The following is a 141,461-nucleotide window of genomic DNA, read 5'->3' on the forward strand; positions in this document are numbered from 1 at the left end:
GGCCTCTGTCCAGGGACCAGAGGCACTGAAAACCCCACAACTTATTAAAATACAAAATTCTGAAGATACTGAGCGCCTGTCCACCTTTCCTGGGTGTTCCACATGAGTCTAGGGAGTTCATAATTTGAGACACAGAGCAAAGATGAGTAGCCAGCTGGCCCAGGAAGGGCCCCTGGGCCCTCCCCACCACAGGCATCAGTGGCAGGTTTCACCGCCACATGTGGATCCCAGCCCTGCTTCACTGGCCTGTGCTCTCTAGGTCATGGGTGGCCCCCACCCTGCCCCACTGCTGCCGCCGGCCAGACCTCACATAGGCCTGCTGGGGACCGGTCCCTGCTCTCAGGCCTGTGAAGCCCAAACACCTCTTCTCTGTACCTCAGTGCTCAGAATTCACATCCCACCAGAGGTTTAGCACCCAACCCACCCCAACCCCAAAACTGTATTCCTTTGGGACCATCGGCATTTCTTAAACTGTTTGGCTCCCTGAGGGCGGTGTCTCCCCAGCAGATCGGTGGCCTCCCCACCTGCTCCTTCTCAGAGCCCCAGGCTGGTGGGACTAAGCCAAGTCTCAGGGATGTCTGACAGGCCCCACCAGGGGCCCACCCTGGCCTACTCCTCCCTACAAGAACGTGAGGGCTGACCTTGGTCCCTCGCTGGCCTCTCCTAGGTGCTGAGGGGAGTAGAAGACACAGCGCCCCTCCTGGACAGGTGATTTTCCCCCAGAACCTAGAGGAGATTCCACAGATGTGAGGGTCACCCGGACAAGTCCTGGGCTGAGCACCAAACCCTTGGGTTCCAGGTCAGGCCTTGAGCCCGGCCTTGGGCCTCAGTGTGGCAACTACCTTGAGAGGGACATGAGCCAGAGGTGGGGCCAGATGCAGGGCTGAGGTGCTGTCAGGGAATCGCCGGGGGTGGGGGACTGGCCGCACCCCGCTGGTGCATCCCACTCCTCCCTCCCAACACACACACAAGTACTGGCCCGGAAGCTCTGGCCCTGGTCTGACAACCTGGTTTTGCCTGGTCAGCCGGGTCACCAGGTAGGATTTACCCTGGATCTCAGAGTCCATCCACAAATGCAAGACCACCAGTGAGACACGCCCACGTCCCCCCCTCCCCTCACATATTTATGGCGTCTGCGGTGGATGCTGTGCAATCTCACGCAGGCCCTCCGGGGAACAGGTGTCCTGCGTACAGGTGTGTTCGCGTGAGGCCAGCCTCCCCCAGGAGTAAGATGGGCTTACCCAGAGGGCACCAACACCTGGCATGACTCAGTGCTGCCACCTCACCTCCACCCGGCTTCACATCAAATCCCTGCCCGACTCCCACCAGAGTCTCCCGGGCCCTTGGCCAAGGTGCCCCACATCCCCACCAGCCTCGGAGGCGGGTGGTGGGAAGCAGCATGGGCCGCCTGGGCTCCAGCTGCTGCCTGTGGCCTCGATGGGTCGCTGGCTCCATAATGTAGCCCTGGCAGGGCCCATCCACTAAGCCTCTCCCCACTCCCTCCCTCCCTCCCAACCTGCCAGGGAAGCCAGCTGTTCTGTACACACAATCGCACCCTTGCTGCCAGCCATTTGTGGGTGCAATGTGGAGTCACACCTACTTGGGCCTGAACAACTGAGCACACGGAGGTACGAGGGGTACACACACACACACACACACACACGCACGCACGCACACACACGGAGCCGGGGCAGCCACACACGCGCTCCGCTGTGCTGTGCACCTGGCCCGCCTGGACGCGGGCCACACGCGTCACTCTAGCACCTGTGACCTGAAGACAGGGCACGCAGGGCACACAGGAGGGGAGGGCTGTGGGTGCTGGGAGCTCTGGGAGCCAGTTCCTCACGAGAGTCTCCCGGTTGGAAGGACAGGAGGGGCTCAGGTTATGGGGTGGGGATGGGGGTCCCAGGGTGAAGGATGTGAGCCAGAGGGAAGGCAGGCACATCTGACACCTTCCTTAGGGGATGCAAGGCAGAGGACAGGGACAGAGCATCCCCCTTACCAGCAGGGGTTGACTTCTGGGGTCTTTCACAGTATTGTAACAGTGTGTAGCCAAGAGGGGGGCCCCAAATAGGGATTTGGAATGGGGTCCAGAACTCAAGGTGCCCAGGAAACATTAGAAAGATATATAGGATGTCCTCCCCCCACAGGTGTGAGCTGGGGGATGGGACACATGGAGCAGGACCATGCAGAGCTATTTTGTAGTGACAGCTCTGCAGCTAACCTCTGGTGTGGTCATTTAACATATCTATAACCTTTAACTGGTTGCATAGATATGTTAAATAGCTGTGGCCATGCTCTGAACCAGGGGGATGGAAGTGACCTCCACCCAAGACGTAACTGGAGGACAGCTACCCCTGGTCACAGCGCCTGCTTGGGGAAGACTGGCTCCACGCCATGGGGCCACACCCGCCCAGACTCATGGTGGCAGCCCAGGAAAGCTGGAATAATACGGGAGTGCTGGCAGGTGTAACTGATTGGAGGAGTCGGAAATGGGGCTGCAGAGGAAGGTCGGTGCGGGGATTTAAACCCAGACTCAGCAGCCATGAGGAGAGAAACACACATGGCTTTGGCCAGAGTGGGAACCCCCATGGCTTTGGTGAGAGTGAGGACCACGTGGCTTTGGGGTGCTCCCTTTTGCCACGTGGCTTAGGAAGCGGGAGAGGCTCTGCCTGAAAGAAAAGGGGTGAAAGGACTCTTGCAGATGGGCCATGAGAAGGTGCCACATGGCTTTGGCTTGGCTGCGACACAGCTGATGGTGCCGGGAGCCCAAATCACGGACGTCTGCTTTTTCTCCTGAGATATGGTACCCCAGATTAGGGCAGAGGGAGAAGGAAGGACTGTGTGAGTCTGTAGGTATCCTAAAAGACTTTGATATTTTAATGGAGACATTGAGTCACTACTTTAAGTCTGTAGACCTTTAAATAAACATCTCCTTTCGTTTTCACAAATCTCTGGTGTTGAGAGACATCTTTTCTCTGGCAGCGGACAAGTGAACCTAGTGCGGATCTTTCAGTAATAGTGTATCGTGACCCCCTTGGCCCTGCTCTGTAACAGTATCCTGGCCCCTCCCTACCCAAGGCCTCTCCACACCCCCACTGGATGCCAACCCAGGGCGCAGCCCCCACCACCCCAAGCCCTGGGTCTCCGTCACCCACTGCAGGCCTTCCAGCTGAGGGCTGGGCCTGGGGGCCCTCTGTGGGGCCTCAGTGGATGTGAAGCCAGGGTGTAAAACCATGTGTTTATTTTTATTAAGAAATGTTCTTGGTATAAAAACAATCATGCGCTACACATTGTCATCACTAACCATCACCAAACACCCAGGCACTGAACTCCGAGTCATCGCAGGAGGGGCAGGCGGGCAGGACGCAGGGCGGACGGCGGGTGGGCAGGCTGCAGGCAACAGGGGCACGCAGGGGCCGCCAGGACGCGGTGCTCGGCGACAACTCCGGGTTTGTTTTTGTTTGGCTTTTTTCAGTTTCGATTTTTTTCCTTTTTTCTCTTTTGTGACATGTAAGATTTAGTGACTCGGGAGAGGCAGCAGGGAGGGGAGGGCAGAGGCTGGTTGTAAATGAAGGTGGGGAGGGGCTGAGGACAGGGAAGGGAACCGCACCAGAGACCTGCAGACAGAGAGTTAGTAAGAGAAGGCAGGATCAGAAAGAAAAACAAACAGGAAGCAGAGCACACAGATGGGCGAAGACAGAGAAAAGAAGGCAGTACCGAGAGATAAAGGAAGATAAAGATAGGGTGGGAAGACTGAGGTCACCCAGGGGTCAGCAGAGACAGAGGGAGAAAGAAAAAACAGCACCAGGCCCACACGACCCGGCCCCCATGACTGGGGCCAGGAGAGGCCCTGGTCTGAGACACAGGCTCTGGGGGGGCTGTGGCTGCCCCAGCCCCTCGTCCCCCCCTGCTGCCTCCAAGTGGCTTGTGCAGGCTACCCAGCAGTGACCGCTGGGGTTCTGCCGTCTTCAGCACCAAACCACATCCGTGGGTGGCCATGGGTAGGCAGGACAACAGCTGGGCCTCTGGGGGGTAGCCCTGGCTCAACATGCCATCCACAAGGGTCTCGGCTCCTGCTCCTGCTGCTGCTCCTCCTCCTCCTCCTCCTCCTGTCCGGCTCGGGCGGGCCGGCTAGATCGCGTGGTTGGTGTAGGTGACGTAGGTCTGCTTGGTGGTCAGCACTGGAAAGAGAGAGACCGGGGGTACCCAGGACTCAGTGGCTAGTTCTTCAAACCCTCTGCTGTACGGGCACCGTCCCCCACAGAATCAAGTCCAGACCCCTGAACTGAACAGTCCACATTCCCCCAACTGAGCTCCGGCCCCTCTTCCTCCACTGCCCCCCAACTCCCGCACTGGGCCCAGCCTTCCGGCTTATCCTTCCTACCCTCCCACCTTTGCTGGAGCGGGGCTGTTCACCTTATCCTCCCCACCCTTCACCTGCCCCATGAGCGCTCCCTCCCAGGCCCACCCCTCTGGGGGGTCTGTTCCCCATGGAGCCCCTGACACTCCTGACTCCACCACACTTCAAAAGAATCATTTTTATTTGTGATATAAAAATAGACATTTTTAAAACATAGTTGACCCTTAACACGGGCTTGAACTTCTGTGCAGGGGTTTCTTTTCTGTCAGCAAACATCTGTGGCATTTCCAACCTGTGGCCTGCCGAAGGCACAGCGTTCTGAACAGGGACCGAGCGCGTTTGGTGCCCACGGGGGATCCTGGATGGGGCCCTTGAGGAGACCGAGAGACAGCCCAAGTTTGGGGGGAGTGAAAAGTTACACACGCATTTTTGACTGTGTGGGGGTTGGCCCCGGCCCCTCGGTCATGCAGAGGCCTCCCAACAGGAAGGTTTTTGGAAGTCCAACAGCACACGGCCGGGCAGAGTGGCCCGTGCCCAGAATATGCAGAGCCTGGCAGCCTGCGGCGAGTGGGGAACGGAAGGAGGAAGTAAGCAATGGAAACAGAGAGGGGCCACAGAGGTGTCACCCGTTTGAAGGATGAGGAGGCTGGCCAGGTCCTTGGTTGTGTCCTGTCCTGCAGGGTTTAGGGCCCCCCCTGTCACCTGGGGACCTCCCAGTGGAGAGTAACGAGGGTGGATCGCTGCCCGGGCCGGAGCCAGCTCGCTGCTGCAGAGGAGGGGCCGGCTGGGAGAAAACAGTGGTGTCCTTCGTCATAAGCTGCCCTGACCCTGCCCAGCATCCGGTCAGCTCAGGAAAGGAGCACGCAGCCTGGAGAGGAGGACACTGAGGGGCACAGCGTGGTGGGCTGCACACCATCCCCTCAATCCTCTTCCCCGATTGTGCTGGGCTCACGACGGCCAGAATTCGGGACTGCATCGCCCAGCCTCTCTCGCAGCCAAGTGTGGCCCTGCACGACAACATCCCTGCCAACCTGTGAGTGGGACGACCGTGTGCAACTTCCATGTCATTTCACTAAAATCCAGTTTCCCTGAACCTCCCCTCTCACTTGCCTTCTGTGGGCAGGGCAGACATGCAAGGCAAGCGCCTCAGCCACGAGGAGGAGGGCAACCCCTCAGAGCCCGCGGGACGAGGAGATGGGAGGAACCTGGGTCCCGCTCCTGCCACCACCACACACCATTCCAGCAGGCAGAGACACACATCTGACCGAGCCACTTTGCTGGGGGGCCTCTTGTCACAGCAGCATGACTGGAAGCCCACTGATACAGGCAGGGTTACCGTGTCCCAGTCCTGGGGGCCCATTGGGTGTGGGCCGAGGCAGCATGAGGGTGGGGAGAGCAGGGGGTGCACTGTGGACCAGTGGGGAGGCCAGGGATCGGCACGCAGTTGAGCTGAGGTAGGAAGCTCTCCTGGCCCGAGCTGAGAATGGAAGAGTGGCCCTGCGTGGTCGGCGGCCCCCGTCAGCAGGAATGTTAGAGCAGCAAAGAACCCACAGTGGGCTGGGCAGCCCCAGGGGCGTTTCCAGTGCTGGGTGCCCCCCAGATGGGCACTAACAGACAGGAACGGCGCCAGCGCCACCCAGGAAGAGAGTAAGAACACAGCTCAGTACCTCGTAGTGCACAGAGAATTCCCGCTTCACTTGTAATGTGGCCCCCAGCCCTCCAGGGTGCGAGGTAACCAAGCGGGAGGAAGGACCACAGGGTGGGTCAGTTTTGATGGAGCAGAATCCAGGAGGGGGCCTGGGCGGGGGGCGCACTGGGGGAAGGGAACTGAGGGGCTAGGGCTGGGCCCCAAGACTGCAAGCTGCTGACAGAGACATAGGTGGGATCAGTCCTCTGCAGGCGGGAGCCTAAAACTCCCCCTGCGACTCTGGCTGCTCCTTCCCTGCCCTGCAAGGCCTCAGTTTCCCCACCTGTATGTAACATAAAGGGGTGGCCCTTTCGGTCTAGACTTTTTTTCTGGGGGGAGCCCCCATCCCTACATCTCTACCCGACACTGTACCCCACCCGATACCCTACCGGCATAAAAAGAGCCAGTAGCCAACTCTGAATCCTGTCCTGGAGGCCAGCTGGTGCCGTATCTGCTCCCCAGGGCTCTATCACCCCCTGGGTGAACTGATAAAATTGAGTTTCCAAACCTGTAAACCCATCAGCCCCTGGCTCTGAGGCGAAGGCGAGCAGCAGCGGCAGCTCCCCTGACTGCAGGGAATTGGAGCCTGATGGCAGCTGCAGGGACGCCAGGGTGGTGGGTGAGAGAAAGTGCCTGGGAGGTGAGGGACAGGTGGGCCCCTGTTGCCCCTCTAAGACGAAACCAGTGCTGTCTCCAACAGAAAAGGCAACCATGGCTTCTAGAACTTGGAAGTGTATTCAGCCCTCAGCTACAAGCCCGGGATCGAGTGTCCCTTGGCGGAGCCTCGGTCTCACCATCTGGAGATGGGAGCGATGGTCTGTCTGGGGTGCCCGGGAGCCAGCTGTGAGGAATGAAAGGAAGGGTGTGGCCAGGAGTCAGGAGACTTGGGGTCCTGTCCTACCCTTATCAGTACAGGGGGTCTCAGCACCTGCCATGTGGCCCTTCCAACAAACTGAGCCTGTCCGAGCCCCAGTGTCTCACCTGTAACATGGGTCATAACCCTGGGCCAGCTCTCGGCCACAGGGTAACTGGAAACACTCTCTAGGCCTTGAGATACCATGGGTACAGGGGCAGGGCTGGATAACCACAGTGATGAGGAGGGGCAGGGAAAGCAACGCCCAGGGGCATCCTCAGTACCAGGGCAGGGGCAAAGGGAAGTGGGCGGAAGACCCAAACCCACCCTTCGCTGGGGTTTCGGCTCAGCCGCCCCAGGTAACAATTAGCTGAGCAGTGGCAGGCACGCGCTGGCAGCCCCGCTTGTCACCCCCATGTCTCCGCACCCAATCTGCCTGCTATCGGGCCCCTGAATTATTCATTCTGTTGTTTTTTTTAAAGATACGTGGCTTGCCAGTGACAGAGTGAAAAATGTCCCTGCTCCACAGGAGTGACACCTTCCCACTCCTCCGCTCACAACCCCTCAGTCTGGCTGTCCCTGGAATTAATCACCTGGCTCCTGTCAGGGGGCGGGGGGGCTTGTTGTCACTGAGCTGAGAGACAGTGGGGGCACAGGGCCCTGGCCTCTGGCCCTCACTTCAGGGGCAGCAGTGAGTGAGTGGGCAGCTCTCGTCCTTCCCCTGCAGGAGGGAGGGAGCCGGGGGCACCGGGGGCACCGAGCCTGCCCTCACCGGGCCTCCACACCCCTCCGTGTCTGGTGCAATCGGAGCTCTCAGTGCAGGCCAGCCCTCTGTGGTCCCCTGGCCTGCACAGCACCACGAGTGCCACCTTTTGGGGTCAGGTGTCATCCCTGGGAGGGCTGGTGCCCCACTGGCTCTCAGGAGCCCCGGGGCACAGCTGGTTGACAGACCTGTTCCCGCACCAGCAGAGTGTGGCCTGGAGGGCTGGGACCCCGTGAGGAGTGTGGAGCAGGGAGGGGGTGTCCCTGCTTAGGACAGGGGTCCTGGTCAGGGGCTGCATTTCTGTAAACACCAAAGGCCAGGGGTGGGGAGTCCTGAGGATACTCTGCCGCCACCTGTCTCAGAGCAGAGGGCCTGGGTGGCACGTGAGAGGAGCCCCAGGGTTGCGGGTACAGGCAAGCCAGCACTCCAGGGGAGGGGCAGCAGGACTGGAGAGAACAGCAGAGAACCAGCGGTCATTCGGTGGAGGGCAGTGGTGCCAACACAGTCACCAGCGGTGTCAATCGGAGGAAGGGGTGCTTCAGAAGCCAGGTACTCCACACGGGAGAGAACGGGGACCTCAGACCCAGGGAGGCCACGTGAAGTCAGGGGCAGGAGAAAGACACGCCGTGGGTTCGGCCAGCCACCACCTCACTGTGACTTCGGGAGAATCACCCTCTTGAAGCCTTAGCTGGGGATCGAACCTCCAGCCCCAGCCAGCCCTCACGGGAATGCTATGAAGATCACTCAGTTGCGAAATCCTGTTTGGATTGGGAAGGGAAGGTCCTTTCCTTTCCCTGCTCACTATTCTCCCAACTCATGGAACCTGTGCTGGGAATGGGAAGGGACGATGCCTCACGCGGGGCCCCGAGTGGGGGCCCTGTAAGAGGTGCTGCCCCCGCCCACCCCCATGGGAGTGGCTTCCCTGACCTCTCAGGGGGGTGACAAGGGTTCCTCTCTGTAGCCTGTCCTCTGGGCCCGCCTGCGGGCTAGCCCGCCTCCCTCCTCCCTCCTGCTGCCATCTACTTCCGGCCTCCCCCTGGCACCAGAAGGAGGAAGCAAAGTGCTCACTCCCATGTCCCACCAGGGTCTGATGTCCCCACAGACTTTCGGAGAGTGGGGAGGCAGGAAAGGCTGCCATCTAAGCCATGTGGCCCCTTCACAGGGTGTCCAGGAAGGGAGCCAAGGTCTACCGTGAGGCAGGGTGACCACAGTGGCCCCTCGACCCTCCCCAATGTGAATCAGCTAGAAGCAAGGCCCATGGGGGCCCCCTACCCCACAGGTGGAGGCCCTGCGGCTCTGCTGGGACAGAGGCCTGTCCCAGGAGACAGCGGGCAGCAGGATAGTGGGAGGTCAGGTCCAGCCCTGCCACCTGCTGGCTCTGAGACCTGGGCCGGTCCCTTGCCTGTCTGTGCCTCTGTCCTCCTCTGTATAAACCGGATGACAAAAGTACCTGCCTTTCAAGATTGCTGAGAGGATGAAACTGGCACCTGATGGGTGTGGCACACAGGGTTCAAGAGGCGGTCCCCACTAGTGCTGGTACGAGGCCTGACCCGCCCTCACATGCCGTGCCCCTCCCTCCTTCTCCGTCTTTTCCTCACACAGGGGGCCCTGCTCCCCACCACGCACATGCCTTCACCAGCCTGAGGGACCTGTCTTGCTCAGGCCCGGACCCTGGACCTGTTCCTTGGATGCCGGGCTCTCTGCCTCCTCCCCGCCGAGGTCTCCTTGGACGACCCCAGGGCCGCCCTGCCATGGGGGAGCTTTGGCCTCTGGAGGCATTATGCCTCCCCACCGCTCGCTTACCCATCAGGGCTCGTGTCCTGAGTCCCTGTGTCTAGGGCCCTGCTAGGGGGAGGCTGGGTTGATGCCAGGCCCACCGCTTCCCGTTACCAGAGGGCCAGAGAGCAGGGGCCATCTACACCATGGCTTCTTGCAGAGGGGCTGCAATCACTGGCCCAGGTGGGGGCTCCAGGTCAGAGAAACCGGGGTGGGAGCCTCCCATCACGGTGCATTAACCAGGCCCCCATGGCCTCCTTCCAGGTGGAGCAGAGATCCCTGGAAGGGTGAAGCCGTGGTGGGCATGGGGTAAGTCCTGGAGGTTCTCTCCCGCTACCAGGACAGGTAGGCAGGGCGGAGAGGTACTAACCTGCCGCCCTAGGGTTTTCCCGGAGATCCTTCCAGGTGGGCAGCTGCTCACCTGCAACCTCAGGGTTCTACCAGCACCCCAACAAGATCCAGCTGGGGGCAGGGATGGGCAGTGGGCCCACTCCCCTCCCCAGCTGTCCGGAGGAAGGGGCCGGGCCAGACACTCACCTGGAGCCTCCAGGTTCTCGCAGAGCTCAGACTTGGCCTCGCCATTGGGCCGGAAGCTGCCCTTTTGCGTGAACTTGTTGGACATGGTGGCCGCGGTGACAACCGCTTTGAGGCTGCGCTTGCGCTTGGGCACGTTCTGCTCCGGGTGGAAGAGGATGATGTAGACTTTGGGCATGTAGAGCATCCCCAGGGACACGGAGGCGCTCAGACTCACGGAGACCGTCAGCGTGGTCGTCTGGATGTAGAGCTGCGGAGGCACCGGGGTGGGGGACTGTCAGAGCTGCCTCCGCCCTGACCCCTGGGCCCTGACCCCAAGGCACAGCCCAGGTGCAGACACTGCAGGGACAGACTGGGGACAGTCCTGTGGCCGACTGGAGGGAGTCGTGGATTACAGCTGGGACTCTGGACTGGAATCCTGACTCCATGTCTAGCTCAGGGATGTTGAACACGTCCCATCATCCTGAGCCTCAGTCTCCTCACATATAATGGAGGCCGGACAACTCTGGGACGGTGCTTAGCTCACAGGGCTGCTGTGAAGATGAAAAGTCTGGTACAAGTATGTAAATGGCACAAGTATATAAAACAATGTCTGGCACAGGGGAAGTTCACAGATGTGCTCCCGCTGTGGTTAGGTTGTTCGGAGGAGGCAGCCCTCAGGAGGGGCACAGGGACCACAGCTGACTCCCTTGGGAGCAGCCCCTGCGCAGGGAGTGGGAGACCCTGTTGGTGTGGAGCTGCCCCGAGTAACTGTCAGAGGCCATGCCGCAGCCCCTCAGCAGGCCCCCACTCGCTGGCTGCCCACCACGTGCCGCCCTGCGCAGAGCAGGCCACTGACTCAGGAGCCACAGCACCCAGACAGGCAGAGGCAGCTCCATCAAAGCTCATTTCATGCTCAGTCGCCAGCACTAACAGTGACAGATGTTTAGCAAAATGGAAGTCTATTAATCTGGGTGTCGGATAATCCATTCTTCAATAGTGGGACCTTCCAGGCAGGGCCTGACAGTCCCCATGGCCCCTAGCTGGGGTCCCCTCCCTACCTCCTCCCTCCCTCACCATCCCCCAGGCCCCAGCTTTCCCTATGGCCACCCTCAGCCAGGGTGGGACCTGGCCAGGCCCAGGCTGTGGCCCCCAGGGCTGGGTCTGGGGAAACTGGATGCTCTGCTCCCTAAATCTGCTGTTTCTGGTCCTGGGGCCCCCTCCCCTGGGGCCTAGCTGATGTGCCACCTCTTCCAGGAAGCTTTCCCTGACCCCAGCTGTAACCAACCCCCCATGGCGCCCTTGAACCAGCTGTGCAGGCCATGGGTCTGGACGTGCTCCCTGTGGCCGCAGGAGCCCTGGCCTCATCTGGTAGCAACCTGGGGGGGGGGGGCAGGCAAGTCCTTCTGTTCTCTTGTGCCCCCAACCCCCTGCCTCTCTCCATGAATACCTCATGACATGGGTCTGAAGGGCTTCGTATCAGCCGCCCTTCCCCGAGCTTCCTACCTCTGAGAGAGGCTCTGAGAGGAAAGAGCTGAGTGTCCCTGGGGAAGTCTCATCCCTCGCTGGCCCTCAGTTTTCTCATCTGGGCAATGGTATGACAGCGCCTACCTTACCCGAGCACAGACTGAAGTCTCATGAAACCTGCATGGCATGTGGGGAAGGAGGCAAGTGTGGAAAGGCTGCTCCATCCCCACTGTTCAGGACAATGTCACAGGCCCAGGGGCACGAGAGCCTGTTCCCCAGTGAGCACACACCCCTCCAGACTCGGACAGCCATTCCCCAGTGTGCACACGCAGCCCACACACCATGGGTGCAGCCCATGGCACTGAGCTGTCTCCCAGAGTGTGGACAGGGAGAGGTCAGGGCAAGCCAGTGGGAGGGGGCTGGTGGCCCAGTGGGCGGAGGAGGGAACGGGCTCCGAAGTGTCCCCACAGACCCTGGGAGGAGACAAGGGAGGTCTGGGATGCTCAAGAACAGGCCAGTTCTCTGGGTCTTTCCGCTGGACTGGGAGTTCCCCACACAGGGTGTGTCCCCTCATTAGACGAAGGTGTCCTAAGGGCAGGGGATGTCTCTCCTTTCACACTGCCGTTTCTTAGGCCCTATAGACATCGTGTTTCCAGGTCAGATATCCATCTTAGGCCCTCTGCCCGCACCTTGTGATGGGCGGGGCTACAGTTTTGCCCACTCAGAATTGGTGGGGCGGTGGTAGAGAGGCCCCTGTCTGGGCAGGGGAAGCCCTACAGCGGACACAGACTCCGGTCTGTCCTGATCCAGTGTGGGCTGCCAAGCCCCCCACTACCACAGACAGGGTCGGCAACCTGGGCCCATGGACTGTGCAGTCACACAGGTGCCTGTACTCAGAAGTGCCTGTGCTTGGTTAGTGTGCCCTGCGGCCCTGCCTCGAATCCTGAATAACTTCTGAACGAGGGCCCTTCGTTTTCATTTTATACTGGGCCCTGAGAACACTGGGCCAGCCCCGGGCACAGGCACGGGCAAGTCCTTGGTGTTTCGTTCTAGTTTGCTTTCCAGCCCAGGAGGCTTTCCGCAAACAAAATACAAGGAGAGGCATAAACAGAGCAAACCTGAGCAAAGCGCCACCCATGTGCCAGGGCCCCTCTCCCTTGGCGTGGACCCTGGGGGCCCCTCTGGCCATCCCAGGCTGGGGTGGCCCCCAGTCCCTCTCCTGGCCCCAGGGTCTGGAACTCCCACCCTACCACTGTTCTAGAGTCCCCTGTGCGAAGGTGCGCGTCACGAGCAGTGGGCGCATGGGGACCCTATCAGAGAGGCAGTGGGCCTCCAGAGCCTCCAGAACCCAGTGGGCGCTCCTACGGAGATGCGGCCCTGGCGTGGACGCAGGCCTTTAAGACAGGCAGAGTGAGAGGCCACCTTCCCTCCCGCCCACCCCTGCCCCAGCCCGGAGGTGTCCGAGCTGCCGCCATTTGCGCTCCCCTTTGGTCAGGCCCTCATGCACCCCATCTTCTGTAAGGAGTCTGCATGGAGCCTCACCAGACAGTGCTCTCCAGAGGGGAGGAGGTTGTAGGGTCCTACAGGGGAGGAAGGAGGTCACCTTGGGGTGGGGCGAAGGGCACAGAAAGGAGCTGCTCGGCTGTGGGTGGTAGAGTTCCTGTTTCTGTATGAGGCCCAGTGGGCACAGAACGCAGGGGGCCCTGGTGGGGGGCACTGAAGAGTTATGCCTGCCCCGTGCCTCTGCCCGGGCCTACCCTGTGCATGCATACGGAGATCCTCAGCCTCTGTACACGCCACAACTTCACGACATGGCCGGCCACCATGCCACGTCCTGCCCCAGCCTGGCTGAGCAGTAACCCACAAGTGCAGGTGCCCCACTCGGGTGGGCTCAGCATAACGCCACCGGGCTGCAGCGGTAAGCCCTGGAAACCTGAGTTAATGCTGGGGATCCAGCCGCCGGCTCACTAGTGCCGCACAGGTGGCCCCACTGGCACCTGCACCCTGGGGAGGGGCACACCAGAGCGCCTGCAAGTAGGTTTGCACACACACATGCCCACACACACTCTCACTTATATCCTCATGCACCTCTGCATTCATACACACACCTGAACTCACAACTGCACACTCACACCTGACTCAGGCACACCTGCACTTACACATACATGTACCCTTATGCACCTGGGCACACACTTGGGTATGCATATACACAAAGATGCATTTACATACCTGTGCACACATCTGAACACACATAACACCTGCATACACTCACACTTGCATTCACACATTTACACATAATCTGCATGGCCATACACCACACACCAACAGCCACGAACCCCTGGATACACACGCCCCACCCATCCACCACTGAACATGCACAAAAAGGTGTGCACACTCTGTGAATACTTCTGCACCCATCCACAAGTGCCCACACCAGTCCTGCTCTGCTCCACATATGCACACATGTGCCCACACGGCAGCGGGCCCCCGACTCCCACTGGGTGTGTTGTGGCTGCATGACCGGGCACACACAGCTCCAGGGCTGCCTGAGCTCTCTGGGACACCTGGTGGTCCGACCCGCAGGGACTCAGAGCTCTTCTGCCCGATCCCCTCCTCAGGCAAGAGCCCCAAGAGGGAGGAGGCCCGTCCGGTGTCCACACCATCAGGGCTAGAGCTGGGTCTTTTGGTGACACATTGGTGTGAGGCCAGCCTGCTGTATGACCTGGGGCAAGACCCTGGTCCTCTCTGGGCCTCAGAAGAAATCCTGTCAGAGGCCCCTTTTCATAATCAGTGCACCACAAAAGCCTCCTAAAAATGGCAAAATCAGAGGCAGGTGGGGTCAGCTGGAGAGATGCTGGAGGGCTGGGCCCCAGAACCTGGAGGCGGGAGGGCCTGATACCCTGGGATGGCAGGGCCTTGCTGGGAATAGAGTACAGGCAGGGAACCTGAGGGAATTAGAGAAGGCAGAGCAAGGGGTCTAACCACCATGTTGTCAGCCTCCCAGCAGGGCACCCGGACTCTCTGAGGAGGTGTTGCTAGAGGCCTCCTGGTATTGTTGAGGGTAATTCCTCAAGCTACCTGGAGTGGGAGGCAGCACCCCCCACCCCGACTGGCTTCATGGCCCCCCTTGGCACTGCAGGCAAGGGGCCTCTGCCTGCACCTACCCTTAGCAGGGAGGGCCTCTCATGGGCCTGGTGGGAGCCTGGTGGCTGCTCTGGCTCAGGAACCAGGCCTGGTCTCGGACCTCAGGGCACTCACTGCCAGCCCCCAGGTCTGCTACCTGGACCTGCAGCTCACAGGCCACCACTGGAAAACAGGCCACAGGCTTCCCTCAGGGGGGTCCAAGGCATTCTGACGGGGGGGCATAGCTCCTGCCCTCGAGGAGCAGTTGGAAAAAGATGGGCACCTACCAAAAAAGCCCCACGGCGAGGAAGGTGTCCCAGAGCTGCAGGGGGCTCCCAAGTTAGAGAGTAGGGTCTTGTCCAGCTATGCCACCTACTGGCTGTGTGATCTTAGACAAGTCACTTTACCTCTCTGTGCTTCCATGCCTTACCTATATATGGGGATAGTGATATCTACTCTCACCTGCTAACCAGGTGAAGCATCTGGCAAATGCCAAGCATCCTCTGTCCTGGCTTTGACATCAGCCTCACTGACAGCCAAGCCTTCCTGGGAGCTCACACACAGGCTCATGGCTTCAAATGCCATCCACGGGCCGACGACTCCCCCTGTTACGTCTCCAGCCTGGTCCTCGCCCCTCAGTCCAGACCCGTCTATCAACTGCCGTCAGCTCCTCACTTGACAGCTTCACTTGGACATCTAAGGGGCATCCCAAACTTAGCACACCCAAAGGACCCCCTAGTGCCCACCCCACACCTGCTCCTCCATCGTCTTCCCCACCTTAGAGCACAACACTCCTTCCCTCCCATCCTCACACCAAAAGTCACGGACTCATTCTTGATTCTCTTCTGCATCTCTCACCCCCAGGCAACCCACCAGAATCCCCAGGCACACGCAGACTCCACCCTCGCAGCGGCCTGCGGCACAGCCTCTGTCGGGGTGACTCGGTAACCTCCGCACTGGCACCCTGCCCCCAGCTCGCCTCCCTGGGCCCAGCAGCCAGAGGGGCCCTTGAAAGTCTACATCGTGCTTCCCTCACAGCTCACAACCCCACAGTGGCTCCTCCTCACTCACAGTGAAAGCCAACAGCCTTCCCANTGCATCTCTCACCCCCAGGCAACCCACCAGAATCCCCAGGCACACGCAGACTCCACCCTCGCAGCGGCCTGCGGCACAGCCTCTGTCGGGGTGACTCGGTAACCTCCGCACTGGCACCCTGCCCCCAGCTCGCCTCCCTGGGCCCAGCAGCCAGAGGGGCCCTTGAAAGTCTACATCGCGCTTCCCTCACAGCTCACAACCCCACAGTGGCTCCTCCTCACTCACGGTGAAAGCCAACAGCCTTCCCACAGCCACTGGGTCTTACACTGCCCACCCTGTCTCAGGCCTCGTCCCCACCACCCTGCTCTGTCCCAGACCCACAAAGCAAGTCAGCTGCTTCCACACCCATCACATCGTGTGACTGTGAAAACACCGACAGGGTTCAGGGGAAGGAGCACGGCCCCAATCCACTGATAAAGAAACTGAGGCAGAGAGGCCAGCTGGCTTGCCCAGGATCCCACGGTTAGACACAGAGCACAGACCAGGAACCGGGGTCTGGGGTCCCCACCACCCTCCATGTCTCTGACCTCTACTTCACAGACAGGTAATTCTTCAAGATAGTCCCCCAGAACCCAGGCAGAGCTGTGCTGGGTTCCAGGGGCAGAGTCCACGGGACCCTCAGCACGTGTCCAGGACGGCCTGAACGCCAGCAGGACGTGCTGGGGGAGCAGGCCCTGCGTGTTGCTCTCGGGCTTCGGGCAGGCTGGGGCGGGGAAAGGGGGAGTGCCTGATACCCGTTCCATCTCAGGAGCCCCCCAGGGTCCTGTGAGGGCGGGGACGGGGCGGGCAGAGGAGGAGGAAGAAAGAAATAGACAGACAGGAAGGCAAAGCTGAGGAGAGAGAAAAGTAATGGAAAGTCTAAAAAAGAATGAAGAATAAAAGAAGGTGCAGTCTCCCAGCCTCACAGAGAAGAGAACAAGAAGAGAGACAAGACAAAAGGAGGGGAGGAGAAAGCAAAGGGTGGGAGAGGCAGGGGCGGAGACATGGGGAAAGAAGAGGGGGCTGAAAAGAAGGAGGGGAGGGAGGAGAAAGGAGAGGGTAGGGGCGATATGAGACAGAGAGAGAGGGGAGAGGAGGCGGGGAGCAGAGAAAACCCAGAACCTGGAGGAAAAACTCCCAATGGAGAGAGAATGAGGCATGAAAAAAGGCAGTCCCAGAGCAGGGTAGGGGTCTGCCACCACCCACCCCTGGGCCTCTCCCAGCTCTCTGCTCTCACCTCCCCACTACCCCTCAGGCCCTACACTCACCTTGTCTGCTGACTGCGAGGTGCCAAAGAAAATAGGGATGAAGGCAAGCCAGACGATGCAGGTGGTATACATGGTGAAGCCGATGGGCTTGGCCTCGTTGAAGGTCTCCGGCACGCCACGTGTCTTGATGGCGTACACCGTGCACGTGACCATGAGCAGCATGCTGTAGCCCAGCAGGCAGATTAGTGACAGGTCCGAGATGTCGCACTTGAGCACGCCCCTGGCGAAGCGGGGGTCAAGCGTCCGCTGGTCCTGGAAGTCCACCACTGAGTGGGAGGGGTCCACCACAAACCACACACAGATGCCCAGCAGCTGCAGCGCGATGAGGCTGAAGGTGATGGCCAGCTGCGAGGCGGGGCTGATGAAGCGCGGGGCGCTGACGGACCGCTTGCCCTGCTCGAAGATGCGGTAGATGCGGTTGGTCTTGGTGAGCAGGGCTGCGTAGCTGACGCTCATGCCGAGCCCCAGGAAGATGCGGCGCAAAGAGCAGGTCCCCAGGTCGGGCTCCGCGATCATGAGGAAGGTGGTGGCATAGCACAGGAAGATGCCCGCCAGCAGCACGTAGCTCAGCTCGCGGCCGGACGCCTTGACGATCGGTGTGTCGTTGTAGCGCACAAAGGTGACCACCACGAAGAGCGTGGCCGCGATGCCCACCACAGCCAGGAAGAGGGGCAGCACAGCCCAGGGTGAGTCCCACTCCAGCTTGATGATGGGGATGGGCCGGCAGCCGGTGCGGTTCTCCGTGGGCCGCATGTCGTAGGGGCACGTCTTACAGGTGTAGCGGTCCACCTGGTACTGGTAGCCAGTGCAGGGCTCGCAGTGCCAGCAGCAGGGCATGCCCTTCACTGTCTTCTTCCGCTCGCCCGGCTGGCAGGGCAGGCTGCAGATGGAGCGGGGCCACGGCTGCCCATTCCCCGGCCACAGCATCCGCTCTATCTGGCAATGACAGCACAGAGGAGCTGGCCTGGGGACATGCCCCCATGCCCTGGACCACCCTGCCATAGCCCCCACCTGAGTCGGCTGGCTGTAGATCCAGCTGCCTGGGTCCCCAGACCTGCTGAACCAACAGCTGGGTTTAAACAAGCTCCCCTCATGATTCAGACACGCTGACCTGTGGGGAATCCTGATCGAGTCCAAAACTCTCAAGGGCTGTGGGCGGGGGACGGAGCTCAGACAGCAGCAGGGACAGCCTGGACTCACCCAGCAGAGCGGAGACCGCTCAGGAGTGCTGACCCCCTGAGCACCTGGCTGCTCAGCAGGGCCCAGACCAGCAGCAGCAGCACCACCCCGGAGCTTGTTGGAAAGGCAGAACTCTGGCCCACCCCAGACCTACTGACTCGAGGCTGAGTTTCCACAAGACCCCAGGTGATTCAGGTGCACCTGGAGTGGAGAAGCTCTCCCCACAGCTCGGCCCACGGGGCCTCCCCCGAGCAGACCAGGGAGCTGGGATCAGGAGAGAACAAGCCAAGGGCTACTCAGAGGACACTCACCAAGTGCCCAGGGGTTAGTGTTTCTTTGCAGCGTGCTCTAAACTAGTGCTGGTCACCAGCCCATGTCTCTGAAGACAAGTCCCCGTGAGCAAGGGAGCCACAGGGGCGTGGGCACCTGCCACTCTCTCTACAGAGCTCTGGGAGGTGAGCAAGAAAGAGGAGTTATAGGTGCTCGGCAAGGTGGTTGACCACACCTGGGAGCCGTTTCCAGAACACCTGCTCTGCGTGGAGACACTCTAGTGGAGAGCAGATGCTGCAGAGCGGTGGGCCTGCCCGGCCTGGGGCCACGCTGATGTGGGGTGCTCACTCCTGGAGAAGGAATAAGCAGGGGCTCCAGGCCAAAGAGAGGGTTTCAGAGCTGAGGAACACGGTGCAGTGGGCAGGGTGGGGCAGGGAATCCAAGCATGGCCTCCCAACAGATAGAAGAAAACCATGAGGAAGAAGGCATGACGGGGTCGTGCAGTCCCCTTAGCCAAAGAGCACAGCAACGACCAGCGCCATCACCACGCCAGGGTGGCGAAGACAATCCCTGTGCACCCAGTCTGCAGGGGAAGGACCTCTCCCCAGAGGGCACAGGTCCTGGAAAACTCTGGCTGTGGTGGATGAGCTTCAACCGCAGACCACAGCTGTGCTACTAGCTGGCTGTGCACCCTTGAGCAAACCTTCCACCTCTCTGAGCCTGTTTTCCACATGACCCAAGGATAGCAGACAGGAGGGAAGCCGCTTTGCCCTTGTTACTTAGGGTGGTTTCCACCTGGAAGTCAGAAGTCAGCCCAAGGGCAGGGTCTGTGTGTCTGCTTCCCTGCTGTGCCTCCAGCCTCTGGGCAGGTCTGAGTCAGCAGGACCAGGGAATCTCTGGAGAGAAGCATCGGCCATGAGAGGCCTCCTCAGACCCGGGAGGATGACACTGGGCAGCCAGGGGGAGGCCTCTTCCTCAGCCCCTTGAGCTGTGCCTGCTCCGTGGCCCCCACAGCACAGCCCAAAGTGGGCATTCGAGGAAAAAGTGTGGTGGTCCAGGCCCTCCTTACCTCCTCCCACCCCCCACACTCCATGCTGGTTGAGGGGCCTTCAGGGGAGGGGCCACTGCAACCCCCACACCCTGCCTTTGCTTACCTACCACACCTGTAGCATGAGGCAATGACAGTACCTGCCTGCCCCGCAGGCTGCCGTCCTCACAGTGAGGGCAGGTGCTCAGAACAAGAGCTGTGCACTGTGGGTGCTCTGCAAGGACCAGCTGCTGCTGCCACCAGGAACTGAGTCGCTGGTCCCCACTGTGCTTAGCTGAGACAGGGCTCCATGTGGGGTAACTTCCCAAGTTGCCAAGTGCTCCCACCTGCCCTGCTCTGCCTGTCTCTGCCCAGCAACCCGAGGAGCATCACCATAGCAATGGGCTCTGTCCCGCCCCCGCCCCCACCCCGTGCTGTGTGGTCTTCGAACATCCCTCAGGCTGGCTTTCCTGAGCTCTCACCTCTGACTTCAGAGACCCTCAGGCTCACTGAGGTCACAGGCAGCAAGAGCTCTGAAGGGCTCCAGGGGCTCGTCACCAGAGAGATTAGGACCAGAGGGGCGGTGGGACACAATGCAGCTCTCCGTGAATAAGCACGGCCAAGGCCAGGTGCAGACCTGGGCCCGGGAGCCTCCCTGGTTCATCCAGGTGTCATACTGTGCACACAGGAGCCCAGCTCCCCCTTCACCTTTTGAGGTAGGAACCAAGTCCATAGGCATTTCCTTGTGGAACAAACCACAGGCCCTTTCTCTTTAAAGACACTGCTCTATTTCACAGCTGGGGACCCTGAGGGCCAGAGAGGCAAAGCCACCCTGTCCCTGGAGCGGCTGTGAGCTTGGGAAGTGTGGCTGGGCAGACCCAGGAGCAGTACCCGGCATCGCCCAGGAGCACAGCGGCCTCCGGTGCGGTGTGGCAGTGCTGGAGGACCGACTCTCATCCACCCCCTATGACTGCGCCTCTGCCTTAAACACGGTCCTCTGTCCAAACACAGCCCCCCCCACCCTCTGCCCCACACCACCAGCCTCTGAGCCATTTCACTCCAGCAGCAAGCGTCTGCCCAGGGCTTTGCCCCGCAGTGGGTGGCAGGCAGAAAGGCCCCGGCTGAGGGAAGGGGCAGGGGCAGACACACAGTTGGAAGTCCAGCTGCCCTGTCCTTCCCTCTCAGGGTGGTGGCCTCAGGGCCCTGTGAGGTCTAGGAGGGTCATGGAACAAAACCCCAACTTAGCACAGGAATCCCAGAGATCAGCGTTGGGGGAGCTACTCAGGGGCCATCTCCCCTTGACCCCCCACCCCAGGGTTAGGACGGGCTAAACGACTTTCCCTCCAGCCTCTGAGCCACGCCTCCCCCGACCCCCACCTGCCAGGTGCTTACTCTAAGGTGGAGATGGTCAGTCCAGGAGCCGATCACCTTGTACTCGGCAGAGCCATTGCGCAGCTGGTACTGGTAGATGTCATAGCGACCAGGCGCATCTCCATTCTCGTTGAAGGTCACGGGGTTCCCTGCAATGCCTGTTGGAGGCAGAGTGGGTATCCCATGCTCAGTGTTTCTGCTGAGACTTTACCCAAAGGCTGAGGGGATTACAAGCCCAGGGCTGCGATGCCTCTGGGGAGGCCCCTGCATGGGGCATCTGGGCGGGTTTCACCCCTTGGAAACATCTGAAGGGATCCCCCCAACCCCACCCCACGGAGGCCACGGCGCAGGACCCCAGGATTGGGCGGTGCCCCACACCGTGCTCCCACCTGAGAAGTTGACGCTGCGGATGTACTTGAGCAGCTGGGAGCCGTCCACGGGGTCCATGCGCGGGCAGAGCCCCACACGGCCTGGACACAGGTCCCGGTGCATAGCATGCAGCGCATGGCCCATGGCGTACACGGCGTCAATCACAAACTGCACCTTTCCCTCCTGCTCATACGCTGAGTCCTGCCCGATGCGCTCGCGGTCTGCAACCAAACACCCAGAGTGAGCGCCCGCGATGCCCACCATCCTTGCAGACAGCGCAGTGGGCAGCAGAGCAGGCAGCGCCCGAGTGGGCCAGCTCTCCTAGGTCCTAGCCCACAGCTTGCTTGCCCCCAGAGATGCTCTGGTGGAGGTGCCTGGGGGCCTGGAGGGTGAAGGGGAGGGCCCACTGCTCTCGCCTCTGTGCCCTGCACCCTGGGCCCAGAGGCCCCAGAACAGCCAGGGCAGATGGCCTTGTCACTGTCACCTGGTAGCTGTGGTGCCTGCCTTTTCGCCCCTGCCTAGTCCGGGATAATCGTGGGAGCAGCAGGCCCAGCATAGGCTGGGAAGTCACCGGGACAAGAGCTCTGTCTGCCTTGGAGTGCAGTGGTGCCCCCACACCGCTCACCTGGGCAGCCACTGCAGCCAGAGCACACTGCCCTCACCACAGTGTATGGGTGGGGGAATGAGGCCCGGAAAGGGTGAGAGACTACCGCAGTCCCTCGGGTTTCAGGGCCCAGGCTTCCTGATGTCCTCTCTCAATGGCCTCTACTTGCCCCAGACACCCAAAGTCACCACTGTTCTTACCCACTCTTCCCCCAAGTCAATGACCTCCCCATTAGCCAGGGTGAGTAAACTTTGCAAAACGGGGAACACAGTGCTACCCCAGGACTCTGGCCCCCCATCCGCACCCCTGGGGTTCTGGGCACCGCCAGCTGCTCTGCTCCATCCTGTGAAAGCTCCTGGGCTGCCCGAAGCCTTGGAGTCCTCGCATTAAAAGAGGATCGTAGTCCCGCGCCACAGAGGTGCCGTGAGATGAGGTACAGAAAACACTCGGCACAGAGCAGGTGACCATGCTACATCGTTACTGCGCTGAGCGTTCACAACAAGGGGTTTCCGGGGGCGGGGACAGGCTTTCTGGAGGAGGGGGCGCTTCCCGGCCTGGGCCCTGGTAACAGTGGGGAAGAACAAGGACTGCTCGCTTCTACTGCGCACCTTCTCCACGTCCAGCACTGTCCGAAGCTCTTCGTGTTTATTAACTCGTTGAATTCTCAAGACAATGCTGAGGCGAGGAACTACCCCCACTACAGGGACGAAGAAACTGAGGCACAGAAGAGCTCGGTGATGTTCCAGGACCACGCTGGGCTGCATCTGAACCCAGGTACTCTGGCTCCAAGCCTGCGCCCCACACTACGCCTGAGGGACTGTGGGAGCCAGATTTGGGGGAGGGGGGCAGCAAAGTAAGGAAGGGAAGAGGGGACAGGGACTCCAAGGTGAGGACATGGGGGGCAGGGGGCAGGCAGGGGGCAGGCAGGGGGAGGGGATAAACAGAGCACCACAGAAGCCCAGCTTCCCTCCTGAGGCCACAGCCCTTGCACACAGCATGGCCGCAGCCTCCTCCCACAAGTCCAGGAAATCACCCCTCATAAGACACCCCCACCCCAGGCCACTGTGCTAGAGGGCCAGTGCCCTGCCTTGCCAATTCCCCAGCGGGCAGCAGGGTGAGCGGCTGTGCCCATGCCCACCCAGCCCTATCAGCCACTGACCTAAGCCTCCAGCACCTGTTGTGGGGGGACCAGGCTGGGCCAGGGCAGCACCAGGCCCTGATCCCCCCAGAACTCCTGAGGTCACTGTGTCCACCCCCTTCAATACCTCAGAGACAGACACAGGGTACAGGGGACGCACTGCTGTCCCCTGGTCTGCTCCACCATCTAATCTAATCCCCTCACACCTGGAGGATCTATTGCCGCGCCCCCACCAGGAAGTAGGATAACCCGGCTGTGGCATGTCACCCCTCAGCTGGCCAGGCCCGCAGCCCACTCTCAGCCTCGCCCAGGACGACACTCGCCGACTGCTGAGTGGACGCTAGAAACCCTGGAATCCCAGAGCTAGGGAGGCAGGACTGTAGGGACCATCTGCTCCAATTCTAACATTTTCCAGGTAAGAACACCGAAGCTCAGAGAGGGAAGACCCAGGTCACACAGCCGGCCTTGTGGTGACAGGATGAGCAGTCCCGGCTCCCGCCCGCCCCTTCCCTCCCTCCCAGACTGCATTTGACCTTAGGCCCCAGGAGTCCCCAATTCACCTCCCGTTCCTGCGTTTTCACCCAGTGACACTGAGCCTTGCCCGCCCAGGGCTCCACGGCATGTCATACATCCCTGCCTTGGCCACCAAGACCCTGTGACCAAGGGCTGAACCTGCCTCCAGTTCCCCCAACCTCGAGTCAGAGTCCAGAGTCATCACTCAGATCGACACTTTGGGGTGGACGTCCAGTTGGCTCTGGGGGACACTGCTCAGTCCAGACAGAGCTCACAGCTCATGGTGTGGCCTCAGGGCTGGAGGTGGGGGCTCCGGGGCTGCCTCCCTGGCTCTGGCCCTCAGCTAAGCCCCTCATGCGCAACCTGCTACCACCGTGCTGTGTGTGCACAGGGCTGTCTGGGCTGGAACTCCAGCTCTGCCTGCGCCTCTAGCTGTGTGACCTTGAACCTCTCACCCCATCTCATGGGGACAGGATCGGGCCCTAGGAGAACTAATGGGCTAACACTCATGGCAAGTCACAGAGAGAGGCCAGGTGCTTGCCAAGTGCCACAGAAGTTTGTTAAACACCAGGGTGCAGAGACGTGCTAAGCCCCACCCACCTCAGAGCTCGGTGCCAGCAGAGCTTTGCTAACGGGAAAAGCTATTTCTAGGCCAAGGCACAGAGACAGGATGAACGTGAAAAGCAAATTTTCCAGCTCCACCAGCCTGCCCTCTGTCTCAGGCCGCTGATCACAAGGTTCTAAAAGCTGGGAGAAATGCAAGGCACGATCCTGTCCTCAAAGGGCGACGGTGAGTGGGGGCTGGGACAGGGTGGCCTGGAAGGCCCCCTCTCTGGACCCCACACTCGCTCCCCCAGCCCCCAGGGCCTGCCCTCTGCAGCCCGAAGGAGGGCAAACCAGCTCCCCTGCAGTTCCCATCACCCCTCAGTTCAACTGGATGAGACTGAATTATTAACCAGGACGGAGGAGGGAGAGGCTGTGGCCACTGCAGACGGGAGGCGGCTCTCTCCCAAGGCCAAGGACACACCCAGTCAACCGGCCCTGGCCGCACCTCCCCAGCTGAGCTGCCCTCAGCCTCTGCTCTCTCTGCCTCCCCAGGGGTCCCCCTCCTCAGCAGTTCCAATGAAGCATCCATTCTGGGCCACTCGGGCCATGGACCAAGTGCTCTCGCTGCAGGCCACAAAGCCACCTGTGCGGACAACGCAGTGAGAACGACCCCACAGGAGGACTCCACACCAGGAAGCCTGCCTCTGCCTGGGAGCCTCGTGTGAGAAGGGCTGGGGGTCCCGTGGGCCCTCCAAATCTCCACCTTCAAGCTGTCACGGTGCCAGCCGTGGACTTCTAGAAACTGCCAACACACTTGCTCATCCTTGACTTCTGTCTCAAGTCTAGTCCCAATTACAGATGAGAAACAGGTGCAGCGCGGAGGCCTGCAAAGAAACGTTACCTCCAACAGAGCACCAGGCCTTGAGAATGCGCTCTGCAGGCGCACGCGCACACACACACACACCCCTCAGACCCTCAGGGGGCCCCTCCCCCAAGCCCCACAGGAAGCACACGACAAAGACAGAGCCGAGGTGAGGTGCACTGGCACTCAATGCAGGGTGCAGGGGTCACAAACACCAGTTAAACAGGACAAGATGCTCCGTCCTAAAGCCGTGCCTATCATCGTGTGGCTCTCCACACACCCCCGGCTCCTCGGCACACGACCCACCGGCTCAGCTGGCACCCACAGAGCCTTCATGCCTCTGCTATTTTCTCTTCCCTGTGGGTCCGGGAGGGAGGCCAGACTGGCCCCCAGCACAGGAGGTAACTGAGGTTCACAGGTGATTGAGTGACACACCCAGAGTCTCACAGGAATCCTGGCACCTAGTAGGTGTTCATATATGCCTGGGGATTGGCCTGGTTGGCAGCTGGCAGGGCTGGGATTTGAACCCGGATTTCCCTGAGTCCACAAGAGTTTCCACGACCCTGAACGGTTCCTCCTCTTCTTCTCCCTCCACCCAGACCCCTGACCTGCCTCCATCCCCTTTCCAGGGCCCAGGCCCTGTGCCAACGGTCAGGTCAGGTCTAACCAGAAGGTAATGACCCTCATCTGCAAGGCCAGCGGGGGTGAGTGATCACAGAGGAAAGGGGTCAGAAAATCCCCTCTTACGGGTGGGCGGGGCCCCAGGCCCAGACAGGGGCACTGCAGTTCCTGGAGGAGGCAAGACACACATTTCTGAGAGACAGTGGAAGAGACAAATCCCAGATGCACGACGGCCACGACAGCAGCACCTGCGTGAAGATGTCCTAATTGTGTCCCGGGGCCCAATGAGCCAGAGACATGTGCGGCTCTGCTATGGTGACAGCCAGCCAGGGAACGATCGGAGGGGATTTTCTCCATCAAAACCCCACAGCTGTGGTTACTACGGTGACTACAGCCTTTGTCTGCAGGTTACAAATCGTAATTGAAATGAGTTTTCAAGGTTGAAATAATCGGAACTCCTTCTTGATTCCCCTCACCTCTCCACAACTCACCCCACCCAGTACAACCCTGAGTTCTACACACACACATACAAGTTCTACACACACACACACGTATGTGATGCAGCCCCTCACACAGGACACAAAATCAACTAGATTTGCACCCACATACTTTCACATCTACACATACAGACTAGCAACACATGAACGTGTGTATTTGAACACGTCTCCCTACGTCTGCACGTACAAACATAAACACAATGTACCTGTAAACACACAAAAATATGTGTACAGCTACACAATTAGCAAGACGTTCATACAAACATGCGGTCATTCAGACCCACCCACTGCCCGGCAGAGAGGCACGGCAGCAGGTCCTGACCAGGATTTGAATGCGAGTGTTTTGCTTGGGGGACTGACCCCAGCACCAGTGGGCGTGCGGAAGTGAGACAGGGAGGGAAAGCAGCCAAGACCAGTGTGCGTCCCAGTCCCGCCAGGGACCTCCTGGAAACAGCACTGCCCCACAGAGGGGACAGAGGCCCCAGCCTGGCCAGCCTCAGGCTGAGGACCGCTCTCGGGGGCAAAAGCAGAGACGGGGAGGGCCAAAGGACCTGGGGGCACCAGGGCACTGGCCGTGACTGTACTCACAGGTACAGGTCCACACGTGGAACCCAAAATAGGTATGTGCACGTACCATGCCCCTACAGGTATGTAAGCTTGCATTCACATACAAATGTACAGGAACACACTGGCTTTTGTTCCTCGGGCCAGAGGGTCCCAGGATCCCCCCAGGGGGAGCCTGAGTGTGGCAGACTTAGTGAACGCAGCTGCCCCGACTTGCGGCTCTGCTCTGGACCAGCCACAGGACTCAGGCCGGGCAGCCAGGCTCCCAACCCAGTTCCCTCGAGTGCACATGCAGGACAGCATTACTGACCTGGAAGGCCACCAGGAGGAGTCAAGGAGGTGCAGAGCTGAAACACAGCATCACACCACACCCACAAACTCCTCCAAAAGCCTCAGCCTCCGCTCCTCCCTGACACTCCTCCTCTGGTGCGTGCGAGCACACACACACACACACACACACACACAGGCTCCGGTCAGCTCAGCGCCCACCTACAGATGGGAAGAAAGCTGCCTCGCTGTCCTTCCTGGCCACTCCCCTCTTTCCTGACTCCACCTGAGGATACGCCACTCTCCCGTCACTTCCCTGAAACACGTGGTTATTTCTGAGCAGGCCTCGGGCGCTGCTGCTGAGGCCAGGCTCCACCGCCCTGTCCTTCCAGGCACTTCCAGAAGTCACACAGCAGACTCCCGTGACAGAATCGCACACTTGTTCTTTCACCCCACCGCGCACCCATGGTTGTTGTTGGCCCCTCCCCCTGGTTTTCAGCCTCAATCCAGTCACCTGCTCTCCAGTCTGGGTATCTCTGTACAACTCAGCCTCGCCCCTCCATCCCTAAGTCTGTGCCTGAAACTGGAGCTCCACTCTCCACCCACTCCTGTCCCAGCGAACATGGAGCCAGCCTGGGTATCCAGGGGGACTGCTGCTTGGGGCAGATGGGATCAGTGCTGCATGGGCAGAAAGAAGGGACGTGCCCAGCAGCAGTGGGGTCCTGACTCTCGAATGTCCTCCTTCCAGCTCTGAGCAATGTGGCCATGTAGCCCAGGGCTCCGCAACCCTCCACTGGCCATAGGCCCCTGTGAAGAAAAACAATTCTTGTGGATCCCCAAGAATTTGACCCCAGGATGAAAACTGACATGAGCAGCAGCAATGAGGTTTAGGGCCCAGGACCCCTCTGGGCACTACCTGGCTGATGGCTGGAGGGAACGTGAGTTCCTCTAAAGCACAGCATGCCTGGCACACAGCAGGTAGTTCTCAACAGTGGTCTTCCTTCCTTTCCTCAGGAAGGAGGCTTCCTGCAGTTCCATTGGGAATGTGGAGGCGAGAAGGTCCTTCAAAGCCAGGCTGTAATAGCCATGAGGGCCCTGGGGGCAGGACATCAGCTGGCCCAGGGCAAAACATCGCTGGAGCCAGGCAGCCTGCGTTCAAATCTCAGCTCTACTACTTAGTGCCCTGTACCCTTGGGCAAGTCTTTAACTTCTCTATTCCTCAATTTTCTCATCTGTAAAATGGGTTGCTGTGAGGATTAAATGCAAAGCACAAGAACAGAGGTTGCAAGTAATAAATGCCATATAAATATTAGCTGCTGCTGCTGCTGCTATTAGCACGGGCTGGGCGAGCGGCACCCTCCCACGCATCCCCAGCTGCCACGCAGCTGCCCTCCCTCTCAGAGCTCCTGGCCCCCAGGAGCAGCAAGCAGTCAATTTCTCCCATTTCCTCATAAACCGGGCCTTCCTCCGCTCAGCCATCACCTGGCTGGCAGTGCTGTCAAAAAGACGGATGCCATATCTGCCCTGTTTACAGCTTTTATTCCCAAACCCTGCTCTGTGAGCCTCAGGGAGGAGGCCAGGATGGCGGGGGTGGGGGGTGGGGAGCAGGTGCCGACCCCCCACAGGCTGTGACAGCTGCAGAGATGCCCGCTTGGTGACCCCAATCTCACTGAGATGAGGGTGGTCCATGCACCACCTGCCAGTGCTTCCTGCAGGTCACCTCCAGCTCTCCTCCCCGAAACCGCAAGGGAGACAGCTTTGCTGGGGGCAGGGCTGGGGGTGGGGAGAGAGGATGAGGAAACTGAGGCCTCAGGAGGTGAAGGGACCTGCCCGAGGCCACAAGGCTAGCGAGTGGCAGCATCACAGCTGCCCACCCATTCCCCTCCTCCTCACCACTTTTAGACACATGGGCCCCATCTCTGACTGCCAGCATCAGCCACTCATCTGAGAACTTCTGTGGCCACAGAAGCCCTCACCGCCCTGGCCGGCAGCAGGCTGGGGCGCTGAGGAACTGCCGCCCTCCGGGAGAGCTCCCAGGGACTGGCGGGAGGTGGCACCTATACTCCCTGGCTCCTGAGCACGACCGGAGGGCGGCAGAAAAGCGCGCTCCTCTGTCCCCAGAGCTCCAGGGAGGAAAAGCCCCAGCTGGTCAGCGGCAGCCTGCTTGGTACCGCACCCTTTGTGGCCACCTTCCCTCCCCTGCTGGTGTTTCCTGGGAGCCCCTCCCGAATAAACTACTTGCTCTCAAATCTTTGTCTTGGAGGAAATTCAACTGAAGACAGCCTTGAAGGATGGATGCAATCTTCCCCAGTAAAACACTCCAGGGTATGAGGGTCCCCCGTCCTCTCAGAAGGCCACCAGGCCCATCGTTGATCGGGGCACTGTCACTTGCTCACCAGGAGACCTGCAGCAGGGCAGGTGAGGCCTGTGGGCAGACACAACAGAGGCCGACTGCTCACATCTAGGGGATCACAGTGGGCCGACCCAAGGCTGGCAGTACAGAGGGTGGGCATCCTGGAGGAGGTGAGTGGGAGGCCAGGCTCTGGACACAGAGTTATTGTAGGTGGAGTACACGGAGCTGGCTGAGGGCAAGAGGGAGGGGGCCCAGAGGAGTGGCCTGGGGGGGACTCCAGGTCCGCCAGTTCTCCAGCACCCTGATGTTAAAAAAACCTGCCCCAGCCCTGGCTGGCGTAGCTCAGTGGATTGAGCACAGGCCTGCAAACCAGAGGATCACGGTTCAATTCCCAGTCAGGACACATGCCTGGGTTGCAGGCCAGTTCCCTGCAGGCCAACTCCTAGCAGGGGACGCATGAAAGGCAACCATACATTGATGTTTCTCTCCCTCTCTCCTTCCCCTCTAAAGATAAATAAATAAATAAATAAAATCTTTAAAAAAAAAAAAAAAAACCCTGCCCCAGTCTCCTCTTCTGTGACTGGGCACAAAACCTGTGACTGCCTACACCACCCACCCTCAGGGCCCAGGCTCTGACAGCTGCCACAGCTGTACCAGCGGATTTGGGCTGCTGAATTACCCAACAGCCTATAAATCCCATCTCGCTCACCAGCTCTCTACAGCAACATTTCATCAGCACCTCTCATAGGGATCATTTTTCAACCAGCCCCTTCATACGCTTTATCTCCAACCCTCACAACAACCCACTGAGATGAGTGCTATCTTCCTTGTTCTACAGACAAACTTCTGAGACTCAGAGAGGTCAAGTAACTTGTCCAAGGTCACACAGCAGGGAGAAGGCAGAGTCAGACTCAGACCTGGGGGTGAGTCCTTCCCAGGGTTCTCCCTCCCAGGTGCCCAGTCCAGAGTCAGTACCCCATGGGTGTCATCCCAGTCCTCCCATCCAAACACAGTCACCCAAGGGACCAGCTTAAGCCGGGGTAGGGCCACGGGAAGCCACAGCTGCCCGGCCCTCTCCCAAGGTGGGTCTCTGGCCCTAAAACATTCCCAGCAGCCCCTCCACTCCTCTCCTCACCTCACCCAGAGACGGACGGGCTCACTGCTCCGGACTTGGGGCCACACAAGAACTCTTACCGGTCTCCGCTGGGACTTCGGATGCAACAAGAAGGGTCCAGGTCAGCTGTTAGGTGCTGCCCTTTCACACCTCCCTGCAGCCCCACGTTAATTCTAGCCTCTGCCCCTTTGCTCACACCATCCCCTCCTGCCTGGGGTACACGCTGTCCTCCCTCCCACCACCCACCTCTCCCTCTGAGCCACCCGTGTTTTGCTGCACAGTAGAACCGCCTGGGGCACTTCTAGAAAACCCCGATGCCCGCTTGCATCCAGTACCCATTCAATCAGAATGTCTGGGGGTGGGAGTCGGGCATCCGTAGCTTTAAAAGGTCCCCAGGTGATCCAGTGTGAACGAGGCTGGGGAAGCACTTCTCTCACTCCAGGTTCCTAGCCCTAAGCATACACAAAACCACCTAGGGAGCTTTAAAAATGTGCCACTGCCCAGGCCCCACCCCTCAGGTTCTCTGTGGGGAGGCTGGGGGTGGGGTCCCGGTGATTCCAATGCACAGCCAGGCCCGAGAGCCGCCATTTCACAACTCACAAAGCGCCTCTAATAGCGCTTGCTCACTCATCCCAAGACGCCCTCTGGGCTGGCACACCATCACTCCCATTTCTCAGATGAGAAAGCAAAGGCCAGAGAGGCCCCAGAGCTTGCCTCGGGCTCACAGCGCAGGGCCACTCTCCTGAACCCCAACGCCTCCCCGAGGGCTTCTCAAGGTGTCCCTCTCCCTGGCTCACCAGCCCAGCAAGGAGATGCTCTTGGATGCCGACCTGCTGACTGAATCTGGACAGAGCCTCCATGTACCCACCAAGGCCTTCCCGCCTACCTCTCCCAGACCACGAGGTGACTCCAGAAAGCCCCCTGCCTTGGCAGGCTGGACCAGTTGCCCATCATGCCCCACTTCCAGTCTCACCCATCTCCATCCCTGTGCCACATGTGATGACCCGTCATCAGGATAGCCATGCAACTCTCCATCCCCATGTGGGCTTCTCAGAATACACCGGAATGCTCTCAACAACGGCCCTGCCCCCCAAAATACAATGAACAGGGTGCGCTCACCCCAGTCACGAGGGTACGCCCAGACACGTTGGGCTTCTGGTGCCTCTGCTGTGACCACGGCCTGAGGAAAGCACTTGCCGCGCAGCCCTGGAGGAGATGCTCGGGCCCTCTGACTCCCCACACCCACCTCCGTAACACGGGGTCACAGCAGTCCTCAGAGTGACTGTGTGGGTGAAATGACTGATGTCTTCAGCGTCCAGAACACGGACGCACAGCTGAGAGTGGGTTTATGGGTATTAGCTCACTAGGGACACAAACACATCCACACACCCTCTTCTCCCTTAGACATGCTGACTTGCACACACACAATCATACACACACAAGTGTGCAAGCACACACGCTGCCACCTACCCCTGTAGAGGAACCTGCCCGGGCCGCTACAGGATACCCACAGTCCTAAGTGGCCACGGTTCCCAGTGGGCCCTGACCTCCAGAGAGCCGCATGCTCCCCACCTCCCCGGCACTGGGGCACCACCCCACTGCCAACGCTTCATGCAGCGCACCCCTGAGGCCTGTTCAGTGGCCTCCAATCGTGTGGCCCTCTGCCCCAGCCGCACCGGTCGGTCCAGGAGCACATAAGAGGGAGGCCATGATCCTTCAGCAGGCACCGCTCAGGCCGAGGGGCCCCCAGAAGCCCCCACACCACCAAGGCCAGGTCCTGCCACAGCGCTGCCCAGACCAAGAGCACACAAGGACCGACACCTGAATGGTGCACGTGGCCCCAGGGGGCCGAGGGCCTAGAGCTCAGACCAGGTTAAAATCCTGCTCTGCCATCTTCCATCGGTAAAAATTGGTCTGTTTACTTACCTTCTCTGAGCCTGTTTTTCTCTCTGTAAAATGGACCCATTGCCCCGTCCTCCACGGCTCATCCCCTGCCCTTTACATGCTGCACCCTTTCTTTTTCATCCCCACTGCACATTTTCCTTTGACGTAGCCTACATTTACAGACTGGTCTGGTTATTGTCGGTCTCCCCCTCAGGTTAAAACTCTGAGAGATTTCGAATCTCATTCTCTGCTCCATCCACCATGCTCACAGCAGGGCCAGGCGTGTCTGGAAGTCCGACTGGTGTTAGCTGAGTGGCTGAGGGCGTCAGAGGGCTTACAGACGGTTCCGGTAAAGCGCTCAGACCTGTTGAGCGTCAGGACTCGACACAGGCAGCTGGGATCTGTTCAGGATCTGTTCAGGTCACCTTGGGTCTACTCCAGATAAACCCAAGGTGGCCACATACCCAAAGGCACCTCTGCATTCCCCCACGCAGCTGCGTCACAGGTGCCCTGGGCTCCCACAGACCACAGAGGCTTCTACCACCCCGAGCATCCGTGGCTTCTGAAGTCTAGCACGAACTGGCCTGGCCTGCCCCTCCCCTCTGGCCCCGCCCCCTTGACCCCCTTACTCTGCCCTCAGGTGCCAGCCCATCTCCCCACCCAGCTGCCTGGACCCTGGAGACTCTGCCCCTGCTTTATCTTCCACCTTATTCAGCACTGGCAGCCTTTTCCCCCACAGCCCCACCCCACCAGGCCCCACCCTGGCCCCATCCCTAAGGCCGAGTCCCTGAGCTAGACCCAGGTTCTGCCCATGCACTGGAGTATACTCACTGGTGCACTTCTTGACGTGGCTGCCTTTCTTGAGTGCATGGCGGCTCAGCTTGCAGTGGAAGTTGTCTTCCCAGAACTCGGCAAACCAGATGTTGCGCCGGTTGTTGTCCAGCGTGCGGCTGGAGAAGTAGCGGTCGAAGCCTGGCAGGGCACCGGGAGTCAGGGCCTCAGGACCCCCTCCTCCACCTGCCCCATCCCTTCCTGCATTCCCTGAGCTTACAGATGCCTCAGGTGGAGGGAGGGAGAAAGGGAAGAGCACATCCTCTGATCCAGGGGCCAGTGGAAAAACAAAATAGGGAGCATTTCATTTCATTCTAAATGAAAAGAGCTGTATGGGGCCCCAGGGGAGGCATGCGCAATCTCACAACTACGGCCTTAATGTAAGAGAAGTGCGATGCTGATGTTTCTGCCATGAATTTACTGCCAAAATGCTAACATCGGGTCTCTGAGAAGAAGCTACCTGCAGGCCCTAAGACTGGAGCAAAGAGACACTGGGGTGGGGGGTGGGGGGGCGGCAGTCCCCAAACCTAGAAGCACCTGAGCTCTCTGGCTCTGAAAAGGAGCCTGAACCAGAGAGGAGAGAGGGTAGGGGGTGACCCAGGTCACACAGCAAGACCAGGAGCTGGATCTTCTCCCGTCAAGCCCAGAACTAGCCCATCACTGACAGACGCAGCCTCCTCCTCTACATGCTCCTGGGGACTCACCAGCTCTGCTCTGAGCCCAGAAAACCCTGTCCCAGGGTGGGCAAGCTGGCAGGTGAATAATGCCCCCTCGCTCCACCCAGCGCCTCTGCTATACCCATGACTGTCCCATGTGGTGTGCACAGTTGCCTCAGCTGCTAGGGAGGGGCCGGAGGCTTAAAAGCTCAATGATGAGCTTCCTGCCCATGGCAGAGTCCAAGTGGAGGCCTGGTGAGCCTCTTTCAGAGCAGCAGGAGGCGGGCACTGGCGGGGACCGGAAGCTGCTCAGCCTTGGCACTTCGGGCCTGGCCGTGCTTTGTGGGGGAGGGGTGCTGCCCTGTGCAGCAGGATGTCGTTGCTGTTTTTTAAATATTTTATTTATTTATTTTTAGAGGGGAAGGGAAGGAGAGAGGGAGAGAAATATCAATGTATGGTTTCCTCTCGTGAGTCCCCTGCCGAGAACTGGCCTGCAACCCAGGCATGTGCCCTGACTGGGAATCGAACCGCGATCGTGTGGTTCGAAGGCCCACGCTCAATCCACTGAGCTACACCAGCCAAGGCAGCAGGATGTTGAACTTCACCCCTGGTCTCTACCCACTAGACTCCAGCTGCATCGCTCCCAACTGTGACAAGCAAAAGTGTCTCCAAAAATTGTCAAATGCACCTTCACATGAGAACCACTGCTCTAAAGGCTTCTCTTATGTCCAGAGAGAAAGGGGACTTGTCAGGCCAGTCCTGAGTTCAACAGCCACTAGGCCACTTATCTCTCTGAGCCTCAATGTATTCACCCAATGACCATGGATTAAAGGGTCTCCTGTGGTTGCTGGGGAGACTAACCGAGATGCCTGTAAGGGGCCTGGCACTCACAGGTGCCGACAGCCATGACCGCTGTTATCCGCATGCCCTGCGGCCTGAGGTTGAGAGCGGTGGGCGGAAACGGCTGCCTGTGCTCCCTGCGCCTCGGCGTAAACAGAGGACACTGACTGCCCTGTGGCCTTGAGCAAGTCCCTCCCCTGCGCAGGCCTCCATCTCTTGCAGTTTGTTGGAGACAGATGTCTGCTGGCTTTTCCATCAAATGGAGCGAGAGCGGAGGAGAAGGCCCCAGGAGCCTGCCTCCCCTGGGACAGGGACAGTAAGGTCCCTGGCAAATCAGGCCATTAATGGGAACTCCACATCCCACAGCAAGGTTCTGGCTAGAGCAGTCTATTCTGTTCCTGCCCAGGGCGACTGTGGGTTCTGTCCCAAGAGGAAGACGTGCTAAGCAGAGCAGGCCCCACCCCAGTACTCCCCAGGGCCTGCCAGCCCAGGCAGGTTCTGCAGGGACTTCCCCGCCCCACCCAGCACCTCCTTCTCATGGCCAGCTGGCAGCCCCCCTTCTAGCAGAGGGCCCCCTCCAGGCAGGCCGAGGGCCTTGTTCCAGATGGAGGAGGCACGAGTGCCTATGGGGAGGAAGGGGAGTCCGTGATCAGTGAGCCTCCTGGATGTGCCACACGTCTCCCACACCCAGAAATATCTGCGAAGGGAGGGAGAAAAGACCTGAATCTGGATTTGCATCCTGCCGGCTCGAGCGTGGCCAGAAAGGCCAGCCCTGTACATCGGCACAAAAAGGCTGTGGTCCAAGGAAGAAGGCAGATGGGGTGTGAGATGAGGAGTGGGAGAGGGAGGGGCTGGGGTGGGGGCGCAATACCAAGGAGCAGGTAGGGACGATGCTGACAGCGGTGGTGAGAGCAGCAGATGCGCCATGAGGACTGGCCGGGCCTACCTCGCACGGACATCCTCTTCGGGAGGATAGTGACAGCACCCTCGGCCACCTCCTCCAGGTGCAGCACAGGTGCGATCTTGGAGCCCCAGCTGTCCGAGCCCATCCAGAAGAAGTGGCCCGTCTGGTTGGCCTTCCGCGCTGCCTCCAGCACCCGCCTGTGGGAACACACAGCAGCCCGGGCCGGCCGTGTCTGTCTGTGAGACTGCCCCATTCTGGTCATGGGCCATCAGCTGACCCCCCTCAAGCACACACAGTCCCCCTCAGAGCCCGTGATGTCCCCCAGGCCATGCCTGGGTCCCCCACGGCCAGCCCCCATGAGCCAGGGCCCATCGCTGCTGCAGCACCCATGCTTGTGCCCCCCGGTCCGTGGTTCCCTCTGCCTCTGACCACACCTGCTCACAGGCCCACAGGTGCCCCTCTCAGCTGTACCATACATGTACCCCTAACCCCTGCCTGTTCCCAAGGCCCACACTGGCCTACAGTCCCTCCACATGCTCCCTGAGTCCCACTCCTGTCTCCTAGAGCCACACCTGTCCCTGCAAAGACCACACCTGTTTCCCTAGCTCTATACCTGCCGCATGTCTGACCCAGGCTCCCAGAACTACATCTGCCCAACCCTTGTCTTCTCAGGTTCAAGCCACGCTCACCCTAAACCCACGCCCAAATCACTTGACCCCTTCTCAGATCTGCACGTACATGTGTGCATGCACACGTAGGTGCACGCACCCCTCTGCACTTGCTGCTTCCCTGTCAGCGGTGCCCTCCCACCCCACTTCCTTCTGTGCCAAAGGCCAGGTTCTGTGAAGACCTGCCCACACTGCAGCTGTGGTCTTCACTAAACCAGGGGCCCTGGGCCCCAGCACAAGGCTGAGACCTCAGAGGTGCTCAGCCAGTGTTTAAAAAATGCAGGAACTAAGTGGCCCTCAAACACATCTGCTACCAATAAAAGGAGAAAAATGGGGAGGGTGGGAGAAATCCCCCCCCACTCCATTCCTTCCAGGGGAGCACAGAGGAGGCAAGCAGCTTGTTCAGGATCACACAGCAAGTGAGAGGCCAAAATACTAAAAACTGGCCAGGGCCCTCCCACAGGTAAGAGCCAGGACACAATTCCAGGGCTTGGGCTGGGGGCAGGGCCTGCACAGAAGCTGACCCACTGGGAACAGCCTTGGGCAGCCAGGGAGAAACCCGCTTCCAGGCCCCAGAGCCCACACCTTCCCTCCTCCAATCTCCTCTCTCAGCATATCCAGACCCCCAAACCTGCTGCTGCCGCCCCCACCCCCAACCAGGGCACACTCACCACAGGTGTGGCTGCTCTCAGAACCCATACCCACAGCCTCACTAATACCCGCTTGCATCCTGCCACCAGAAATGACCAGGCCTCCATCCCTGCAAAGTCACCTGGGTTTATTTTTACTTCTCTTTGCTTCCAGAAATGCATATGGATTTTTCAGAAATGCCCCCACCTCCCATCACACTTCCTACAGCCACGTGAGTCAGTCAGGCCCTTCCCCCTCCTCCAGGGACCTCCATCCCCCTCCCAGCTGAGGGTCCACCTGGGCTGAGCGGGAGTCCTGGAGTGGGGGCGCATCTGGGTGGGAGACCTGACTGGTGCTGGGCTGTGGGGTGGGGCGGGGTGGGAGCGGGAGGTGGGAGTGGTGACCGAACTGAGGAAAAGGTGCTCAGACAGGGTTCCACCCCCTCCCCTGTCCCCAGGCCCCCACACTGACCCTCCCAGAGCTGGCTGACTTGTGGGGAATAGGAACCTCCAGAGCCACAGTTCAGGAACCTACACATAAGCTGTGAGGGAGGCCAGAAGCAACCTCTGTGCTCAGCTCAGAGACAGCAGGTGGACTCTGAGGACGCCCCTGGCCTGAGCCACCTGAGTGATCCCACTGGAGCTGGCCCTTAGGCTTTGAGGCCTTAATGATGCCCCAGAACTTCCCCACTGCATCCCTGAAGGGACCTGGCAATGTCTCCTGGGGAGAAATCTGTTGTCATGTAATTCAGGAGTCTAGAATGGGCTCTTAATCATTGGAAAAGATGAGACCCGGTGAAGACACTCATTAGCAATGAGGAGGGAGCCAGGGCGATGGGTGTGAGGAGGGAGCAGCCAGGCGCACGCACTGGGTGGGGCACGCACTGGGGGGGCACGCACTGGGTGGGCAAGGGAGGCCTGAGGGCCCAGCTGCTCTGGCAGCTCAGGCACCTAAGAGCGAGCCTGGGGAGGACCACGCCTGCTGTCTCACCCACCTCTGCAAAGGCAGGGCTTGCCTGCCCCACCAGACTCTGAGCAGGGACAGAGTCCCCTCAGACTGAGGAATCAGAGGCCTGGCCCCCCTTGGCCCTGACATCCAGTCTCCTAGAGGTAGTAACAAGGGAAAAGGCAGGGAGGAGGGAAGAACATCAGGAGGGCATCCAGGGGTCATCTTCTAAAGGCCCTGAGTTTCAGACCTGTGACCCAGGCCCCGGAGGCAGATGTGCAGAGCTGTGGGCCGGCCCAAGGTTTGTGGACCACATGGTCCGCCATGCAGAGTCTACCTGCTCCCATTCTCCAGATGCAGAAACTGAGGCCCAGGATGGGGACGATCCTGCCCACAGTGAGTGTGCCCCCAAGCCAGGACTAGACCCACAGTCCAGCTCCTCTGAGTTCACCAAAGAAAGAGGGTGGGGAGGCACTGGGAGGCGGCCACCGCGCGGGAGGCGCCCACTCTGTGCCAGACTGCTCTAAGCCCTTTATTCCATCCCTGCACTCGGTTTTCAAATGCTATCAGGCAGGTACCATTAGCTCCCTTTTTTAAGAGAAAAGAGGTCCAGAGTGGTTGAGAAACTTGCCTGAGGTCACAGAGCTAGCAGGAGAGAGAGAATTAGAAACTAGGTGCTCTGGCCCCCGCCCAGGGCCCTACCCGATCCATTAATGCATCTGCTTCCCATCTCCAGTTGGCAGAATGGATGCAGGGCACAGGGAGGGGGAGGGCAGAGGTGCCCATCAGCACCAGCCTGTGGCCCTGCCTGAGGGGTGGCCCAGCCCCACACTCACTCACCCACCCTCCCCGCCGGAACCCAGGCTGGGGTCAGACTGGTCTGGGAAGGTCCCCTCGAGGGTCCCTGCCGCCCTCACCCTCACCTGATGTCATCCTCATTGGCAAAGATGATGACTCCCCGGGCATTCGAGGTCTCCAGGAGGCGTCGGATGATCTTGTCAAACTCCCCAGGCTTGGGCTCCCGCGGTATCTTCACCGACTGGGCGATGCACACACCCCCTGTGGGAAGGGGTGGTCAGCCTGGGGCAGACAAGGGAGCACCTGTCTCTCTCCGCCTTACCCCAAAACTCACACTCCCTCCAGCAGAACAAAGCTGGGAGCTGCCCAAGGTTTCACCATTCACCAGCTGGGTGGCTCTACACATGTTGCTTAAGTTCTCTGTACCTCAGTTTCCCCATTATAAAATAGGCTGCTGGCAAGAGGCAATAAATACATCATCATGTTTAGGAGCTAGTCTGATGGGGTTCAAACCTCGGCTCTGCTACTTATTGCTGTGTGACCTCAGGGTGATTACTGAACCTCTCTGTGCCTCCAATACATCACCTGTGAAGTGAAGATAATAACTACCCACTTCATAGGGTTGTTATAAAGCTAAGTGAGTTAGTGTGGGTAAATACAATAATATCTGGCACACAGCAAGTGCTTAGTAAACACTGATTATCTTCATTGTAACCAAATCATAAGGTTTTTGGGGGTGAATCTGAAAATGAGAGCAAACTGCCAACCATGGGCCACCAGTGCCCCCTACACCCACCTCCCAGGGCTCTTGTCCCCAGGACCTGGGCTCATCAGCAGGCCCAGCAGATTCTGGGCCCGGGTCTTCCCAGGTTCCTTTCCAGGCACTCACAGGTCTGCTGTGCGCAGGCTCCTGGTTCCCACCCCGCCAGCACGGTGCCTTGACCCCTCAGCCTGCCCCTGCCTTGTTTGTGATGAGATTCCCAGTAGGGAGCTCCGGAGAGCCTAGGAAGGCCATTCTAAGGGCAGGCCGTGCTTCGGGAGCTCTGACTGGGGTCAGGGGGTCTTCGGGAGCCCTTCTGTCACTGTGGCCCCCTGCCTACTTGGCTGGGGCCTCAGAGAGGGGACCCAGGGCCAGCCTGCCTCTTACTCACTCCGCTGCAAGAAACCCAGCAGTGCCTAGCCTGCAGGGGCCTCAGGATGCACTCAGCACACCAGGGGCTGGGTTCACACCCAGGCTGGGCAGCTCATAGAAACCCTGGGGCCTCTGCGCCTCACCCAACCAGCTGCCACACTCAGACCTGTCACTCCAGTGCGGGTGAGGGACAAGAGTCACTCGTGGATTTAAACCTCCCCTGATCCCTCGTACAAAAGTACTTGTGGGCCACTGTTTCTATCACCAACCACATTTGACAGATAGGGAAACTGAGGCTCGAAGAAGAGGAGTGACTTGCCCAAAGCCACACAGCCCTCCTGGGCTGCAGAGGTACTCCCCTCCGGGGAGTTAGACCCCCAGGGCCTTGACCATAGAGTTGGGGCTCAGCTGACAGGAAAGCACGAGGGATCATTCTTAATGAAGCCAGACCCTCCATTAAGACTGTCCCCCACCTCAGGGTCCCACTCAAGGGTCTTGGCACAGCTCCAGCTCAAACAGGACCCCTTTGGGGCCCAGCCGATGACCCAAACCATCCACCTTGGCTGAGCATCCCTAGGCCTCTGGATGGCCTTCTGGTGCAGACTGGGGCCACCTGCGGCTCCTGCATAGGCTCCCTGCACCTCTGTGTCAAGGCCTTGGCTGCAAAAGGCTCACAGTGCAGGGGGACACCACCCACCCCCCAGCCCCATGAGGAAAGGTGCCAACACTCAGCTCTACCCAAAAAGGGCCTCTACGCATGAGCATAGCTGGCAACCAGGGAAAGCTGCCCAAAGGTAGTGACCCTGAGCTGGGTCTTGGAGGGAGGAGGCGTAAGCAGCCAGGTGGGAGGCATTCTGGGGAGAACAAGGTGCGGGGGAGCAGAAGGAGGCTGCTCTGTGCCAGGCGCCTGCTAGGCCTGGGGTCACACGACACACACACCCCCACACCCCTGTCCCCGGGAGGTGAGCCCGCCACTCCTCTGCAGCAGGCAAGGCGGCCGTGGTCCCTGCCCCGACCCTGACCAGCACCCACCTCCCTTACTTTCTGCTCTTCCAGGCAGACCGAGCTCCTCACTCCTCTCCTAAGACACCCAAAGAGCTGCCACGCTCCAGAGAACAGCATGGTTACCAGGAGCTCAAGGAGAGGGGAAGGAGAGGGGGGAAGAAGTGAGGGTCCCCGGGCAGGACGGGCCCCTCAGTCACTGGGAGAGCCGGGGGCCCTGTCCACTGCTCGCAGCGCTGGCCTGGCACTAATGGCCCTGGGCAGACACTCAGCCCCAGCTAAGCCTCCATATGGTTGCTTTCCAGTTAGAAAGTGGGCCAATCGTAACATTTCTCCCCCATCTGGGGAGACAGATGGACAAAAGGAGGCGGCTGGCTGTGGGTGAGGGTGAGCCACCTGGCTGCAGGAGGGAGGGGGCTGGGGGCGGGGGGGCAGCAAAGGGAGTTAATTGTTCTCCAACAGGGAGAAACTCTGAGGTTAAAGAGTGTTTCTTGGGCAATGTTCCTGTAAGAGGGCAAGAGGTTCCTGGGGTGGCCCCCCGACACCCCAGGCACATCTCGCGTGCTCCGTCTTGCTGGTGAAGGAACAATGAGGTGATCACAGCTCTGTCAGCTGGAATGCAAGTCGCAGGCACCAAGACCAGGCTGTTGTCTGAGCTGGGTGTGAGTGACACTCTTACAACCACAAGAGAAGTGGGGGACTGGAGGGAGTGTGGGCGGTTGTGCAGAGGTCAACAATGCTGGCAAAGGTCACGGAGCGTCTAGCCCACGTTGACTATTACCTGAGGATGTCACATCACACCCATCTGAGGTCAGGATCATCGGCACAGCTCCATATACAGATGACAAAACTGAGGCCAAGAAAAGTTAAGTGGCTTCACCAAGGTCACACACAGTCAGGGGCAGGGCAGGGATGGGACCGCACGCCACCTGTCTCCCTCAGCCACCCCTCCAGCCTGACCACTGTGTCATGCCCAAGGCCACGTGGGCAAGGGCCTGGAGTCAAGGGGATGCCCGGGCCTCGAACACAGCACCTGGCCTGGGGTAGCACCCACTGCTGTCCCTGCCCCCAGGGTGGGAAACCAAGGGGCCCCTTTGCGCTGCTGCCCAACCATTGGCACGGCAGCTGGGAGTCCCAGAGCGGGGCCTCCGCGCCAGCTCAGCAGGGTCTCCTGGGGCGACACAAGCACCTGGTAGTGGGTGGCACAGCATCGGACTCAATTGCCCTCCTGGCCCCTCCCACGGCCTGGGAGGGCCTGCACGCCTGGCGCTCAGTGAACCCTCACACACCCTGGGGGCAGATGCTAACAGCCCCATCCTACAGATGAGGAAACTGAGGCACAGAGGAACTAAGTTACCTGACAAGGCTCACACAGCAGGGAGGTGGGACTGCAGTCCGGGTCTGTGTCCAGAACCGCTCGGGCAGAGGAAGAGGGCCTGGGGCACCAGGTCTCCACTAACCCCACCTCCTGCAGCCCCTCCTCACCCCCGGTTACCACTGCCCTGGGACACCCTCTTCAAACCCTCCCCCAAAGAGGGGGCACTTCTTCACACCCCATTCTTTTCCCCCACGGTCTCTGTCATTGGGTAAAATAAAAATCCATGAGTCCATTCTGAGAGTAAATATGATCAAATTAAACCCACACTGTAAAGAACAAGCCCGCTCCCTACCTCTGGACAGAGGCTGGAACCCTCCCAGGTCCCCGGCTCTCAGCACAGAATCATAAGGAGGGAGGGGCATGGAGGAGTCCGGGGTTCCCCACAGCCCCTCGGCGCTTTTGGATCCCCCCTGGCAAGCCCCTCACCCTGGCGAGCAGCCAGCAGCCACGTGCCAGCTGCAAACTGCAGCCTGCCAAGCCAGTGCCTCCACCTGCAGGGCCAGGGGCAGGAAGCCACGGCCACTTGCCAAGAACATCTGAGCACATGGGGACAATGGGGACCTCGGAGACCTCCTGCCCAAGCTGGACTTGGAACACGGAGACTGAGGCCAGAGAAGGCAGTGCTTTGCCCAGGGACACACAGCGGCTGGGGCAGAGCCCACCACGGGGAGGTCTCATCACTGCACCAGGAGGTTTAGAATCCAGGCCAGGACTGCCTGCCGCCTGCTTCCCACTGTGTCAGCAGAGCCAACAGGACTACTGCCGCCGTGAGGTGGAGCACGCCATCCTCCCTGAGCCCCACCCGCCCACTCACTCTCCCAGCTCCCTGACTCCCACTCCACCCTCACCCCAGCCCTACAGTGAGAGCCCAGCCCACCCCCCGCGGTGCTAGCCCCATGCTTGCCCTGGCCGCACACCCTGCTCCCACAGGTACAGCCCCACAGTCTAGACTGGCTTGTCCTTGGTCCCGCCCTTCAATGCCCTGCCTGCCTCTGCTACAGGAACGCTGGGCAGGGTGATTAAGAGGTGTCATTAGAAGGCTTTGGAAACCACATGGCAATGTCCCACGAAGCTGAGCATGCCGAGTCCCTGCCAGCCAGCACATCCCTCTGCACTGCGTCCCACAGAAACCCACACACGGAGTGCAGACACACACCAGGACAGGCTCACTACAGCACCACTCACAAGACAAAAAAACAAAGACCACCCAAACATTTCACCACAGAGAAGCACAGGCGGCATGTTTGTGCGATGGCTGTTAGGGAGTTCGGGTTAACAAAACATCCTCATGGGCCAGCACTACAAAGCCCTGGAGACCAATCAATGGGCGCAGGGCAGCAGGATGTGCCCATTGCTGTGGAATCCGAAGACGACACAGAGATATTCACGACATACGGACACCATGTGAGCAAAGNCTAGACTGGCTTGTCCTTGGTCCCGCCCTTCAATGCCCTGCCTGCCTCTGCTACAGGAACGCTGGGCAGGGTGATTAAGAGGTGTCATTAGAAGGCTTTGGAAACCACATGGCAATGTCCCACGAAGCTGAGCATGCCGAGTCCCTGCCAGCCAGCACATCCCTCTGCACTGCGTCCCACAGAAACCCACACACGGAGTGCAGACACACACCAGGACAGGCTCACTACAGCACCACTCACAAGACAAAAAAACAAAGACCACCCAAACATTTCACCACAGAGAAGCACAGGCGGCATGTTTGTGTGATGGCTGTTAGGGAGTTTGGGTTAACAAAACATCCTCATGGGCCAGCACTACAAAGCCCTGGAGACCAATCAATGGGTGCACGGCAGCAGGATGTGTCCACTGCTGTGGAATCCGAAGACGACACAGAGATATTCACGACATACGGACACCATGTGAGCAAAGGCCACACCAAGGTGGGAGGTGCCGTCTGTTGGGGGCATTGCCGTCCCCTGGTGCCTAGAGCAGGGCCCAGCACAGCCTACGTGCTCAGGAAATGCTTGCCGAGTGACTAGAAAAGGAGAGGAACGGATCTGGCCGCCTTCAGAGTCACGGTTGTCTCAAGGAAGGGAAGGGCAGAAACAGGGCTCCACAGGGGGGCTTCCAGGCAACCCATGTTTTATTTCTGCGAAAGGCAACCAGAAGCAAATATGGCAAAAATGTAAACACTTGGTCAATGTGAACACCTGGACCCAGGCCAGACACAACGCTCAGATACCTGCGACAGAGAAGGAGCTCCAGCCCTCGCCGTGCCGCCTGACATAGGGCACACCTGGCCTCCCTTCATCCACCCACGAAGCCGGGCCACGGGGCCCTCCCCACCCAGTGCCACTGGGAGTTCACAGGGGTGGGCCCACCTGGGGCCGCCCTTCTCCTGCCAGCCGGTGGCTCCATCCCTCTGAGGGGGCTCTGACCTGGACAGCCCTCCTGGGGTGCAAGCTGGAGCCCCACACCTCCCCCAGGCTCCAGGCACATGTCCTCACCTGACTGTGACAAGAGTCTCCACTAGCAAAACTTGGTATCAGTTTCCTGTTGTACTTGTGGTCTCTGCCCTTTCCATTTTCGTCTGCTGACCTTTCCCAGTGTTCTCCGGGTCCAGCCAATGTGTCTGTGTCAGGGTCTGCCCCGCCCCCCACCCTCCCCAAGGGCAAGGCTGGGTCTGTGCGTTCTCTCATTCGTTCTTTCATGTCTTCATTCGTTCGTTCGTTCATTTACTCATTCATTCATTCATTCATTCAAGAAGTGTCCTGCTTAGCCCTTGGCACAATTGATCCTTAATTATAGCAAGTGAGACCCCTTCCTTGGGAGTTCAGAGTCTAGTTGGAAAAGCGAACCATGACAGAGTGGCGCCGGGCGGAGCATGCCTTGGTGGGGAGAGGCCCACTGGGTGGCAGGCCCCCAGCGCTCTCTCCCAGACGCCGTTCGCTCAGCCACTCACCCTGCCCTTGAGCCACGGCTGCCTTCTCTTTGTTGACTCAACATGTATTTCCTGAGCACCTGTGTTTCTGCCGAGTTGAGATCCTGGAGGCAGCAGCGAGGACGGAGCCCAGATCCTCACGTGCAGCCCACAGCACAGGGCAGAGTGATGGAAACCATCGTGGGGTCAGGGCAGAGGTGGAAACAAGCAGGGCAAAGGGAAGGAGAAAGGTGGGGGCTGAGCCCCTCGTCCACCCCGTTTGCTCCTAGGGGACAGGGAGGCACGGGCCAGGCCACGCGGCTGAAGGGGAAGAGGAAGAGGCGGGTTTGGATTCTCCTCCGACTTTCTCTGGGAGCTGCTGCCCTGCCTGAGAGCCAGGGGTTGCGATCACTTCGGACTTGCACGTCCCACCCTCAGGGAGGGCTCTCTGCTGAGAAGACCTTGCTTTCTGCCCTCCGCTGCCCGGACTATCCGTGCCTGGACCCTCCCGTCAGCACGGGCGATTGGGGAGCTTGTTTGAGGGCTGGTGCTTGGGCACCTGCAGGCACCAAGCACAGCGAGTGGCAGTCAGGCAGCCTGCCCCCAGCCTGCAGGTGCCTGTGTCCCTAGTGCCCTGTGGACTTAGTTACACAGAGCGATCGCCGTACCTGTGCTCCGCCCAGCACCCCCTGTCCCCACTGGACGGCTCTCCCCACTCCAGCTTTCTAAACAAGTCCTTCCCACCCTCCTGTAGGGCTACCGGCTCCAAGCAGCCCCCGCCCCAGAGGCCTGGGGAGGCAGACAGAAAAGGCCCCCCACTGGAGCAGCCTGCACCCGCTCGTGCCTGCCCCATGCAGGGGGCAGTCGGGGGACCTGGGCTCATCTCCGCCACCTCTCACTCTCCTCAGGCTTCTTCCAATTCCTTCCCTCATTCACTGGCCAGGAGGCCTACCCTTGCCAGGCCCCAGGGCAAGCTACAGGTCTTGCCCAGGAAGGAGCTAACTGGCCAGCCCTCAGTGAGGTGGGCCCGGTGACCGAGATAGGGGACGGCGTCCACAGCTCCCAGGGGACTTGGCGCCCACCACCTTCTTGCTCCAGCGCCCGGGGCCCTGCGGTGACATTCTGCAACCCAGGCGGCACACTCGGCCTAAGCAGCACCCCAGGCTCTGGGCTTCAAACGAGGGAGGAAAAACCCTCCTCTAGAGCAGGGAGCAACCTCCCCGCAGCCCCACCCTGCAGGGCACAGCCAGGGCTGTCCTCCCACGGCCACCCGCCCAGGCAGGGCAGGCCGGGATAGCTGCAGGAGGCCAGCAGACACGTCCTCTCGAATTCAAAAGGGGGAGAACAACAATGGAAAGACAAATTCTAGGAAACCAAGTGGAAAAATCTACATTACAGCAGAATGTGAAGGCAGCAACCGGCTAAGGGGGGTCCCCAGGCTACCCGAGGTTCCCAGCAGAGCAGGAGGTGGGGTCACCCGGGGCTGCATGGCCTCACATACTCACACGCACACACTGACACCAACACATGCGCTCACGCAGCTCTTCCCTCCTCTTCCCCCACTCCACAGCCAGGCCTGTCCCCAAGTCTGCACTCAGCAAAGGGAGCCACTCAGAGGGGTCAGTGACTAGTAAGGTGCTACTTTTGTTTTCAACTGGAAACAAGCCTTTACCTAAATAAGTGGAGCTCTGTGCCAGATCCCAGGCAGCAGGGCTGTGGCCTAAGGGGTGTTCTGAGGTTAGGAAGGCGCCCAGGCCCTGAGTTAATGCCCCTAACCTGAGGCTATACCAGGGTGAGCAGGACTGTGCAGGACGGTGAGGAGGGTGGACTCCAGCTTCGTCTGGGGCCCCTAAGGGGGCCAGAGGGGGGGGCTGGGTCCTGGCCAGGTTCCCCACCCTGGGCAGGCAAGGTTCTGTTCCTGCTCCAGCCCCATTCTAAAGCACAAGTCTGACATACGGTTCCCTGTGTGTATGTACATGAGGATGCATGTGTATACATGTGTGTGCATGTATGGGAGTGAGTGTGCGACTTTCAGGCCTACATCCACTCCTCAGGTCTGCAACATCCAACCTTGCCCTGGTCCCTACCAGAATTCACCATCCTACCACGTCTGCTCCACAACAGATGCTGCTCCCTTCGCCAGCTGGGCCCCTGGGGCTGGTCAGTGACCCTCTGGCTCCTCATTGAAGCTATTCCCTCGCTGGGCCTTGGTCATCACCTTGGTGTCTGTCTCTCCACTCAAGGCCTCCAAGGGCCCAGCACACCTGCTGCACCTGCTCAGGACAGGCAGCAGCCAAGCCTCCCGGATGAACTGGCCACCGAGCGCCCAGCTGGCAGGAATGGGAGGGCGGCGTGGCAAGAGCTGAGGGCCTGGGAGCAGGCAAAGGCTCGGCTAGGACCCCGGGGCAGGGACCTTCACTTGCTCCGGCCTCCTGCCTCCTCCAGGAGCCTCCCTGACCCTCGCAGCCCACTGCGCGCCCCCTCTGTGTCACCACCTGGTCTCACTGGGTGCCCAGACATCTGCATGCACATACACTGGGCCCCCACTTTGCGCCGGGCTCTGGGCCACAGAGATGATCCACCTACCGTGCCTGCCTAGCAGGTCCGCCCATGCACTCCACGCACACATGGGGGCCAGGCGTCATGAAAGCCCAGACACCTCTCCCAGTCCTGCCTGCCCGTGGGACTTGACTTCTCCATCAAGATGGAAGTGCAAACTCCTTGCTGTGAGCACTTAAGAAATACACATGCAAAAGCAGGACAAGCAAAGAAAAGTGTAAGAGAGCTGAGTGAACTGGTGCTGCCCCACAAGCCCAGGGCCTGAAGATGGCTGGGCCAGTAGAAAAAGACACGAAACAGTGGAGGCCATGGGCTCCAGGGGCAGACAGTCGCCTGGTTCCCCACTGGGAGCCGTGTCTCTCAGCACTCCATCAGAGGGCTGTGCGAAGCATGGATGCTGCTCCCGTGCCCTCCAGCCTGGGCAGAGGGTGGGAGCACCGTGGCTTCCTGGCTGTGTGACTTCAGAAAAGTTATTTAGCTTCCCTCAGCATCAGACTTTCCATCTGCAAAATGGGGGAAGGACTTTAAAAAACTCCATCTCGTAAAGTTGGAGTGAGGGTCAAATACAGTGGTGTTTGTGAAGGCCCAGGTCTGCCTCCTAGAGCCACAGCCTTTGGGGGTGGGCCAGGCCCAGTGAGCAGGGGCTGCTGAGGCGGGAGGGCGGGAGGGCGGAGGCTGGAAGGACAGGGACCGCCTCACCCAGCTCGGGTCAGCACTCAGGGCTGGTGAGGTCTGTAAGTCCTGGGAACCAGGCACCAGGCAACCCAGAACTGTCCCCAGGGAGAGGGTTCTGGGGAGAACCCGGGACCATAGCTTGGAGGTCCAGGGATTGTTCAGGGCAGGGCACACATCTCAGCACACTCCCCACCACACACACACACCCACAAATTGCACACCACACACCACCTCAACCTCATGCAATCTCAGTCACACACCCTCACACGGGGATGCACAGCACGAACCTGGAGACAGCCTCCACAGCCCCACAATGACAAGGACACGCACTGACACACAGCTGTACCTCTCACAAGTTCACACAGAAGCCACGCAGCCTATATTACCACACTCTTCACACCCAGCCTCCCAGTCACACCCTGCACGTAGTCACACGCCACCAAACTGCACACTGGCACACAAGGCATGTGCCCACACCTCCCTGGAGCCACTGGGCTGGCTGGGGCCACACCGTGGCACCTTTAATGCCTCCCCTTTGCTACTGGCGCACACACAGGAGGCCTGGCTGGGGAGCAGCAATGGCAGTGGGTCCCGTCTTTCCTCTGAAACCCTCTCCCTAGGCCTGCCGGCCCCTCCCCCATGCCAACCTGCCCCTGCAGAGAACGGGCTGATCAGGGTGCAGGGGGCACAGACACCAGAGGGCGGGCCTGGTGCGACCCAGGAGGCTGAGCCTGGGCACAGGCAGGCACGTGTCTTCTCTGTCACGTACTTGGTGGCGATTAAAGCCACTTCACCCCGTACTTCCATTTCTGCACTATAGAATGAGTGGGATGCATTATCCCACCTCCCCACACGCAGGGCTGCCGTGAGGGTAAAGGGATCGCCTGTGGGCGGGCCCAGGCCCAGCCCTAGGCGGGTATTCTGGGGAGTGGGAGGGTGTGGGCTTTCGGGGACTCGTCAGAGCAGCGATGGGGCTCAGTGCCTCTGAGCTGAGGCTGCTGCCTCTCCCCCTTCCCCGCCAGGCCCCCCCAGAGGCCCTGGGCGGTAGCAGCCTTGCTCAGAGCTGCATTATTCATGGCGCTCAGCTCTGAGCAGAGGGAAATTTGCTGAGCGATCGACCTAATATCTTAACACAAAACCATTTAGGCAAAACGCCTTTGAAGCGAGAAAGGAGAAAAAAATAGAAAATAAAACCGAGGTGTTGGGAGACAGGTGATGGAGGGGGTGTGGGGCTGGGGGCACAGAGACATGGCTGGTTCCTGGCCTGCCCCCACCCCAAGGCCCATCTGGGGGGGCCCTGCCCTCAACCAGTCCCCCAGCCCCCACCTTTCCCCACTCCCAGAGGTCGGTGAGAATGGGGGAAAGTCACCCATTTCTCAGATCTGGCTCAGAGAAGGGGGGAGTCTGGCCCAGGACTGCTGAGAGTTCACCCAGAGTCCTCTGCCAAGGAGCCACACACAGAACAAGACCCTCCCCACCATCTGTCCCCAGCTCCAGTGGCGGGGTCGCGTAGCGGCTTCTCACCCCTTCCCCGGCCTCACAGCTCCACAAGTGACCCCAGCGGGCCCGCCCTCTCCACCTCAGCCTGGACTCTCCGTCCCTGAGATCCCATCAGTCTCCTCCCAGACTCTCCTGCTTCCTCACCTGCCCCGCCCCGCCCAGCCCAGGGGCCCAATTTCTCCTCCTTCATCTCCCCAAATGTCCCCGGTCCGTCCCCACCGGAACTCACGCTGCCCAGGCGGGCTCTCATCATGGCCTCTCTGCTGGCACTTGCCGCCCCTGCCTGTGTTGCAGTCAGTTCTACAATTCTCAGGCTTCGGGGCATGAGGGCTGGAGCTGGCCACCTGGGTTCAGGTCCCAGCTCTGCCACTTCGGAGCTGTGTGACTTTGGACAAGTTATTTAACCTCTCCAGGCCTCGTCTCCTTATAATAAAACATGAAGAATACGTGACTTAGTACGTGCAAGGTGCTCGGAACAATGCCGGGCACGTAAGTGGTCAGTATGCGCTTGCCATTGCTGTAACAGTACTGTCAGCTTCCTCTATCCCATAAGCCCCTTCAGGGCAGACTGTGTCTTTCTCATCTCTAAGTCCCTGCATTGTGGCAGAGTGCCAGGCACAAAGTCAATGCTGGCCGAACTGAGCCTAACTTCCAGCAGTGCCGTCTGCCTGGCCTCTTCACCCCAGACCCCTTGGGCAGAGGAGCTGGTGCTGGGCTGGTGGCGGGAAGCCCAGTGTGGGGCATGGGACAAAGGTCGGGGGAAGATGACCTCTGCCAGCTCCACCCACAGCAGGAACCTAGCTAGGCTCAGCGGGGCAGGGAGGGGCCAGGGTTAAGGGCCAGCAGCAGGCCAGTGATTTGGCCTCCGAGGAACAGGCAGCAGCAGGCCAGGATGAAATATGTAGGAGCCCACATCCCCAGGAAGTGGAAACTGACAAGCAAAATGAAACGCTGCAGTATAATCACCCAGGCAGGCCAAGCATGTCTCCTGCCTGCAGCGGCCTCAGCACCCCCAACCTGCCACAAGCAGGCATGGGGAAATGAAGTCCTCCCAGACCCTCTTCCACATCAGCCCTTGCCCCTGGTCTGGCCGGTGTCCGCTGCTGTCCTCACTGCGGAAGGCCCCTACCCTCACCACCATCTTCCACCAAGGCCAGTGTCTGGGCACACTCGCACCCACTGTCTGGGTCTTCCCTCCCAGGCACGGTCAGCAGCTCCATTTTCCGGTGGGGCGGAGGGACGGCTGCGGACACACATAGTACCAGGGCGGCACCCAGGCACCACTCCTCTTCGGGCTGGGGAGGGGAAGGAGTGGTAAAGAGCCGGCTCCTCCAACGGCAGAACGGCAGGGCCTGCCGAGCTGGGTGCTGGACCGAGGGTGCCCTGAGAGGCTGGTTTTCCAGAAACACAGATAGTAAAGCTGATGGACAATGGTCAGGGATTGAGACCCAGATGTGGGCCACAGGCAGGAGAGGTGCTCACGTCACCACAAAAAAAAAAAAAACCTGCCCCAGGCTCTTCCAAAACTGCTGGGGAAAAGCCTGGGGCCCCATAGCCTGGGGACCTGCTTGGCCAGATATGGGCATGGAGGGACAGGGATCAGGGAAAGAGGGAAAGGGGACTCTACACCTGAATCCCTAGAGCAGCCTTGAGTGGGCTCAGGAGAGCACCCAGGAGCTGAAGAGCTGGGGAGGGATCCTCAGCTGACCCTGCTCCTGCACCAGAGCTGGGGGAGGGGCTATCAATTGCTAGTTTTTCTCAACAGGCACTTGGCGGGGACAACCTCTCCTAGTGTGGAACGGTCACATGTTGCAATATAAGGGTCATCCTAGGAAGCTGGGCACTAAGTGTCAGTAGGGACCCATGTCACAGTGGCATTTATGATGACACGTAAATGCCTCAGAATTGAGAGCTCCTTTCTGATCTAAGCAGGGCCCAGAGAGGGGCCCAATCCACCCAAGGTGGTCCAGCACCTGCCATTCGCAGAGGTGCTGCCCACCCCTCCCCAGGCGGACCCCTCAGGACCTCACCCCTGTACACATCCACTGCTGTCCACTGCCTTGCCACACCCAAGCCTGTGCCTGCACGCAAACCTCAGTCTGCCCAGCCTGGACCCTCAGCTCTCCACCCAGCTTCCAATCCCACCCCATCACTCACCTCCCTTTAACTTCAGGGGCTCTCACCTCCCTCAGGGCAAAGTCCAAGCACCTCAGGCAATCCTGAGGCCCTGCAGCCTCACGCCCCAACGCTGCCCACTTCCAACGGCACCTGCAGGTTCCAACACACACCAGGGGTTGCCATCTCCAGACAGAGTCTGCAGGAGGTTCCCTCCGCCTTTCTGCCCAATTTCCCTTCCCAAACTCCAAGTCAGCTCCTGTCTGTTCCTGAGGATTCAGCTCAGGCCCCTTCCTCCAGGAAGTCTCCGTGGGTGACCCAGGCTCCTTCACCACCGGTGCCCATCATGATCCCAATAACTCAATCACTGCACTTAGCACAAAGCATGGACATTATTGGACCAGATGCTGCTATGCCCATCAGCCTCCGAACCCGGGCCCGGTGCCAGGCATGGGGCAGTCACTGATTTAGCAACAATTTACTACGCACCTCCCAGTGCCAGGCGCTGTCCTAGGGGATAGAGCCACGAGGGGGAGACAGGAATCCTGCCCTCATGGCACAGACATCCCCCTGTGACGTACACCGCAGGTGCTAAAGAATGACGCGTGAATGGCTAATGAGGTCGTTAAGAGCTGACCGACTGTCCAGGTCTCCATGCCCCACCTCCAGCTCCTGGCCCTCCACCCTCCTCTTCCTCTCGTACCCGACTCATTCCCTTGCCCCATCCTGTCCTTCCTCCCTGCCTTTCTACACACACACACACACACACACACACACACACGCCCTGCTCCCCCATTACTCCATGGTCCCTCATGTTCACGCAGCACTCCTCAGTTGAATAATTTTTCGCAAGTTCTCTCATTAGCTCCTCCCAATCAGCCCACTCTTAGGTATTACATCCAGATGAGAAAACCGAGCCCCACAGCCACAGCCTAGTCCTGGCTGCCTTCACCTTCCCTCTGTCCAGCCTGCCTTCTCCCTCTCCACTCTTTCTCCCCGTCCTACCTTCTGGGGTGACTGGTAAGTGGCCTCCTCTCTCCTCCCTGTCTATACAACGGGGTGGGCAGGCAGCCTCTGAAAGATGGGACCTGGGGGCCAGCTCCCCCCTCCCCTATGCAGCCCCTCCTCTGTCCCCCTACAATTTCTTCTCTTCCCCTCCTCCTCTCTCCTCCTGTTAGTCACTTTGTCCTCCTGTCTCTCCCATCCCAAGGCCTCCCTCGGGCCCAAGATGTCTGCAAAATGGTTGTTAGCTTCCCTTCTAGCTCATTAAAAATGAGAATTTGCATAGAATACCCATATGACCATTCTGTCTACAGCGAAACAGAGCACGGACATAATGCGCCATGCGATATGGGGAGGAGGAGGAAGACAGCCACCGTGGGAGGGAGAGACCCCATGCAGGAAGAGGCCAGGCACTCGCCCTTGGGGCCCGAGGCCTCGGAGGCAGCCCCTCAACCTGCTTTCCTGACCTTTCTGATGGCTAATTCAGCTGTTTCTGTCATTCTTAGAACCAACAATGTAGGGACTGCATTTATCTCATTTTAAAGATGGGGAAACTGAGAGCCGAAGAGGAACAGTGGCCTGTCCGAAGGCACGCAGCAAGCCCATGGCAGAGCAGGGCAGCATCTAGCCAAGGCTGCTCACCCCCGCCGCGGGCCATGGGCCCGCTTCCCTCTCAGGAAAGCTGCCCCCACTCACCGTCGGAAGGAGGCGGCACGAAGAACCAAATTCGGTCACATAGCTCGCTTACCCAGAGTACCCTCCTGCTCCCAGTGCACTGACCCACCCACTGGTCAAGGCTCTCCTCCCACCCTGCCCCACCTCCCACAACAGTTTAGTCAGGTGCAGAGATTTTTGGAGACAACTGCTTCTAAAGTTCTCATCCCAGGTGTAAAACTGCACTCAGACCTGCCTATCCCCAAAAGGATTTACTGCAGTGCCCAGAAATAAACATATTTGGCTAAAAAAATTGGATAACAAAATCAAGGGAAAGGGATCTGCACTTCGTAGATGAGGTTTCTGCCCAGCGCCCACAGACTGCCTGAGAACTGCAGACAGGACAGCCATTTGCTGCCCACCTGAGCAGACCGCAGCTGGGCCCTGGGGGGTGCCGCTCTCCAGGGTGCTGAAGCCATGTGCCCAGGTAACGCCCTGCCCTTGGCTCACACACAGCCAGAGAGCAAGTCCAGTGGACCCCAGCTTCAAAGCACACCCCAACCTGTCGCTCCTCACCACCCCACCTTCCTCATCTGAGTCTCCTCTCCTCTCACCTACACGGCAGCAGGAGCCTCCTCACGGGCCTTCCTGCCTCAGCCCTGAGGTCTATTCCCACACGACAGCTGGCACCATCTTGCTAAACCCAAATCCATTCATATCCCTCCTCTGTGCACAGCCCCCGCTGGCTCCCATTTTACTCAGAGCAAAAGTCCAAGCCCTCCGAGTGGCCCAGAGGCCCCACGGGCTCTGGCCTTCCTCTTCTGCCTCTCTCCCTTCACACATTCTGCCCCTGCCCGGCTACCCCCAAACGCCAGGCAGGCCCCCACCTCGGGGCCATCGCACTTGCTGGTCCCTCTGCCTGGGGCTTTCTCCCCCAGATCTCCACAGCTCTCGTCCACACTGTGTCGCTCTGCAGAAAGGCCTCCCCTGACCACCTGCCACTTCTGTCCACGTCTGTAGCACTGTTCTTCACGGCAATGCCCGTCAGCTCCTGCATGAAATTATATTCTACAGCAGTATCTATACTTGTTTACTGTAACCTGTATCCTCAGTGTCATGACTCTGCCCGGCACACAGTAAGTGCTCAATAAACATTCATCAAACGAATGAGTTACCGTGCTGGGAGGGGGGTGCAAGGGCTGAAGAGCAGGAGAAAGGAATGCCCCCACTCCCCGCCTCACCAGCACAGCCCCGTGGAGCAGACTGCATAGTTTGGAGGCCTGGACTCTGTCCTCCAAGAGCCTGAAACCCCAGGAGCTTGAGATGAGCCGGCACTGAAGGAGCGACCACCAGGGGACATGACCTCCTACCTCCCAGGCCTTTATGCCCACTTTTAGATGGGACCCCTCATGGACTCATACAAGGCCCCACATGGCTGGTGACTCCCGTCACACACACACCCTCCCCATCACAGGGGCCGCTCCACCTCTTCCCTCCTGGGCCCTCTGCAGGGGGCAGGTGCTCCCAGGTCCATCTGTCTGATGGACACCAGCACCTCCCTGGAGAAGCCGGGTGGTTTGGGAGCCTCACAGACCTGAGAGAAAACCCCGACTCTGCCAGTGATGAGCTGCAGGGCTTGAACAAGCCCTTGGGCAGCCCAGGCCATGGTCAGTCCCCCTATAAAATGGGGACAACTTCAGGGTAGCTGTGAGAAGCCAAGGTGGGGCCAGGGCTTAGCAGCTTCTGTGAGGACAGTTAAGGGGATGTTCCCCAGAAATACGAACACTGAAACAAAAGGTGGGTCAGGGCTCTCACAGACCAGGCCGGCTGAGGAGCCCACGCAGACGGCGAAGCCTGTGGGGCTCAAAGGCTCCGGGAGAGGATGATGGGTGGGCAGACACAGAGCGTGCCCAGGGGAAAGAGTGGTGGCCATCCCCGCCGGGTCCACGTTCATGAGCCCACTGAGGACGGCACAAAGCCCTTCCTGGGCTTGTTGATCAGAGTAGAGGTTAAGGGAGGGGAAGCGACTTTCCCGAGGACACACAGGAGGAGGCCATGCAGCCAAGACAGGAACTCCACACAGGACATCAGGAGCCATGCAGTGGCCGGGAGCAGAAGCCTCAGGTGGAGAGAGAAGGAAACGGTGAGCTTCCCGGGCCTGTCCAGAGAACAAGAGGGGTGGGACTTGCTTCGGTACATCTCCAAGGAGCTCAGAGTGGGGCATGTGGGGTGCTGGGGACCCTACCTCACGTACAAAAACAGGTCAGAGGGCTTCCAGGGGAGTGGAAGAGGCCGGCAGGAAGTCAAGGGCCTCCACCGCTTGCTCTTTAACAAAGGGGAAGAAGTGGGAAGGGATCCCCAGGCACAAGAGCCTGGGAGGGCAGAAACCTGTGTGCTTCCCGCAAAGAGGCTCGGGGAAAGGGAAGGGGAAGAAACAAGGACAAGAAAATGAACTTGAGGAAAATGGGATTCAAACCAGGTTCAGAGGTTTATTTGACAAAAGAATCAGAGGTCAAGAAACTGAAGAGGCTAAAGGGGCTGAGGAAACAGGTGGCTGTGGCCCTGGCCACTCCGTGGGCTCAGGTCTGGGCCCAAGGGCAACAGACATGCCAGAAACCGAAGGCCAGCCCCGTGGTACCCGGACCTCTGTGTGACAGGTAGAAAAGCCAAGAGAAGAGGGTAAAGAGCATGAAGACCCATGTCATGGTGGACCTCAGAGGTCCCCTGACACATCACCTTTACATTGGTGATGAAACTGAGGCTCAGAGAGGGCAAGCAACCAGCCCAAGTCACACAACCACCCAGAGACAGAGCCAGGACTAGAGCTGGGCCAGCCTCCCAGCCCAGGGCCTCTGCCCCGCACTCTGGGCAGTGATGATGAGGCCCACACCTCTGGCAGCTCAGTGCTCAGTGCAGGCCTGGGCTGAGCCACATGCTTCACACGTACGGACCCATTCAAAGCTCACAGCCACCTGTGAGGGAGGTGCTATTCAGACCCCACTTCACCAGATGAGCACTGAGGTCCAGAGACCTGACGTGCCTGCTCAAGACAGCGCAGCTCGCAGTGGCAGAACCAGCATCGGGGCTCTTGAGCACTCCACTCTACTGCGCCACCCAGAATGCCACACAGCAGCATTCAGAAGGCAAAAGCCGCAAAGGGGCTGCAACCGGCACAGGGAAGTGGTTTTTTAAGCCCAAAGAAATCTTCAAACATGTGCCACAAAGGAGGCCAGTGACAGAAACGGCTGCTTCCTGTCCAAGAGGGAAGGATGAAAATCCAGAGCAACAAGAACTTGGCGTCTAACGTCTTCCTCCCCCGTCACTCCGTCCAGCTGAGGCGCATTCAGGTGGGCGCATGTGCCCATCGCGATGGGCCGGGGCGGGCGGATCAGAGTCGGAGAGAGCTGGAACAGTGACCTGATGACACCCAGCCCAGGGCCCTCACAGCACTGAGCGGTGTCAGTGCCCTGCCACAGGCCGGAGTGGCAGAGAAGTCAGGGCAGACACGCAAGGTCCCCAGGGGGCCGGGCAGGCACAGGGTCCTCTCTACAGCAGGACACAGAGAGACCTGACAATCCCCGAACAGTCACATCAACGCTGGCACCTCGCTGTCACCTACTGCTGGCCAGGGGACCTGGTGAGTGTGTGATGGGCCTCGTGGCTCAGTGGGAGGTGCCCACTCCAGGTCCACTTGATTTCCACCCATGGGAGAGTGACGGGTGGCACAGGGGAACCACAGACGAGATGGGTCTCAGGTCCAGGGTGGCATGGCAGATAAGTTAGAATGGTGGGAGCTGGTGGCTGGGTGGGCCCTCTTCCCTCCCATGCCCTTGGAGAATACCTGGTCGGTGGGCAGGGCATGCTGGCTGGGTCCCTGGGCAGTGAGTTCAGGGGGCAACTGGAGGGACAGTCCAGAGGCCTCTCCCTGAAAAGGGGCCACAGGCCACCCTATTGTCACACACGCTGCGCCAGTGGCAGGACCCTGCCTGCTCCCAGCGCCCATGCACTCTGCTGAGGCCAGCGCCACTCCCCGGGCTCTGTCCTATGCAGCTGGCCCCACTCAGCCCAGAACCAAAGGCCAGGCCCTGAAGTGGCACATTTGACAGCACTCCCTCCGGCCTTCAGGGACAGTTCATTTTCCAGCACTCCTCTGAGAGAAGCATTATCCTAAGTAAGTAGTTTTCCTGAATGTCTGGGTATTTTCAGAATGAGCCCCAAAGGGCCTTTGCTTACAAGAAGAATGCCTGGGGTCAGGCCTCGCACTGTGAGGACACAGCCCATCGGTGTCAGAGCTGGGCCTTGGAGACGAGCTGAGGCACCCACCCCTATCAGGAGGAGGAAAGGGAGCCCCAGGGGGCAGTCCCATGCCCAAAGGCACAGGGTGGGGCATCTGATCTGTTATTTGTTCGTTCTACAAACACCTGCTGCGGCCGGGCTGTCAGGGAGGTTGAGGTGCACAGACCTGTGAGGTCCTGTCCTTCCCCGGCCTCACGGAGCTCAGAGTCAAGTACGAGAGACAGAGGGAGAGTTCTCGGGCACCGTGCTTCCCAGGCGGCGAGCCCTGGGGAAGATCATCCCCCACCCAAGTGAGCAACTCCGCCTGGGGGCAGTGGACTAGGGAAGCCTGCAGTGAGGAGGGGTCCCAGTGCCAAGCCTTACCTGGCAGAGAGGACGCCTGGCCCTGAGCAGGCTGGGCACAGCAGGTGGAGATAGTGTGTGCTCATACGATCTCTCGGGCACTCTCAAAAGATCATATGAGCACTCCCAAAGTGCCAACAAATTTTAAAGTACAGGATTAGGCCCTGGTCAGGTGGCTCAGCTGGTTGGAGTGCCATCCCATGCACCAAAGGCTGCGGGTTCAGTTCCTGGTCTGGGCACATGCCTAGGTTGCAGATTTGACCCCTGGTCAGAGTAGGTACAGGAAGCAACCTATATCTCTCACATGGATATTTTTCTGTCTCTATCTCTTTCTCCATTCCTCTTTCTAGAACCATAAACATATCCTTGGGAAAGAATTATTTTTTGAAAAAAGGAACTTTTAAGAAAACACAGGGCTGGCCTGAAAGACACTCTGCTCAGCTCCATTTCACATCAGCCCCTGTCCCATGGCCCCTAGGACAGGCTGGCTGCCTCACCGGGGTCCCCTCTGCTTTGTTCACACCTACCCCCAGACTCCTGCTCCTGCTGTTGAAGAGTTGCTTATGCCCTGGCTGGTGTGGCTCAGTGGACTGAGCGCCGGCCTGGGAACCAAAGGGTCATTGGTTCGATTCCCTGTCAGGGCCCATATCTGGGTTGCATTCCCAGTGGGGGCACGTGAGAGGCAACCACACATTGATGTTTCTTGGCCTCTCTTTCTCCCTCCCATCTAAAAATTAATTAATTAAGTAATTAATTAGGAATTTCTGGCCCCAGCCAGTCAACAGAGGCTTGCGGATGGCAGAGATCTCAGTGGGGAAGGAGGCTGAGGAGCCAGGGCTACCTGCCTTCACCCCAGATGCCGACGCTCTGCAGCCTCCGTCTGCCCTTCTGCAGGTTGGGAGAGCAGCTGTGAAGGTCCAGGGTGGGAAAAGGGTTAAACAAGTGAATGGCTGGGGGCTGGGCATTGTGACCAATCATCCACTCCACAGACTGTGTACCAGTCAGGGACTGTGCTAGAGGCTGGGGATGCAGCAGAGACCAAAAGAGGCAAAAACAAGAAACAAAAACCCGGGACTTCCGCCAAGATGGAGGCATAGGTGGAAACACTGTGCCTTCTCCCACAACCAAGTTTGAATACAACAAAGGTTTGGAGAACAAAGACACAGCCAAAGAACAGAAAAATTGAACTATACGGAAATCCGACAACAATGAACCATTCAACCAGGACCGGTAAGAGGGGCGGAGCCAGCAGCGGAGCAGGGTCGGGCAGGAAAGATCCCGGACCTAGGCGCACAGGCAGCCCGGACCCAGTCAGGATGCGGGGCAGACTGACCACGGTCGCACATTCACGCACAGTGAGACGGACTACGCAGGCCCCAGGGGGCGAACCCAGTGGTGGAGGGTTGACGGCGGTGGCACACTCACGTGCAGTGGGACGAAACTCGTGGGCCCCGGTGACAGTAGCAGCTGTGGCACCTGCAGCGGCAGGAGGCGGCAGATGGGACGCCATTGCTCCTCTTTGACTCCGCCCCCATATACAACGTCACAACCCAGCTACTGAGTTGCCCTGCCCTGGTGAACACCTAGGGCTCCGATCCTGATACGTAACTGGCACGAATAGTCTAAAAGATGGCTCAAGAAGAACTCAAAGCCCCAGAGCCCATAATTCTAAGTGACCAAGAGATTGCCAGCCTCTCAGATGCACAGTTCAAGACACTGTTTATCAGGATGCTCACAGAACTGATTGATTACAGTCACAAATCAGAGGAACATATGAAGGCTAAACTAATTGAAATGAAGGGAAATGCACAGGAAACCAATAGTGATGGAAAGGAAACTGGGACTCAAATCAATGGAGTGGACCAGAAGAAAGAACAAAACATCCAACCAGAAAGGAATGAAGAAATGAGAATTCAAAAAAATGAGGAGAGGCTTAGGAACCTCCAGGACATCTTTAAATGTTCCAACATCCAGATTATAGGGGTACCAGAAGGGGGAAAGAAACAGCCATGAGTGGAACACTTATTTGAACAAATAATAAAGGAGAACTTCCCCAGCCTGGCAAAGGAAATAGACTTCCAGGAAATCCAGGAAGCTCAGAGAGTCCCAAAGAAGTTGGAACCAAGGAAGAACACACCAAGGCACATCATAATTACATTAGCCAAGATGAAAATGAAGGAGAGAATCCTAGAAGCAACAAGAGATAAGGGGACAGTCACCTACAAAGGAGTACCCATCAGAATGTCAGCTGATTTCTCTAAAGACACCTTCCAGGCAAGAAGGGGCTGGAAAGAAGTATTCCAAGTCATGAAATTCAAAGACCTACATCCAAGATTGCTCTATCCAGCAAAGCTTTCATTTAGAATGGAAGGACAAATAAAGTGCTTCTCAGATAAGGTCAAGTTCAAGGAATTCATCATCACCAAGCCCTTATTATATGAAATGTTAAAGGGACTTATCTAAGAAAAAGAAGATGAAAAATATGAACAGTGAAAGGACAGCAAACTCACAGTTACTAACAACCACACCTAAAACAAAAGCAAACCAAGAGGACAGCTAGATCAGGAGTGGAACCATAGAAATGAAGAACACATGGAGGGTTAGCAACAGGGGAGTGGGAGGAAGAGAAGGGGGGAGAAGGTACAGAAAATAGCATAGACAGTAGGTAGAATATAGATAGGGGGGCAAGAATAGTAGGGGAAATATAGAATCTAAAGAACTTGAGACATGTGGTTTATATATATATATAAAGAAACAAAAACCCTCTGCCCTGGTGGACCATAAACAAAGACCCACTTGTCAAGGCTGGGGATGAGGCTGTGTGGGTACAGCGTTCAGAGAGGCCTCTCTGTGGAGGGGACACCTGGGCAGACGCCTGAACGCACTGAGGATGTAGGCCACATGGACATCCAGGGAAAGAGCTCTCCTGACAGAGGGACCCGCCAGTGCAAAGGGCCTGAGGTGGGCTTGTGCCTGGAGTGTCTGAGGAGCAACAAGGGGCTGTGGGGACAGAACAGAGAGACGGAGAAGACGTGGACGGAGATACGGTCAGAAGATGAGGGGTGAGCAGCAAGCAGGGTGGTGGGCACTCTAAATGCCCACCCTTCAGGGCTTCTGGATCCTCGGACTGCCCCAGGGCTCACCTCTCCTCCTGGCCTCCCAGAGACAGGAGCACCTGGAGGGGCCGGCACGGCTCCCTGCAGCTGGCCAGGCTCCCCCACGCTCAGAGCCTTCAGGGGGCCAGTGCTCCGTTCACAGCACAGCAGCTAAGTGTGGAGATGTCACGCAGCCAGCAGGACAAGGATGCGCCCAGCCTCGGGGCTCCGGCTGCTGGCCCTGCCAGGCCCCATCCATGCCCATGCTGAGGTGGCCGCCCTGTCAGGGGCCATCCAAATACCCGTCTGAGGCTCGGCCCTGGGAGCTGGGGCTGGGGTCAGACCAGCAACAGGCGGCTCCTCAGCATCTCTGGAATATCAATGGGGGCCCAGGGACATAACAGGAGATGAGCCTTGGAACTTCCCGCTGTCCGAGGGACAGGATATCCCCAAGGAGCAGGCCTGGGCCCCCATGCCCCTTCTAGCCACACCCAGAAAGGCCATCTAGTCCCACCCTGGGAAAATGTGCCCAGATGTACCCAGGGTGCCGGAACTGCTCACTGGAGAGGACCAGAACCAAGGCCCCCAAGTACCCCGTGGAGAAGCCCCTGATGCCTTTAAACTCTATGCCAATGTCTCAGTCAGTGCTGGGTGCGACCCAGGAGCTCCCCACATAGAAGCCAGAGCTGGGTTCCAGTCCCAGCTCTTCCACATTCTACCTGTGTGGCCTTGGGAGAGTGACATACCCTCTCTGGCCTCCATTTCTCCATCTATAAAATGGGCACCATTATACATACTCCCCATGGGTCCTGGAGCCCACCACACAGCAGGCACCCAGGACGTGCTGGCCAAGCTCTCGCCACAGCTTCGATGTGCGCCCTGAGCCTGGTGGGGGCACCCCCTCCCACCCCACTCCTCCACACTCCTCTGAGCAGCTCACTGATTTATACCTCAGAGGACAGATCAATACAACATACGGCCAAAGACGCCTTCAATCTTTCGCAGGGATTAGGCTACAGGGTGCAGCAGCCTCTTTCTACCGACCATTCAATTCTGATCTATTTGGCCAGCTGGAGCATGGCTTTCTCTCTCCTTTTCTTTTCACTCACCTACCCACGGTCCCCCCAAACCAAACTTCATTTAGCAGGCAGGGCGACGGCAGGAGGATCTGGAGACATGGGAAGTGCAGCCAGGTGGGAGGCCCGGCCCGCAGCCATGGGACGGAGAGCAGGAGGCAGGGTGCTGTGGGGGCGCCGGTGCCAGGGCAGGGGTGTCCTTGAGCTAGGGGCTCTGGGAGAGTGGCTCCGTCTCTTCATTTTGTGTAAGTCCTTAAAAATCTTGAGGAAAATAAATTATATACATTTTCTAACTATCCAATGCCTGATTAGGTGCTTGTGAAAAATCAGTTTCAGATAAAATGCAGTACCCAGACCTCACACATATCTCCTGACTCCCTGGCTCTTAATACCGCGCACATATGTGTGTCTGTGTGTATGTACGCGCTTGTGCTTCCCATAGGGCTGGTCCACGTGGGTCTCAGTCAGCACAGCAGGAAAGAGCAGAAGCTAGAGTCTCAAGAATATAAAAGCAGTTAGGACCCCTAGTCCTGGAGCCAGAGTGCCAGGGTTCAAATCCCTTCTCTACCAGTAATGTGCTGTGTGACCCACTGTCAGTCATCATCCGGCCTCACTGTGCCTCAGGTCTCCCCGTAAAATGGGGGTGCCTACCTCACAGGACAGAGGCGAATATCCGGGACAGCGGGGTAAGACTCTGCATTTCTGGGCTAGAAATGAGCTAGAAAGCACCAGGGTGCTGTAAGCCCCTTAGTGTAGGAACTGAACACTAAAATGCTGAACTTTCTGTCCCTGCCCCCATCCGGCGGCACCTTTGTCACCAAATCCTGCAGAGGTTGTGCCTTGGACAGAAAGGCAATGGGCTTATATGGACATGGGCCAGCCCAGAGCCTGAGGCACACAGCCAGAGGGGGTGGGCTTTGGCACCGCACCAGGGTGTGACACCATCACCAGGGGTCTCAGGGAGCTGCCCCCATCTGGCTGGAGGTGGGGTTTGGGCCGGCCAGCCCTTCGCCCCTCTGTGGGCCCAGCCGCTGGAGCAGGAGCAGCCGTCTGTCAGCGGCTGCTGCAGGTACCCAAGTGGCTTTGGCCATGTAATTAAAGGGGCTTATCCATGATTTATAGCAGGATTATGCCCGAAGTGTGTTACCAACACCAGCCCCTGGACACTGGTCCTCAGAAAAAGCAGTTAGAGCCCATGGGTATATGGGTATAAACACACAGACGCCAACCCCCAGGCCGAGTATGCCGCAGGGGCCATTTAGAGAAAAGGCCTCGGGAGAGGGGCAGAGGGGCAGAGGGGCCTCTCTGCCGGAAGGTGGGTCTGCCAAGAGGAGGAAGGGCCTCCCACTCCCCCCCCACCCCACGCAGACAGGCTCCATCCCTCAATCAGCCATCCCTCTAGGCAGGGCTCGCCCAACTCAGGGCAAGCCCCCCACCCAGGGCCTACCACCACAGCCTGAGGAGGCTGCCCTCAGCAGCTGGGCCCCTGGAACAGACCCACTCGGAGGCCCCAGGTTGCAGCCCACCAAGGTATTGAATGCTGTTGTTTGCCTCTTATCACTTGCTAATACCAAGAACTTCTGAAGCAATTAAGGGAAAGCAGTGAGCTTACCCAAGGAATGGAAGCCTGTGAAGTGGGAGGAGCCTGAGGACACACACCACTTTTCCAGTCCTCAAATCCCACTCACGGGGCACCTACCTCACTGAAGCCCGAGCCGAGACGGAAGTAAGATGTGACTTCCACAGCCCCTGCCCCTCACCCCCACCAGACTGTTTAGTCTTAGGGACCCCGAATTCCTGACCCTTCCAACAACCCTTGCTCCAAGAACCTGTTGGCGGGCCCCCCGAGGTCCCCTTAGACAAGGCCACCTCCATCCCCACCCATCCCCTCCTCTCTGCCCGAGAACAGCAGGCGTCCCACCAGCTCCCATGGCAGAAATGCTGACAATCCTCTACGTCTGCTTCATCTGCAAAAGTCCTTCACATCCAGCCCTCACCCTCAAGGGGTCACCCCACTGCCTGGCACAGCCACAGTCCCGTCCCCAGAGCTCCAAGTGCAGGCAGAGGCCCACAGGAGGCATGGCCCAGGGCAGGCAGAGCCCCCAGCAAGGCCCAGAGAACGGCTCTCGGCCCGTGCTCACCACTGTGCTGTGACAGCCCCCCATCCCCGAGCAGGACCCTGTGGACGGGCACCTGACTCACCGTCCTCTCGGGACTTCTGGATGAAGGCCTCCACGCCGCTCTCGCCGTAGCTGCCCTCCGAGGCCAGCGTGGACACGTAGTTCCACTTGAGGGCACGGACGATGTCCACCATGGCCTGGGCCTGGTACGTGTCCGAGGGCACCACTCGGGAGAAGAAGTCGTAGCGGCTGTTGTCACTCAGGTCGGGGGCTGTGGAGGCGTAGCTGATCTGGGGGATCTGGGGGTGAGAGGGGCCACTAATGGGGGTGGTTGGCACCCCCACCCTGCCCAGCCAGCACCACACCCCTACACACCGACCTTCCTCCTGTCCCATGGCCTTGGAACACCCCAGCCCTCCCCATGGGCACGGCCTCCTCTGATACTGGGGAGACCCTGGGACATGGAGGAACCTGAGGCCCAGAGAGAGGCTGGGCAGGTGCTTAGCTGGCCCTACCCCTGGCTCCAGCCCAGGGTCCTGACACCTCCCACCTCCAGTCAGCTCTCTCAGATCCTGTGCCCCAGGCCTTCCCCACACCCAGCAGAAGTGAGGCTGCGTCAGAGTGAGAAGTGACTGTCTGGTCGGCCTCACTGTCCTCCAGAAATCTCCCAGCAGCCTCATCTGGGTCAGGTGGCTGGTGGTCCCCCAACAGCACACACATACATGCCACAAAGTCGTCAAGAACCTCACACACATGCACACATACATGTGGGTGTATACACACCCCAGGGACCTCTGGACCAGGGGTGTCCAACCTTTTAGCATCTCCGGGCCACCTAAGAAGAAGAGTTGTCTTGGGCTACATATTAAATACTCTGCAACACGTAATCACGAAAAAATCTCCTGGTGTTTCAGATAAATTTATGATTTTGTACAGGGCCACACTCACAGCCATTCTGGGCTGCGTGTGACCCTTGGGCCACAGGTTGGGCACCCCTGAAACAGCTGGAAGATTCCAGCGGGAGAAAACCCCCAGGTGAGTGAGATGGTTCGGCCTCCGGTGTGGTGGGGTGAAGGCAGTGAGAGGGAGCCCTGAGGGGTCACTCGGACCATCTCCTTTCCCCCTTCCCCCAGATACCCCCTCAGCCAGCAGAGCCCTGTCCCCACAACTCCCTCTGGGCCCAGGCTCCTTCCTCCTGCCGAGCTCAGAGGGGACAGAGCCCAGGCTCCAGCTCCCTCCAGCCCCACCCTCCTGTGGATGGCGTCCCAGGAGGCCATTGTAGGGTGGGGCCTCCAGGAAGTCCCTCTCCTCACAGCCTGGGACTCAAAACCCAGAGGGGTAGGGGCCCGCCAGGCCCACAGCCTCCAAACGGCCGACTCCAGGCCTGCTGCCCCCGCCCCGTTCCCACAGCCAGGGAGCACTTTCCAGGCCACAGCCCCAACCTGCCCACCTCAGGAACAGGTGAGATGAAGAGCCCTTAAGCGCCCCTTTCTCTGGTGGTTGACACCACCATCCCCAAAGGACCTGAACGGGCTGTGGACCCTCCTGCACCTTCCTTCCTCCCCAGCCGCTCATCCCCAGTGGGCTCCTCACAGGCCCTCCGGCTACCCCAGGCTACCCCAGGCTCCCCGGGGATGCTCGTGCCCTGGGCTCACCATTCCCGCCCCCCTGCACACCAAAATGCGCCCTTCCTGCTTCCCCTCCGCCATGCCCTCCGCAGACCAGGGTGGCAGGGTGCAGGGGTCGGCACACCGATCTGGGCTGATGTCAGATCTAAAATTTATGTCCCTAAGGAATCACTAAGGTTCAACCTTGCCAAAAACAAAGCCAAAATAACTCGTGGCCAGAGCTTCCGTCCTTATAAAAACTGAGGGTGGGAAAACATGCTGGGGGCAAAAGGACTGGGGTGTCCCCTGGACAAGTGGTTGCCCACCTAGCCTATGACTGCGCCCTATCCCCAAGGAGAGATGGGGTGCACCTTCCACTGAAGACCCCTCTTATGATAAAGGCATGGCCCCACTCAGCCCCTGCAATGCCCCAGCAGGCCCCTCGCTGGGAAAGGACCAAGTCCCTGGGAGGCTGGGGCGAGGCTGGGGAGGGGCGAACTGACGACTGGTGTCCGGATCCTCTGAGCCATCCTCTCCTTACAGTTGCGTGGTCTTTGTTAAACGGTATGCTCTATGTCAGGGGTCCCCGACCCCCGGGCTGTGGACCAGGCCACACAGCAGGAGGTGAGCGGAGGGCGAATGAGCCAGTGAACCAGTCCCTGGTGCCAAAAAGGCTGGGGACCACTGCTCTGCACCATTCACTGTAGCGCCCTCGGCAACAGTGACACTTTGGCAACAGCCTGGTGAAAGAAGCTCCGGCCATGCAAGAAATACTCTGCAGCTGCAAAAACAGGCACGCACTGCCTTCTACAGCTGCTCTGGGCCCCTCTCTGAGGCACAGCATAAACACAACATGACAGAGAAGCGGGGAGCAGACCTGCTTACCACGTGAGGGGCTGTGCACACTCAGCTGTAAGCTCTGGGGAGGGCCCCGGGGGCTGGGCGGGGCCTTTCACCCTGCACCTTCTGCACCTCTCGCATGGAGCTCCATACAAACAGAGCTCCCGTTTAGAACACAAACCACATTTGAGTCTTGGTGAACATCTGAGTCTCCTCGCCTGCCTGAAATGGCACCCTCCAAAATGTGGGCTCTGATTGGCTAGTGCATGATTCATTTAAAAAATATTACTGTTTCTGCCCTGGCTGGCGTAGCTCAGTGGATTGAGCGCGGGCCTGTGAACCACATGATTGCGGTTCGATTCCCAGTCAGGGCACATGCCTGGGTTGCAGGCCAGTTCCCAGCAGGAGACTCACAAGAGGCAACCATACACTGATGTTTCTCTCCCTCTCTCCTTCCCTTCCCCTCTAAAGATAAATAAATAAAATCTTAAAAAATGAAAAAATAAAAAAATAAAAAATATTACTGTTTCTGAGGTCTGATAATGACATTGTTGTTGCAGTTAGTTGGTTTTTGAGAGCCCCTGTGTCTCAGAGCAGGGTTCCTGAGCCTCAGCACTATTAATATGTACTTTGGGGAGACCATTCTTTGTTGGGGGGCTGTTCTGTGCATTGTGGGAGGGTTAGCAGCATCCCCATCCCCTACCCACAAGATGCCATGGCACACACCCCCGCCCCCCTGTGACAACTAAAAACGTCTCTAGTCATTGTCAGATATCCCCTGGGGACACCACTGTGCCCGTTGAGACCCACTGTCTTAGAGACACTCACCGAGGCAGCTAGGGTTGAAGCCATCCGATGGGGTCAGGGCGCCCTTCAGGGGACCTGGGTGGGGAGTGTGAGCAAAGGCAGCCCGGCCCGGAGCTGGCGCCTGTGCACGGCGTCCAGAAGCACTCAGAACCCTTGGTTTCTGCTTTTGCTCGCGTCTGAAATGTCCTTATTTTCTAATTTGTCAATAAAACAGAACAAATTAACACCACCTCCAACTCATCGCTCTGAACAGAAGTCCCTGAGGCCTGAGCTGGGGCTGGAGAAGGTGGCGGAGGTTGCTGCCGGACATGGGGCAGCCTTCGACAGGTGGAGACAGCAGGTCTGTCTCCGTGTTTGGTAGCTCGCCTCCCGCCTGCCCGCCCAAACCACACACCCAGGAACCCAGCCTCCTGCTAATTAGAAGATGGACTCCTACTTCGAACCTTCTCTCCCAACACAGTCCAGAATCAAAAGGGCGTCACACCACACGGCAGAGGTCACACCACATGGCAGAGGTCACACCACACGGCAGAGGGCAGGAGGCCCCGGGAGGTGTCAGGGCTGGTGGCAGAACAGGGTGGAGAGGCACTTCCCACTCACCCCTCCTTCCTCCTTCCACACCCCCTCCCGTCCCCACTCCCACTCAGGCCCTCGGCCCGGCGGGGACAGCAGACGGACCAACGCCAACCAGTTGTCAGGACACAGAGCCCTTCCCGGGGAGCCCAGCCTGCCGGCAGCGTCAGATCCATACCCATCCATCCACTGCCCTTCTTACCCCCACTCCCCCAAAGGGTAGGAGGGCCCAGGGGACCTCCAGCACCCTCTTATGTGCCCCCTCTGCCAGCTCTCTCAGCTCCAGCCCTCCCAAGTTCCCTGGGGGGTGGTTTCAGGCGGAGACTTGGAGCTAAACAGCTCAGCCACCCACCAGCCGGGAAACCGTGGGCAGTCACTTTACCTCTCTGGGTCTCCATTTCCTCAGCTGCCAACAGGACCACCCGTCTTTGAAGCTGTGATGGCTACACGTGAGAAGCCCTCAGGGCAGAACCGCAGACAGCACACACCCTTGCGGGAGCTGTTGTCCCATCTTCCTCTTCACAGCCCTCTCCCCTGGCCCCTGACATCTTTTTTACCCCAGGACTCCCCCCTGCATCCACCCCTCCGCCTCCGGCTCTCAGCTGTCTGTGCAGTCTCGGAGGTCTGCTGTGCTTGGAGGAGGTCTGCGGTCACCTCCCCCTCCCCGCCCCTGCCCCACCCCAGCCTGGCGGGAGGTCGTGAGGTGGGAGAGAGCCAGGAACTGCCCAGGGACACCATGGGCAGGGTGACTGCGACAGCCTGGCCTGAGTAGGACTCTGATGTCCCCCTCAGCACCCACTATCTCCACAGCCCAGCAATGGCGGGAGTGGAGGACAGTCTGGACTAACATTCTCCTCAGGGACGTTCTTCTCACAGCAGCAGCGTGAAAGGGAGGGAGGGAGACAGCCATGGCCGCCCTGCCGCCAGCTCCTCCCTCTCTGCCTCCCCACCCTCACAACACTTTGAGCACCTACTGGGTGCCAGGTGCTGTTCTAGGTGCTGGGGACATGGCACCTCCTGTCACATCCTCAGAGGGAGGGTGAGAGCCAGCAAGGACCCAGATCCCAGCAGTGTTCAGCCAGCCACACAGGTCCCGCTCTAGGTCCCCTGACCTAGAGCTGTCTGTCTGTCTTTCTCTTTCCTCCCTGTCCCCAGAGCCTGTGACCTCATCTCCTCGAGTCCAGTCTTCCCTGTGAGGCCAACCCCAGCTCAAACTTCGCCTCCTCCAGACAGCCCTCCCTCTGCACTCGTCCTCCACAGGGTGCTCAGACCTCCCACAGCAGGAAGTCAGCTGCTCCACGGGCACCAGGCACATCCCCTCAAGTGCTGGGGCGCTTGGTCTACTTGTCAACTCAACAGGCCTTTTAAGGCACCCCACTACGCTGGGCAAGGCCAGCGGGGGTTTGTGGGGAGCAGAGGAAGAGAACTGGAGTCATCCCAGTCCCCAAATTAGTGACCCGACTGCATTGTGGGGGACGCCCTGGGGAGTGGGTAGAACTCCCTGAGTGACACACAGTGTGTCTGCAGCTGGCCCCAGTGGAGCTTCACTTACGGAAGGGCTGACAGACTGAAGGGGGAGGGCGCCCAGGAATAAGCCTCAGTCTCTCGCTTCTTCAGAGACAAGCAGGTTCATGCCAGGTATGGAAAGACAAAAGCTGCTTCCGGGCTTGAGCAACAGTGAAGGTGGATGCCAAGTGCACCTGTGTGTGTGTGCAACTTGCCACTCCTGGGGGAGGACAGTGACCGCTACCCTTGTGAGGCACCCGTCTAGACAGCGACAGTGATGCAAAGGGGATGGGGATGCAGAGCTGCTATGGTGAGGCAGGCCCAGTGGGAAAAAGAAGGAAGGCGAGGAACAGGGCACCATCACACAGAAGGGCCAGGGACACCCCCTCTAACAAGGTGACTTCTGAGTCAAGACCCCAGGAGATGAAAGAGGAAGCCAGATGGGCATCTGAGGGAGGGCATTTTATGCAGAGGGAGTGGCCAGTGCAAAGGCCCGTGAGCATGTGCACACATGTGTGCATGTGTGAACATGTGTTGTGTCCAGGCATGCACATGTGTTCCGGGCCTGACTCTCTTCTGGGCTGCGGGGCTGACACACCTACCCAGGTGTGGTGATGCTGGCCGTGCCCACAATGCCCACGGCTCGGGTTCTGGATCACCGGCTCCCAGGCCAGCGAAGTCTGAGGACCTGGAGAGCAGCCAGGCCATGCCTCCCACCATCCAAAAGAGGAGAGGGGGCTGGGGGTGACCGGCCTGCCCAGCGTCTCAGAGTCCACTTAGGGTGCAGTCTCCCAAGGCCAGTGCCTTGTTCACGGCTTTCCAGAACACTCGGGAGGGAACCCCACCCTGACCTGCACAAGGCCGGGGCGCCCCAAGCCAAGTGGCTAGATATCGATGGCCTTCACCATGGATATCCCAAGGCCACCGGACAGAAACCCCAAGCACCTCCTCTTCCCTTCCCTCCCCCTCCCTAATGTTGGCACAGCATGCAAGCTTCCAGCACACCCTGGAGCCAGGCTTCCCAGGGCTATGCAGCCCAGCTTTGCCATCCCGAGCGACGTTAGAGGAGCAAGAGGCTCAGTTCCCTCCCCACTCACGGAGTCACAGAAGCAGAGAGGACTGCGTTAGTGAGCACACACAGCGCTTAAAACATGGAGCCCTCAGCAATGCTAGAGATGATTACTGAGAGGGAGGCAAGGCTTTGGTCCTTGGGCCCGTTTTACAGACTGAGGAAAGTGAGACTCAGAAAAATGGAAATGCCCACTGAGTATGAGAGCCAGGAGATACCAGAAACAAGGCACGTAGGGCTGCTCTGCCTTCCTGTTTACCACCCAAGTTTGGGCTTCAGGGCCTGCCCGCTGACCCAGCTGACTCTGCTCCTTCTGTTCTACCCACAAGCCAGGCCAGGCCAGGCAGCGAGAGTGAGGCTGGAGTCCTGCGGCCACCTCTGCCGTGAGCCCAGCCCAGGCCCGGTCCCACACAGACCGTGGGACCCCACCTGCTCTCCTGTATCCCCTCACCCAGGGAGCAGGGACCCTGCATGGGGCCATGCAGACCCTGGAGCGTGGCTGCCTGCTCCTAGCCTTTCTGATCCTGGCTGCACGAGTGCCGGGCTCTCAGTATTGGCTGTTCACAGATAAAAGGCAGCCAGGCTGTCCTGGCTGGTGTAGCTGGCTAGTGGATTGAGTGCTGGCCTGTGAACCAAAAGGTTTCAATTCCCAATGAGGGCACATGCCTGGGTTGTGGGCCAGGTCCCCGGTAGGGGGCTCGTGAAAGGCAGCCACACATGGATGTTTCTCTCCCTCCCTTCCTCTCTCTAAAAATAAATAAATAAATAAATACATTTTTAGAAGGAAAGCTTTTAGGTACGTGAAAGCTGTGCAGGCAGGAGTGTGTGGGTTAGAGAGAAGGCCCGGCCTGTATGGTCGGGGCTGAGGGACACCATTCCCCACCCCTAACACCTCTTGCCCACCTAAGCGGGGGTCCTTTGCTGCCAGACACAGTGCCCAGAGGGGCAAGAGGTGTTGCAAGTGGGGGTGGGGGCGGTGGAGGGAGGGTGTCTCACTAAGAACTGGGCACACACCCCCCTGCCCACCAGGTACCGAGAACATGGATGTAAATAACCCACCTTCAGAGAACTAGCCTGGGGGTGGGGACTGAAAAAGGAGGCCCTCAGAGCGGAACGCCTCCAGGCTGAAGTGCTGGGTTTGGGGCAACCAGGGATTCCTGGGGTCTTGCCAGGGAGCTATAGGGAGAGTCCAACAGCCCAGCACCAAGGAGAGAGTCAGCCCTGACCAAGCCCACTGGGACAGGTTCAAGGGCAGACAGCAAGAGTGCCCTACAGCAGAGGACAGTCCTAAGGAAGCCTCAGACACCCACGGCCCATGGCGGTGCCCCCACAATCATCTAAGAACAGAGAAGGGATTTCCAAAGCTCGGAAAGCAGTGGAGAAGGCGCCCTGGACAGGGGACTGGGCTGGGGTCTGGGTGGCCTTTGGAAGGACTAGGATAAGGCCCAGACAGAGCAGTCTGGGCCACGTGCCGGGGGCCTTCCCCTGTGCCCGCTGAGCCATTCGGGGGCTGCTGGCCACTTCCCCACAGACCCTCTGGGAGTTCGGGTCGGGCTGGCCTGGGCTACTCCCTTCAGGACGCCCTCATTAATCAGATCTCGTTACTCCGCTCTGCGGACACAGACTGGCCACCGACCCTTAGGGGCCAGGCCCTGGGCTGGCAGACCTGTGCCCCAGTGCCACCGATGGCCAGCCTGGCCCCAGCTAGCCTGCCTGACTCCCCACCCCGGGGCACTCAGCCTTCAGCCTTCCCAGCTCTGCCCCTCCCTAGCTAGGCCTGGGAACTGGGTGACCCTGGCCCTCCTCTGCCCTCATTGTCACACTGTGACCTGCAGCATTTTTCCATTGTAACTGGGAGGTGGACATGAGAGTCTCTGGGGCGCAAAGGTTCTCAAGAGACAGTAAAGTTTGCCCATAAGGCCCGTGCAGTCCCTTCGCCTTGGCTGATCCCACGGCCACAGCCTTCCTCCCCCCACACTCAGAGACTGCTGATTCCCTCATGAATTCACTCACTCAGTGACGGTTTACTGAGCACCTGCTAGGTGCCTACACAATCTTCAGCAGTGGGGCGAACACACAGAGACAAGCCCCTGCCATCAGGGAGCTGACACTATAGTGAAAGAACCGATAAAGATCGAGTAAGCACAGAACCAGCGGTGGGTGCTGGCCCTGGGACATCCCTGCTCCCCACTCTCAGCAACCTGGTGAAATTCGACTCCCTGCTCCCAGATAGGCTGGGGCCACGTGACATGTTCTGGCCAATGAGCTGGGAACAGGAAAGACCATCTCTTCAGGCCAGAGCATTGCACTGCAGTTGTGAGCCCCTGCCTGGCTCACATTCCCTCTGTGACCAGGAGCAGCCACGCTCCCGCCCAGCCGGGTCCCTGAGCAGACGGGGCAGAGCACCCAGCCGCACCTCGGCAGGAACTGCACGTGTGCACTTGAGGCCAGGGGGTGGCCTGTTCCTGCAGCATCTCTTCGCCGCCGCCGCCGCCGCCACCGCCGCGGGCGGCCGACGCAGTGGCACAGTGCTCTTGCTCCAGGAGAGCCAAGACAGCTTCTTTCTCTGCTTCACACACCTCGACGTGTCAGGCTCACACTCAGCACAGGCCAGGAGGGCCAAATCAAATTCAATCCACCCAAAAGGACACGCACACACACAGAGTGCATCGGCACTGGGAGCGCTAACCTGGAGTGCTCACTACGCGCAAGAACTGACCTACGGTCTCACGCGCCGTGACCCTTCGGTCTGATAGTAACCATGTAAAGCAGGCCCTCTCATTCTCCCCATTGTCCCAAAACTGAGGTTCGGAGGAGTGCAGTAATTTGCCCAAGGTCAGCAGGCCAGCCAGTGGCTGAGCCAGGATGTCAATGCAGAACTAGCCCACAGCCCGTGCCACTGTCTCCCCTTACGCAAGTGAGCCACACACGTGTGTGTGCACACACACATGCAGACTCGGAGAGTGAGAGGGGCAGCCTTCAGTGACAAGAAGGCCACCCACATCTCCTGTGGGGCAGGGTCCTCCGGGCGGCGGAGGCGGGACGGCCAGCCCCACCCCCCTCCGTGCTTGGCCCACCTCCACTCCTGGCTGTCACCCTGAGGGCTGAAGTGGCCCATCTGTCTCCAACACCAACGATCATATGCAAACCTCTGTCTCCCAGACGAGATGAAATTGATTTAATTAGACATTCTCTCATCAAGCCTTTTGGACCCAAGCTTTTAATTAGGATCACCAACTCCACCCACAACTGCAGAGGGGGGCTCATAGCCACCGACTCCTCTCCCTAAAGCCACAGGCACAGCCAGAATGTGTGGGCACCTCCATGGTCAGCAGTGCCCCACTGGCCAGGTCAGGGCCCCTTGCCGGGCCCATTCCCATCCCACCCCACAGCATGGCCCCAGAGTCACAAGGGGCCTCTTTTCTCTCCTGACGTCAAAACGGGGAAACAGCTGTGGAAGACCTCGCAGCACCCTGCAGCCAGAAGAACTGGGGCATTTCGGTGGGCAGGCGACAGAAAAGAGAAGAGGCCTCCCCTCTTCCAGCAAAACGCCCATGCCAGCCTTTCTTCAGGAGTGCAGCCTGGTGCCAATAAAATGCCCCCTTCAGCTCAGTGCAGGGTGAGCTGTCAAGATGAACAGTAACACCTGGCGCTTTACCAGGGCATCTGTGCACACATTTCCTCCAACCTCATCTGCAGCCACTCCCGTCTTGGCCATGTCATCCTGGCTCCAGCCACACTGGCCTCCTGGCTGTGCAATGAACACACCAGGCACACTCTGCCTCAGGGCCTCTGCCCTGGCCACTCCCTGTGCCTGAATGTTCCTGCACCCAGACAGGCACGTGGCTCGCTCCCTCACTTCCCTACCTTCAAGAATGCTCCAGTGTCACCTTCTCAGGGGGGCCTTCCCCACCACCCAGCTGAACAGCAGCCCTGCTTCCCTCCTCTGCACCCACCCCCACCACAGCCTGCTTTGACCCCCTACACAGCACTTTATAACATGCTCTGTATTTACTCACTTACTTATTCACCACCTACCTCCCCCTAAAACACCAGCTCTATGAATCCAGGGACCACCTTCTCACCACTGTGCCCTTGGGCACCTGGCACAGCACTTGGCACAGGGCAGGCACACCATAAACACAGGGGCTGCTGCTGCCCTCCCACACAGACAGCTTGAGGACAAGCTCCACGGTGCCGTGGGTACCACAGGTGGGTGGGGCTCAGAGCCCTGGGGCCCTGCTGAGGCCACAGAGCTGTCAGTGACCAAGTTCTGATTCCCCTGTGGCAGACATCCCCCCGGGGGCAGCGACAGGCATCTCTCTGCGGTAAGTGGGCTGCGCTGCAGCAGCTCCTCTCGCACAGAAGGTGCTCTCACGGCTCCTTCCTCCCTCCCCAAGGCTGGAGGTGAGGGATCCGTCCAGCATCCCTCACCTCCCCGGGCCTGCCCAGCCACTGATCGGGAGAGCTAGTGGACACTTGGACTAATTTCCGGGTCTGTTCTGAATTATGTATTCCTGGAGAGAACCAGCCAAATGCGGGCAACAGGCCTTTGAACAAATATTTCCACAGAAAGCACTTTATTCATTCCCTTGTCTCACCCTTTTAAACATGATGTTTTCTTAGGATCCCCGGAAGAAAAGGGGGACTGGCCAATAAGGCTGGAGAAGAGGGGTGCGGCATGGAGAGCCTGGGCCGGAGGGCAATGGAGGGCTCCAACGCACTCAGAGAAACAACCGCAGAGGAGGCGCCAGCTGAGAGCAAGTGAAATCCTCAAATCAGCACTTGTCCTACTTCATCAGCAAAATGTAGATCAATAAATTATACTCATTTTTTGTAGGTTTTACATGCTGACTCTCTAACCTTGTCAAGGATGATACATGTGGGGGAGGCCAGGCACAGGGGGGCCAGAGGCCCTTGAAGGAGGGCAGGGACCTGGGGGAGCCCCAGGAGGCCACAGCGCTGTGCCCCTCTTCCAGGAAGGGCTCAAAGCCCCAGTTTCGGAGGCGAGAGGCAGGCCACTGCGCCCGCTGCCTGGCTCTGTGAGCATGGGCAAGCCACCTCTCCCGTGAGCCCCGTCTCCTCATCGGCCGAGTAGGCACAGATAGTGAGACTGTGGGCTCCGTCCACCCCACTGCGGGGCTCACGTGGGGGAGTGGATGTCACAGAAGCTTGGAAAGAGGGGAGCAAAGCCATGTTCCACCCCGTCCACATACCGGGTACAACAGTTGGTGAACCCAGACTCCCCTGCTGCCGATCCCTCGCCCTGAGGCAGGGAACGCCATCTCAGTTCATCCAGGAGAAGGCAAGATTCAGAAAGCTGAGGACCACCCCTGTCACCAGCACTGGCGTCAGGGGTGGCACCTGGGCCCCCCTGATGGCAAATCTGGGCTTTTGGGGGGGTTTAGTTCATTGGGGTGGCATTGGGTAATAAAACTACACAGGTTTGGGGTATATAATCTATAACACATCATCTGTATGTTGTACTGTGTGTTCAGCACCCCAAGTCGTGTTCTTCCATCACCATTCATCTCCCCTTCTCCCTCTTCTACCTCCCCTACCCACTCCCCTCTGGGCATAGCCACACCACTGTCTGTGCACAGCTGGGGTCCGTCCATGCCAGAGGGCTCCCGTGGCTCAGGGAGCTGGCAGTGCCGGCCGCTGCCCTGTCCAGGGGGCCGGGGCTCTGGACCAGCCCAGACAGCTGCAGTCCCAGGGGCCAGGCTGAGGATGCAGCTAGGCAGGCAACTGGCGGGGCCAGGGCCAGGCACTTTGATAACCGGGCGGGGGTGGCGGCAGGCCCGAGGGTGCCCCCGGTGTCAGTGGTGATATGAGGACCTGCAGCCGGGGCTTCACCAGCGCTTCACAGGGATTATCTCGTTCAACCCTCCTCCAATAACCCTGGGAAGTGAACCCTAATTATTACCTTATTTCTCAGGTGAGAAAACTGAGGCCCAAGAAAACAAAGAAACAAAGAAAAGCACACAGCAAGTGGCAAAAAGGGATTTGGATCCAGGGTCAGCTGACTCCAGCACCTGCGCACTCTCCCCTAAGCCCACCTGACTCTGACCCATTCCACTTCCACTCCTGCCTCGGGCACTCTGCCCAGCCCTCCGCCACCCCTTGAGCACACTGCTTCATATCCCTGTGCCTCAGTTTCCACATTCTATTCAATGGGCGCTGAATGACCCCCGCCCCACTGAACTCACAAGGCGAGGACAGAGGGAGGGGCTTTCGCACTGTGGGGGTGACGTCCAAAAGCCTCTTCCACAAAACCGGCGACCCGCCCCCAGGCTGCAGCAGCGGGACCACCCCAGTGAGAGGGTGCCCTGGGGTGTCTGTGTGACACCGGTGTCTCGCTGACCGTGTCCCACACACTGAGGGCCAGCGATGGAGCGTGGCCAGGCCGAGAGGAAATTTGCCACAGTCTGCCTAGCCCGCCCCCGAGTCAACGCCGCACCGTGGGCACCACACAGCTCTGTGGTGACACAGCGGGTGTGTTAACACTACTGGACTCCACCCAACACAAGTCACAGCACCGTCACTCCAGGTGACTTATGGCACATCCCAGCCAGGCCACAGCCAGGCTGGCGGGAGGAAGGCCCCACTAGAGCCCTGGGGCTTTTGCTGGGGAGAGGGCCCTGGGCAGGGACAAATTAAAACCGGCCCGGAAGGAAGGTGCAGTCAAGCAGGTGAGGCCAGGTGACCCCCAGGACAGAATGCCAGCTGTGGCTTGGGGGGTCCTGGTCCCAAGCCCCCCAGCCAGTCCTCCACACACTTGACACCCCTCCCTACCATAGCACTTGACCATGCAGACTCCCCACTTGGCAGCCCAGACCCCCTCTCTTAGTGCCCTCCTTCCTCCCAGGCAGCCCCTCCTCAGCCTCCTCGCTGGTCCTGCCTCCTTTCCCTGACAGACCCTGATGACCCCAGGGCGCGGTGCCCCAGCCCCTGTCTCTCTCTCCACTCACTCCCAGGCCTCCAACAGAGGGATGACATGCCCCTGAACTCAGGCTCCCACCCACTGCCTGCTCCCTGTGGTCGGCAAATGGGCATCTCCCAAGGCCCAGAGATGACTGAGCCCCCGACCCCCAGATCCTGCCCAAGTCCTTCCCAGCCAGACCAGCGTAGGACACAACCCTGACTCCTCTCCTCTCCCAACCGGATTTATCAGTAGCTACTGCAGGCTCCACCTTAGAAACAGAACCAGACCCCGCCACGCTCCTCCTCTGCTGCCACCACCCTGGGCCTGGCGGCGGGCTGGCCTCCCACCTCTCGCACCTACCACCCACCCCCCACCACAGGCACCGTCCACTGCTCGCCTGGCAGCCTGAGCGACCTGACTGAAACGCCAGCCAGATCCAGCCCCTTCTCTTTTCCAGAGCCTTCCATCTCAGCCAGAGTGAAAGCCAAGGTCGGACCACGGCTCACCAGGCCCCAGCCCACCTTCCCCCTCAGCCTCCTGAGCCCGCATCCCACTGCCTGCCCTGCTCGCTCTGCTCCAGCTGCTGCGGCCTCCATGCTGTTCCTCCCAACACACCAGGCAGGACCCACCTCAGGGCCTTTGCACAGGCTGTTCCCACTCATCACCACCTACAATACCGTACATGTCATCCACATGTCGTCTTGATCCTCTGCCTCCCACTGGAATGTCAAGCCCACAGGAACATAGCTGTTAATTCAGGGTTTTTTTGTTATTTGTCTGCCTCGCTCACTGCCATAGCCCTGGGACTCGGGGCAGCAGCTGGCACTAAAGCCCTCATTTCGCAGGCTCCGCAAATGAACCTGAACGATCAATGAATGCGTGGGTGAACCACAGCAGCAGTCTATGTTTACCTGATTCTCACAAACGAGCTTCTCTACAGTATTCTGTTAGGAAAACACCTGCTTTTGAAGAAAGAGTTTGAAAACCGCAGGCCTGGTCCAGGTGAGGAAGCCGGGAAATGGGCAGGACGAGTGGCAGCTAGGGCAGGCTGGCAGCCAGCCTCTCCTGGAATCCACCTCTCCCTGCCCACCCCGCTGACCCAGCACTGCCGCCAGCGGGGCCCTGGGGCTGAGCCGGCCTTGAGCACCCAGCCTGTAGGGGCTTCTCCGACTCCTGGCTGCCCCCAGACACCCCCGGCCACTGGGTGGCCCCGCTCTAACCCAGCTCCTGTCGGCATCCTCAGGAAGGGCCACACGCAGGCACACTCCGGGTGGTGTTGCACCTCGGGGCTCCACTTGGGGGGACGTTTGCTGCGGAAGCCCCACCTTCACCTGCCGAACGAGGGCTTCTGGCCCCTGGCAAGGGCTGGGCTGATCGAGCGCCTCCCACTGCAGCACACATTCATTGGAATGTACTGCTGGCTCAGCACTCCCCATGCTCCCCACGCATGTAGGCACCAGGGGGCCCCAGTGAGCAAAAAAAAAAAGCAGGCAAATCCCTACCCTTAGGGAGCTGAGCCTGAGGGGAGGACAGTCTCAGTGCAGCCTCGCCCCAACAGTACAGTCACACCTCTGAGAGTGCTGGGAAGAAGAGAACGGGGGCTGCAAGAGCCTGAAGGAGGGTCTACACCCTCCTCCTTCCCATACCCCAAGTTTCCCATCTGGTAACCACAACAATGAGTACACACAACAGCAGCTTACCTCACTGAGCACGTCCTGTACAGCCCAGACTGATCTGAGTGACCACTGCTTATGCCCTATTCTGTCCTCAGCAGAAGCCTGGCACACACAGGCACATGCTATCATTTAGCCTACTTTATGGTGAGGAAACTGGGGTCCGGAGAAGTTGAAGTACCTTGCCCAGAGATAAGTGGCCAAGCAGGGATTTGAACCTTCGCAGCTGAGCCCTGCCTGCCATCGCACTCTGCTGCCTCCCTGTGGGAACACGGGCTGGACTGACTCGCCTCGAGCCCCGCCAGCTCCGTGGTGGCTGCTTCTGTGCTGCTCAGCCCAGAAATGTGGCCTCCCGCCAGGAAGGGCCCAGCTTCTCCTGAAGGATGGCAGCTAGGGGTCGGGGAGAGTCTCCGCCCCGGCCCTCCTACTTCTTGCCACCTTCTGCCAAAACCTAGTGGTCGTTCGATTCAGCTCAGCGACCACTGCCCCTGCCCGCAGTGTGCCAGGTGTTGGGACATGGCAGGGGCCAGGACAGTCCCCACCCAACATTGAGACCTGTTCTACACAGACCCCACAGTCCCCATGGGGTTGGGCCCATCACCCTCCAGGTAATCTGCTCATTAAAGCTCCCTCGTCTTCTCACTTCTCCACGGGTGAGTCCCGAGGCCACCTCCCAGGAAAACGCCTGCTGCAGACCGACCTGTGATGGTGCTTTCCCCACTACCCCCCCTAATTTACTCCTAATGACCTTCCAAGAAGATACTATCATCCACGTTTTACAGGCGAGGACTTAGAGCGAAGTCACCCATGCTCAGTCGCTCAGCTGGTGGCTGAAACCCAGGCCTGCCGACACCTGAGGCAGAGACCTGTTTCTGCTGCCTGGCCTCCGTGCGAGCCCGTGGCAACGGCTGCCAGCACGTCGGGGAGGAAAAGGACAGCAGATGCCCACAAGCTGTCCCCAGACCAGCCCAATGCTTCCAGTTTCCAGCAACTGGTGATCTAAGCTGGCACTTTCTGAGAGGGAAGCCCAGGTGGGTCTTGGCCCCTTCCACCCTGTCCCACCCTCCCAGGCCCCTGTCCCAGAACCTCCATAAAAGCCTGAGAGTCAGCAAAGCTCTGTCCCAGGCAGCAGGTCCCACCGGGCAGCCTGTGGCAGCAGAGCCTGGAGAGGCGTCTTGCCACCCAGCACCCCAGGCACAGCTGGGCCCTCACTCGGTGCCAGCAGATGGTGGCCACCTGCAGGGTCAGTTGGGAGGGGCCTGAAGCTTGGCCCCAGGCCCCAGAACATGTCCCCACATCTGCCTCAGGGTCCAAACTCCCATCACTGGGGCAAAGTGAGTTTCCACCGAAACCTATCAACGTTCCCTGGAAGAACGTGCCTTTGACCAGAGACTCTAGATGAGGAGGCGGGAGTGCCCCCACGGCCCCCCCCCACAGGGGCTTGGCCTCGGCTGCCAAGGGGACCCATTCCAGCTGACGTGCCTGCAGGCTCTCCAGAGCTCTGAGCAGCAATCTCTCTCCCTGCCACTTCCACGCGCTTCTGTGCTTCCAGGCCTGCCCTCGGAAGCTGCAGAGGCCCAGCCTGTGCCCACAGCTAAGGGCCCTGCAAGGCCCTGTGACTCCCTTCTGTGCTGACACCCCTTCCCATCTACACCCCCTGGCATCTGGCCTGTTCTCCTGCACTCAGTGGTTCAGGTCCGCACCCGTGCACACGTGGACGTGCAGGGACACACCAAGGCCAGATCGCCACGTAAAACTCGAGCCCATGAGTCTGGCCACTTTCGTGCCTGCCCCAAACCCTCCCCACTTTTAAGGAAAGCCCATACCTGGGTGGGCCTGCCACCTCATTGACCTCTGCCCATCAACGACCCGAGGCCACAGCTCAGGCCACGGCCCAGGGCACGTGACACTCCTTCAGCAGTCCCCAAGCCCCGAAGCATGGGCCCCCTCACAGTCTGCGCACTTGGTCTGCCTCGCTGGCTTTCCCTACAAAGCATGTTCTTTCACACCATTCCGTCCCTGAGCAAACGTCACCTCCTCAGAGGGGCTGTCACAGAACAGAACAACTAAGGCAGCTCCACCCGGCTCCCTGGCCCCTGACCCAGGGCCCTTTCACCCCGACTTTATACAACATGTCTCCCTTCAAGTAGGTGTCAGGCTCAGCCTCTCAGCTGTGCCTTGCAGGACTGGAGCCCCAAACAGCCGGCAAGCCACCGGAAACCAGGCTTGCCCCCACAGCTGGGCATCAGAAGTCATGATGGTGCCCCTCCCCTGGCCCAGGCTGCAGGGCCATCTGTCCTGCCTGGCAGCTCTCCTTTGCCCAGCTCAGGCCTGGAGATGGGGTGACAACAGGAAGGTCTCCCAGGGTGGGCCGGGGGGGTGTGGAAAGGTAGAAGCCCACAGGAAATGGCCTGTCTCCATCAGCATCCTGAGCCCCACAGGAGGCAAGGAGCATAGCAGAGATAGGTCTCCCCATGGTCACCCTCAGGCTGCCAAGGCCAGGTGTCAGCTCCAGATAATCCAATCTCATGCTCCACAGTATCGGCTGATGGCAGCAGTGGCCAGGGAGGAAAAGCACAAATGTACGGACCCAGCCATGGCAGGAACAGGCAGGCTCAGTCCAGGCCCCCAAACCAAAGGACCTGCACCAATGGTGCACCACAGGGACATCCCAGAAAGGCTGACACGTGGCCCTCGCAAGCAAACACACTCAAGTGCTCACCACAGCCACTCCACATACACTCAGGCACACATGCACGCAGAGAAGTGCCCCTGAATCATACAGATACACTTCAACACCGTGTGCTCCGAGACAGGTGGGCACAGGCACACACATGTACTTGGGACACTTGAGACATCCAGCCCCACACTCAGGGACGCGTGCGCCCAGAGGTGCCTGTGCCCAGGAGGCTGGCCCTGAGGCCACACAGAGGTTCCTGGGCACACAAGCACGTGACACTCACAGTGGCTCATGGCGGCAAACACATCTGTCGGTGCGTGCACACGCACACACACACACACACCCACTCGATAGTACCCTCAGGACTGTGGAGGGGCTGTGTTCACAGTGCATTTGGGGACACAAAAGAATGCTCATAACCACTAGAATGCCAGCACTCTGCCCAGCTGTCCGTCAGCAGCTGGGACTCCTAACTGCTGGAAAGTGCTGACCTGCTATCCCCTATTAACACCTGGCAGGGGGCAGTTTTTCTGCAGAGCTTGAGGTGGGCGAGAGCTGATGGGCTGGGGGAGTGGAGGTTCAGGGGCCAGAGGCAGCAGCTTAGGGCAGCCCAGAGGCTCTGGGCCAACTTGCCAGGCTCCCCCAGTCCCACTCCCTCAGATACCGCAAGAAGGGGCTGCAGTGCACAGGCCTGTCCCTCATTCCAGGGCAGCGGCCCACCCAGGCTACGGGCACTGCTGGGGGAGGGTGTCCTGGCCAGCACGCCCCTGCTGTATTTCCTAGCTGTCTGAATCTTTCATGAGGCTGCAGGGACCCCCAACAAGGAACAAGGGCCTTGCCCAGAGACCTGAGGTGGGGAGGCCTCCCTGCAAAACCACAAGTTGCACCTAAACAACTGTAGTGAAAGGTCGGGGGCAGGGTCGTCCCTGTGCCCCAACCCTCTCTCCAGCCCCAACAGGAGAAGGCAGGGTCTGTAATTTGTTTTAACAATTCTGCTGAACTGGGAGAAAATTAACAAATGCGAAACCAGCTCGAAGTTCATCAAACTTCTCCCTGTCCATCCCCCCCACCTTCCATCTTAATGAAGGTTATTTGTCCAACAAGTGAAAAAACACAGAATTAAATTAAACAGGCCTTTTCTTTATGTCCCACCATCCCTCGGGGGAGCCAGCGTCTGCCTGCTCACAGCTCTATAAGCTGCGCCTGGAGGACGGGGCTCCAACGCCAGCCGAGGGGTTCCCGACGGAGCCCTCAGGGGACACACGCCCGGCCCGGCCTCACTGCCGGCTCTCTGCCAAAACCGAGGCGGGACAGAGGTAGGAGGTCCTGCATCTGGGCCTTACCGACAGGGGCGGGGGCTCACCGGTTTCTCTGTGGGGGAGACAGGCCTGGGTGTGGAAGGTGGGGAGTGTGAACACCCCCCAAATGAGGACACTTGAGTGCCCACAGTAGGTCCCAGCTGGAAACACCATCCTGGCCCTAACCTCTCAGTGAGAGGGGCTGGAGGGACACCGGGAAGTGGGAGAAGGACATCGGACCCCTCTCCCCACCCCTGTGCACTAGCACCAGGGTGGCCGCACCACCCCGGGCGAAGGAAGTGCCCCACACCCGCCGGCAGTTCAGTGGGCATCTGCCTCCTCAACGCTCTCTTCCCTGGGACAGCTTCTGACTCCACTTATGTTTCAGCCAGGGCCACCTTTGGAGGTCACAGGCTCCTAAGTGACCACTCCCAGGGTGCCCCCTCAACCATCCCCTTTGGCCTTCCCTCTGGCTTTGAAAACTGTAATGACAGTTGCCTCCCACTTACAGCCTTCACGTACAAAGCCCCATTCAAGAGACACTGTCAGGGTGCTAGCCTCCTGGGTGAGGAAGGCTGAGGCATGCAAGGGGGGGCTGTACAAGACCCAGGCAGCAGTGGTGAGGGTCCCAGGCAGGGGTGGAGAAGGACAGAGCTCCGCCGAATTGCCACCTGGAAGCCTCTTCAGGGGCTACTGTGGAGGAGGGAGGGCTGGGGGTTGATTGCCCCCTAGGAGAATGGGAGAGGAGAGGAAAGGGAACAAAGAGGAGAAAATGAGGGGAGAGGAGGGGAGGGGAGGGGAGGGGAGGGGGGAGGGGAGGGGAGAGGAGGGTTTTTACAAAAACCCCACAATGCCCACAGGAGCCACTGACAATACTACAAATTGAGCCTACACAGAGCAGCAAGAGAGCACCTTTTAAACCACAGATCTGATCCTGTCACTCTCTGGTTAAAACCCCCCAAAGCTGCCCATCACACGTGAAATGAACAGCCAAACTGCCCTGGGGTCCAGGAGTCCTCCCCTCTGAAGTGTGTCCTGTTGCTCCTCTGACGGGCCAGGAATACTCCTGCTTCAGGGCCTTCCCGCCGGCTAGCCCTCTGCCACTCAGCCACCAGGCTCCCTTCCTTGCTTGCCTGTGTCTATTCGAATGCCCCTTCCCTGAGGGCCTTGTTTAAAGGAGACCTCCCCCCTCTCTCACTCTCAAAGCCCCTGACCCGGGGCAATTTTCCTCCTCGGCACCTTCTCAAACCACTGCTTATCTCATTCCGGTCTTCTCCCCTCTAAAGTGGGCTCCACGTGGACAAGGGTTAGGCTTTGGTTCACTGCTGTATTCCAAACCTAGCCCGACATCTGATTCACTAAGTATTTGACTGATGAATGAATAAACAAACAACAAAATGCTTCAGGCCATCGTCTGGGCCACCAACACTTCTAGTCTGAAGTGTTCCATCTGTCTCCTAATCACTCTCTGCCTCAGGCCTCGGCCTGCAGCCAACCCTCCACCCCCACACCCAGAGGAATATGTCTAACCCCCAATTGGACCAGGCTCCCCTCCTGCAAGATCAAGTCCCCATCCTTGGCCTAAGCCTCCCCATCCACCCCCACTGCATCTCCACTGAGTCACCAACTGACCCTCCCCGTGCCACAAGCCCTGCTGCATCCACAACGGACACACCTCAAGGCCTGGCCACACATGCCTTCTCCACTTAGAGCACTGGCATGGCTCCCTCTCTGCCTGCAGGACACCAATCATCTCCTCCAGGCAGCCCCTCCCCCCCCGCCCCCGCATGCCCCTGTCAGAACTGCCCTCTCCCTCCTCTGAGCCCTGACAGCCCCCCATCTCTACCTCCACCACAGCCCCCAACCCCAACCCCAAATTAGGCTGTGACAAATCACACACGTCATACCTTCCCATCCAAGAGGACCCAGATTTATTCCCTCTGGCAGTCGCTCCTGTCCCCACCACCTGCTCTGGTGTCTCGTACAAACTCGGAGCTCCAGATTTGCTGAATCAAATGCAACCAGTTCAGACACAGCCCAAGGAGAGTGCCCATGAAGAGGGGCCTTTCCTCCAGGTTGCTGGCTTTTCAGGCTGGTCTGAGGACAAATGGAGCTTTACGTGCCACTTAATCACAGCACACGGGAGAAGCTGGTCCCACATTCCACTAATGTCTCCTCAGGGGCTGCCCAGGAGGAAACTGACTCACCAGGGCTGAGAGGTGGCCAGGCGCTGTCAGGACCGCAATGCACCGCCTCTGGTCCACCCAGCAGCCCACAACAGTAGCTCCGACCCACCCAGAAGCTCACACATGTGAGTGCACATGTGGCCACCCCCACAGTAAGGACGGCTGGCACAGCCCGGCATAGCCACCACTTAATTATTGATTCAGTACACTGTCAGCACAGAAGAGAGAGCAACCATCTCTCCAGGCTTCAGTTTAAATATCAAGGCACCTGCACAGTCTGCCCAGCCACATGCCTGGCTGCCACCAAGACTGGCAGGAGAGCACCTCCTGGGGACCCGTAAGTGCCCCCAAGGCCAACACTGCTTCCCCTTCCTGCCTCCCAACAGCGAGGTTGTTTCAGGACCATGGACAGCGGCCCCTGGGCTTCGAGGGGTCTTCGGTTCGCCTCATCCCAGAGGCTGCCTGGAGACACCGGCAGAGTTTTCAGGGCTCTAAAAGACCATTTAGCAAATCGATAACTACAAGAGCCTTTCCAGCTTCCCAGAGCGGCCCTGGGACAAGGCTTGCTGAATTTTGAGCCTAACGTCAGTCCTCCACCAGCTCCCAGCCCCCGCCCCCCACGGAACACTTCACAGCGCATGCAGGAAGGCAGGGTTCAGGCACGCAGCCTGGCTCCTCTCCAGGCTCCGTGACAAACTCAGGCACATCACACCACCTCCCTGGGCACCAATTTTGTCCCTGGAAAAATGCGAATGACGACAGCCAGGCTGTGACCTCCGGGAACTGTCACCATCAATGGAAGGGAACCTGGAAAAAGTATTCAATAAAATGAGGCACAAGTGTGGGCCAATGCAGAAGAGGGCTTCCATTCCGCACGGGTGGGTTTCTGCAGCCTTCCCACCCCCACCCCAGCCTGGAAACCCTCAGTTCTGGGGCACAGACTCAGCAAGAGGAAAGCTGACAGCTCTTTCAGGAGCTGGCTGGTCCAAGCTAACTAGGTCACCCATGAGATTTAATTCAACAACCCCCGGACTAGAATATGAGGCCGAGTAAAATCAAAGTGGGCGAGCTGAAAAAGAGCAAGAAGTTCCAAACACATGCCACCGAGAACTGCAGCGTGCACGCAGACCGCGACAGGCAGCGCTGCGGGCCTCTGCGGCCCTCCGGAAGAGCCCCCGTGTCCCCGCCTGTAGCCGGCGACTTACACAGGACAAGCTGTGGGAGGCTCGTGACACAGGGCCAGATACACACACTCAGCTGTCCGTCTTACTGAGCGCCGCAGGCCGGCAGCCAGAGCGACGAAGAAGAGAGACACCACCTTGCAGAGCTAACACCGAGTGACCAGTGTTACTCTCCAGCAGGACGATGCACGGTGGGCATCCAGGACGCACCTGGAAGCACGGGTGGAATTTCCAAAGAAAAACAGTGTGGAGAGATGACATGATACCTCCGGGGAAGTGCTTGGCAGTGCCTGCTGAAGCCAATCACTCATGAAGCCTATGAGCTGGCGACCCTGTGCATATTTACATGAAATGAGCATCTGTCCACTGAAAGGCAGGTACACAAATGTTCGGAGCAGCTTTATTCGTTATAGCGAAACCCTGGGTTCAGCCCCAGGGCCCAGCAGCAGAAGGGACAGACAAGTGATGAGCTATGCGAGCAACCACAATAGAATATTACAGAGCAATGAAAAAGAACAAGTTACCAATAAACCCTACCACAGGGATGAATCTCGCAGAGAACATGACTGAAAGGAGCCAGACACAAAAGACTGACCACATGATTTCTGTTCATCTGAAGCTCAGAACCAGGCAAAACCACTCTATGCTGTTACACAGAAGTCAGGCTCCTGAGAAGCCCCGAGGAGAGGGGGTGTTGACAAGGGAGGGGCTCCATGTTCTAGGGGACTAAAAATGTCCCGTCTTCATGCTCATACAGGTACACGCATTTATAAAGGCTCGTCAAGTAGTGCACCTGAAGTGCGAACACTTTACTGTGTATACACTTCAATTCTTTTAATGTAGAGAGAAAGTGGACAGAGCATTCCTCAGGGGCAGAGGGAACACCACTGGAAGCAGCTGGCAGGGGTGGGGAGTGGCCTTGGGGCACTGCAGTGGAAGTGGCAGGGGCTGGGGGGGGCCCGGTGGAAGCAGGCAACACGGGCGGCCGAGGCACTGCCACCCTGGGAGCCCCAGGGCCTCTGCCTCCTTCTCCCAGGCCCCTCCTGCCACACTTCCCACCTGCCCACAGAAAACAGTACAAGTGAGGTCACTGCCCTCCCTGCCAGCCTGACCCCTGCCCACCCCCTCCCTCAGCCACCACGCTGGATGGAAACCCTGAGTAGTTTCCAGGGCTCTAGGGGCTTTCATCCTGGGCAGGAATGAAGGGAAGCCGCAGTCCCCCAGCCCCATGCCTGCAGTTCAGCTCAGCACATCTCTCCAGTCCCACACCCACACGCACTGCACCACCAAGGACACCTGGTTCTGCCTCCTACACGCCACCTGCCGTGTCCACCTTCCCACCGCTGTCTCTGGGAGCTCACCTAAGCACCTGCCTCTCTCAGGATAACTTCCCCAGTTAAGAAGGGCCCTCCCACCTCCTGCTTCCCACACCCAGCACCCAGCCGTCCTGCCCTCTCCTCACGGAGAAGGAGCCTGCTAGATATGCAGACACCACAAGGAAGCAGCTCCGGGGAGAGGCGACACAGCACAGAGGATGGCGCCCCAGGTGGGGGGCTGCACAGCCACTACGCACCATGTTTCAGAGGCTGCTTAAGGGAGTTGGAAAATGCTCCCCGCTGTAGTCTGGGGGACAAAACCTGGCTACAGAAGCACGTGGGTGTCATGACGTCAAGTTCACAAATCACAGAGAGGAAGAGCTAGAAGAAAACAAACACGTCAAGGGGGTCACTCTGGATGGTGAGATTAGGGGCAAATTCCCTTTGCTCTTCATGTTCTTCTGTTTTCTCCCAGATCTACAACGGACATGTCAGCTTTTATGGCAGCACCAGCAGGACAGAGTCAGGGGACATCAGGCCACGTCCACACACAAGGACCCAAGGCTGGCCATCCCCTGCTCCACGGGGTGGAGGGAGGACCAACTCGGCTCCAGCCTGCAGCCACCCTCAATGCCACCCACGTGCTCCTGCAGTAAGGAAGGGCCACTGCCCTGAAAGGACCTGTCCGACCGCCTGCCCAGGACATCCAGCGTGGAAGGGGCTGGGCACTGGGCTGGGTGGCAGGGGCGCTGGTTCGAAGCTCTGCTCCAATCCTAAGTGCTCGCTGGCCTCTCCGGGACATCGGCTTCTCCAGGCCTCAGTGTCCTTGCCTGTAAAATAGGGCATCTGTCCTACCGCTTTGTGGGACTGTGGAGTGGAATGATCGAGAGGTGACCGTGAAAGACTGAACTGTGAGCTGTTGGGATTGACCCCTGAGTCCCATTTCTGGTACCATACCAGGGCCTATGACCCTGTCAGAGTTGCTCAGAAATGGGACACAGCTGTACAAACTGGAAAGAAACCTGCTCATCTGACCTCTCACAAAATAGGGAAACGTCCAACGACGAATCAGTACCTGCCGCCCAATTTCCAGTAGGTTTTGTGCCCGATTCCTGTTAAGAATAGACTTGTTTGTTTTTTCCACATTGACAGCCCTCTGTTAAAAATATGTTTTGACTCATCCCTCTGGACTCTATGAGGACCCACAAAACAAACGAACAACACAGTCCCTAAGCTCAGGCTCGCTCGCTCTCTCTTTCTCTCTCACCAGGGAGACTAGAGGACGCAGAAGCTCAGGGCCAGCACTGACTGCAAGGAGCTGGAATCGAGGAGCCAGAGGAGCCGGAGTCGAGGTGGGGAAGGGCAGGCACGGGCTGGGAGGGAGGCCCCAGACAAGGGAGGGGTCTGAAGCCAGGCTGGAAGAGTGGGGAAGAATGGGTGGGGCTGCAGTGAGGGGAGGAGCCAGGTCTTTTCAAAGGAGGTTTGTGAATTATACAAAATTAACATAATGAACATGTGCTGATGTGCTCCAGGTGACCTGCTTTTCCGTCTCTCACCTCACTGTGCCCCTCAGTAGGAGAAATGAGGCAGCGAACTCCTAGATACTTAAGGCCATGTCTAACATGGAAACAAGCATAGATTCAAGCCCCTCAACAGAAGAGGTCAAAGGCCCTCCAGGAAGTGGGAAAGCGTCCTCGCTGCCCTCTAAAAGTCCCCAGTTCGGTTTGGTCTGGATGTATTTTGTCAAAGGGAGCACTGGGGAGCAGACAGTCTAAACGACTGTGCCCGGGTCCCAAGGCTGGTTAGAAGGGAAGGGAGGGCACGCCCAGCAGAGAGAATGGTGGGAGCAAACACTGGGAAGGGGGCACGAGCGTAAGGCGCTCCTGGGGGAACTGACACGGTACCCAGGGAGCCCCCGCTGGCAGTGGGAGCACTGTCACAGAGCCCCGAGAGTCCAGCCCTCACCCCTTGCTGGAAGGAGGGCAAGAAATTACAAACACTCTTGCCCTTTGACCCAGCACCGTGTGTTGGAATTTACCTCAGAGACGGGCAGAGCGGCCAGGGTGCAGTCTCCCATCACGTCTGCTGGTCCCATCACAAGGTCTGGAACCACCTTAGTGTCCCTCAGGGGACAAGCAGGGATGCTACATGGCCATACAAAGGCCTTCCTCACTGACAGAGAGCAATCCCCAAGGGCCCTGTGTGAGGTCACCAAGCAGAGGTGCAGAAGTGTAAAAGTGGGTGTGCACACATTCCCCAAAAACACTGGACGAAGGGTGCTCCCGAGTGTGCTACACCAGCACCCTGTGCTCCGGCCCCAGAGCTCCTTGGAACAGAGCACACAGGGAGCGAGGGAGACACAGGGAGCGAGGGAGACACAGGGAACGAGGGAGACACAGGGAGCAGTGCTATTTCCATGGCCAGGCCAGGACGTGTGTGTCCTGTGGTTCCTTTGAACACACTCGGGGATGTGCTGTGGGTTCAGATAAGATGCTGTAATCAAAAAGAAAACCATGCTTTGGGGGCTCCAACTGCCCTGGGGCCACTGGATGAAAGGCTCATTCAGGAGAGAGAAGCATGCTTAAAGGGGACCTCAGGTGCCCCCCACACCTCTCTCCTGACCCCCTTACCCAGGCCTGAAATGCTTTAGAGAGAAACCAGGACCCAAGGCCAGGAGCAGCAGTGGGAAGAGGTCCAGGCTGACTGGCCAGACCAAGGTGGGCATGAGAGGAGGGAGGGCAGGCAAGGGGCTACTTCCCTCTGGCTGGTTTGTTGTACTTTCCTAATTGATTTCTGTGTCTGTGTCACTGGGATACTTAGGACTATCTTAGAAACCACTTAGGCAATTTAAAATAATCAAAGTACTGCGCTTAGAAGGTACTTAACATTTCCTCACACTTCAGGTTTCCCATCAGCCCCTCCAGCTACAACCTGAGGCTGAGCAGACAGGGTGATGGCTGCAGGGAGGTGACCCAGGGTCGGTCCCGGGCTCCTGCCCTCACCAGAGCCCCAGCAGCGCTGGGACAAACCCCACCCAAAGAGCACACCAGGCTCTCTGCCACCGTCAGGCCTTTGGACTCACCAGTCCCTCCCACCTGAAATGCCCTCCCCTGTCCCCTGCCAGCCAGTGTGGCCCTCCGCCTAGCTAGTCACACACTGGCCATGGACTTGCAACAAGCTGTCCTCTGACGGGAAGCCTTCCCTGATACCCCCGCCCCACGCTGGCGAAGAGGCCCCTCTGACACACCCCCAGGGCTCCTCCTCCGCCCCCACTAGAGCACGCACCTCACTGACACAGAATTGCTGCCCATTCAACCACATTCCTGAGAGGGGCCCTGGGCCCACACTCTGCACGTCTGCAGCACAGCGTGGCCTGTGCCAAGGGGGGGTCTGTGACGACTGTTGAGCCAAACAGTGAATACGAGCGTGACTCCACAGACCAGTGGAGGGGCACGGAGCCCAGCCGGGCTGCAGCGCCCTGAAGAAGCACCAGCCACCACCTCAGGGAGCAAAGGGCCAGCCGGCCTGAGTCCTCGCCACCCTTGCCATCCCTGTTCCCCAGAGCAGGGCACCTAGCTCAGAGAGAGCCAGCAGTTGGCACAAAACCACACGGTGAGTGCAGACAGACGTGCGAGCGGAACCTTCAAATGCTGGTCCAACAGTTCCCCAGAGCTCTAAGAAATGAGACTCCACTCCCCAAGGGTCTCCCTAGCAGGGCTGGCTTAGGCCCAGGCATCCCCTGAAAACCTGTTTTAAATTACTGGGGGAGGGGGCCATGGGGAGGCGGGTATAGAGACCCCTGCCAAGTACACGGCAGCCTCTAGAAAAGTCCTGGAAGCTTATTCCTCCCCTCAACTCTGCAACCCTACTCCTGGGTGTGACCCAAAAGTCCCCAAGAGCACAAGGAGGCTCGGGCAGGGACGGTCACGCAGCAACATCGGTGACACCAGAGAGGTCATCATGGAATGTGCCCAGGGGACCGCACTGAAGGAACAGGGAACACACGGGACACTGCCGTGGTCGAGAGGCCGAGAGGTAGAAGGCCTCACGTCAAGGAAGAGGAACGCAACCACACAGCAAAGTGACACTGAGCGAGCTACAGAACGCACACTGCGTTGTGTGCTCTGTCTTTATCAAGCTTAAAATGCGCACAACCGAGGATGACCTGTGGAGAGAGACGTGTATTTTTAAGTGCGCAGGAGTTAGAGGGATGGAAAGCAACGCCCAAGGACAGGGCACGGCTGCCTAGTGGGGGAGGGGAGTAGTGGGACCCAGGGCCCCTGCAGGGGCCTCTGATTATATCTGTAGTGCTTCCTTTCTTAATATGAAAACAAATTTTGACACAAAATTAAGGCAAAATATGAATACCTGGCCAAGCCTGGTGGTGGGCACAGAGCAGTTTATCACATTATTCTGTATAATGTTTCCTATGCTTGAGACAGTCTGTTCCTAAAATATAGGAGAGAAGCAGGTCCCTGTCAGAGCCACACTGCAGGCGCCACTCACCTTTGATCCAATAAAGGCACAGCTGGGAGAGCCGTGTGCACCGGCTCTGCACGCCCCTCACAGGCCCCTCCGATATCTCGCCCGGAATATCTCCCACCCGGAACTCATGCCCCCCGAGGGTTAGGTCTGCCCTCTTTCAGCCACACCGAAGGCCACCCTGTTTCCCCAGCAGCTTCCAGAAGCTGAGCTGGAAGGTGGTGGGGGCTCTGGGTGTGGACAGGAAGTCAAGCCCTGCCCACAGCCCTGATAGAGGTTAGTGCTGCCTGCCCTCTCCCCTAAAGCCAGTCCCGGGGGTTGGAGAACAGGTGAGTGTTATAGTCAGAGAGCCATTCAGGACAGGGTGGCTCTCCCTCCCTTCAGGATATGTCAGCTGTGAGGAGTTTTAAATTCCCCCTTGGCCCCTGGGGACACTGGAGAGCAGGCAGGGCCTCCAGCCTCCCCAAAGCCAGGCTGCACCCTCATTGTACCTGCAGGCCAGAGGGGAAGCTGGGCTGAGCCGAGCTTCGTGCCTCCTGGGCCACCCTGCGGCATCGCTCCACAGACCTCAGGGAGAAACTGGAGCACAGGGAGGACTCAGGTCCAGAGTGAGGGGATTAAAGAGAAGGGACCTGAGTGCCCTTCTCACACACACAGCACACTTCACCAGGCCGCTGCTTCTTGAGCAGCTGCTGCGCGTTAGGCCCTGTGCTGTAACTTTACACTGTCCCACGGAACACAACCACCCTCCCCATTTTACGGATCTGCAAACTGGGCTCAGAGAGGCTACGTGACCTGTCCAAGGCCGCACGTCAGTAGGTGGCAGAGCCAGGAACCCCCCTTTCTGAAACAGGTTCGTGCCCAGTACTGGCCTGGTCCCCCACAGCCCTGGGAAGTCAGCGGAGCCAGCCCCACTCACCCCACAGGCGGGCAGAGCAGGGCCCAGAGCAGCAGCAAGACTTGCCCACGGTCATGCACACGCTCAAGGGGGATTTCTGGAGTCTGTGGCGTCAGCCTAGTCAGGGAAGAGGGGCCTGGGTGGGCTGGGTGTCCACTAGGTAATGCTCAGTACTGAGATGCCCACGGCCATGACCAGGAGTGAGGCAGGTGGGTGGCCAGAGTGGGCACAGGGCTGGGCACCTGGCCAGGGACAGGCGGGCTGATCAGCTGCTCCTGCCTCCTGGCCTTAACCCTGGGCCTGGGAGGAGGCAGCCCAGCGTCACCCAGAGAGAGGCCCAGACAGAGCAGACAGAGTGCAAAGGGGGCCGGGCAGAGCAGAGAGATGTGGGAGGGCATTCAGGAAAACAGAGGGAGCCACCGAGTCAGATGAGGCAGGGGCCAAGACGGACGCACAGAGAAAGGGTGTCAGAGAAGGGTGTCCCTGCTCCCCTCCCCACAGCACAGTAGCTTTGGCTGGCTGTGACCCCTGGCCATGACCCCTGGCTGCCGAGAGGGGCAAGGATGGAGGCCTGGGCCTGCATCTCCTCACCTCACCAGCACAGGCCCCCAGGCAAACGGCAAGCGTAAAGGTCAATTGGAATAACAAGTAGAATTTGCCTTCTTTTCATTTCCAACATGTCTGGGTCATAAAAATGCTGGTTTAATAAACTGGAAGGAAACTGAAAAGCACACAGTTCCTTCAGGGCTGGACGGGGGGGGGGGGGGGGCGGCGCTTAGCCCGCCCTCCGGATGGTGGGGGCCGCCACTGACGTAGGCACCACTCCTCGGACTCCCTGATTTATCTGTCTGTCTGTCTGTCTGTCTTCAAGCCAGGCACCAGTGAGGGGGGAATGACAAGAGAGGTCCAGCCCAATTCTGCCCCTGACATGGTCACAGACTCTGGGGAGACCCACAAGTACCCCAGCATCACTTCAGCCTTTACAGGGCAGGAAAGTCTTGGATTTTGAGTCAGGCTGAAGGAGGAGGCCAGCTCTGCGCACAGACGTTGGGAGAGGCTGCCAGGAGGAAGGCGCAGCCAGGGCCTGGCTCACAGGCAGGTTTGGGAGGGCACGGAACACAGCCAAGAAGTGCAGCGCAGAGGTGACTTCAAGCCAGGTGACTGGAAAGGCCCCCGGTGGCTGTGGCAATACCATGGCAGGCCCGACACTGGCAGTGAGCACAGGGCCCCTTCTGCAGGGTGGCCACCGGCCCAAGTGGGGTCAGAGCCTGCCCACCCAATGCCCTCGTCCCCCAGGGAAGACAGCCAGCCTGTCCGGGGTCCCACAGAGAGCTGGCAGCAGAGCCAGGCCCGGAGGGCAGGTCCCTGAGCTATGGAAGGCTTCAGGTAAGGGGGCCACAGCCCTCCCCCAAGTGGGAAGCCACATTGCCCCCCGACACCCAACAGTGTGGTCAGGAGGACCCCGGGACCATCACACAGGGGAACTCAGAGAAACCCACCAGAGCCATCTCTCTGCCAAAAGCCAGAGTGCTGCCCTTCCACACTGCCAAGCTCCCCACCTGCATGGCTCAGAGACCACACCTCCGCCCTTTGAGGTCCCCTCAGCTACTCCAGCTGCAGGAGACGAAGACTACCCTTACTGAGTCCCCCTATATGCCCACCATACTGCCAACTCCCCATGACACCATTCTATTTCCACACCTGAGAAACACCTGCGAAACACCTGCACATCTTACAGATGAGGTGAGTGAGGTCCAGAGAGGCCCAGTGACCTGGGGCTGGGGTCTGAGCTACCAACTGCATGGCTGCCTCCAAAGCCAGGGCTCTGGGCTTCCCACCACGCTGAGCAAGCACAGGGCAGATAGCCACAGTCTCCATGCCAGGCAGTGCCCTGAGCCCTTTCCACATAACCCTCAGCTGGTCCTCAGTGCCCTCTGCGGTGCCTACTACAGAGCTCCCCATTTTACACACAAGGAAACTGAGGCACAAAGAAGCGCCTCCCAGGTAACAAATGGCAGAGCAAGGGGATGAACCCAGACCATCCAATCCCAGGGCCCATGTACACCACTGCTCTCAGAGCACCGGCCCTGCCGGCCCTGCCTCACTCATGTCCCCAGGACCCGACTCCGTTCACCCTCAGCAGGGAAGTGGAGGGGGAGGAGCTAGAAGAGGCACAGGGACACCTTGGTCAGGGGGAGCCAGCAAGGTGGGAACCAAGGGGAAGAACACGCCGCTCATACAGGCCCTGCCCTGTGGCTCCTCCTCCATCACCTCCGTGGCTTCACAAGGACCATCCAGGGTCCACTTGCCTGTTTTACAGGTGAGGAAACTAAAGTCCTAAGAGGCCCAGTGACTTGCCCAAGGTCACTAGAACCCTGGTGACCCTCTTCCCACAATACCCTTTGCAATAAGAAGGAGCAGGATGTGGATTTTGGAGACCCTTTGATCCTCTTCTTCCTGCTCCCAGAGCTATCTAGGTCCTTCCTCTTGAGCTTCTGGGTCAAGTCAACAACCAAGTACAGCCCGACCCCAGGGCCTTTGCACCCGCTGTTCTGTCTGGAACAGTCTTCCTCCAGGTACCCAAAGGCAACCCCTTCACTCTATTCAAGTTGATCAACAAATGTCCCCTCTTCTAAAAGTCCACCTCGACCATCCCGTCTGCATCAGCACCACTGCTCCGCACGGCTCTCTAGCCACTTCCCTACTTTGTTCTGCAGGTATTTACGTGTTCTACCTGCTCAGGGCCCGCCTTCCCCCTCAGATACAGAATCCAGCCAGGGCAAGGCTTCCACCTGGTTTGTTTCCTGCTTGGGGTGGTGGCTGTCCTCCTGGTTTGCACATGGGCATCACGTGGGGAGCCCAGGCCCATCTCAAACCAATTCCACCTGAACCCCTGGGGTGGGACCCAGCACCGGGACCATTAAAACTCTCCAGGTGACCCCAGCGTGCAGCCACAGGGAGAACCACCACATCGCTGAAAGATTCAGGGATGTTCAATTCAGATTTGGAGAATGAATGAACGAATGAGTCAATTTTCACAGATGGGCAAACCAAGGTCCAGACGGCCCAGTGTCAGCTGGAAGCCAGCCATTACGAACTTGAGCCTCTCTGGACTCGGCCCCACCTCAGCCTGTCCACAATGTAATGCACCCCCAGGCCTCCCTCCAGGGTGTGTCCAAAAAATGGCCCCCAAAGGCCTCTACTCCCTCCTTTTAATCCCACACTAATGAGCCTGTATGCCAGTCCATCCACCAGAGCTGACCTCCTCTTGCTTCCACTCCCTCACCTCCCATATTCGTGCTCAGAGAGGTTCCGAATACTGGGCGCACCTCGAAGGGAGGGGGCTTGAGAGGCCTGAACAGCAGGTGGGGGACACTCCGGGGAAAAGCCAGCTGGGACAGGAATACTGGGGTACTGAGGAGAACTCACGGTACCTGGTCCTGCAGCCAGCAGAGCCTCCCAGCCAGTGTCCAAATACAGACAGATGCAGCCCCCAGGTGTCATCACTTGCTGAGGCCCAGGAGTAGAACATTCCCCAGGTTGCTGTGATGAGCCGGGCTTGAGAGTCCCTGGTGTGATGGCACTTCTACCCCAGTGGCCCCAACCCTGGCCCCAGCCAAGGGCACAGGAGAACTGGCAGGGAGCCGTCTGGGGGCCCCAGACTTCACAGGGGTTGCTCCCCATCACCACATCCCCCTCCTCCCACCTCCTTCTCTCTTGTCTGTTCAAAACCCACCTGACCGGGTCTTGAGGCCCCTTTCACAGACTCCTGCCACCACCGAGGGATACCCGCACCTGGGCTTAGGGGAAGAGAGTCGCTGTAAATCAGAGGATGGGCTGTGTGGCCCCCACACTAGGAGAGCAGCCCCCGGCCATCCCCCTCAGTGAGACCCATTTCCGTCCCCTCGGCCACGCCTTCTCACACCCTCAGTGGCCCAGCACTGTGCCACACTGGCCGGGTGTCCAACCTGAGGCCCAGGACGGCTCTGAGTGCAGCGCAATGCAAAATCATACATTTACTTAAAACCTTTTTTTTTTGCTCATCTATGTTCATTAGTGTTTGTGTATTTAATGTTTGGCCAAAGACAACTCTTCTCCAGTGTGACCCAGAGACGCCAAAAGGTGGACACCCTGCCAAGGCCCACCAAACCCGTTCCAGTGAGACTTGTACCCCCAGCACCTACTAAAGGCTTTGAGTGCATTGCTGTTTCTGCTCGGTGAGCCATTTTGCAGTTGAGTGAACTGAGGCTCAGAAAGGCCACACCGTGAGCGTGAGGTCAGATCTCAAACCCTAACCTACCTGATAGCCAAGACATAGGAGAGCGGGGTGGTAAGAAGGGCAGGCTCACGGCCAAACAGCTGAGATTCGTATACCAGCCCCACCTCTTACCAGCTGTGTGACCCACACAAGTCACTCAACACCTCTGTGCCTCCATTCTCCACACACAGAATTCAGATCGCATTGTGCACCTGCCCTGGGCTTGTTGTCAGGACTCTGCTTAAGGGTCACAGTGAGGTGGGCGCTGGTGGGCACTGGTTTGACCTAATGGTAAGGTGGGCCCTGCCGCACTCACCCCCAGAGCTGGGAGCAGACACAAGGCTCTCAGGCCGTGGCTACCCTGACATTGCCACAGAGTTTTGAGGGACATGCAGGCGGCAGATGCCTCACTTCCCACAAGTCCGTTTGGCCAAGATTTCTTGGGGGCCTGCAGTGGGCCCGGTATCAATTTGGGGTCCTAGAGGCACAGCCTACGGCCTAGCAGAGGTCCGCCAGTGGTCTCTGTCTCGCCCGCTCAGTGCCGAGGCCGTGGCTTGAGAGCAGCACTAGACGATACGTACCGGACGGGCGTGCCCAAGTGGCCACAGCACTGTACAGACACTGAAATCAGAATATCACACAGATTTTCCTGTGTCATGGCATAGTATGATGCTTTTGATTTTTTTTCCAAACATTTAAAACACAAAGACCATCCTTAGCTCCTGGGCCACACAAAGTCGGACGACAGGCTGGAGGAAAAGCCAACAGCAAACAGAAACACAAATGTGAACACAACCACAAACTGGGCACAGGGGTGGGGCAGGGGCCTCTCTGAAGAAAGTCCATTTAAGCTTAAGATTATGTAACAAGAATCCAGCCTCAAAGAGTGGGAGAGAACATTCCAGACAGAGGGGACAGCCAGCACACAGGCCCTGGAGCGGAGAAAGTGCGCTGTCACCAGCGACACGAGAAAAACGGCGAGGCCGGCATGCCCGCACCGGGAGAGGCCAAGCACGGAGTCGGGGCGCAGGGAGCCCAGGGCCCCTCAGACAGGCATGGGGCCAGGCGTTTGCATTTTAATCCAAGAGCAACAGGTCATGAATAAAGAGTTTAAGCAGAAGGATGAGCAGATTTGAAGTGGCTTTTAGAAAGACCATGCTGGCTGCTGAGCGACAGTCTGGCCGTGGAGGCCCCTGTGGAGGCCCAGGGAGCGGCCTGGGTGAGACCAGGCGGGGCAGGAGCATGAGACCCTCCCCCACCCCCCGCCCACGCCACCACGGCACACTCTGAGAGGCAGCTGCAGGGCTTGCTGACAGTGGAAAGAGGGTGGTCAGAACACTGCCACGTGTTTTTGTCCTGGGTGCTAAGAGGACAGACTGTCTTCCAGGCAGATGGCCAGGCTGTGGAAGACTGTCTGATTCCCTCCAAAGTTTCTCTTAGTTGTGCAGTCAAAATACTTGGAGAACACAAAACTCACATCCTCAACAGGGTATGTGGTGTTAGCTAAGCCACAAAGTCCCCCCAGGAGCCCTGGGCTAGGCGGTGAGGAGCAGACAAGCCCGGCACCAGGCAGGCAGCTTTCCCTGGGAGCAGCCACCAGCGCTCCCAGCACTCATAGCCCCGCGTGGGACAAGGGAACTCACACGGCCAGGTGGGGGTGGTGCGCTGGGGGCTACCCTCCATCACCAGCATCCAGGTGCCTCTCCTGGGAAGCCGGGGCACCTGCCCACCCACCGGCTGGCGTCCCGCCCATCCTCTTTCCTGACTGCCCTCCGTGCCCTCCCTCCACTCCACCCCACTCCTTCTCATCCCCACTGTTGTGACAGCACGAAAACTCTCATTATCCAAAAGTTAGGTTGGCTGCTGGGTCTCAACACTCTGCAGAGAGACACAGGAGACCCAGCAGATGGTGGGGCCTCTCCAGGATCAGCCTCAAAGGTCACCGTCTGTCTCTGCCCACCCGTTCCAGCCTCTTCCACATGGACGAGTCTCTCATGCTGACTTCGGGCTCAGCTACAAGCTGTACAGTGACCTTTCCTGTGGGCTGACTGTGTGCCAGGCACCGCACTAGGCCTTTTGTGGGCATTAACTTTTAATTCACACACCTGGTCTAAGAGACCATTTATCATCCCCATTTCATAAACAAGAAAACTGAGGCACAAACAGACTAAACAATTTGCCAAGGTGGCAAAGGCTGTCTAGCTGCAGCGTCCAAGTTCTTAGCCAGCACACCATGTCACTCCCCTCCTTCAGACCCCAGTTTCCTTCTGCGCTATAAAATGAACACGCAACTCAATGGACGATTTCTGGATCCTCTGGGCCCTTACAGGTCCAGGATTTGACAAGACCTCCTTCCAGGGCACTTAGGATGTTCCTTCTCCCCTCAACAATGGTTGCTCTAATGAAAAGTTACCATTGGGCCCTGGCTGGTGTAGCTCAGTGGATTGAGCTCGGGCCTGCAAACCAGACGATCGCGGTTCGATTCCCAGTCAGGGCACATGCCTGGGTTGCAGGTCAATTCCCGGCAGGGGCCAGTTCCCAGCAGGGGATGCATGAGAAGCAACCATACATGGATGTTTCTCTTCCTCTCTCCTTCCCTTCCCCTCTAAAGATAAATAAATAAAATATTAAAAAAAAAAAAAAAAAAGAAAAGTTACCATTGGAACCCTGGCTGGTGTAGCTCAGTGGATTGAGCGCAGGCCTGCGAACCAGAGGATTGCGGTTCGATTCCCAGTCAGGGCACATGCCTGGGTTGCAGGCCAGTTCCCTGCAGGCCAACTCCCAGCAGGGGATGCACGAAAGGCAACCATACATGGACGTTTCTCTCCCTCTCTCCTTCCCCTCTAAAGATATATAAAAATAAATAAAATCTTTAAAAAAAAAAAGTTACCACTGGTTCATTCACACTATAATGTAAGTGACTGATATGTGAGTGGCTATGGTGAGGTAACTCTGGCAGAGCTGAGATTCAAACCCAGACCTGACGGGCTCCAGAAGCTGGGCTGTCCCCACAACACAGCATTGTACAGGCCACACCTCCTGGGTTTAGGATCACCCAAAAAAGGTATTCTTTACATTCATCGATATCCCTTCTTCTTGAAGAATAGAGCCAAAACAAGGATGACGGAAAGGGTAGGAGCAGGGAAATGAGGAAGATAAGCTGTCAGACCTGTGACCTCCCAGGCTTCTGATCCCCAGTGAAGGTCTGGGACCCAGTCCTACTTCCAACCTAGTTTACTTGGGCAGGCGATCTGGAAGGAGTCAGGTTTGAAGCGAGAGGTCTGACTTCCATCTCAGCCCTGTCCTGTCGCCTATCAGGGTGCAGTTTCTGCACCCACAGGGCGGGGAGCTGGCCTCTTCCGGTTCTGCTAGATGTGAGTTTTGTTCACACCCTCACCTGACTGCACCCCATTAGCATTCTCTAGGCTGCAAACTACCCCTAGGGTCCCCAAAGCCAGAGCACTTCTCCAAGCTGTGCACAGGAAACTCACCTCTTGGAGGAAGGAGAGCTATGATCACAGCCTCTGGAAGGAGTTCCCAGCAGGTCCTGCGAATACCTTGCCCTTAGTGGGAGCAGNCAGGGGATGCACGAAAGGCAACCATACATGGACGTTTCTCTCCCTCTCTCCTTCCCCTCTAAAGATATATAAAAATAAATAAAATCTTTAAAAAAAAAAAGTTACCACTGGTTCATTCACACTATAATGTAAGTGACTGATATGTGAGTGGCTATGGTGAGGTAACTCTGGCAGAGCTGAGATTCAAACCCAGACCTGACGGGCTCCAGAAGCTGGGCTGTCCCCACAACACAGCATTGTACAGGCCACACCTCCTGGGTTTAGGATCACCCAAAAAAGGTATTCTTTACATTCATCGATATCCCTTCTTCTTGAAGAATAGAGCCAAAACAAGGATGACGGAAAGGGTAGGAGCAGGGAAATGAGGAAGATAAGCTGTCAGACCTGTGACCTCCCAGGCTTCTGATCCCCAACCCAGTTTACTTGGGCAGGCGATCTGGAAGGAGTCAGGTTTGAAGCGAGAGGTCTGACTTCCATCTCAGCCCTGTCCTGTCGCCTATCAGGGTGCAGTTTCTGCACCCACAGGGTGGGGAGCTGGCCTCTTCCGGTTCTGCTAGATGTGAGTTTTGTTCACACCCTCACCTGACTGCACCCCATTAGCATTCTCTAGGCTGCAAACTACCCCTAGGGCCCCCAAAGCCAGAGCACTTCTCCAAGCTGTGCACAGGAAACTCACCTCTTGGAGGAAGGAGAGCTATGATCACAGCCTCTGGAAGGAGTTCCCAGCAGGCCCTGGGAATACCTTGCCCTTAGTGGGAGCAGGAGCTGGGCTGGGGCCACTGTGCTACCCTGGAAACAGACACCAGACAGGGCAGCTCTGGGGTCTCCCAGGGGCCCCTCCCTCACCCTCTCCAGCCTGAGGCTCCTCCTGACCTCCTTCCCCAAGTTCAACCTTTTTGCCTGTAAATGGTTTTTACGTTTCTCATTTGGCCTCTCCTTTCAGCCTCTCATAATCAGTTTAATTATTGAGGAGGCTTCCTGTCGCCTGCCTAAAACATACACTGTTAAAAGGGGCCCGGGAACGCAGACCACAGTGCTCAGCCTGCTTCTCTCCCTCTCCCCGCTCCTGTCCCACCCATCCCTGTGGTCCCCATTCCTTCTCCCTGTGCAGCCCCAGGGACACATGGCCCCCACCCCAACCCACTCATCTCTCTGTAATCTGAACAGGCACAGACTGAGACCTCAGCCAGGATCTGGTGCAGAGAAGGAACACCTGGGAGCCCCTGGCAGGTGAGGTACTTTAGCCCCAGATCCCCTCAACCCACCCAAGACCTCCCCAATCCTGGGAAGGCCACAAAAGTCAGAGACCACCCGGTGTGGGACACAGGCACCTCCTCACCCCAAAATACCCATGTTTCCAAGAACACACCTTAAGGCCTAACACTGAGAGGTGTTCAGTGACACCTCTCAGCTCCTCTGATCTTTTCCACCTCCCCCCAAGGTGGGCACTGCCCCCCGCCCCCCGGGAGGTGGTATGAGGGACCCGCACTAATGTCAGAGCCCCGAGGGCCCGAACAGGCTGTTAAACCACCCTTCTGTGCAGCCCCAGCCACATTCTGGTCTGGAGGGGGAGGGTCCTGTGCCCCTCGCAGACAGGGTGACAAGGAGTCCAGGGACTGCCCCTCTGCTAGATGGCCCCCTTCTCCTCACCTCCACAGCAGGCAGATGACCCAGGCAACCCAGGCCATCATTAGGCCCCAGCTGGGACAGCCAAGGCCTGCCCCCACCCTCTCTGGGTCTCCGAGACTCACTGTATAATTGAACGGGTGGGAGGACTGGACTGGGCTGCCATTCCCAAACCATCCCCATGGGAATGGCCCCAAACACAGCTCCTCAGGGACTGTTCAGACTGTCCTCAGCAGAGGCAAAGTTTCCTTCAAGTCTCCTACTTCCTTCACCTTTGTTTTGCATTCTTCATAACGTATCCATTCATTCTCAAATTAAAATTGTTTTTCATCTCTATCATCTCATTGAGTAAAACCAACGCTCAAGGAAAAAGGCACAAAGGCAAGAACTATATGGCACATGGAGACCACATCAGCCCACGACCAAGTCCTTACCCCACCAGGTGCAGTGTAGTGACGGACAACTCTAGCCCCCTTTCTTTCCACCTGCCCCCCCCCAGACCCTCTGCACCGCTCTTCCCCACCTCAGCTGCCCCCACAAACACACAGTGCTGATACAGGTGGGGCTGGGAGGGGGCTGCAGAAAGGGTCCCAGAGATAAGACTCTGGGCTCAGCACTCCCCACCCTGCAGGGGGCCATCAGCCCCTCTTAGCCCAATCCCTCACTCTGGAGACTGAGGAGACAAGAGGCCAAATCCAGGGGCTGAGAATCGGACACCAGGGTGAAGGAGGGATCCAAAGGCTTCCTCTTTCTCTCTCTCTCTCTCATTGCACACACAAACACAGAGCAAACAAGGAGGCTCTGAGACAGGAGCAGGCACATAATTATGGGTAAAATGCTTGTAATGTTTTTCTCTCTACCCGGTAGCTTTCAGTTGCTTTAGCAGCTTAGCGAAGCACTCGGCTCCAATTGAATTGCAAATCAGCAGCTCCTGCCCCAGGAAGAGAGGAAGGGAGGGAGCAGGGAGTGATTCCAGAAGGAAAGGGAGAAAGGTGCACTAGGAGAAAGGGCAGAGGAAGGAAATGAGTAAGGAAGCTTGGTTCAGGGCCAAGGGCACAGAAACAGCGACCACCTGCTCGCCCCAGGCTCTTTTCCGTCCTCATCTCCATCCTCTGTGGGCCCAGTGGCCCAATGCCCACAGAGAAAATCGGAACATGTTTCTAACCAGAATCTTGGGGCGGTGCAGAAGGGACACGCGGGGTTTCCGCAGTAACCCAAAAGAAAAACATATCTTTCTTGGGAACTGCAATTACTCGAAAACAATGTCAAAACAAAAGTCTTACTTTTTCACCCTGGAAACATTCGTATTTCCATTCTATCTGCCCGTCTCTTAATCTGTTTACCTTTCTATCCGTCTGTCTTTTCCTACATTGGCCTGCATATCTCCCCCTCCTCCTGTGCACCAGCTCCTCCTTTCTGTCTGGTTCAGAATTCCCCGCAGGAGTGGAACTGATTGAGGCGGGGCCGGCGGCAGTGCTGTTTCAGCACCATGGTCAGCAGCACACAGCCGGGTCCCGCCCCCGCCTCACCTTCCTTCCACACCTCTGCTCTGCTCCGCCTAAACTCAGCCTAGCACAGGCCCCAGACTTTCAGAAACCACTTCCAGGAAACCCTGGCCAGGTAGCTCAGCTAGTTGGAGCATTGTCCTGGCATACCAAGGTTGCAGGTTTGATCCTGGTCAAGGCATGTTGGAAGGAACTGATGGGGCATGGATAAGTGGAACAATGAATCGATGTTTCTCTCTCTCCAATCAATGAATGTAAAAAAACAAACAAAATCTCTTCTCTCTTGGAATAAGGAAGAGGAGCAAGGAGCTGGCCAGGCCTGGCACCGTGTTGGTGGAAGGACCCCTCTGAGGCCAACCAGCAGGCACTAACCTTGAAGAGACGAAGGATGTTGGCCACCATGATGGAGACTGAGCTCCCTGAAGCGCCGATGACGCCCACCACACGCTCAGGTTTGGTGATGATGGGTGGACCGCCACTGCCACAGCGGACCTCCGTGCCGTCCTTCTCAATGAGCGCCTGCACAAAGGTCAGTGACTGCTCGAGGGCATGGGTGTCCCGCGAGCAGGTGTCCAGAATGCGGGCGCCCAGAGTGATGTTGGGCAGCAGGTCCGGGTCATTGTTGATGCGGTCCAGAGCAAAGAGCATGGCCTCCAGCCGGTGGATGCCCTTCTCCTTCTTCAGTTCTCCACAGGCCTTGCCCTCTGAGCCCCGGCCGTGCACCGGGAACAGGCCCCCCAGAGTGATATCCCCATCTATGCGGATAGAATTCATGTGGGGGTGGCCCTTGGGCTTCCCCAGAGAGGAAGGCACCCAAGGCCCATAAAGGCTGAGGAGAAGGCAAAAGGGCAGGCGGGCCCACCACCAGCCCCAGCCTCTCTTCCCAGGCATCTCGAGATCCCTAGAGATGATCCATGAACGCAGGCCCACTCCTAGCCCTGGCAGGCCCCTGGCCCCACAGCCAGGGTGGGCATGGGCAGAGCAACCCCCACAAGCCTCTCCAGGGCAGCTTCAGCAGCGGGACGGCTGAGGGCTGCCGACGGGGGAAACCATGCTGGTGCTCCTTGCGGTTCAGGCAGTGCTGGCAGAGGCCATGCCCGCAGGTGGCAGGGGGTGGCCAGGACGAACAAGCAAAGTGGTGACCTCAGTCCACAGGTCCCCGCAGGCCTGCTCTTGGTGGATGGCTGTGAGCTGAGCAGCGTGCTCCTAGCTTGGCGTACCTTGGCATCAAAGAGGAAATGGCTCCAATGCTCCCCTCCTACCAACCTTAGAAGGGACAGAAAGAGAGAGAGAGAATCAAACAGAAGCCCAAAGAAGACATTAGCTATTCTGATCTCTCATCAGGAGCCTGAGAGGAGACGCTGGAGGTTATCGCCAAAGACTCCACAAATCTCATCTTCATTTCCTCCTGGCTGCTGCTCAACCCGGGTCCAAATGGGAGAGCTTAAGGCAGAAACTGGGTCACGTTTGAGCATTTCTTAAGGCCTGCACCCACTGCCATCAGAAGCCTGGGCATCAGAGGGCACACTCCTCAGAGGACAGCCTGGACTGGCTTGGGAGGAAGGGGTGCTTCCTCAACACTCATCCACATGAAGGAGAAGAAACCAGCCCCACCGGACCCAACCCCGTTTTACAAAGAGACTGCGGCCCAGAGCAGGAGGGCATTTTGCCCAAGTCACACAGGCAGTGACCAGGAGGGCATCGCCTAGCACCCAGCTTCCCAGCTCCCAGCTCTGGAACCAGGGACACCTAGGTGTCTTGAGGACTCAGACAGGAAGGCCGACAAGGCCCCCAGAGAAGGAATCAGGCTGGAAGCTGCCCACCCTGCCAGCTGGGGAGAGGCTGGGGCAGTCGGGGGTTCAGGAGAGTGCAAGGCAGACCCTCCCGTTTCCTATTTCCACCCCAGCCGCCTGTGACCTGGGCACAGAGCAAACCCTGGGCTCTGGCTCACTGTGCCTCCCTCCCTGCCCCTCCCTCTCTCAGCCCTTCTCCTCTCTCAGTTTCTCCACTGCTTCTCTCTCCCCCACCTCCTCCCTCTGAGACTGGGGCTCTGGTTACTGCCTGAGCAACCCCACACTATTAGGATCCTCAGCATTGTTATTGTTGTGGCGGTTAAATATTTATCTGCCAGGGGAGAGGAGAGAGCACCAGCTCTTCCTCATCTCACTGCTAATTTGGGCTAATTTCCCCCGGGGTTCCCTTCCTCCCCCCAGCCTCCCTGCTCAAAGCCAGCAACCTCCTTCCCCCGGGCCGACTGAGAGGGCAATGGGGAGAAGGCTGGAAGCTGAGTCAGAGCTGGGCTGGAGGGCCAACCCTAGACGCCCTTCTGCAGGGGTTGTCAAATGAAGACCAGCAAGCCGCCTGCTCATTTTATGCCTCAGTTTCCCTAGCCATTTAGAAGAAGGGCTTGTGTTTGCATTGGGAGATTCCCCAGGGTGTGTGGTCCCTCCATCAAGGCCAAGCCATGGTCTCAAGAGCCACCCCTCCCCCACCTGTACCCCCCCTCCCCCCCAGACCCCAACTGCTCCAGTTCTGGGTCAGGGCAGGGAGGAGACTCCCACAGCCCGGAGTCCAGCCTCAGCTCCTGGGCTTCTCTGCCAAGTGCCTTCTGGACCCTCACATCTCACTCCCTCATCAAAATACCCCCTTCCCCATCAGCTCTTCAGAGGCCAAGAACACGCTGTTAATTGTTCTTAGCCCCATTCTGAGGGTGAACCAGTAACCCAGTGGCATCCCAAAGTCACATGGCAGGTCAGGGTGGGTCCAGGACTCAAAGCCAGCACCAGTCACACTGAGAGAGCCCCAGGGACGGCTACAGGAACGGCCACAGCTTCCTAACACCACCCTCACCCCCGAAGCCAGAACACAGTGAGCTGGGCTGGGGGTCTGCGCTCTGGGGAGGTGCAAGAGCTGTTGAAATGCAGCAGGTGATCACACCCGAATGGAACTGTCACCATCACTAACCCCGCCTTGGAGTTCACCAGAGCTCCTTCCCAGGGGCGGGGACCCCGAAAGGATGGGGCCCAGGTGCTGCGGCCAATACTGGGCAATCTGGGAAGAGAAACTGGAGAAGCCTCAGACAGAGGACACAGACCTGCTACTGCCCTGCGGGGGGTGGGGGGGCAGGCACACCCTCCAGAGAGGCCTCAGCTTCAAAATCTGGGAAACGGGTGGGTTGGAGTAAAATCCACTCAAAGGGATGCACTGACCCTGCAGAAGCATTTTCATTTGTCACAACGATGGGAAGGAGTTGCCTACTAGCCTGCATCCAGGCATCGGACAGAGATGCCGTGGGGACAGCCTGCTCAATGAAATACTACCTTGTCCAAATGCCAAGTGTCCCGAGGAGAAATGACAGCAAATGACAACATACTGCTATGTGCCAGGAACTGTCCTAAATGCTTTGCTTACATTTCCTTGGGTAACACTCACCTGCGTATCAGGGACATTTTTATCCCTAGCACCCAGATGAGGACCCCAAAGCACGAACCTCAGCTAGTGACACCGGGCCTGTGCAGGCTGCCCAGGCCCCTGACTGCTGCACCATGCTGGCCCTGCCCAGTGCTGACAGCCGAGGAGTTCAGGCCTGGTTTTGCAGAATGTCCTGAGGAGGGATTTGGGGCATCGTGGCAGACCGCGTGTGCAGAGGCTGCAGCAGGGCCTCGGGCTGGGAGGCCAGGACAGCAGCTCTCCGACAGGCCCCACCCAGGCTCCCAGCTCCTCCCTGAGGGTTCGAGCTGGTTTCTCCTTGAAGCCTGGGCTGGGCAGTGTATACACACAGGGCACCACAAACACACTGCAGTCACACACTGCAGGCTCACACACACCAGAGTCACACACACACACACACACACACACACACACAGAAAGAACAGAAAACCGCATGGGGACGGAGGCCTCAGTGAGGCCACAAGCAAATACACGCAGGATTAAAAGCAAGACCGAAGGATAGGGGCCCTGCCCAAGCTGGCTGGACTGCCCACAGCCCCCCACCACAGGGACTGGGTCCCACTGCTTCCCTCAGCCCCACCAGTCCTGCCTTTTCTGAGCTTCTCCACAGAACCGGGCACACCACGGCCTCTTTCAGCCTCCCCTTCTTCCTTTGATCATGGAACAGGAACAAGGGAAAGGTAAAAATACCCTGTGAGTGAAAGGAGTCACCAGGAGCAGAGGCTGGGGTTGAGGGGAGGGGCAGCAGGTGGGGGGAGGCTCAGAGCCCTCAGACCACCACCCTTCGATTCCAAAACAGCCAGGAGGGCTCAAACCGGGACAGTGAGGGGGGACCCCTCTCCAGGGGAAGTCCCCAGGATGGCTGCAGGTCCAAGCCAGTGCACCCACCCCACCCCATGTGGGTCTCTTCTCCCTCATCTTCCCTCTCCCTTCCTCCCTCCCCCTCTGTCCCCCAGTGCATCCACTTCCCTCTCCAGCCCTTGCTAGATTCTTTGGCTCCAGGGGATGACAGAGCCAAGCAGGAAGGGATGAGGAGCAGAGGGAAGAGCCCATAGTCATCTCCGCACAGCAACAGCTCACAGGCAAGGGCATTTTCTGGAACACTCTCTTCAGTAAAAGAGGATGTGCGGAGAGCTGGAGGGATGGTTGCAGTGCACCCTTGCCCCCCAGCCCCCTCAGCCCCCTGAGGGCCTCCCTGCCGCCTGAGGCAGGCTCCCAAACCTGCCTGGTCTGAGCGAGCAGGATGCCAGTGGCTTTCCCAGGTCTAACCTAAATCCTCCCCTTGGCAACCAGGGCCTGAGCCAGAACGAACCACAAACCACGAAACAACCAAATCCAAAGTTGGCTACTGTGATTTACTAAACTCCAATTTAGTTCTCACAGAGCTGCTTTTTATTCTCTTAAACCTAAGGAAATGGAATTTCCCCAAACTCCAAAATAAAGGACAGAGTCCTGCACTGTGAGCCCAGTGGTGGGGGCCACAGCCAGCACCCCCTCCTGCGTGCAGCCCTCTGACGGGCTCTCTGGCTCCTGGCTCCTCCACAGGCCGGCCCCTCGGGGTCTGCAGGACAGCCAGGCCCATAGAGGGCTCCAGCCCTGCCCAGGGCTGCCTCAGGCCCCTGTCCTCTGCCTTCCTGGAGCCAAGCTCCCTGACCTGCTGCCTGCCTCGGCCCCTCAGTGTTTCCATATTCCCTTCAGCACTTATTTCATGCCTGTCGCCTCTGCTTCTGTGGGGCCCAGCCCAACGCAGGTGCTCCGCGAAGCTGGGGAGATATAAATGGATAAGTGGAGTGGCTTTGGGATCTGTTTCGATGCCTCCTGTTGCACATTTCCACAGAAGGAGGGGCTGGCAGCTTCATTCTCCCAAGGGGAAGTGAGGGAGAACTGAGGTCTCCCCCTTCCTTCCTATACCCCTCCCTCACAGGAGCCCATCTGGGTCCCAGACACCAGCCTGCAGCCACCCACTGGCTGGGCAGAGGCACGGCTGGCTGCCCAGTCTGGACTCAGGGAGCAGGTCCTCAGAAGCCATGCTCCACCCCAGCTGCGCCAGCAGCAAGGCCAAGTCTGATCTCCACCTGCATGTCTCCTGGTCCACAGGGAAAGAGGGTTGGCCAGTTAGCGCCTCAAACCCTAACAGCACAATGCTCTGCCCACCTGGGCCACAGCTTGAGGGGGTTGGTCCTGCTCACCTTGATCCTGATACCTCCCAGTCTGCACGGGGCCTGGCACCCACACTGAGTTGGCGGAAGGAAATGAACGTGATGTGAGTGAGTGATTCCTGGGCTCTGCCTACCCTCCTCTCCCAGGTAATCTATTTCTCTATCAGTAGGAAGAGCAGCCCTGCTCCCAGCCCCTCACCCAGCCTCAGCCATGTTCTAAGAGCAAGGAGGGGAGCACAGTGGGCGCACAGTGGGCCTGGGCCCCTTCCTGCTCTTCCTGGAGCTGCGCCACCTCACCGCACTGACCTTGAACCTTCCCAAGTCCGGAAGCTCCAAACCTCCCTGCTCCACTGAAACACAAAGGGGTCCATTCAGAAGCAACCAGCTCTGTGCTAGGCATGTGGTGGGCACTGGGAAACAGGTTCGAAAGGAAAGGAAGGAGGACAAAGGAGGGGTGGGGTGGAGAAATCCTTTAACTTGAGGCCAGTGGAAACTAAGGAGGAGGGAACTTCCGGTCTTTTCCCTGTGCTTCCCTCCCCAGTTCCCTCCCCCTTCATCCCAGTGAACTCAGCCACCTGGAGCGACCCCTCCTCCTCCAGGAGCCCTGCCCTGATTACCCAGGTTCCCAGCACCGCCTTCCTCCACAGCTAACTCCACACAGCCTCTCTCTGCATCCTTGTTTGGCACCGATGGGCCCGGGCGCACGTTGGGGGCCTGTCTAAACAGCACTGCCCTCACCCCTGTCTCTGTGTCGGGCCCAAGGCTCAAAACACAAGAAATTCTCAATAAGTAACAAGACAAAGCCGGGTCCCTGCCCAGAGACAGTGTGGCAGCCACCCCCACCAAGGCAGAAAGAGCCAGGGCAGGATCTGCAGCAGCATCCGTGTCCGCGGAGAGGACTCACACCATGCACTGAATTCTTACTACATTGAAAGCCCTCTTGTGGGGCCAGGCACGGGGTACAGCCCCATCTGCCACAACCACTCGGTTACTCAATACGTCACTCAAATATGTGCCGAGCACCTACTGTGTGCCAGACTCTGCCTGGGCACTAGGGAAACTGCTGGGAGCAAAACAGGTACAAATACCTGCCCTATGGAGCCAATGTCCCAGTGGGGGTGGCACAGGAGAGACAGTCAACTCATCTACACACAGACACGTGGCACTTCAAGGAACCCAGGGGCTATGAAATACATAAAGCTGGTAAGGAGACAGAGAATGACCCAGAGGGGATTTTTCAGAAAAAAAAAATTGCCAAGGAAGGCTTCTCTGGGAAGTAGCATTTGAGCAAAGATTGAAACAGTAAAAGCATGAGCAAGTATCTGGGAGAAAAGCATCCCAAGTAGTGAGAGCAGCAAATGCAAAGGCCCTGAGGTAGGCGTGTGCTTAGCATTCATTGTTTAAGGAGCAGCAAGGAGGCCAGCATGACTGCAGAGCAGGGGGCGGGGGGAGGAAAGAGGGGTGGTCAGAGAGGACACCGAGCATGAGATCACCCAGGCTTCACAGCGTGCTGTGAACAGATAGGTGAAGGCCCACTGGGGGGCTCTGAGGAATAGCAACAGGCTGACCCTGGCTCATAACGAGAAACCTGAGGCTTAAAGGCGAGCCACCTAAGGCCACAGAAGCTCACATCAGTTGGAGGACAAAGCAAGATCCTCTCCTCATCCCTTGATCCCACCAATCCAGCCCAGAAAACACCCAGCCCTGACCTTCCTCCACACCCAGAGCTGGGGGACCAGCCAGCAAGCACACACTTGCCCAGCTCCTCTCCAGCCACCAGCCCCCTGCAGCCCCCAGGCCAGTCCTTCCCACCCCAACTCAGGCCGCCCCGTGCTGCCACCACCCTCGTGTGGTTTTCTGCACAAGACCCCAGCAGGCCAGTGTCTGTTTGCAGCTGCGGCTATGGCAGGCTTCGCCCAGCGCTGCTTCTTCCTCCTTCCTCCTTCCTGTCTCCCCACTTGGTTCAGAGCTCCCCAAGCCAGCACTGCCCCAGAAAGCTGGGACCCAGTGGCTTAGCAAGTCGATACCCAAACTCTCCTGTCTCACGCAGCCGTGACTATACCCACAGTCGCAGGTGAGACCTCCACCCCCAGGCTGCACTGAGGCCCACAGAAGGGGCGGTGACACCTCAGAAGCCATCACCCGCCAGAAACTTAAGAATCAGGTCGTCTCCAATTCTGATTTCGATATTCAGATCTAAAAACAACCGTGTGGCTGTGACAGTGTTTTCACTGAAAGCCAACCAGAAAACAGGCCCAGGAGGTCGTGTCCTTCCTCCTGAGGACCGACAGGGTGGCTGGAGGGACAGGGACAGGACGAAAAGCTCCAGGTCCTGATGCAGGGGCCCAGCTTGGGCGAGCAGCTGACTGGGCTCTTCTGGGCCTCAGTCTCTCGGCGGACAGGCGGCAGCACTTCCTCCAGAACCAGGAGGCTTGACTACACTCCATAGCCAGCCTGTCGTTGTGGTCCGTCCCGAAATGACAGAGGCTGTCACTGTGGGCTGGCACTTCCCAATTATTGCAGATGATATTCACCTTAATTGAATGGGGTCCAGATAATGTCCTAATGCACAGTGTTCCGAAATTTATTTAATATACGTGTGTACACATATATCTATCTAAGCCTCACTACTGCCACAAGATTGCTAAATGATGAGATTAATAAAACATTTTGACAGGAGTCATCAGCTTTAATTTAAGGGGTGATTTTTACTACTGTGTGGTACTTGTTTTCCCAAGGAGCCAAGAGAGAGACGAATGGGCTGGGAGAGGCTCTCTCAGGCCTATGAGCTAGGAGGTGGGGAGCAGGGCTGCAGGGCAGGCTTCTTCTTTCCTAAGCCAGTTCTGTTTATCCACCTTCCGTTCAGGAGCAGGCTCAGGCAGTGACACAGAGGTGGGGGAAACTGAGGCAGAGGCCCCCAGAGTATGATGGGGTGGAGGGCTGGTGGAGCTTGGACACACACAGCTGCAGGTCTGGGGCGGGCTGGGAGGCCAGAGGGAAGCCAGAGACGACGCTCAGCTACTCGGCGAAAGAAAACCAGGGCTCCCGGGGTGAAGGGAAAGGCAGCCTGCCCTCCCTAAGGGCCAACGGCAGTGAAATCTCTAAATTAATTTTTGATAGTCCCCTGCTAACTAGGGGACTTGACATGAAAACAAGTTGTCCCTGCTTTTTGCAGGAGGTGGCACCGAGCTGGGTGGGAGCAACAGAAAGCTGGCATTCCCTGCCCACTGCCCACCAGGGCAAGGCCCTCAGCGTCCACCCTCAGGTTGGCCTGGACGACCAGGAGCACCAGCAGCTCCGCTGTCAGCCCCAGCAAACAGGGCAAAGCCCAGGTGCCAGCTCCCCCCACGCCTTCTCTGGGCGGCAAAGGCTGCCACCATTCTGCAGAAGGAAGATAAACTTCCAGCCAGTGGGCCCAGCTGCCCAGGCTGCCAGCAGGCCTGCCCAATGGAAAGCTGGGTTCCAGGCTGAGCAGAGGAGGATGGCGGGTAGGCAGATGTCTTGGGGTGGGTGATAATTAGGGGCTGCCAGCCCCAGACTTGTCTAGGGGAGAGGATGTGTCTGTTGGCTGTAATTATAACCCTCGTAAGCCCACGGGTCTTGGTCCCATCCTTTCCTGCCAGCTGTCCCCATGCATTGGGGTGGCTCAAATGTGGCCAAGCATCCTGGAGGCAGAGTTGGGGACCTCTCAGGAAGGGGTGAGGGCTACAGAGCCCTTCTGGTCCACCCCCTGACCCTTCTGGATAGCACACTGCTCACTCGCACACTCACCCACAGGCGCCTCACCCACCTCTGGCTGCCCCCTGTCACTGTGCAAGGGCTCCCTCCTGGAGACATCACACTGCCAACAGATGACGCTTAAGGCCTCCCAGACACAGGGGTGGCGGTGGTGGAGCAGCCTGTGCTAGGCCACTGAGGCCAAGAAAGCAGCTCGACTCCTGACATGCTCCCACCTCCCCTCCTCCCCCTGTGACATGCTGCATGTGCTCCCCCCCACAACCACAGCCCTTTCTTGGGTTAAGCACTGCCATTGTCCTCTCTGGGTCTCTCCCAAATGCAAAACTCCGTGGCAGGGGTAGCCCTTGAAGTGACTAAGACTTCAGAAGGAGATGACTTTTTGCTATTTTCATCTCTGATAGGTGTGAAGGTGCTGACAGATGAGGGCAAGTTGATGGCTAAAAGAACCAAAGTTGGGAGGAGGTGCAGACAGTGGTCACCTGACTTCACTAGTGAGTAGGCCTGTCAGCCAGGGCTCAGCAGAGGCTCAGGGGCACCATCCCCAAAGGTCCCCACCCCATCTCAAGGACAGGATTCTGACTAAGGACCCCAGGAAGTGACAGCCACAGAGGAGAGAAAGGGCTCTGACCCCACTCTGCCCAGTGGTCAGGCCCTTTTCAGGGGTCCTCACCACTAGACCCCAGGACCTGCCCCAAAAAGGCCATGCCCAGTGGGTGACCAGACTCAGGATCCTCAGAGTCCTCAGTGTCCTCAGTGGGAGCTGTCTCTGCCATCGCAGAAAAAGCTCCTTCAGTCCTCACCTCTTCAAGCAAGTTCCCCCACCACTTAGGCCCTGGGGCCTCTAAGGAGCTGAGCTTGCTATCCAGAGCCTGAGGCAACCCAGCATCCCATGTGGATGCAGGGGGAGAGTGGGGCAGACCTGGACACATCCTGGGAGAGTGGGGAGATGGGAATTCAATCATTCTTAGCCTCACAATGGGAATTCTTCCACCGTGAGGCTAAGTGGCAAGCATGGAAACAGGATGCCCAGGACGGTGACTCTCGGAGCCCTGGCCCGCTGCCTGTGCCTACCCTGAGCCCCCACTTTCATCCCGGAATGGAGGAGGGAGGGACTATGATGGAACACACACACAACTCCCTCCCTCTTCACGGAGACTTTTTTGCCAGATTGACAGAGGAGCAGACGGACTAACTGCTCCAACAAGACACGTGGCTTCGGGCACCCCACTAGGCACACCCAGCTCAACACCGCAAAGCAGCTTTCTCCCGAACCAGGGGTAGGGATGCTGACGAAAGAGGAAAGGAGCTGCCTCCAAAAAGAACTGAAAGTGTAAGGGCTGGGGTGTTGCTCATGGCCTAGGGGCAGGGGGCGCTCGTACGTTTGGGCCTCAGGACTCCTGGCTGCTGCCACTGCCTAGCATTTCAGCACAAACAGCCTCCCACCGCCAGTGCGGGGGCGCCTCTCTTAGTCCCGGCCTCCACCTCCCAGCCCCGCCCCCGCGCTTCCACGGAGCGGGTGCTTTCAGCTCCCGAGTGCCGGGGAAGCCCGACCCTGGAGAGGACCCCCTCAACACACACATAGACACACGCGCGCGCGGCCCGGCTGCCACATAGAGGCTTGAGTTCATCTGAGTTCCGGAGAGGATAGGTCCAGATTGGAGGAGCACCTGACCCTGAAGTCTCAGGGCCGGAGCGGGGGGGCGGGGGGAACCTCGGACCCTAGGGTGCTGTCCCATCCCGGCCCCGGCCGCGAGCAAGCAGGGGCCGGGCTCTGGCTGGTGTCGAAGACGGTGCTGGGGCAGCCACGGGAGCGGGACGCGGTGCGGGAAAAGCAGCCGAGGTGCTGGAGGTTGGTGCTGCCCTCTCGCAGGGAGACGGCAAGAAGGGATGCAGATAATGCCCTGCGCCCCCGCGTGCCCTACCTCCCCGCAGAGGGACGCGTTAATGCCGTCGCCCCCACCTGAGAGGCGTGACCCCCCACCCGGTGAAACCTGACATAACCCCGGATACAGAAACACTTTCCCCCAAGCCCACAGAAAAGCCGCTGCCCATTCCTTCCTTGGGGGGCATTCGGAAAGCCGGGCCAGCCCCGGGGGGACACCCTCCAGCCCCGAGAACTCCACTCTGTCGGCCTTCCTCAGGGAGCCCTGAGCGCGGGAGCTCGTCAGAGTCCACCTCCCCGAGCCCCGGGGTCCCCGCCGCAGTCCGCGCCCCCGAGGCCGAAGGGCACGGTCCCCTCTGCCAGATCTCTGAGTGCCACAACTCACCGAGCGCTAGCGAGGTCTGCACGGCGCCGAGGGGTCGGTGCTGCGCCCGCCCCTCCGCCCTGGGGGCTCAGAGAGGAGGCTGCCGGAGGCCGGTTCTCGCGGTGCCCAGAGCCGCGGCCGCAGCATGCAGCGCTGACGCTGCGGACCGAGCCGGGAGCAGAGCTGCCTGGAGTTCTGGACTACGCGGGGAAGAGCTGGCGGCCGCAGGGCTGCAGCCGCCTGCAAGCGCGCGGCGTTCGGCGGCTGCTCCAACGGGAGCGAGCGAGTTGGAGAGCGTAGGCAATCCCTGCTCCGGCAGCCGCGGAACTAAGGTGTCCGAGCCGGAGAGCGGTAGAGGCGGCTCCGGGCTGGGAAGGGAATGGAGCGGGAGCCAACCACTGGCGCAGCCGACCAGGTGCGGGCACCGCGGCAGGGGCAGCCGGAAAAAATGAGAACGAGCGAGAGAGCGCGCCGGAGAGCGAGCAAGAGACTGGGAGAGCGAGGCAGACGCGGAGAGGGGAGGCTGCGGGAGGGGCGGGAGCGCACAGAGCACAAGGGGGCGAGGGGACCGCTGCCGCTCAGCTTTGGCGCCCGCGGCCGCAAGCGAGAAGGCGCCTGCCCAGCCCGGCAAGTTTGCGCTGTAAGTGCGGGCCGAGCGCTCGGCGTTTCCGCCCGCCTTTTAAAGAGAGAGCACCTGGGAGCCCACCCCGACCCGCACCTCCACCGCCGGAAGCCTGGGGCTTTCGGGGCGCCCTGCCACCCTCCACACCGGCCGGCAGTCTGCTACCCCTCCCGCCGTGCCCCACCGGCGCCCTCTCCTGGAAGCCCCTTTTCTTCCCTCTTTCCGCCGTGCGGTTTGTCTGCTAATGGACGCCCCCACACACACACAACAGCCGCGATGTGGCGGGGACCCCTCCTGATCCCAAAGGTCGGGGTCAGAGAACACAGCCTCCTGACACACACCCTGAGAAGTACAGCAAAACAGCGACGCAAAAGGACTCCTCCCCACCCCCTTGCGTCAGTAGAACCTCCACCCGCTGGGCTGCCTCTCACATCCGCAGGAGCAGTGGCGTGTGCCCCCCTGTGGCATGTTCATTTGCACACGCCACTGCTCCTGGTTCGAGCATATGACATGGGGGAAACTGAGGCCCAGTGAGACGATTCCACTTGTGCCTGGTCTCACAGCCTGCCGGGGGTGGGGGGAAGAGGGCGTTTCCACCGAGACCCCCTCCACCCTAGAGCCCCACCAGGTTAGGGGCACTCCCACCCCATGGCTCACAGCTCACTGGTCTCCTTCTGGCACGGTTTGCAAAGTGTAACAGGTGGCCTGGCCAGCAGACTGGAGCAAATCTGGGAAAGAATTGCTCAGTCAGGGAAAAGCTGGAGGCCTAGTTCTCCTTCCTAGAGAGGGCTGTGAAAAATCCCAGGAGAGGGCTGGCCTTAGATGCAAGCAGGGGAGGAAGAGAGGGAGGGACGCAGGTGGCCCTCTTAGGATTGCAGGAGCATCACCTCCCAGGCTGCAGAAGCAACTTCAATTAGAGCTGTGATGTGTGACTGTCCTTGTCCCAGGCATGGTACTCAAACACAAGGCCAGGGATCTGGGAGAGAGAGTGCCTGGCCGGTGGCCTCCCATCAGTCCTCCTGGCTGCCTTACAGAGTGCCAGCCTGTGCTCAGCTGTGCCCAGGCCTGGGAGATTCAGCACCCCCTCAGATAACCTCCTTATAAGTCCAGGGAATGTCTGGGGGAGTCAGAATAGCAGGGCTGAAACCCCCCCTACTGGTCTGCCCTGTCTCCCTCCCTGCCCCTATCCAGCAACCCTGCCCCTTCCCAAAGACCCACTCAGATGCCCCTTCCTCCAGAATTCCAGATGATGGCCAGCCCGAATCACAGTGTGTTCACGGTGGTTCATCTAGTGCCTGGCAGCCTGCGGGCCCATAGTGTGAGCTCAGTGAATGTTTGGTGAATGAATAAATGTTGGCAAAGCACAAACTCCCTTTGCTATCATGTGTAACAGCCCCAAATACATGTCTTATTTACCCAATCAGACTGAAGAGTCTGATGGAAGGGCCTAGATCATGCATTTATTCATGTCTTTTTTTAGGCAATCAGCCCTGACGGAGACCCTGCTGCACTCCCAGCCCTGGGATCTCACAAATGACCGAACATCACCCGGACCTTGGGAAGTGCACCACGAGGCCCCACGCACCTCAGCACGGCACATTTTGAAGAGACGGGAGCTAAGACCATGGAAATTCCTGCTGCCCAGTGGCTCTGCCCAGCCAAGTGTGCACTGCTCTGGGCTTGCCTGGCAGTCAGGTCACTCCTGGAGAGGCTGTGTCCTTGGGAACTTCCTGCCTGCAGTCAGACCAAACCCCACCTGAGCCTGGGTCCTCCTGCCCAGGGTCCTTCAGTTTCCTATCTGTAGAAAAAGGACCATAATGCTGACCTCAGAGCAGGGCTGCCGGGGTGGTGTGCAGACAGCCACCCAGTTGAGGGGGCACCGGGAGGCTCAAATTTAGCCTGCCTTGGGCTTGCCAAGGGACATGTTATGTCTTGAGTCTGTGTTTGCCCAAAAGTGGGTGACCTTTGTCCAATTCATGCAAAGTCACCCTGAGGGCTAGTCATGAAAAGGGAATGAAGTATTCTTTGCAATGAAGTGCCCAGTCCTGTGTGTAGGTACCATAAGTGGGAGCCACTGCAATTTTACACAGAATACAGTTGTCAGTACCCTTTTGTTGAATGAATGAATGAAACTGGAAATAAATGGGCCACGGTTTGTTGAGAGCCAAAACTAACCAGCCACTCCCCCACCCATTGTCCCTCAGCGTTGCCTTCACCATGGCCATAATTACCTTGTCCCCCACCCCCACCAGCTGTGCAGCAGAAGGCTGGGGCAGGCTATATTTTTCAGGCGTTAAAAAAAGAAACACTGTTGGCTGGCAGATGGCTGAGTTTGTGGACTCGTCCAATGTGAAGATTCCCAGCCTGAGGTCTAGCCCTTCTGGGCAGCCTCCTGGGCCGGCCCAGGCCTCCAGGCCTCCCATCCGGCATGGTCAGCCACTAGGCCTTCCCAATCTGAGCCCCTGCTTGGTCCAGCAGGGGCGCCCTCTTGCTCACTATGGCTGACTTGACTTACCAGGGAGACAAACACATAGAGTCACACATACAAATACACGCACACACAGATGCATGGAGATACATTCAGACATGCATACGCAGAGACACATACACAGAGACCCTCAGACACACAGATGCACAAATAGTCACACACACCTCAAGGACTTTTAGTTGGTGGCCCCTGTCCTGGGGAGTTGGGGCCGTTGGGTGGAAACAAGGGAGCTACAGAGCCACCCCTGTGGGTGAAGAGTAGTCAGAAGTGACCTCAGGGTGTCATGTAGCAAGGGCCTGGGCCTGGGCCAGCTGGTACGAGGGCCTGAATTCCAAACCGCCCTCTTTAGTAAGCTGTCCCCCCCCCCTTCAGAGCTGTGCTCCCACTGGAAGGGGCATGCAGGGCTGCAAGCAGGCGGCCAAGTCCTCAGTGCCAAGACTGTGTGACCTGGGGGAGAACCTCAGCCTCTCTGTGCCTTGGTTTCCTATAGGAGAGATGGGGGCTGGGTGGAGGTCTCTCTAAGGACCTGAGATTAGGGGCTGGGTCTCATCCTCCTTTATGGGAGGCTAACCTGACTGACACTGCTGGGCACTCAATCAGAAGCACCAGTTTCTCGTGCACAGACCTACCCAGAGGAAAGGAGGCAGCATCCCAGCCTTGGGGGAAAGAGGACCTGAGGGGAGGAGGGAGAGAGGCAGGCAGTGCTAGAGAAAACAGTAATACAAAGATCCGCACTTCTGCTTCACACCTTTGAGCCCTGGAAGTTCTTCCCGAGGTCTGCCCCCACTCCCTCCCGCTGCAGCAGAGTCTTTCTTACTGTTCTTATTCTGCCTCCCTGGTAAGGGAAAACAAACAACTTGTCCGCCCCTCCCCACCCACTGTGTGTTGGCAACACAAACCCACCAAACTGCTTCTATGACTTCTCTACTTCAGAAGAAGCCCCCCAAAATAATCAAATTTGTTGCTTCTTTTAAAGGTTTAACTACAGTGTATTTGTGCTGAAGTGACTTTTTATTTGGAAACTGGAAGAAAAGTCATCTTGCAGAAACTCATTTATTGGATGCTATACACACAGCCACAGCCAGATGCTTCTGATCACAGTTCTGGAATCCTGGACTGCAGCTGGCTAGCTGTGCAACAGTACACCAAGTGGGGTGAGAACGTTCTTCCCAACTATGGGTGGGTCTCAGCCTGTGCAGATATGTGAGGACTGAGGTCACATTGATACCAGACAGGGACCTGGCCCTGAGTGGGTCTGCCTAGGGCCAGCTGGTAGTGTGTGGGTTCTTGACTTTGTGTAGGGAAGATTTCACAGCACGAGTCCAGGTGATGTGAGAGTGCATTTATTTAAGCTGGGGGCAGTGAGACAAGGAAGGACTTAGCATAGAAGAAGCAACAGGAGAGCCTGGGCTGGGCTGCCTTAGCTCACTGGGAAGTCAGAGCAAAGGGGGCCTTGGAGACAGGACCAGGGGGTTAACGCAGGACAAGCTGATGCTGCCCATTGCTCCCCTGGTCGCAGGTCTCACAGGGTCCCTTAGAGTCTAGGAGATGCCTGCCTATGAGAGAAGAGGGGAGAGGGGAAGGTGTGGTTGTGCTCCCCAGAGGGAGAGCGTGCGGGCACTGGGTCCTTTGTCTTGAGGGTTTTCTCTCTCACAGGAGGGAATCTTGGGGGAGGTCTCAGGGGAGGGTTGCAGCAGGATGTTCATCAGTTCTCCAGGTGTGCCCCTTCAGGGGGGTCATTAGTCATTGCAGCTGGTCCTGGTGTCGCCCACCTGGTGTTGCAGCTTTTCTGGGACTGGAGCTGAAACATGACTGAGGCCTAGATGTTGTCTCCAGGGAGGTGACCTTCTGTGTCTGCATGTAAACTGGCCAGTGTGTTCAGCTTTGTGTCTCAGTTTGCCTATTCCACTTGCCAAGGAATTTTCCTAGCTTCTTACCATCCTATCTCAACAGCACTTTCAGACTGCAGATGCTTTTATTCACATAAATGTTCTTTGTAATGCTGTATCTTTAAAAATATATATTTTATTGATTATGCTATTACAGTTGTCCCATTTTTCTCCCCTTGATTCCCCTCCACCCTGTACACCCCCTCCTCCCACCATCATTCCCCCACCTCAGTTCATGTCCATGGGTCATGCATATAAATTCTTTGGCTTCTCCATGTCCAAAACTATTCTCAGCCTCCCCCTATCTATTTTGTATCTACCACTCAGGCTTCTAATTCCCTGCACCTTTTCCCCCATTCTCCCCCCTCCCCCTCTCCACTGATAACCCTCCCTGTGATCTCTATTTCTGTCAATCTGTTCCTGTTCTAGTTGTTTGCTTAGTTCATTTTCATTTTTTTTAGGTTTGGTTGTTGATAGTTGTGAGTTTGTTGTCATTGTACTGTTCGTATTCTTCATCATCTTCTTTTTCTTAGATAAGTCCCTTTAACATTTTATATAATACAGACTTCATATAACATTTCATATAATAAGGTGATGAGGAACTCCTTCAATTTGGCCTTATCTGGGAAGCACTTTATCTGCCCTTCCATTCTAAATGGTAGCTTTGCTGAGTAGAGTAATCTTGGATGTAGGTCCTTGCCTTTCATGACTTGGAATACTTCTTTCCAGCCCCTTCTTGCCTGTAAGGTTTCTTTTGAGAAATCAGCTGACAGTCTTATGGGCACTCCTTGGTAGAGAACTGTCTCCTTTCCTCTTTCTGCTTTTAAGATTCTCTCTTTATCTTTAATCTTGAGTTACTTAATAATGATGTGCCTTGGTGTATTTCTTCTTGGATCAAATATCTCTGGGACCCACTGAGTTTCCTGGACTTACTGAAAGTCTATACCCTTTGCCAGACTGGGGAAGTTCTCCTTATTTGTTGCAATAAATTTTCAATTTCTTCTTCTTCTTCTTCTCCTTCTGGCATCCCTATGATTTGGATGTTGGGACATTTAAAGTTGTCCTGGAAGTTCCTAAGCCTCTCCTTATGTTTTTGAATTCTTGTTTCTTCACTCTGTTCTGGTTGAAAGTTTATTTCTTCCTTCTGCTCCAAACCGTTGATTTGAGTCCCAGTTTCCATCCCTTCACTGTTGGTTCCCTGCAGATTTTCCTTTATTTCACTTTTCATAGTCTTCACTTTTTCCTCTATTTTGTGACCATACTCAACCATTTCTGTAAGCATCCTGATTACCAGTATTTTGAACTGTGCATCTCATAGGTTGGCTAGCTCTTCATTGCTTAGTTGTATTTTTTCTGGAATTTTGATCTGTTCTTTCATTAGGGCCATATTTTTTTGTCTTGGAGCACCTGTTACATAGTAAGGGGCAGAGCTTTGTATTCACCAGGGCCAGGCAACCCACATTACTGCACTGTGGCACTGTCTGTGGAAGAGGGGTCCAAGAGGGAACAGTGCTGCTTGCTCAGCTCTCTGCCAGCTTTCAGTCACCTCCCCTGCTACCCACAAGCAACGTGGGCCCTTCTGGTGCTGATTCCCCAGGTGGGTGGGTTTGAGTACGTTCACATCTCTCTAATGAACTCTCCTGTGAGGCTGGAGTCTCTTCTGCCACCACAACCCCCACAGGTTTTTTCAGTCGGGGGTTTTGAGGCTTTATTTCCCCTCACTGGAACCCCGGTTGACAAGGTCTGTCTTGCTCCCCAGTTGTTCCTCCTAGTTTATCTGCACACAAATGTGGGACCGCCCAGTCCATCAGCCACCGCCTCGCTGGCCAGGTCCTCTAGCAGCCATCTTGCCACCAGTCCTCTCTGCCCCAGCTGCCTGTCTCCACCCCTCCTGCTGGTCTAGATGAATGTTTCTTTAACTCCTTGGCTGTCAGGCTTCCATACAGTTTGATTTTCTGGCAGTTCTGGTTCTTTTTTGTGTTTAAATTTGTTGTTGTCCTTCTTTTGGTTGTGTGAAGAGGCAAAGTGTACCTACCTATGCCTCCATCTTGGCCAGAAGTCCATCCCCTATAATGCTGTATTTTGTGGCACTGAGTTCCACTGGTTATTTACAAATGTAAACCTTTTTGTTTCAAAGCATTGCTGTAAAAATAATCCTATTAGGAATTGTTTTGGAACATAACAACTTTGTTCCAACTTGTTTTGGAAAATAATCCAATTGTCTTTGACAATCCTAAAGCTTAGAAATTGTTGACTATATCAAAGTGAGCTTGAAGGTGCAGGGGCAAGAGTACCTGATAGAGCCCTGGCTGGTGTAGCTCAGTGGATTGAGCGCGGGCCTGCGAACCAGACGATCGCGGTTCGATTCCCAGTCAGGGCACATGCCTGGGTTGCAGGCCGGTTCCTTGCAGGCTAACTACCAGCAGGGGATGCACCAGCAGGGGATGCACAAAAGGCAACCATACATTGGTGTTTCTCTCCCTCTCTCCTTCCCCTCTAAAGATAAATAAATAAATAAATAAAATTTTTAAAAAAAGAGTAGCTGATAAAGGTCCCCACGCTGATTTGACTCAGCACCGCCTCAGCCTTGTGTCTGATGGGTTTCAATTCTGGTCTCCCCCTAAACCAGGCCATTAGATGGAAATGTCTCTGATGGGGGAGGGGGTATTTAAACAATGACTGTCCCCTGACAGGACATTTCCGTGATGAAGAGCTCGACAAGCAAGAATGAAATGGCCCCAGGCTCCCCAGGGAGCCCTAAGTCATCTGCAGCTGGAGTAGTTGGAAAGGGCTGGGGGCAGGGGCTGAGCACCCCCCTCCCTTAAAAATCCTGGAGTAAGTCCTTCCTACTATAGAAGAAAGAACATCAGCCTAAGAAAAAGCCTTATAAGAGGTTATTTGAGCCAAACAGATGACAATTGCCGGCAAGCAAAATCTCAACAACATTGAGGAAATGATCCAGAGAATGGCAGTTTTGTAGCTTATTTTGTAATTAGAATCAAAGGAGGGGCTATGTGAAATCCTTCGGTGGTAGATGAAGGGGTGTGAGAAAGCGAAGAAGTTAAATTCCTGGACTTGGGTAAAAAGTAAAACCGACAGATACATGCTCCCACTCCATTGGTGGGGACAGAACGGTGTGATGGGCGACACTCACAGCACATAGAGACGGTGTGTGGGGGACAAGAGAACACCGAGGGCTCTGTGAGCTCCTACAAGCTGATGGGTATGTGCACTGTACGGGGTCTGTAACAGATGACTCTGACATGTGAAAGCATGTTCTCTTAGATGGAAAAAAACAGGTTCACTTAGGTAAAGATCAACCTTTGTTAGTCAAGGAAGCTGTGGGGCTGGATCGTGACTGCCCACCTTGACCTGCTCTTAGGAGTTTTTAGGTTCAGACCACCCTATGTGGTGACTGTAGGTCCCTGAGTGTGTAAGGCCCACCATGCAGACCTCCCCTGAGCTTGTCAGGTTTGGAAAGTGGCCCCTTTTCACCCATACAACTCTGCCTCCCGGATTCATCTCAGCCCCTCGCCTTTGACCCATGGAGAAACTGAGTTTCAAGGACATGGGACTCTGAAGTTCCCCCAGCCTGGGCTCTGGGACTGGCTGGGACAAGGTGAGTGACACCTCCTCCTGAAACCCCCAGCAGAGGAGGGACCTTGGAGTCTGCTCTTCCCTCAGGCTGGTACGCATCTAATCTCCAGGAACTGGAGATTACCCTATATCCCTTCTATACCCCTGGAACTTTCTCAAGTCTGCCTTGAAGTAATCACTAAAGCCACAATCCCTTATTCAAAGTTTCAAAATCCAAAATGCTCTGAAAACCACGTTTGTCCCAAAGTTTTCTGCAGACTCATTTAGCAACAAAAGCTGACGTGAAAGGAAGTCTCTGCTACTGCCTGGCCCCCTGCAGGGAAAGGCTCTGTTAGCTTGCAGAAATGCAACCCAGCGGGTTTCTAATGGGGATGCTCCCCGGGCCTCCTGGGTGTCTTGCATGATGTGTAGTATTTGCATCATATGTCTTTAAATTCCAAAAATTCTGGCCCCAGGGGTCTCTGACAGGGGCCATGCGCTCATAAGCATCCATTTGGACCAAGGGCTTTCCAGGGCACCCAGCACAGTCACAGTCACCTCTGTGCTCTCCTGCTGCCCTGGCGAGTGAGAACAGGAGAGAGACTGGACAGGGCAGAAGGAGCAGATTCTGAACACATCTTTGCTAAACCCAAGTGTGCAGAGCAAGATGCAGAAGCCCGATGAGGTATGTAAGAATTTAGGGTGGAGGGACCTTAACATGCTGCAGGAGTGCCCACAAGAACCAGGGAGAAGGACAGGTGCCGAAAAGCTAAGCTGTGGTCTCTGGCTCTGCCACCTGCACGGAGATGAAGGCTGCCAGGAAGGAGAGGATGTTCACCAAGTGAGTGGGCAGGACGGGCTGGGGGCGGGGCATGTGAAGGGAGACTTACATCTACTTGAGGTCAACTTAAGCTTCTTCTGTCTGCTCTGGAGCTCCCTGGCCTGAAAGAGAATGCTTCTTCCCCTTCTACTCCTCAGCCTCGGCTCCCCTGAAGGGCTGAAGAGAGAGGGGATATGAGAAAGGAGAAAAGGGAAAGACACCTGGGCTGCCTCAAGCTCAAAGGCGGCCAGGAAGGAAGTGACGGCTGAGGCCTGGAGGTCAGGGCCCCTGAGGAGGTTATCTGTCACTCAGACCCTGGCAAAGAAGTGGGATTTAGAAGATCTGAGAATCTAGACCTGACTGGTGAGGCTCAGCGGGTTGGAGGTCATCCTGCAAACTGAAGAGTCACTGGTTCGATTCCCAGTCGGGATACGTGCCTGGGTTTCCAGCCAGGTCCCCGACCAGGGGTGTACGAGGGGCAAACAATTGATGTTTCTCTCCCTTCCCCTAAAAATAAATAAATAAAACCTTTTTTTAAAGAGCTGAGAGCCCAGGCTGCACCACCAGACAGGGCATCTCGCCCTCCATGGGCTGAGACTGTGCCAAGCATGCAGCAGGTGCACAATAAATATTTCCTTGTTAAACAAATGAATGGCTGACTCCTGCCCCACAGAGGAAGCAGCTTCCTTCTGCTCCTCTCCTCCTCTCTGCTTTCTTAGGACTAAGAATTTCCCAACCTCTTTGCCACACTGCAATTTAAAACTGCTTATCATCCCTCTCTCTCCACCTGTCCTGGGGCTGTCAGCTGTGAGCCAAATGTCATTAGAATGGATGTCACAAGCCAGGATGTCAAAATACAATTAACATTTAAAAGCTTCTCCCGCCCTGCCTGTGGCCTCATGGCCAGCCTGCAACTTCCTTGGCTAAGTGGCAGGGCTCTGGGGGCCAGGGGAGCAGCCAGATGACACGCACAAGAAGGGACACAGTCCAGTTGGCCATGAGACGAGGTCTGTGGAAAGGGAATGCCCATCTGCAGTGCTTTCCCGGATCTCCCCCAGCTCCCACAAGGCCTCTCACACGCCCACCGCCCTCGGCTCTGGTCTCATCCACAGACCCACAGCCACCTGACTACGGGCGCTGTCCACGGCAGCTCAGGCCGATGGGCTTGCGGCCCTGCTGCTCCCCTGCACTGAGCCTCAGCGTCCTCCAATGCCCAGTGCGGGTCCGGCTGCTGCCTCTCACTCAGAGCTGCTTCAGGGATGAAAGGGAAGAATGGGAGTGAGAAACGCTTTCCAAGTGTAGGGATGCTGATGGCTGGAGCTTTAGATGTTGTCCAGTGGCTCTTGTCCTCCCAGACCCTTGGGGCGGGGCACAGACCACACAGCCTGGCTGGCTGATGGCGGGCTGGGAGCCAGGGGAGGGGGGCTCTCTCAGTCCCCCCACACTGCAGCCCTGGTTCTCCATAGGACCCTCCTGGACAGCACTGGGAGGAAGCCCAGCAGCTGCTCACTCTTAGAGGGACTTAGCTGACAGGACAGAAATGACCCCCAGTACCTCCCGCCTGTGGGGGGGCCTCAAGGAGCATCGCCTGCTCAGGCTGTCACCAGGGCTGAGATGTTGGCAGCTGGGAGGCTGTCCTCACCCTGAAAATATCCGACCTGGTGGTGTCATGGTGGGATATTGAGGCTGGGGTTACAGCTGCCCTGCCCTGCCCCCACCTCCTCAGTCACTCCAGAAACCTGAGCGAGCACAGGATTCTGCTTGCCTCTGAGGCAGCAGCACTGACGCAAACACCCTTCGCCCTCCACCTGGAGCCCACAAAACCTACCCATCACTCAGACCCCCAAAGAGGACAAAGCAGCGCTGGAAAGAAAGACCACACCCGCCAGCTTCTACCCTCGTGGGCTGCATCTTAATGGCATTTGATTGGATCAGATGTGTTTTTAATTCCCTCCTGGGATGTCAGAAGGAGGATAGAATGAATCTTTAATTCATCAAACTGAAATATTAATAGAACTCCAACCAGCTGGAGTGGGGTATGAGGCCCCCACAACTGAGAATAGGGGACAGGAAGGAGCAAGGGGGAGAGTGGCTAGGGGTGCAGACGGAACCTCTCAACAGGGCTGGGTGGTAACCGGTTGCCACAACCATTACCCAGAGGACCCAGAGCTTCCCACCAGCCTGCTCATGCACCCAGCTCCACCCTATATCCCACACCAGGACCTCCCCTCAGTGCTCCCTGCCTCAAGGATCTGCACCCTGCCTTGAGTGTACACACAAGCACCTGAGGCCCAGAAAGGGGGAGCCACCAAGCCAGGGCTGCACAGCAGTCTTGCTGCAGATCTGTCTGGCCTCCATCCCAACCCCAACTCTACACAGTCCCAAGCCTCAGCCCTACTCCCTGGACCCATGACTTTTCAGGCTGCAGCTCCCTGGGGGTTGCAGGACTAATGGGGACACTGAGGCATTGGCTTGGCTGGTCCAATTGCCCCCTGCCTTCTGGCAGAGTTCAAGTCACAAAGGCTTTTCCCGAGTGCTGCAGAGGCCGTGACTGATGGCAGAGCCTCTCCAAGAGCAGGGTGGGGACATACAGAGCAGGAGGAACCTCGGGCACAGAAATAGAAGCCAGGAGCATGAAAGACCCTCTACGGTCCTGGGAGACCAGTACCAGAACTGTGAGCTGATGCAGGCTGACCCTGGCGCACACCCCCAGTTAGCGTGCTCTGTGGTGATAGGTTCTTTCTCCAGTTGAGCCTGTAGTCGGTGCCAGCGATGGACACCATGGCAGGTCACCTGGCCTCTGCAGCCTCAGTTTCCCTTTGATACGGAGGGACCGGTGAGATGCGTGCATGACTTCTGGCCCTGAGTGGTCACATGGTCCTTCCCTACCTCCCCTGCATCCCAGAGCCCTGGACTCTGGGCCTTCCATTCTCCCTCTCGCCTCTGTGGCTGAATCACCTCCTCTTCCCACTCAGAAAGACCCTCCCTAGCCTTCAAGGCCTGACTTAACCATCAAGTCCTGGTCCAGAATTCGGACACACCTAGTTCACTGGCCCACCCCCGCCCCGGTTTCTTCAGCCCAGTGGGTTTATGGCCTGTAGAGGGCACACGTTAGGTGGGTAGACATTTGGATGCACACACAGATGAATGGTTAAATGGTCCTGACACACCCCAGGGTTCACAGCTCAGAAATCCCGTGGGAAATGTGGAACAAAGAGAGGAATCAGAGGAGTGGGAATGATGCTTCCACTTCTCTTTCCGGGGCTCCTGCACAAGGGTCAGAAGAGTGTAGGCACTGGCCTGTGCAGATCAGTGCCCGACCTTCTCGGGAAGAAGGGTCCATTCGGCCCCACTCTATCCCCAAATTTCAGGGAGAAGGGCCGCGAGGAGAGCCAAGCGCAGGCGCTCCTTCCCACCAGTCTGCATTAGGCGCCTCATCGCAGGTCAGCAGCGCCGCCGCGTGGCCAAGCATCCTCACCCCATGCGCTGGTCCGAGCGGGACCGGGGCCCACAAGGCTTCACACCTCCTCGCTCCGAATCGTAGAGACACTGGAATTGAGAGGGTTGTTTTTCACCTGAGCAGATTCTGGGAGGAGGCAGCGGGGGCGGGTGGGTGTGTGTCTATTTCAGGCCCGTTTCCCAGCTGGGCCACCGCCCCCTCGGATGCGTGCACTGCCGGGTTCACCTGTGCTGAAGGCCGGGGTGGGGAGAAGCTCTTCTGAAACCCTCCCCCAAACCCAGAGACACCTCTGGGACCACAGTACCAAGGACAGGCACAGCTTCACAGGCTGTCATGGGGTTGCCCCTGTCATCTTCACCACAGCTCAGAGAGATACATAGGATGGTCCCTGTCTTCGGAGGCTCGGAGAGTTAACAGAGCTGGAATGAACCTCTGTGCCACGCTGTGCAATCGAACGCCCCCTGCAGTTGACAGAGGTTCTCAGTAACGTGTATCACTATTCCTGTAGTACTTTTACTGATAGGATAGCCACATTCTTCCAGGAGGCGGAGGACTGGGGCCGAGGGGACAGAGCAGAGAGCAGGGGCCAGCGGGCACTCCAGGAAAAGTGCCCTTTCAAAATCTGGAAGTGCAAATAGCAAGGGTTGTGTGGGTGGAGAGAGATGCATGTGTTACACACACTGGGGTCTACTGAGCTCAAGTGCCCCCTTCACAACTCCACGCTCAGACAAAGGGAGGGAGAGGGCTACCGGGGCCTCTGCTGCTCTGGGAGCTTTGAAGGAGCTCGGTGTGGAGCCGTGGCAGGGCAGTGTCANTCACTATTCCTGTAGTACTTTTACTGATAGGATAGCCACATTCTTCCAGGAGGCGGAGGACTGGGGCCGAGGGGACAGAGCAGAGAGCAGGGGCCAGCGGGCACTCCAGGAAAAGTGCCCTTTCAAAATCTGGAAGTGCAAATAGCAAGGGTTGTGTGGGTGGAGAGAGATGCATGTGTTACACACACTGGGGCCTACTGAGCTCAAGTGCCCCCTTCACAACTCCACGCTCAGACAAAGGGAGGGCGAGGGCTACCGGGGCCTCTGCTGCTCTGGGAGCTTTGAAGGAGCTCGGTGTGGAACCGTGGCAGGGCAGTGTCACGGGAACCACTGACGACAGGGCAGTGTCCTCAGTCCTACTTTACAGATGAAGCAGTGAGTTTGGAGAGGTGAGGCGGCCTGTCCAAGGGCGCTGGGCAAATCGCTGTTCCTGTCGGTTCCACCCTCACAATGCCTCCTAAATCTAGGCGACAACATGGGAGAAACTCACAGACATTTCTGTGAGCAAAAAAAAGCAGGTCCGAGTGTGCACACCGTGTGGTCTGGTGTGGTTCTGTCTGTACGGTGTATAAAAACAAGTCAAAGTAAGCTCTAGCGAAAGAAGCCAGAACACTAATTCCTTTTGAAGAGGGCAGTGACTAAAAGGGACACCCAGGGTCCGCTGAGGGTTTGTATTCTCTGTCCTTCAACCGATGCCAGTGACACTCTGTGAAAATGTGTTTTACTCAGTAAAATTTCAATAAATACACAAAACTCTGAAGCTGCTCAGTTCCCAGAATTGCCCTGGGGGCCTCAGGACGGCTTGAAACCAGGCCTCCAAAGCTCTCTCCGGCTCCCATCTGCCTCTCCCTGCGGCCCAGCCCAACCAGACCACAGGAAACATGATGTTACAACTAGGATTCTCAGGTTACAAGCAACAGGATGACTCTAGCCAACTCAAGCAAAAATAAAGTGAAATTACAGGAACTTACTTGACAAATTAACATATAACTTGCTGATGGCCACTACTGGGTCACTAAGAGGGCCTGAGTTGGTTTCCAGGTTCCTTAGGCTAATGGCAGCTGCCAAAATCAAATCCACCCATTCTCCTCCCAAAGCTGTGCAGAATAACAAGGAAAGCCAATAAAGCCACCTCTGCACAGACTTTCAGGGTAACCAGGAAACAGAGCACCGAAATATTCAATCTATAGCTAAGTAGGGAAATAAGCATGTGAAAATGACCACAAGATCTGGACCCCAGGAGTAGAGTGTGAGGGAGAGACTCCACCCAAAAGAGGAGAGAGCACCAAGAGCCTGGATGGAGACACAAGTAAAATCAGAGACAGAGAGAGAGACCTGCCCTGGTGGGAGAACACTGAGAACAGATCTGAGACACCGTGGGTCAGAGAGCATTGGCTCCTGTGGGGACTGAAGGATGGTGTCTGAGACCATAAAGAACCAGGTGGCTGTCTCGAAGAGGCATCACTTCTGAGTGAGAGAGTGACTGGGAAGGGGGAGGTGTCCCTTGAAGGCTTGCCGGTGAAAAGAGAGAAAGAAGTAAGCTGTGAAAGTTACTGGTCTTAAGGATACAAGAGCCCTGGCTGTTGTGGCTCAGTGGATTGAGTGCCAGCCTGCAAACAGAAGGGTTGCAGGTTCAATACCCAGTCAGGGCACATGCCTGGTTGAGGGCCAGGTCCCCAGAAGGGGACGTGTGAGAGGTAACTGATTGATGGGTCTCTTGCACATCCATGTTTCTTTCTCCCTTCTCCTCTCTCTAAAAATGAGTAAGTAAAATCTTTTTTTATTTTTTTAAAGAAGTTATCCTGAACTCTTTTTTTAAGATTTAATTTATTTATTTTTAGAGAGAAGGGAGGGAAGGAGAAAGAAAGGGAACAAAACATCAATGTGTGGTTGCCTCTCACACGCCCCCTACAGGGGACCTGGCCCACAACCCAGGCACATGCCCTGACTGGGAATCGAACCAGCGACTCTTTGGTTTGTAGGCCAGAGCTCAGTCCACTGAGCCACACCAGCCAGGGCAATAAATAAAACTTTCAACAAAAAAAAAAGACACAAGAATCACCAAATCAAAACTCACACCAACAACTGCTCCCCTCCCCCAAAAAAGTGTCACCAACTTTTTAAAAACTTTACCAACAGAAGAGGGCTCTCTTGAACTAAGGAACCTGGTAAGTCACCCAAACCTCACTCTGTCTTCAAATGCCTATTATTGGTGGTTAAGGGAAATAGAAGATACTTCCACATCAACAACAATAAAACAGACAATACCTGCATAAATCTAAACATTTCAGGTAATGAAAATTCTCCTCCAGAGAAACACCACCAAGCAGAGGAAATCTCTAACACAACACTCTGGACTAAATATTCTTAAGCGAGCATTTGAACATATGCTTGTTTAACATTTGAAGCATATGAAAAGTACTTTAAATCAGAAATTATAAAACATCAAACAGAAATGGACCAAAAAAATGGAAAGCAGAGAATGAGAGTTGCCCTGGCTGCTGCGGCTCAGTTCATTGGACCATTGTCCTATAACCCATTGCGGGTTCAATTTCAGGTCAGCCTCCCCCCTGCCCACCCCGTACTCAGGTTGCAGGTTGATCCCAGCTAGGGCACATGTGGGAGATAGCAGATTGATGTTTCTCTCTCACCCTGCCCCTCTCTCTGAAAAAGAAAAAAAGAAGGAAAAAACCACTGAGCCACACCACCACTGAGGCTGGTGTGGCTCAGTGGATCACACATCAGCCAGTGACCCAAAAGGTTGCCAGTCCAATTCCCAGTCAGGGCACATGCCTGGGTTGCAAGCCAAGTCCCCAGTTGGGGGCGTGCAAGAGGCAATGGATTGTGAGAGGTGATCAATTGTATCTCTCACACATTGATCTTTCTCTCCTTCTCTGTCTCCCTTCCTTCCCCTAAAAACAAATAAAATATTTTTTAAAAAAAAAGCATTTAAAAAATTGTCCTTGGGTGAGAATTAAAAAAAAAATTTAAAGAAAATGAGAATTAATGAAAATCAGGAAAGACATTGAAGAAAAAGTCAAAATCATCTCAGAAGCAAAGATTAAATTTCAAGGTACTCAAGGGAGATGAAATTCAACTGAAAATACAACAGGCATTCATATCATTGAATAAATGAAAAGAGTCAAGAGAATAAAAATAAAATCAATAACAAAGTTTTTTTAAAGTATCACAGAGAAAAATGATTAAAGAAGATATGTAAAAACAATCCAACATATACATAATTGGAGTGCCCAAAGAAGAAGAAAAACAAAACAACAGAAATAACTAATAGTAAACACACACGCCCTCCCCCGCAAAAGAAACTTTCTAGAAATAAACAACATGATCTACGTGTTGAAAGGGCCTATCAAGTACTTAGAAAAGGTGATCTGGAATGGCCAACTCTGAGATTTTAGTAAACCGAGAAAACCCTTAGTGAACCTTGGAAAAGGCATTGTGTACCTTCACCCTGAAAAATCTGGTGGACTCCACCTTCACCAGGGAAGGTACAAACTGACAGCCCCAGATGCTGTAGGAAGACTATGTCTACCTGGGTAATATTTTGTCAGAAATGTTTTAACCTGAATCTACTCATGAGGAAGCCATCAAATATGGATTGTAGGATATTCTACCAGACAACTGGACTCTTCAAAAACAGTAATATCCCAAAAGACAAAGTACATGGCAAGTGTTCTAGGATACTAAAGAATCATAACAACTAAATGCAGTGCATAACCTTGATTAGATCCCGGGCTTTTCTTTTAAAGGTTTTATTTATTTACTTTTAGAGAGAGAGGAAGGGAGGGAGAAAAACATCAATCGCACACACTGACAGGGACTGAATCTGCAACCCAGGCATGTGCCAGACATCAAACTGGCGACCATCGAAATGCCCGACCAACTAAGCTGCACTAGTCAGGTTGGACCTTGGACTTTTACAAAATAATTATAATGGGTACTATTGGGACAAATTTAAATATAGACTGGGTTTTAGGTAATATTACTGTGTAGATATTAAGCGTATGGGGTTGCATGGTAGTTTTAAAACATAGTCTCCAAATTCTTTGACATTCTTCCAATCTAGAGATGGGGTTCTGTCCTGTCCCTAGATGTGGGCTCTGTGACTACTTGAACAATAGAATATGGTAGAATTAATGTCGGCTAGAGTTTTAGACCATCCTGAAGAACCTGGAAGCTTTCACTTCCTGCCTGTTGGGACCCTGACTGGTGGATCCCAGCTACCACACAGTGAGGAAGTCCCTTCGAAAGGCCAGCCATAGGTGTGTTGGTTGGCCAACAACTTCCAACAAGTCAGTCTCAACCACCAGCCATGTAAATGAGGGAAACAGAGGACTCCAGCCCCCACTACCATCTGACTACAACCACAGGAGGGATCCCAAGCCACAGTCACCCACTGAGCCTAGTGGACCCACAGAACCAAGATAATAAAATAATTATTGCTGTTGTTGCTTTTAGCCACTAAGTTTTAAGGTGGCTCACGGTGCAACAGTGATAACTGGATAATATGGTAATCGCGTTACAGCGGTACTCAGGAGGATGTCCTGAATTTGCTGAAGGAATTAGAGATGTGGTGCCACTTGCAAATGATTCAGAAAAAGTTTGTATGTGAGTAAATGTGGCAAAATATTACCAGGTGGTGAATCAAAGTAAAGGGAATAAGAATATGCATTGAACTATTCTTTCAACTTAGCAAATTTTGAAATTTTTCAACTAAAATGTGTGTGAGCTGCGGTGGAGCATTATTAGCGAACAGAAGGGTAGAATTTATTGGAAACCCCTGGCTTATATAATTAGGGGAGGAAAAAAAGAAGAGAAAAAATCACAGTTGACCAGGTCTCAGGGAAGGTAAAACAGGAAGCCGAGGCTTCAGAGACCCCACCCCCCACCCCCTGTCTTTGGGGCTCTGCAATGCCGACTGGTGAGCTCTTAGTCCGCACCCCCTCTGCTCATCATTCTGTGTATTCCGCGCAAGCGCCAAACCTCTAGGAGGCGCTCTGATTGGTCCAGCCCGGTTGATGGGCCCACCCCTTTGTCTGTCAGTCCTATCAGACCACAGGGAGGACACTCTCCAAAAGACTAGTAAGAGGGCGTTGCCAGAGTGTAGGAAACGGCGGATATTCTACCCTCATGGCTTCCAAGAGCTTCTGAGTTTAAACTCTTGTTGCTTTCCACAGGAGAAACAGACCTCTACGCCTTGGGTCCTAGTTTCAGAACCTCCACAGGGAAGGGAAGTTATTCTCAGCCCCGCATCCAGTGAGCTCTGGCCACGGTCAAGGATTGGCGCAATCCGACCTGGAGCCTCCTCCGGAAGGAGTAACCAGGAGGTTGAGGTAGTGTAAGAACGTTGCTCCTGTATGCGGTGGGGGAATTTCAGAAGGGGGACTCGGAGGATGTCCGCTGTTCTGGGTGAACCCAGTATGTCCTGGGAATCCAGAGAAGCACCAGGCTCAGGCCTGGATGACACTGGGGAAGCTGGGTATGGGGGTGAGAAGGACCTGAGGAGTGAGAGGGGAAGCGCAGGACCAGATGACTTGAAGTTCCAGGCCTGCTTGGAGCCTCCTCCCTCGCCTCCCACGCCCCCTTCCTCCAGCCACACCTGCAACGAGTGTAGGCAGCCAGGAGAACCTCACACACAGGTGTCAGGTTTAGGGGTCGGGTGTCCCATAGGCATCCTCTACAGGGATGTGAGCTGCTCCCTCATCCCCATGAGGACTCTCAGGAGAGTGGATAGGACAGCTCTGCCTTAGCTTACCCCTTACTCTGGAGGCCCTCTTCCAAACTTGGAATAGTTTCCGACTGGGCCCCTGACCACCATTGACCAGCAGAGGGCGCCCCAACACCCATTTTGGTCAACCCGGCGCTTCTTTCCACCCATTCCTTTTTAAAAATATATTTTTTAAGATGAAGAGAGATCTGTTTGTTGTTCTACTTATTTATACATTCATTGGTGATTCTTTTATGTTCTCCGAGCAGGAAGCAAACCTGTAACTGGTGTGCTGGTATGATGCTCTAACAAACTGAACTACCCCGTGAGGCTGTTCCTTCTTTATAGTTTCTAGGAACTGGGCCAGGTGTGAAAGGAGAGGGTAGAATAATAATCTGGCATTTATTGAGCATCTCATGCCCTGGGCACTGTGCTAGACCCTTTACACGATTTCGTTTATGTGCACAACAGCTCTTTCTGGGAAATATGATCCCTGAGATATTTACTGAGGCTCAGAAAGGTGGTTTTTTAAATCATTTCCCACCAGGTGTACACAGCTCCTGAAACAGGTCACCTTCATTCACTCAGCAACCTGGAGGCTTAGATGAAAAGGCCTTAGAAAAGCAGTGGTAAGGGAAACCACACCGCTGCCTCCTGACCCAGTGTCCTCAGCCAGGCCTGGGCTCAGAGCCACCAAGGGAGCCTCTGTCTCCTCCCTCTGCCCTGGCCACCCTCCTGCCTCGGCTCCAAGTCCAGGAGCTTTGCTCCTCCAGGTCTCTAAGGACCTTTTGCTGTCAGCTGAGCCTGGCTGAGCCTGACTCTACAGAGGGAAGGTGGGAGGGAAGATGGACACCTGCCACCCAAAGTCAGCAGTTTCAGTGTAGTAGCCTGGCCCTCCTCAGCTTCTGGGATAGGACTTCCTGGGTGGGGTTGCCAGCCCAGCAGAGCTCTCTCCTCAACATCAGTTGTCTCCACACCATGCCAGGCAAGGGCAGGGACTCAGCTTCACTCCAGGGGCCACTTGCTCCATGGGTCCTGGTGGCAAGCACCCACTGAGGGCCCCCAGCTGAGCTGGACACCGGAGACACAGAATGGGCACCCTCAGGGAGGCTATGCTGGTCACTGGTTTCTGAGGTGGCTCAGCTCAGAGGGGCTCTATTACAAAAAGCTTTGATTTCCTCCCTAAATCCAGGCTTCAACCTCTCCTTCCCACCATCTCAGCAAGTTCCTGACAAAAGCCCAGTCCCATCTAATGCCAAGGTACACTCCAACTCACAGTGGACACTCCCTCCTCCTTCCCACCACACTCCCACCCGAGAGGCCTGAGGAGAGAGAGACCTGGTCCTCCCTATGCTTGGCTTGCCTCTTGCCTCCCTGAGGGGTCACCATCTTCCTTCTGTGTGGCTGGTGGCCGGGGCTGGGCCTCGTGGTGTGCGTGATGGGCTGGCAGGGACTGGACTGGGTTCCCTGACTCTTCAGTGCCCCTTGCCAGCTCTGTCCCTTTCATCATCCCTTACCGCCCATCTCAGGGCCTACGCCACTCCTGACCTTGCCCAGTGGCCAGCCTCCCTGGGGGGAAACAAACAAAATGGCCCCAAGCTTCCGCCAGTTCACTGGGCCACAGGACACTGACTCACTTGCCCGATGCTGCCCCACCCCATCCTGCTCAGGTGAGCGTGCAGGAGGAGCAGCCTGGCCACTGAGGGAGCAGATGCCGGCCACTCCCATCCTGTAAGAGATGAGCCTCCAGAGTTCTTCCCTACAGTGGGTCCTCCTCCTGGGAACTTGACTCAATTCCTCTGGGTTTCTTCCTCTTTTTGTTAGGATTTAAGTGTATTTTATTGGTTATGCTGTCACAGTGGTCCCAATTTTTACCCCTCTGCCCGATACCCCACTTCCCTCCTGTGATCTTGCCCCTTAGTTCATGTGCATGGGCCATGCATAAAGTTCTTTGGCTTCTCCATTCCCTATACTGTTCTTGACATCCCCTGTCTTATTTTGTACCTACCAGTTATGCATCTAAATCCCTGCACCTTTTCCCCCATTCTTCCCCTTCCCCCACCCTGCTGATAACCTTCCAACTGATCTCCATATCCACGATTCTGTTCCTATTCTTGTTTGCTCAGTTTTTGTTTTTAGATTCAGTTGAGAGTTGTGAGTTTATTGTCATTTTAATGCTCATAGTTTCGATCTTCTTTTTCTTACATAAGTCCCTTTAACATTTCATGTTATAAGGGCTTGGTGATGATGAACTCCTTTAACTTGACCTTATCTGGGAAGCACTGTATCTGCCCTTCCATTCTAAATGATAGCTTTGCTGGATAGAGTAATCTTGGTTGTAGGTCCTTGCTTTTCATCCCTTTGAATAGTTCTTGCCAGTCCCTTCTTGTTTGCAGTGTCTTTTGAGAAATCAGCTGATGGGCTTATGGGAACTCCTTTGTAGGTGACTCTCTGCTCTTCACTTGGTGCTTTTAAGATTTTCTCTCTATCTTTAACCTTTGGCATTTTAATTATGATGTGTCTTGGTGTGTTACTCTTTGGGTTCAACTTGTTTGGGACTCTCCGTGCTTCCTGGACTTGTAAGTCTATTTCTTTTGCCAAATTAGGGAAGTTTTCTTTCATTACTTTTTCAAGTAAGTTTTCAATTTCTTGCTCTTCCTCTTCTCTTTCTGGCATCCCTATGATTCAGATGTTGGCATGTCTGGAGATGTCCCAGAGTTGTCTTATTCTCTCCTCGGTTTCTTTTTTTTTTAATTATTGTTTCTTCATTTTGATCTGGTTGAATGTTTATTTCTTCCTTATGTTCCAAATCGTTGGTTTGAACCCTGGCTTCCTTCCCTTCACTGCTGGTTTCCTGTGGCTTTTTCTTTATTTTTCTTCTCTTATGCTTTTGCTGTATTCAGTGAGATCTCTGAGCATTCTGATCACCAGTGTTCTGAACTCTGCTTCTGATAAGTTGGCTATCTCCCCATTGCTTAGTTCTTTTTCTGGGGTTCTGTTCTCGTCCTTCATTTGGGTCATATTTCTTTGCCTCCTCAATTTGGCAGCCTCCCTGTGTCCATGTACAAGGCAGAGTCATTTCGACTCTCTCTCTTAGCACACCTGTTAAGTTGTGTGGAGCAGAGCACCTTGGGTATTTGCCAGGGCTTTGTGACTCCATGTGTGGGGGAGGGGTCAGAGAGGGGACAATGCTGCTGCTGGCTGACTTCTTCACTTGGCACTTGCCCCATTTGCCTGGGGCAAGTGCCACTTGCCTGGCAATTGCCCCATTTCTGCTCACTTCACCCACTTCCCATATGCCACTGGTGCCCCTCTAGCTGCTGCCCTGGTTGTGGTTCCCAGAGTGGGCGGGTTTGCTTACAGTCTGGGCTCTTCGGAAAAACCAGCAGTTTTTTCTGCTGCTCCAACCTTCACTGGTTTTTACAACCAGAAGTTGTGAGGCTGTATTTTTCCTGGCGCTGGGACCCTGGGTTGCACAGTCCGGCCTGGGGCTGGGATTGCTCCCCCACAAGGTGTCCCCTGATTTTTATCCACCACACACACGTGAATGTGGGACTCCCCCAGCTCCCTGCCGCCACATGCATCCTCTCCACTCTGGCTCCCCATCTCCACCCCTCCTACCTGTCTGAATAATATAGCCTGTTTAAATCCTTGGTTGTCAGACTTCCATTCAGTTCAATTTTCTGGCAGTTCTGTGTCTTTTTTGTTTTGAAATTAGTTGTGATCCTTCTTAGAGTTGTACATGGAGGCGAAGCATGCCTACCTACACCTCCACCTTGACTAGAAGTCCCCTTCTGGGTTTCCTAGGCTCCTGCTCACACAGACACAGGTGGGAGTTGGGGGACAGGTAGGAGTTGGGTAATAACAATAATAATATCGGATACGTATATTCCCTTGGTCCTGGATACTGTTCTCTTTTATCTGTATTGTCTCATGTAATCCTCACAGCAACCTGCTGAAAGTGCTCACCTTGCACCTGACAGTCTCACTGGGAACAAATCATACACCCATCAGTAGGGCACTAGATAAATAAATGATGTCATATTGATGGCAATCAAAATGAGTGAATTGCCACTACATGCAACAACTTAGATGAACTATATAAACATGATGCCAAGAGAAAGAGACACAAGAATACATGCAGTATGATTTACTCATACAACTCAAAAATAGCAAAACTAGTCTCTTTATATTGGAGATATATATATATATATATATATATATATGTAGAACTATAAAGTAAAGCAAGAACTCTAGCTGGTGTGGCTCAGTCGTTGGAGTGTCATCTCGTAACTGAAATGTAGTGGGTTCAATTCCCAGTCAAGGCACATACCTAGGTTACAGGTTTGAACCGGTCAGGGTGCAGGCATGTGTGACCTCCTTCCAGACATGTATGATTTTTGGTCTGGGTGCTGATTCCTGGTCCAGGAGTGTATGGGAAGCAACAAACTGATGCTTCTCTCTGGCATCAATGTCTCTCTCTTCCCATGCAAAAAAACAAAGAAGAAAAGCAAGGATATGATTAGCATGGAAAATATGATTACCGAGGCATTAAAAAAGACCACACTAGTGGTCTAGTGTTCATTTTGTAATTATCGTGTTGTCTTATGCACTTTTCTATTCACTATAATTTTATTTATTTATTTATTTATTTATTTATTTTTAGAAAGAGAGGGAGAGAAACATCAATGTGTGGTTGCCTCTCGTGAGTCCCCTACTGGGGGCCTGGCCTGCAACCCAGGCATGTGCCCTGACTGGGGATTGAACTGGCAACCCTTTGCTTCACAGGCCCGTGCTCAATCCACTGACCTACACCAGCCAGGGCTATTCACTATAATTTATAGTTGTTTAAAATTATAAAACAAAACTAGGATTGCATACCACTATCAGACCTATCCTAAAAGATGTGCTTCAGGAGCAAGGACCATGGTCTCAGGAGGAGAATCTGAACTGCACGAGGAAATGGTGAGCAGATCAGACAGTGAGCATGCAAGGAACCCAAACAAACCCCGTCATATAAAGTAACAGAATTTGAGGTGCAAACCAAAAGGACAGACCTAAAATGCAGAACAAAAGCAAGTCAGGCAGGAGAAGATGACCAGCATCAAATGTTCTGAGGTCTCTTATATTATTTGAGAAGGAGGTTAATATATTGTTTACCAATGCATTCCATTAATCTACATATGCATTTTGAAAGTTCTGGTACATACTGTTTACAAAAGATACATTAAGGCACATCTGAGACATAGACAGTTTGAAAGTAAAGGGATGGAGAAAAGGTACAGTTGGCAAATATTAACATTCTCCCCACGAAAACTTAGCATGCCTTTATTAATATCAGACAAGATTGGTTTTAAGATTAAAAACATCAGGGATACCGAAAGCTACTACATAATGAAAAAGGTCAAATTTGTTCAAAAATATAACAACTCAAAACACCTAATCACATAGCTTCCAAATATATGAAGCAAAAAAATGGACAGAAACAAAGAAATTAAAAGAACCACAATCGTGAAAGAACATTTCGACAGACCTCTTTCCAATTATTAATAAATCAAGAGGACAAACAGGTCAGCAAAGACAGATTTGAATGATGAAATAGACAAACTGAATTGAATGGCCCTGCATCGAAGACTGCACCAACAGTTAGGGAACAGGCATTCTCAAGGCCTCCTGGGACGGCCCCCAAATGAGCACATGCTAATCATGGAGCAAGTCTCAAGAAACAGTAACATCAGCGTCGTGCACACCAGAGCTCTGACCACATGTACTGACGCCATTAGTCCTTAACAGAAAAGATAAAATATTTTCAGACATTTAAAAAACACTTTCAGGATAAACCAGGCTTGGGAGTTGAGGGAGTTTGCGGGAATGTAGATAAAAATAGACTGGCCCTATGTTCATAATTGTTCTGGACCTGTCTGATAGGTACCTGGGGAGTTATTATATATGCTCTTTTATGTATTACATTTTTCCATAACAAAAAGTTATTTCAAAAAATACTCCAGAGTAACTCATGTCAAATAATTAAAACTAATTTTTAAATATTTAAAAAATCATTATTAATGAAAATACTTAAAACTTGGGGGATACCGTGAAAGCAATAAGAAGAGGGAAATACACAGTATTAAAAGCTTTACAAAGCCCTGGTCAGCATGGCTCAGTTGGTTCGAGTGTTGCCCCTAAACCAAAAGGTTGCAGGTTGGATTCCCAGTCAGGGTACACGCCTAGGACGCACAGTCAGTCCCTGTTTGGGGCGTGTATGAGAACCAGTCCATGTTTCTCTCTCACACCAGTGTTTCTCTC

The 141,461-nt window shown here is 57.1% G+C and overlaps 2 protein-coding genes across 2 annotated transcripts; one reads left to right on the forward strand and one right to left on the reverse strand.

Moving 5' to 3' along the window:
* Positions 1-3,230: 3,230 nt before the first annotated feature.
* On the reverse strand, positions 3,231-115,845 carry GRM4 (glutamate metabotropic receptor 4). The gene is made up of 11 exons (XM_037052784.1): positions 115,782-115,845; positions 104,540-105,433; positions 64,242-64,458; positions 38,464-38,599; positions 35,340-35,494; positions 32,898-33,038; positions 21,124-21,324; positions 20,756-20,892; positions 16,888-17,823; positions 9,980-10,226; positions 3,231-4,184 (listed from the first exon to the last, which is right to left on the reverse strand). Exons 2-11 carry the CDS (start codon positions 105,056-105,058, stop codon positions 4,135-4,137), a joined length of 2,739 nt encoding a protein of 912 aa, XP_036908679.1. The 5' UTR covers positions 105,059-105,433; positions 115,782-115,845; the 3' UTR covers positions 3,231-4,134.
* LOC118991549 (serine/arginine repetitive matrix protein 3-like) lies at positions 113,258-118,877 on the forward strand. Its single transcript, XM_037052860.1, has 3 exons — positions 113,258-113,264; positions 115,527-116,175; positions 117,863-118,877. The coding sequence occupies exons 1-3, from the start codon at positions 113,258-113,260 to the stop codon at positions 118,140-118,142; spliced, it is 936 nt and encodes a 311-aa protein (XP_036908755.1). The 3' UTR covers positions 118,143-118,877.
* Positions 118,878-141,461: the final 22,584 nt, after the last annotated feature.

Source organism: Sturnira hondurensis, unplaced genomic scaffold, assembly GCF_014824575.4.
Source record: "Sturnira hondurensis isolate 20B ecotype Veracruz unplaced genomic scaffold, ASM1482457v3 Scaffold0007578, whole genome shotgun sequence".
Classification (NCBI taxonomy): domain Eukaryota; kingdom Metazoa; phylum Chordata; class Mammalia; order Chiroptera; family Phyllostomidae; genus Sturnira; species Sturnira hondurensis.

Coding starts and splice junctions, on each gene's coding strand:
- LOC118991549 (XM_037052860.1), top strand. Junction 116,176..117,862: donor CCACTGGCGCAGCCGACCAG/GTGCGGGCACCG, acceptor GTCTTTTTTTAG/GCAATCAGCCCTGACGGAGA.
- GRM4 (XM_037052784.1), bottom strand. CDS start 105,058: ATGCCTGGGAAGAGAGGCTGGGGCTGGTGGTGGGCCCGCCTGCCCTTT. Junction 33,039..35,339: donor GAAGAGGATGTCCGTGCGAG/GTAGGCCCGGCC, acceptor GTGCCCTGCCAG/GCTTCGACCGCTACTTCTCC. Junction 20,893..21,123: donor CCGCAGCGTCAACTTCTCAG/GTGGGAGCACGG, acceptor TGCCTCCAACAG/GCATTGCAGGGAACCCCGTG.